Source organism: Channa argus, chromosome 5 (genome assembly GCF_033026475.1).
Source record: "Channa argus isolate prfri chromosome 5, Channa argus male v1.0, whole genome shotgun sequence".
Lineage (NCBI taxonomy): Eukaryota > Metazoa > Chordata > Actinopteri > Anabantiformes > Channidae > Channa > Channa argus.
In genome coordinates this window covers 8,473,827-8,615,318 of record NC_090201.1, presented here as the reverse complement: position 1 = coordinate 8,615,318, position 141,492 = coordinate 8,473,827, and the positions used below count along the sequence as shown (strand labels likewise).

Genomic DNA, 141,492 nt, shown 5'->3' with positions numbered 1-141,492 from the left:
CTGCAAGTTACTACCCTGCTGATGTTAGCAGTTAGCTCAAAACACCACTGTGCCTAAAAAGAAGAGACCCTTGACTGCAGGCAGAAGGTTTTTCTTAGTACAGAGTGTGTCAAGTTGATGATTACACCTTAAAACAACTGTATAGGAGTATGTAGGTCCATGTATTTAAAAAATGCAGTTTACACAGCACTACTTCTGTTAATGTTCCTTTATACTGGCCTATGCATTTATACCTTTATATATTCGTATGTATATTGATTTGTGTGAGTTCAAAGTAAGTAAGTTCTGATAGCCATTAAAATGTGTCAATTACTTTTAGACAAACTGGCAGCAACATATATCAACTCTAGGATGCCTTTCTCTTCAAAAGAGAGGAATAGCATATAAAATGCTAAAGACAACAGATCTGGTGGCAAAACTACCACACAGTCTGTTCTCCCCCGGGTGGATGTTATCCAATCAGATCCTCCTCAGAAGCTGGGCAACAGGCTGTTGACATGACCACTGTTATGTCTGTTGGTTCTCACGGTGCCAAAAACCTCCAATCAAATCTGCAAACAAGCTTAATTTGGATAAACAGACCACATATTAGAAACTTTCTTGCATAAAATCTTGATAAAATGGCCTAATAATTTCACAATAAATTATGTAATACCTGGCTACTGCAGGTCCAACAAGTCCACAGCATTGTTGACAAAATGGGTGTAGCAAGAAGACATCTGGTTATTTGACCTGTAGTTGGTTAGATGCAAAATATAAATTGGAACAGTACTTGGGCTTTGACTGTTGACATTGCACAAGTGTGCAAGAACAGAAGCACAGAGAAGAACACAGATTGAGAAACAGTTATTTATTGGACAGAGCCGCCAACATGGTCGACTTTAACCTTTTTTTCAGCTTCCAAACGTTAGCCTTTTTATACTGTTTCTGGGGCTTATTACCTGGAGCAGACACTCAACCTGATTGCTGAAGACAATTATTCTTTTTTTACATTTTCTAGAAACTGGGAGTAGGTAAATTCTTGTCCTTGCATGGGATCACTAACATAGCATATAACATATAAGAACTACTGTCTTGATTCAACTCACCAGGCCCATTCTAATTACATATTTCCAGTCATTTTCTCTTGTTTAATAAGGAGGCTTATTATCAGCTGCAGTTAACAGCAGAATTATTATGCAGTCTTGACTTTCACTGTTTAGTAGATTCGGCGATGATGAGACGGCAAACGATTGAAGCAACTGAGTTTGCTGAATGCATGCCTATATTTGCTAGTCACTTCCGCTGTGACCTGCAGTGGAGAGTGGGGGTCACCAAGCTCCTCTGCCAGCTTCCTGTCACACAGCGTCACCCAAATCAGATCGACAGAGGGAGACACACTGCCATGGGCCCAAAATTTCCAATTCCCTTTCCACCCATCCATCAGTCTGTATGTGTCAACGTCTTCTCGTTGGCGTTTGCTGCCTCTTTACATTTCACTGTCGTGTTCTATCTGTCTTTCAATCTCCTGCACACATTAATAAATGCAAATCTTTGCATGAGTATTGCAATAGTGAGTATATGCACTCATACGCAGCTGCATGTTGTGCTTGGTTCACCGTCACCTCAGTGCATTGCATTAAATTGCATGTACATGCTCCAGAATCAAAGTATGATCCACAGTCATTATTACACATATTGGATGTTGACATTACAAATAAAATTGTTTTACAACCATGCATTATAGAGTAGGTTATACAACATATCCAATGTCATGTTAATACTAGATGCCACTGCAGAATCTACATATTAAACTGAGACCCACAGAATAAGTAATGGATGTCAGTGTTGATCTTGAGGAGTTATATAAAAAAGTCAGGACCTTTTCGTGGAGGGCTCTCATTAAATAAATGCTCTCACATTATAGCTTTTTTATTCCTTTGTGCAGCCAGAATATGACATATCACTTTAGATTTCTCGTATCATCTCAAGCAAATGTAATGACGAAGACCTGGTTGCGAATGGTTCGTTTACCATAAACTATTATTAACCGTCATTTTCCTGTACTCTGCCTGATGAGCCTGGTGGCAGAGTGAACTGAATGGCCAACAGTAATAATGCAGCCATCAAATCATGACAGCTGCACTCATGACTGTGATGACACCCTCTGGCAGCCATCTACCATTAGTGCACAGTGGCTGACCCATTCACAACATATGATTTTAAGTTGTATTATGTGACACACACTTCAATATTTAACTGCAGTTCTTACAAGCAGTCAGAAGCTTATACTTGTTGTAGCTGTGACATTTTTTGTTAAGATGTGGTTTTTAAATTATTATCATAAGTATGTATAAGAAAAACACATGTGACAGGCTTTAAATTCTGTGATACCATCGTTTGGGGCAGTAAGACATTACAAATGTGGGAATGAATATAAATTTAATAAATTACATTAAAATTAGGATTACTGTAGAAATAGTCTACAAAACATTTTATGCTGTAAGTCACTTATTTTAGGACCAACAGGTGTGTGTGTATATATATATATATATATATATATATATATATATATACACAGTTATATATAACAAATCGTAAAGACTATGGAAAAGTATGAGACAAAGAGAGCAAAAAGAAAAAGAGAAAGAAACTGAAGCAAAACCTCTTCAAATGAACCAAAGCCGTCATAGATGTAGAAATGGAGACAACTGTATAATGTGATGTGGCCTGACACTTGACCTTTCAACAAATCCTTCCTTGAAAGGAACCACTCTTCCTTTTCTACAAGTTACACCTCAAAGCTTCCTTCTGTTTGGAAACTTCCTCAGCTCTGCTTCTGACATTTCACATCTCAATCATTAATGCTTTTGCTATCTTTGCAGACTTTCTGTGTATTATATGACATAAAGTGAACTTTGTATAAATATTTAACCAAACTTCATATTTCTTTTTAATTCTTAGGAACTCTAATGGGTCAATGTCTGTAAAGTATTCAGGGCATCACTATCCCTCGTCATACTTTGATGAATGAGATTAGACTGTGTGTTGTGAGCTGGTGCCGCAGAAACACAGAGACGCAAAATGTATTTTAGGGGCTGAAAACCTAACAGTGCTGTGAACTTGTACGCATGCATATAATCCTACAGGTGCAACTTAGACAAGACCTTGTTTTATCTGTGATGTGACGCTGTATTTATACGCCATTTTGCACATTTACAAAGCAGCATCTGCAACAATATCATAAGTTATTTAACCATAGAACGTTTTATTTCTGAAGCGTACAGTGAATCACAGAGCCACAGAAAAACTCCCAGGGTGGCCCTGCATTGTATAACAGACAAGTTCAGCTCGAGTCACGTTTGCTGACCCATGAATTATCTGTGCTCATCACTTAACACAGGTTCTGTAAATGAGGAGGGTCATTTTTTGGCTTTAGATGTCACTTTAATCTACTTTACCTCTGTGCCCTGATAATGCTTCATACATCATAATACCCACACAGCTTTAGAGGGAAAGAAACAAAGAGTAGTAGAATGAGAGAAGAGGGAGGGAGACAGAGAAAGAAATGATATCCTTCTTATAACTAAAGCAGTGCTGCAGAGCTCAGTGTTGTCCTAGAAGATTAAGGATGAATGGCTCTGCACAAAAAGGCCATCAGATTATGTGACCGGGCTGTGGAGAGCTGTCGTATCACAGGGCAGGTTTTCATAACCCAAACTAATGAAGTACTTGTTATGGTAAAGGCTCTCTTTTACTGTACCAAAGTGGCCTTTGGAGTTAGCTCTTTTTAGCAATTCAGGAGTGAGTAATTGAGCCTTGAGATCTTTGACTAAGAACCAGGACAAGAATAGGACATTGAACAAATTAAACCCATTATTTAGCATATAGTACTTAACTGCAGAAATTCATGTCAGCACATTTAAAAAGCTGGCTGTGATCCCAATCAATAAAATATCAGCTGGAGCTGGATGCTACAGCCGTTTGGCTCCCTCTTAACTTCGATACAGCACAGAATGGGCTGCTCCTCTTCTTGTTGTGTTAGTGAGAAGAAGAGTGAGAATGCACTCACCCATGACTGATATGATTTGTTGAAGGTGTAAAGGGACACGCCATTTCTGCATCTACTTGTAGTCAGGAAAATTACGCACACCTATGTGCTCATTTAGTATGTCAGTCTTCAATATATTATAAACCAATTTGTTGGAAAGTACAGTGTGTCTGTTTTGTTGCGACAACAAATATGTCTTTGTTTGATCAATTGGAGAAATATCAACAAATGAGCATCTTCTCTGAATACATGAAACAACACTCAGTGTTGCCCTCAGAACCTCTCCCAGCACCACTGCCGGCTTTGCTGATGCCTTTACACATGTGACATATGGGTCACTATGTCAGGAGTGTTTTGCATTGCCCTGCAAAGCTCCTCCTGCCAGTGGGAACCCAGAGAGGATCATCTCTCTTTTTTTGGACTGGCAGCTGAGCAGAGTTAAGTATTATTTTCTATCTTCTTTTTTAGAGCCTGATGAAGGGAGTTGACTGTATGTAGATGAAGGCTGGTGGACATAAAAAGTAAAAAGTTATATACTTAATACTTTATATACTTATATACTTAATCTTTGACAAACCATTATTTCATTCTACATCTACCCTAAAATGACATTATACATTGTAAATGATATTAAATAATTATAGATCCTGACTGATAATGCATGTCATTGCATTTAAGCATAATACGATGGTCAGGAATATATATTATTAAATTAAATGTGCAATATTGAAGGCTTTGCCCATACTGGTGAACCCAGATTTTTTGTGCTATGACTCCCTAGCTCCCCTTAGCTCTTTTGAAAACTTTCAGTTTGGGTATTTGTTTTTTGGTCCCACAATTTCCTTCTGCTTCACTCGCTCTGCTCTGTTGTAGTATTGTGGTCACAGCAGGTGGCTGTTTACAGCTGTATGCTATTTCACGCCACCAAACAGTAGACACACACCGCAAGCAACTAGTGAACATAATCTAACTGCTAAAGTGTTGGATATATCTGAGTTGGTGGGAACCTAGAACATTGCTATCTGATTTACATAATCATAAATGCAAAACAATTTCCCTTTTTGAGTGAAGTCGTACCTTTTTGCCATAAAAGCCGGGGCCCTCCAGTGGCTCAGATCAGTGATTATCAGTTATTGTGAAATGTGTCACAACAGTAGGTCGGTACTGCAGAGGAGGAGTGTTGCTGCCTTACCTCTGCCCCACCTCCATCAAATGTAAACAATTAAAACTACTCTTTAGCCCCTGGCCCCCAACAGTTAGCACAGCAGGATGCAACTTCACATTTTCTGTTTGTTCTTCAGCCTGTACTAAAACAGTACTTGCATCACAACATGACCGTTCATTACTACAAGATTAAATGCGATCTATCACCTTGTAATCCTGACTCTCAGTAGTGCTCTCTCTCACATACAGTATTACACAGACCCAAACTTTCAGCTCACTTCCAAAAAGGGGCACACTACAGATGAAAACCCTGTTTTCAATTTGAACATCTTGCTCAAGAATGCAGCTGAAAGTTAGGGAACGAGCAAAAAGAGTGGGAGATATGATGGTGATACATGATGATTAGCTGGATATGACTGGGTTAGGTCACGTGTCTCATGTTAAAGCATAACTGAATAATTCAAACCAACACAGCACAAAGTCTGCATGGAGCAGGATTTTTCCTGTGCTCTGCTACAAACTCTAAAGTAGCTCCACAACCACACTGCCTGGGATAAAAGAGAACCAAGTCAATTGGACATTTTAGGGTTAGAGATTTATGTGCTGATGATGTACTATTGTTGACCTTGTCCATGTTCTTCCCTACTCTAAAAGGGAAAGTGTGAGGAACAACCTCTATGCTGTCATTTAAAAGAGATGGTCAGCCCTTACTGCTTTTGCTTCCTTTCTTCTAAGAGTTTATTCTCAGCATATAAGAGACACCAAGGGGCATGAATTAATAACAAAATTGGATGAAGGGATTGTGAATAGGACAATGTACTGTATTCACAGATGGATGGACCCTGTTAGGGCCATGTGAGCAGCCTGGTTTACCCTCTGTGGTCTCCTTCTTGCCTTGAGCAACTGCTCTGTGTTTCTCCCTGATTTAAGATGCGATTACTTGAAGATGTTCGGCCAGATCATGTGAAATGGGAGTTGCTCACCTCCACCACTTTCTCCTCTCACTGTGTCTCAGTTTTCTCCACACTGTTTTTCACATTCTTGTCATTTTAAATTAAGCACGTGCCTTCTTCACAATTCGACTTGAAGGCATTTGGCACAGAAATTATCATGTGTCAAATTGTTTAATCTTAATTTTCTTTTTCTTTAAGTACTTCATACCTATTTAAAAACTTTGATCTGTTTGCATTCTTAACGCCAGAGGCCCATGCAAATCATTGATGACTTTACTGTAGGGAAAGTGGCTCTAAGGTCACATTTTTCCCCCTGTTGCTCTCTGTGAGAAACTGAGAGAAACTATCTGTGAGAAACTATCCATCTTCTCACAGAGAAGATGGATAATGAGAGTCACCCAATTACCAGAGGTTTTCACTTTGTGCATAGTTTAATTAGATTGAGAGAGGGGTTGGATTTCAGGAAACATTGCTTATTTACGTAATCTTTTTGTTATACTGTGTTTTCTTATAACTGTGATTATTCAGTTCATTTCAATTCAATTCAACTTTATTTGTATAGGGCCAATTCACAACAAAGTAATCTCAAGGCACTTTACAGAATAAAGTCAAGACTATAAAGATGTATAGAGAAAACCCAACATTTCCCCCTTGAGCAAGCCCTAGGCAACAGTGGAGAGGAAAAACACCCTTTAACGGAAGAAACCTCCAGCAGAACCAGGATCAGGGTGGGCGGCCATCTGCCTTGACTGGTTGGGGTGAGTGGAAATTGAAGAGAGAACAGAAAAGAGCAATTATACATCAGGCAGGTTGGTCGGACTAGTAGCTGCACACTGGCAAACACACAGCTCTAAAGCCGGGGACACCTCCAGAAAGGGACAGAGAGAGGGAGACAGAGAAGGAGAAAGACAACTACAGGAGAAAGAACACAATAGGGTGTCTGCTTCCCGAATCAGAACTGGGAGCTGGTTCCACAGGAGAGAAGCTTGACAGCTAAAGGCTCTGCCTCCCATTCTACATTTATTCAAGCAGAGGAGAAGGAAGGATGTTGCTGCAAGGAGTGAAAGGACAGTGAGACACAAGAGGTTGATAGAAGCTGTGCATCTAGTTGGCACTAATGTCGACCTGCCAAGCTAGTGCTCACTTCTAGCTCTGCTGTCAGTATTTCCTGTCACACCTGCTTTTTCATTTGTGACTTTAAAGGGCACAAATATTGCAAACTCAAGTAATTTGCTTTACTGAATGTGCTGGTGTGGCTTAATAATATTTTATTAATGTTGGATGGCAACCAGAGCCAACAAAGTGTTAGGAGTGGTTGGAGGTTTATGAGTATCACCTCTCTGACCGTGCTCATCAACACCTTTGTGTGCGGTCCACAGCCAGGAACAGGACAGCAAGAGGTCAGTGCAACAATACAAATTACATTTCTATTTATCTAGAAGTAGCTGCTTTAATGGGAATGAAAATTGAAAGTAATCTGCCCGTTTAACTGACTAAACGGGCAGATTATATAGTTCTTTGGGCTGTGAGACTGTTGAATGAAGAATCCCAATGAGCACAACCAGTGTGTGTGACTTTAAAGCACTTTACCTTTGGGCTGATCTCAGTGTGTCAGCCTTGAAATACCTGTCATGCTGTCACACAGTGGCAAACAAGGCAGTCATTGTGTCCAGGTGCTCCTTTGTTTGCTTGACCTAGCTGAGCTGTTTGGCATGACGAAAGACCAAAGCACACAGCAGGGGGAGAGGGTTGGAGAGTGCTGGTGGCCATGGCAAATTCCTCTCCACATCAGGTGTAACTTCGTAACTCCCCGCTGCTGCTCTGTTTGGTTTCTGTGAGAAACCTGCCTCTGGATCTTGGGGTTATGATGACAATTTCAAATGTATTAACTGTTATTATGGAGCTTGTGCTATATTTCTTTTTTGCAGTGTCCTGAACCAGTGGAATCTGGATCTTTTCCAAAGCACACACACACAAAAAGTCTTTATATTGTATATATTTTATTCATATAATATGTTATTAGTAGTCATTTCCCATGGGTGGACCAGATGGCTTCAAATCACAACTTCCAAAGACAACTTTGCTTGACATGGTGAAAAATATGAAAATGTATAGGCCCAATATTTTTGCTTAGCTGACTGGTTGTGAGGAAAGTTCAACAAAAAGAACATTTGTTATGGGTTATGAGCTATAGCTATAGCTGGCAGGATTTCAGCCAGTACACAAGGCAGGTTTGCCTGAGTGGATATTAAACTTGAGTGGAGGAAGCATATGGGCCCTTCTGTCAGAGTGCAGGTGGTTCCCCTCTCGCTAATTCGAGCAGAATAGACCATCAAACAGCGAACAAAGAACTTTGTTCCACAGCAGAGGAAACTGATACAGCAAAGCTAAATCAGTTCTGTGCCTGATACAAGGCACAAGGTTTATGACTTATCAAGTGTGCTTCATGTTGAAGGGCTTGATAACTGAGTGACACTGTCTGATGCCATCTGTGTGCTTCACGACAGGATGCATAATAAAAAGTTATATGGGCTTACTGTACTGTTTGGACGCTCATAGAAAATCAGCACCATACTGTTAGACTTGCTATAAGCAAAGGACTGTGATTGTCTTTGTTACATTCATACACTTTCATGCAAAGTTTCATTTTGTCCATGAGAACACTGCCTGATAGTCACACAGGCACTAACACACAAGCAAAACACCTACAGGCACACACACCTTCCACCTTCAAACAATGGTGTCTCTGGATAATAGGAACACTGGAACAACACCAACAGATATGCAAACATATTGACAAATAATAACAATTGACAGGACAGAAAGCATAAACGGAGGCAGGCAAATGACCAAATGCATCAGCGGCCGGACATGACCCTGCTGCAGCTTCCCTCACAAACCAGCTGACTTTCCTGCAGTTGTGTGTTGCATCCTCACGCCAGAGTGCAATACGGGGTCTGGATGAGTGCCTGAGCTCAACACTGCTTAGAGGAAAATGGAGACAACATAGGAAAGAAAAAAACATTGCCTTGGGTTTGCTGTTTGGGGAACTAGGTTGTGGATGAAGATAAGCATCACGACTATAAAGCTATCTCCTGCTATCTCTAAACAAAATACAGTATACAATTTGCAGGATGTGGCAGTGTTTTGATCTAAGTCATGAAATGCTCAGACGTCAAACCATATTCTTCCAAACATGCATCTCCTCTATTCTGGTTTCCAAAAAATGCCTTAAGGTTAATACTCTGTTTGCTTATTCAGCTGATCAGTGCTCTACAGCACAAACATTGTCCTCAGATGTTAATTTGAAAACAATGACTAATGCAATGATTATTACAGTTTTCAAATTAAGCCTTTCTACATAGATTAAATCAGTAAATGGTTAAATTTAAATTTCTGCTAGCATAATGTTCTCATCTGGGCCCTTCACAGAAGTAAAAATGTTGTTGTTCTGTTAACCCCGTTTTGAATGAAACCTTGGCAGAAGTCCAGGAGACTGAGGGAGTTGTCTCCCCGAGAGAGCGGCTGTGGGGTGGTAGGGCAAGGGCCTCAGGACCCGGGAGTGCCTGGTTGTTACTATGCTTCAATTATACATGTCAAGTCTGTGTAAAGTTTCACATAGTTTCATAGAGAGGGAATGGAGCCTGAGAGAACATTCAACTTCAGGAAAGTGAGCAGTCAGGAAGTGAACAATAATTCAAAACAGTGCTTCAACAAAAGGGCTTTCAAATGTGTTGACTTTAAAACATATAATTTATCCCTGCATTCAATGTATCCCTGGGGAAAATATATAGACATAAAAAACATGAGGTCATGCATGAGGTTATAAAATGGAAACTGCATATACAGTAGTTGTTTTGGGGAAAAAGCTGATCATTTGGAAAGTATAGAGAAAGTATTCACAGCGCTCAACTTTTTCCAAATTGTGTTATGTTACAGCCTTGTTCCAAAATGGATCAAATTCATTATTTTTACTCAGAATTCTACAATGACCAGGTGGTGAGCGTTGCCTGGTTTCCTTCAGATATGAGGCTTGGCATTCAGGCCAAAGAGTTCAAGCTTTGTTTCTCATGGTCTGAGAGTCCTTCAGGCGGGCTGTCATGTGCCTTTTACTGAGGAGTGGTTTCCATCTGGCCACTCTACCATACTTGCCTGATTGGTGGACTACTGCACAGATGGTTGTTCTTCTTGAAGTTTCTACTCTCTCCACAGAGAAACGCTGGAAATCTTTCATCTCCCTAACTAAGGCCCTTCTCTCTCGATCACTTAGTTTGGTCAACCGGCCGGCCTAGTGGTTTTGAACTTCTTCCGTTTACGGATGATGGAGGCCACTGTGCTTATTGGGACCATCAATGCTGGAGTCATTGTTCTGAATGCATTGTAAATTTTACTTTCAGGATGGACTGTAAATACAGACTGCCAACAAAGTTAAAAATGCTTCAAAGGCTCTTTTCAAGTCTACAAGTGTTGAGTAATTGATACTAAAATGAGAGATTCTGGGCGAAGTATCACTTCAGGCTGATAATCAAAAATTTTAAAAACCCAACCAATCACTCCCTCAAACATGGTGGCAGTGAACATGCTTCTCATTCACATTTTGACTGATATGGACAGTATCTACTGCTGGACTGTAAAATGTTAGAATAACTCCACTGTGTAGTAGGTACTGACCCACATGTTGATTGGAACAAGTGCCTGTTTTGCAGACAAAATGTCAAACACATGACTTTGGCACCAAGGGAATGCAAATGCCTTAATGTGTGCTTTGACATAACTATATCTGAATATTTCATGTTTTGTTATTTTTGAAAGCATTAAAGTAGGTCTCCAAAATGCATTTTAACCAGATATATGCACATCAATATGTCTCCCCTGCAAATGCAACACTTGCAAAGTGAAGCACAAGCTACTTGTTATGCTTTTTGAATAACTCTTAAAAAAATGTGATCCAGTTCAGTGAGCAGAAGCATGAGCTTCTCTGTGGGTTGGTACAATTCTTTCTTTTCTTTGTGCTGATCAGGATCGTCTGCTCTGTCCCACTGTTCTGTGCTGTGTGTACAGTCCTCAGCAGGAAGCTGCCTCACCCAGAGGCTGAGTCTCTGCCATGGGCTTCAAATCTGCAGGTCTTCATTTGCTCTTCACTGTGATCCAATCTGACACTCCTGCTCCACTGAGTCAGGCATGTGCAGTGTCTGTATATGTGTGTGTGTGTGTGTGTCTGTGTGCATGTGTGTGTGTGTTTACATTCATAATCAACATGAGATGATAGTATGTAAAATATAAAATACCACAGGGATAGAATTGGTTTGGGGTTATGTATGTGTGTTTGCATGTACTTGACTTTGAATATGCACAGTCAGGATGTGTGTATCTGTTAGTATGAGTATGGTGTCCTCAAACGTGTGGAACTTGTTTAGGTCAAGGTTTACCATCATGTCGGTGAGGACACTGCATTATCACTGCAATGTTTGACACCACAGACATTTGACTTTACATTTGATGTAAAATATAATAAGCATTGCAATTAACATTTTAGTACATAAACTTTCTCTCAATGTGCTGTATGTATTTTCGATAATAGTGTGTCAATTCTTAGTTTTGGCTCCCAGTGATGGGTTTTGAATGTGCTGCATTCAGATGTAGATTTTCTCACGGGGATGTGAGAGAATAATAGTTATAATTGGGGCCTAATAGAGAATAGAGAACACAAGAGTTACACGCTTTAGCAAACTAATAATTATAGTGGTCTGCTGAGAAATTGGCATCTTATCCTCCCTTCCTCAGTGTTTTCTCCTTGTGTTAAACTTTGGGTACAAAATAATGAGACCAGCAAAAGTGGTTGCTCTTTGACCCTAAGGGAAGATCTTATGCTGTTAAAGTAAATTTGTTGTTGCAGCTAAAAATATTTTGACGTGACCCGAGGTCATCTGTGTTTGGCCAGTTATCTTGGGAAGTAAAGTGTTTTATTTAAAAATAATGCAGGGTACGTAGCTGGAAATGTTGTGCCAAAACACGGTCATAACTCATATAGGTAGTATATGATCTAAAAGTTGTACTTAAACTTGTTTTTCTAAAAAGCAACTTTTGGGAATATTTCTTAGCAATGCATAAGAATGTGACAAAAGGTTTTGCCGGGCGTAACTTTACTATTTCACAGCTTTAAAGTTCCATTAGGAATTGTTGGTGAGATATTATGACAGGTTACAAGTGAACTGGAATCATATTTTGTTATTAAAAATGACCCAGTAGGTGCATTTAGTGTGAAAGGCATTAATCAAAGAGACAAGGACATAGAAGAAGCTCTATTATATCTATTATTATTATTAATACTTTTTAATTTACAAGTTGACATCTTTGGTTGGTTTCATCTATTTGGCCAGTTACTAGAGTATGATACCATCATACATACAATAACAACATTTGGCCATTATCATTTCACAGATAATTGTAAAACCTTGGATTAAGCAGCAATGGGAAGCTCAAGTTCCTTCAGTTTTATAGTTTTAAGGTCACTTTTTTCACTAGTAAATATGACAGTACTCACAAGACTCACAATACAGCAAAACTTGGAGTGTTGATCATGTGATCATGTTTTTATTCGTTGTCATGATTTAGGCATTGAGTCTGAATAATCTCAGACTCTCGATAGCTTATCTAAATTTTACACTCTCCTGCCTTGGCATGCTTGTGAAATGCTATCTATATCTCACAAGGCTCCAGTACCACCTGAACTTTAAAAGTTGTTAGATACAGTGAGTAATAGTTCATTCCAGCCAGAACAAGCATAACCTTTCAACAGCTTTACCACAACGCTCTTGCTGCTGCCTCCAGACAAAACAGTAATCTCACTGATGCCTTTGTCCTCGTTCCCCCACCACTGTGGCTTACATATCAATCTCCATAAACATGCTCATAAACTACCTTTAACACCTCTTGGCCCTGAGGCCTACATAGTGCCACTGGGGCCAGGAGCAGAGATTATGTGGTTTATTTAATAACCTCTTGGCAGCATCCTTCCCATCTCTCTCTCTCACTTTCTTTCTAGATGAGTGGTCAGCCCTCCCATCCCAATAGTGCCTCTTCTCTGATTTACTACTTCTGTTTCTTCCGCTTTCAGCCCCATTCTCCCACTATGACTATTAAAGTAGCTCTTTGTTGATATTACTGATATTAATCCTCTGACACACTTTCTCATTCACATGCACGCACGCAAACATGCAATCTCTTGCACTGCACCCTTGAATGAACAAGGAAGGGTGGTGGCAGCAGAAGACAAACAACAAGCATGTAATGGATGTGTATGAAAGGCTAGTGTGTATGAGCGCTATATCTCTTTGTCACAATAGGTAAAAGGATGGTGTGTGTGTGCGTGCATGCGTGTGTGTGTGTTTACTGCAGCTGTGAGTAGTCATTTCGTGTCCTTGTGTAAATGTGTGCACCTGCTTTTAGTGTTTGCATGTCTCTTTTGTCTGAGTTTGTGGTTCCTGTTAAAAATAAAACCTCTCACCAACAACCGAGATGGAGCTTTGCTGATGTGCAGATGTGACTAAAATGGTCAAACTTGTTTGAACTGTGAATTTGTATTATTTATGATGCATTATTTCATATATAGCAGATAGATGACTAGGAGTGGAGTTTGCTATTGATATTCCTTAGAGTTAATGGAATCAGCATAGGAGCAAAGTAAATGAGATGCCCTGGGAGTGAACATACTGGGAGCTGGGTAATCTTTGTGCATATACAGAGGCCAGACCAATTTTGCTTCTAAAAAATGCGTTTATTTTTTTATGTCTGTAGAGAAAAATAAAGTTAGGTCAAATCTACATTTACAAACTAACAGTTTATAATAGCGACACCTAAAACTTTTGACAGAGTAATGACATGCAGGTCTTCCAAAGAATTCAATATGCTTGCTAACTTTCCAATGTAGAGGACATTATGTTGTCCCATTTTGATGACAGCACTCTGTCAAGTGGAAAAACATTAGTGGATGTGTCCAGGACAAAGCTGGTGAAAGAGGACCCCATTCTCCTCTTTGTCCACTGCCTTTTGAGGGGATAACAGTGCGAACCAGTTGAGGGAGGATCACTGCATATATTTACTATTGAACTTGTTTAATAAGATTAGCTTTATTGTGTCCTATCAGTCTGAGATAGAAAGCTTTAGTGGCTCATTCTTTTCGCAATCTGATTATCCACTGATGCAGCCTTAACAAGCCAAAGCCCTTGAGAGCATGAGAAAGTTTGTACGTAAACACTTTTTGCTTTTGAATATTCAAATTAGTTCTCGAAGCATGCAAAAATGGATGACCTGAGCAAAGAGGTGCTGTAGCCCATAAGGAATTCTCCCACATGACAGAGCTGAAATGTTACCATAGAACTATGCCTTAGATCACATTGCAAAGGTCTTTACCCATGTTTCTAGCGGAACAATGACAGTCTGCTTGTTGTTTCATTAATTTTGTACACACTGACATATTTTGAAGATACTTTGTACCTGTAAAACTGTTTACTTTCCCACCAGCCTCAGCTCTTATTACTTTGTTTAAGGTTAATTGGCAAATTTTAGCATGACTCCACTAATGGTGGGCAATATACCTAATAAATGTTCTAATAACACTGTCATTGCAAAAATAATTGGGCATACAGAAGAGCCTCACTATGCTGCAACTGTATAGCTGCACACTATGTTTTGGTTTTTTTGGTATGTAAAGGTGTAACACTGCAGGAATGAGTGTTTTCATATCATACCATTTACATATCATTTTTTTATTATCAATAGCAGGGAAATACACCATGAGCACTTGTAGACACCCGACATGGAAGGAACCATGACAATCAATGGGCCATCGTAAGTTCTTATCAAGTTCTTATTTAATCATTGTTCACTAGGTTACCTTCTAGCTTGGTTGTGATCATGCCATACAACACAAATCAGTTGAGAAGGTTCAGTTAAGTTCAGCTTCTTGCCGTAGGTTCATTCTTACATGGCCAGGTTAAGGCACAAAAACATCGGAAATAGGTTTAGTTCAGAACAGTAAATGAACTACCGTCTCCCATTTGAAAGCCGTGCACTTTGACGTTCACGCACCCATCCCAAGCTCCTCCCTCATCAGACTTCCTCTGAAAGCATGTCACCAACCCTTGATGGCTGGTAGATGACGCCTCATTACCAAGCAAGTAGAAGGTCATGCATCTGCTAAACCATTATTCTGGGCTGATACTAGCTGATAAAAGCACAGTGAATGGTGTGACAGCAGCCAAATGGACTGTTCTAAAGAAAGTCTGTACTTTCCACTGAGCAGAAAGCTTTAGAGGTAAGTGGATCAGATCACAATGAATATCCCCTTCATACACTGACATCCTTTAACATACCAGTTTATTTTGCAGAAAGTTACATCATTTCAAATGTGCTTTATTTAATGTAGTTTGAGTCAGACCCTCCAGCATGCAAATAAAACCTGGGAAAGTTATTACTATGGCAGAACTTTATTTGAACACAACCTTTATGTGACTGCAACAGGAGAGCATCACAGCTTTCAGACTTCATTTCTGCATGCGAACACTCGGGCTAACTCTCAAACTTGAGAGCACGGCGGTGATGACTCTGTCATACCATTAAAAAGATCAGCTTTTGGCATATCCATTCATCTCCCCGTCTCTGTCTCTCTTTTGCTGTGTCTCTGGGCAGGTAAAAATAATCCCCATATCCAGCCTATTAGTCACAGAGGATTAGACCCCTGGCAGAGACGAGCAGAGATGGGAGGTGAGCAAAGAAAGAGAGACAGATTAAATGCCTTCAGTAATATGAGGTAATTCTTAGAGACCCTAAGGAAATATCCTCTGTGAAACTGTGCTACACTATGTAGTAAAAAGATACATTGTACCAGTGACATGATGCTCAGTTGCTCTCTCCATATCCAAAGCGATGGGCTACAGTACGTGTTTATTACGTTTTGCAAGCCTTCACTTATATCTCTATGTGTGTAAGAGACAGTGAGTACATGCTGTGTTTGTAAACTAATCCATTGGAGTCATGCACAAACTCCCTGATGAATTGCTGACTCTGGCCAACTTTATTATCAGCGTGGATAGAGATCTCTCCACCTCCAACCCTTTCAGAAGCTCATTTGAAAGTCAAGGCTCATTTATCAGCTTTTGATCTAATTAAACAACCTGGAGCTGGGATGAAAGCTGGGGCCAGACATTATCTGACTCCATTAGCCACAGGCGTGACATAAAAAAATCGCTCCCCATCCTTCACAACTTTAAGCCAACTTTCTCACTCTTTCTGCTCCTGCAGCACCTATTAAGGAATTCGATTTTGTTTTCTTCTCACCTTTTGCAGCTTTGCCATGAGCATTCAGTGTTTCTCTTCTCTATCTCTTGTCCTCTAAAACTTTTCTTGTCATCGTTGTTGACTTGTTTGTCATCTTAATTTTTGCTTTTTCCTGACAGCGAGCTATAGATTGTCTATTCCAACTTCATCCTTTGAACTTTTTTAACTATGATTATCTGACTTTGGTCTTTGGTCTGACTTTTCTCGCCAACCTTCTCCCCACTCCTCACGCGGTGTCGTCAGAGACTGACACGGAGATTTTTGCTTGACTTGATGGAAAAGGGTCAACTTAAACTATCACCATGCTTTGGTTAATTTTCCCATATTGTAAAAGAGAATCTTTTGCATGAGGGTCCCTGCTGGTATAGTTGATTCATGGCTACATGGTTTAAAATCAATACCCTGAGGAAAAACATGTTTTAATGTAGCCTGAGATCCAAAATCCTCAGTTTCATTGTGCCAAGATAAAACTTAAACAGAATGACATGTGCTCTCTCTGCTGGTAACTTTAGGAACTGCACCTCCCAAGCAGATTGGGTGCCCTTTCAAAATTGAGCAATTAACATCGAGAAAACATAATGCTACATTGAAACTATGGAAAAAGGAGTGCATAAAACTATCTTTAAAAGCTCATATGCAAATGCCATAAGCTACCGACAAAGTCACTTAGCAGTGTCACCAGATGTCCTGACTACAAGCGTTTGTTAAATTGTCAAATGTGTCCATAGCATCTTGTGTGATTGCTCATATTCAACCATTGCAGAGTGCGTAGTATAATCAGTAATCATTGAACACATCACTAGAGTCATTTACAGTAGGCCTGCAGGCATCTTGTATTATTGCCGTTGGGAAAATGAGGTGGCAGCAGTTTCCTGAGAAGAGAGATGATGAGGGGACCAATTAGGATGCATAGACACATGGCACTCCCTCAGTGAAAGAGATAACACTGAAGCAAATGTACTGGTGGAGTGTAATTAGCCATGTTTACTGTCCAAGCCATTAAGACTAATTTGTGATGCGTGCAAACAAGCTGTTTAAGGTAATGAGGTATCCTCTAGTTCAATAGAGGTATTAGTACTACTGCTGTGTAATTACATTGTTTAAAAACTGTTACGGTTTCACATTGTTACCGTTGCTACTAGTAACTGCTGATGTGTTGGTGTCATGCTGGATATCGTTTGCCAAAACGAAGTGGGCCTATACAATATTACGTAGGTGGTTATAATGTTGTGGCTGACACCAATAGACTGGTAAAAGTGATGCATTACTGCGTGAACTATACGAATATCAAAAATGAACCAGTACTAAAACACTGACCTGTTTTCACTTTTTAGATTTCAACTGTTATTGAGATGATACCACTCCATCTACTAATACTTCAGACATTAAAAATGTGACATGGACCCCCAACAATGCACACCTATCAGTCAAAATGGCTAAGAACCACTGGCTTTAAATTTTAAAAATACTTTGCGTCTTTTACGGAAAATCTACAAACATTGGTCAAATAAGTGTTGAATAAAAAGCAAAATGTAACGTACTTCCACAGAAATGTATAACTCCACATTCAACATTGCTTTTAATGTTTGATGTCTTGTGTAACTACACTTTGACATGTGACCGGGACACCCCAGGGTTCAAACCACTGACCGTGCACCTTGTGGAGAAGTGCTCTGCCAACCACACCAAAGCCTTTATCATCATATTTATTTAATAATATGAACACATACATATGAACAATACTTATAGAATAGTGGATGTTCCCTCACAGGTGTGAGTAGCAACTAGTATTATAACAAACTAATTTACCAAGATGTTTTTTAATTGTACAAATAAGTTGTCCATATTATTCACATTAGTTGTTTTTAATATTTAAGCTATTTTACCAGTGGAATTTCTTTTTCCCCTTAAGTAATGTTGATGCCATTGGAAAAGTGTAAAACACACATTGAGGTTTGCTCACTTAACGCCATGAGTTACATGCAGTTAACAAGCTATGACTTGACGTGGAAATGTGCAGAGAAAAACAAGATGGCAGACATGGTGGTCACAGCCATCCTCAGTGGGATCCCATGCTCAGCTCCAGAAGAGGTGCAAGATATTTATCTTTTGGGTGTGTTGCGTTAGAATTTGTTCTAGAAATTCAAGTGCATCACATTTCCCCATATGACAAATTCTTATTCTTAACAAACATTTTAAAATGTCCAACGCTGTGTTCTACAAATGTTTCCTGCACTGTCTCATTTTACAGTATATTGACGGAGGAAATCATTGCAGAGATGAATTATAATATTAGCACGTTAAGAGGTTATTATCACACAGTTAAATCCAATATATAATGGTTGACATTTTGTCAATTTGAGGAAAACTAATTATACTTGCAGGCTTCATGAGGGAAGATGATATTTGGCTCAGAGTGGCCCAGTCAGATGGAACACATGCAACTGGTATTTGTGAATTATTGTTTTTTGTTGTTTCATTACATCTTTATTTCCCAAAAAATGAACTGCAAATGAACTGCAAAGTGTATTTCACAGAATAAAATAACTGCTAAAATAATTGTTTCTCCTTTTTAAAATTGGCTAATCAATCATGTGCTGTGTTAGTGCAGCGTTTGACCACTAGATGACACCCTGATACCACAGTAAAGCAGTTCCAAGCTGCCCAAATGTTTCTAAAGGTTAAAGCTTCTCCCTCAGTGCTCACTCTTTGGGCTTTGAAAGGTCATCATTTGCAAGCAGAGGACAATCTGATGTAACATTTATGTTGTAGAATCATAATCATCCCCTGCAACAGGGTGCGGAGATGATGATTATCACAGTTTGAGTGATATTCTAATTTTCACTCTCACAAACTTCTCCAATGCAACCTGAAGGTGAATGGTTTTTATAGGGGGAGGCCGTCTGGTCGTGTTCACATTGTAATATCTCCCGATCATAAGCCTCTTCTACGAGTCTCCCAGCAGTATGAACATTTTCTCACATTCATGCTAATAATTTGTCTGAGCTCTCGTGTGAATAATAGCATCACAAAGTGTCAGTGTGTCCCACCGATGCCAGATTGGACCCAGTCTATCAGCTCACAAAGGGATGAATCAAATGTCAGTGTGACAGAGAGCATATGGCAGTGGATCCATATTTCTATTAGGCTCTACAGACAGGACAGATAGGACTGGATTGCCAAGCATGTTTGTGCATATTTTACTGTTATGCAGCTCTTCCATCTTCACTGACCTACAGCGGTGGTGATAGATATGGCCCCATGGAATTAACACATAAATGGGCGCACACAGACACACACACACACACACACACACAGCACACACTATCCTTGTCCTCCTCTCCCATTTTATGTGCATGTCCTGAATCGATCCTTACAAAGCGAATATATCTCTACATGTTTCTGCCACAAGAGCCACTCCACGACTTCTCATTCTGGCTGAGACGGGGGACCTGTGTTATTGATCCATCTGCTGCAGCCCGAAGGCAATGACTGCCAGTGAAGATGAAATCTACTTGTTCGCAGCTGGTCCCTCTGCTGCCGAAGCCTGTAGTGCTTTGCAGGCTATTGGCAGGCCACACATCAAGTGTGGGCTCTGAGACCCAGATGACACTGGTGAATACTGACTGAATATTGACTCCGTGGTGTAGTAGTAGGATTCACAGGTGAAGTTTAAGCTTTGAGGGGTTAAAGAAAAAGAAAAATAACCAGAGGAAATCAGTCTTTTGGTAGTATTTTGTTTCATTTCTACAACCGACATCTACATCCAAATTATTCCTCCATTATTTCTCCATGTTTATGTTAGGAGCCTATCCCAGCATGGTTCAAACCCAGGATCTTCTTGGTGTGAGGTGACAGCCCTAATCACTGTTCCACTGTTTCACCTGCAATTTTCATATGAAACATGGCTTGAAGAGGTGATGTGAGGTTGCCCGTGATGGTGCCAGTGATTTTGATGAAACAATTGCTCTTGCTAGCAGCAGATAACGATAAAGAATCAGAGAGCTGTGCAGTATCGTACAGGGCTTTGTGGAGCGTTAAAGCAGTGCTGAGGGATCAGCCACTAGAGGACAATCAGGCTTGGCAGAGTTATCTGTCACTGCAACCACAAAGACGGAGCTGCATTAGTGGAGTCAACAAGGTGTTTCTGACCACACAAAATTCAAAGGGTTAAAGAAATTCTTGTCTGAGAATTTCTGAGATCTTTGTTGTTTTAGCCTTCACGCATGACAATTAACCCTCCATTTCCCCTTCACATTGACTTTTAAAGTGTAGCAGAATAGAGTAGAAAAGGAAAAACGAGTAGGAAAAAAAATCTTCTTAATAGAAAATGCAAAAGGCAGCAATAGGGTGAATTATAAAGAAGAGAGACTCAGCGAAGTGATTTATCAAAGGGTACAGGATGCTGCAAACAAAGCTCATATGATTCATTTTGCAGCTCTCTGTGTAGTATTGTTGTTTGGGTGCTCTCACCTTCTCCTCCTCAGCACTCGGGCCATGACAAATGCAAGTGTCACCTGTGACTAGAAGCCAAAGCAGCAAAAGGCCAGTCACTTAATACCAGCAGAGGGAGGAAGTCAGCCACACTAGTTGTGATGAATAGATACCATATCTCCTTTGAGATACTTTTGTGTAAGAGGCTTTTTTGTGGGGAGACTGGCTGTACATTTTTCCTGCTTTCTTCACCAGTCAGCACATTTCTTCAAAGAGGCTTCGTGCAGTTGGTTTGTTTCTGTCTCACTGTTGCTCCCAAACACATTTGAAACCATTGTACTAAGGCTTCTACACTTATTTGTAACACATGAATATATTAACATATATATTCTTTAAAGTTTTTTTTGGTAGTAACTTAGATCTGAAAACTTAGTTTTCTCAGGAAATGCTCATTTTAAAACACTGGTACAGTTCTTCAAATGGCAATATTTATTTTGTATGACTCTAAGGCAAAAATTGAAAAAAGGTTCTCAAAACAAATTTAAATGACTATGAAAAACAAACTGCTTTCATTTTAAAGTGCATGCATTTAAATCTTAATGTTGCATCCAGTGTTTTCAAGATGACCTTTGAAGTCATGATGGGAAACATTGACATCATCTCTCCGCTAAACTGATACAGAAATGACAGGGGGACATGCTTTACATGGATAACATAACATTAGCAAACAGAGCCTCAGTTTAATATCATGAGCTAAACGCTAATGTCAGCAATACTAATGTGCTCGTGATGGCAACTCTAACAAAGTGATGCTGCTTTATATCACAGGAGAGTGGGTAATGGATGCCCCCATTCTAATCCGCGGTTGGCTTCATCCTTTCTGTGGAATTTGCATAGTCTTCCTGTGCTTGCGTAGGTTTCCTCCCACAGTCCAAAGACACGCATGCTGGGTTAAGAGATGACTGTAAATATGAATGTGAGTCTGTCTGTGTATGTCTCTCTGTGCTGGACTTGAAGACCTGTCCAGGGTGTACCCTGCCTGTCTGTGATTGGACCCAACACAACTCTGAACTCTGAAGCCATTTAACCTTTGCACCAAAGACATGTGACTAGGCCAAAATAATGTATAATATCGCAAAGTGTGTCAGAATCATCTTTTGACCAACGTTACAACATATAATAATTATAAATGTGTCTTCAGCAATTTTCTCCACAGTGTGGAACAAGCCTGACAGGTGATGCTTCTATTGCAATCACATGTGTGATTGTACGTGTCCTAACTGCTCTGACTTGTGGGACAGCCCCTCACTCAACTCCCCTGCTCTCACTGGGACAATAGCAACTGGAGAACAGAATCCATCAGGGTGTACTGTGGTGAAATTAATCACTGCAATCAATGGCAACTAGTGAAGCCATTGGCGCTGATGCTGCTGCAGAGGAGGAGACATCAGGAGCACTTTGCCTTGTCTGTGATCTATCTATCTTTACAGAGGAGCTAGGTATGCAATCAATATACTACAGGCAGCTCATATTTCACTGTTGACCCAGCAGGGATGAAAGGGCAGTGGGGAAGAAAGGGGAAGGGGACGATGGGGATAATGACACAACTTTGCTGGGCTCTTGGGGGGTCAATCTCGAGAGCAGAGAGTTTGGAGCAGAAACAGGTGATGCGGATGCAACTAAAGGTGAGAAAAGGCGAGAGAAGTTTGGAGTGTGACGTAGGAGTCAATAGTGCAGTAGAGGCTTATAGGCTACGTGGACGGCAGCGCCGCTTGACAGCTTGTCGATTCAGTGAATTTATAATGAATCTTCTTTTATTCTCCTCTTTCTTTCTAACCTTTCTTTACTCCCTTTATCTCACCTCCCTCCTCCTCTCTCCATTTGGAGCATCACTCCCCCCCCCCCCCCCATCCTGTCACAGACTCATGTAGCCTATCATCCCGAGAGTAAAAACAAAGAGTTATATGAAAGGCACTTAGTCGCATTTCCTCCTACCCCTGCTGTTGCAATGTCCTAATGATGCAAATGTTAGGCCGGCTAATGAGCAGGAGCTATGTTTCTGCTGAAGTTTACCGCACTGCTCGACCACCCTGTCTCATGAATAATGTCACTGTGTCAGAGTCAAGATGTGTGTTCCTCTCAGCTCACAAATAATGACCATTACAGATGGTGCTTTCTCAAAGTGCATTCAAAGAAGAAAAAAAAGGCACTTGTTGGTTTGTAACATTGTCCAAAAGGACCAAGAGGGTCTTTTAAAGGAAGATAATGAAAATTCATAATAAAGAATCTGGATGTAGGCAATGTGCCCTGTCTGAAATGGCACACACACAAATAGTGGTGTACGCAAACACAAGCCGACGGAAGAAGTGTCTAAAAACTTCAGGTGGAACTCTGAGTACCCTCTCACCTGAGCGACTCTCATAACCTTTTGACTCGGAGTTCATGCTGGCTGTCACCGAACACGCATGCCTCTTACGGAGAGCGAAACCAATAGATGTTGGCTCTGTGTTATTACAATAACCCTTATGGCTGCATGCACTTCTCTCCCTCCCCACCTAGTGGCTTAATCCTCCATTCTTTCAACCTTCAGTTTTTCAAAGACAGCCTGCGGGCTAGAATTGCCCTTTGCTAACTTATGGCTGACAGCAAATAAGTTCCCTTCTCGTCTCCTCCCTTTTATCTCTGAGATCATACTCTGAGTGGGTCAAGATCAATGGTGCTCCCTGCAAATCTGCCCAGACTCTAGGTGCTTCTCATTGACCTTACACTGGGGTAAGTTGAGCGCTCCTATTTTCATTCAGTCAGTTTTCTATTCAGTGCAGTGGATAAATTCACCAATTATATGCAGAGCTTTTATCAAAAATGTTGATGCCAACCGCTTCTAGTCTACTTGAGCGTCGTAGCCTTAAACTGCAAGCTGCACTCTTGACACGTATCTGGTTGAAATCATTTAGGAACAAGTGGAACTGACAAACAGCTTATAGGTGTTAAAAGGCCGAAAGGTGAACTTTTCATCACTGCTGAGGAAATAAATAAATAGTTCAGAAGCTAAGAACTAAGCAAGAGCTACAAGACTCATTCTCAACTTCTAAGATGTAAAAAAAAAAAGGATTATCTGTGTTCCAGTGCTATTTAGAAACTTCTGCCATTTGTGCACTTTTAGCATCACCTTGCAAACCAGTCCATTGAGACTTACAGGAATACAGCATTTGGAGCACAATGACAAAAATCCTAATAACCAAGGACGTACCGTGACAGGGTGATAAATGGCTTTACATGCTGGAACAGACAGAACTCTGGACACTGCAAACTTCCCAACACAAACCAAAAGAAAAAAAAATCAATTTAAGGTATAGCATAGAATTAATGTGCTGTATTGACTGAACTGGAGGAGAACAAAATAGGTCTGTCTTATAAGGGAGACCTGTACAATGACAGTGTCACAATGAATAATCATTGCATATGTTCAGCAGAGTAAAACATGAGTAAATCACACAATTAAAAGAGACAACAAGCAACAAGGAAATGCTTAGACACTTCTCCTCTGAAGTTTTTAAGTGCCGCATCAAGACAGTAAAAGAAAGCAGAGTGTGTCATCCGTGTCCGTCCTAAGGCCTAATGCATATCAAGTCAGCAGAGACAACAGACCGGTCCAGATCCAGCTGCATGCAGCTCTCATCCAATGGGATTCCTGAGAGACCAGCTTCAACAAGATGGATGACGAGCACCAAGCTTCAAAGTGGGCGCATTCAACCCTGACATCATTGGGTCCGGGCTGAATAAAGAGGTGGTGGCCCCTCGCCTGCTTTTCTCTAATAGGAGGTGCTGTCTGGCTGACAGCAGCACATAAATAACCCAGTTGGTGTGTAGCTGGAAAAGAACACAGTCACCTGAGCACACTCACTCAAGTGCATCGTAAGGAAGAGGTTCAAATTTGATACATTTTGTTGTTTGATCTATGTACAACTGAACATACAGTATTGCTTTTATAGATTAATGTAAATTTTAATGGTTGTGGGCAAAATATCATCTTAGAATTTAGCACCAATTTAGGTTAAATTAAGTCCGGTTTTGTTTCAAAACTTGGCTTTGTTTCCCCATCTGGTTCTTCTCCCACAGACCTCCTCCTCCTTTTACCCTCATGTGATGTCACAGATGAGGCAGAAAGTCCTGGGAATCTCAGGACCACACCTCACATTTTCTGCCTTCATTTTCTTGAGAATGATGAATTTGACAGAGGGGGTAGAAGTACTCAAACTCAATATTCAATTAAAAGTGCAAGTATTTGCCTAAATTATGACTTGACTAGCCCTGTAAATTCTTTAATCAAGTTGCAGTACAAAAGTCAATGCTGTAAAATTTAGTAGTCCTCTAAAAATTATCTAATCCAGATTGATTTGCCAAATGTGAAAATGATGGCAAAGAAAAGTTACAGTAATTAATTAAAAGTAAGGGCCAAGGCAACCAAGATAGTTGGTGTGCAACAAAAATGGCACAGTTTGAGCACAATAAATACGGACAGGTGGTAATCCATAATAATACATCATAATTTAGTATTAGTTAGTTAAATTTGGTTTTCATCTGCAAAAGTTAATTAGTAAATAATGTTTATAATAATGTAGTGGAGTAAAAGCACAACATTTTCCCAAAGAAGCATGAAAATACTTCAGTAAAGATTAATTACTGCAAACCTTGCAAGCCTATGCAAGTACAGCATTTGAGTAAAAGTACTTAGTTACTTACCACGTTGGAATTTGATAATGATGATAAATTAATCTATTTAGAGATGCGTTTTGGAGGTGAAGCTGGCAGCTAAAGTCCCAGCCAATTCATGAAACAGTCTGCCAACCAGAACACTGGAGACAGACAGACATCAGATCAGAGGGCACTTCTTTCACAGTTGCTCTTCCAAAACAGAGGGCAATCAAAGAAACACCAGTCTTTTTTTTTTTTTTTTTAAAAAAGGGCAACTACTTTCATCACACTGTGTTGTCTTTATCAATTTGTGTTCATTCTAGGTATGTACCATCTGACTGACAGAACAAAATCTGGGTGGTACGAGTAAAAAAAAAAAAAAAAGCAGTGCTCGTCCCCTCCCTCATCATCACCACTGTGATACCCTTGAGTCTACAGGTCAGACAGTGGTTGTACTAGCACAGCTTCCAGGTGTGAGTGTGTGTAACTGTACAAATGTAATACGGTGTTCCTGAAAAACAGACTTCTCGGCATAAAGTCTTTTTTTTGTTTTGAAAAAAAAAAGATAAAAAATTGTATTTTAAACATAAAAATGTAGGCTATATTAAAAAGCATAAATATCGTGGATGCGCTCTTGGGACTTTCACCCACAATCACTTGATTTATGACCAGTGCAAACACCAATCAGCTTCCTAATTATGTCCTAATAATGTGATAGTGTACAGAGGTCAGCATGACCACTCTGAGCAGTCTGTAGCTACACAACCACATACACAGCAAATGTGATACACTGTGTGCAGAGGTAGTAGAAGTACACAAACACAATACTCAATTAAAAGTGTGATTGCCACTTCAAATCTTTTACTTAAATAAAATTACTAAGCAGATTATCTACTTTTTACTTGAAGTGCAAAAGTAAAAGTATTCACTAAGAACAGAATGCATTTTGAAAATGCTGGTTATGTAAATATAGCAAAACATGTAGTTGATAAAGGTGGTGAAGATAGAGCTGATTTAAAATATGTATTTGTAAAAGAAATACAACCCCAATTCAAAAATAGTGGGGATGATGTGTTAAACAAAAAAAAAAAAAACGTTTTTTTTTTAATTTGATGGCAGCAACACGTGAGCGACAAGTTGGAACAGGGTGATGTTTACCATTGTGTAGTTTATCCCCTCTTCTTTTAACAACTGTCTGTAAATCTCTGGGAAGTGAGGAGACCAGTTGCTGGGGTTTAGAAGAGGAATGTTGTCTCATTTTTGTCTTTGTTAATGCTGCCTTACCAGAAGTGTAAACTGACCACGCCTTAGGCACCAGTGCACCCCCATACCGTCAGAGATGCAGGGTTTTGAACTGTCCACTGATAATAAGCTGTATGGTCCCTCTCCTCTTTAGTCCGCAGGGGAGATGGTATCCATGGTTTCCAAAGTTGTTTTGCCTAAGACCATTTTAAATGAGCTTTGGATTGTGTTCACATATGGCTTCTTCTTTACATGATACAGCTTTAACTGTGTTCACAGTGATTTCTGGATGTGTCCCTGAGCCCATGCAGTGATGTCCAGTAGAGAATCAGGTCTGTTTTTAATGCAGTGTCACCTGAGGGCCACAAGATCATGAGCATCCAGTTTTGACCTTCAGTCTTATTCACTGCACACAGAGATTCCTCCTGAGTCTCTGAATCGTTTGATTATATTAGATATTGTAGATTTCAATTCTTAGCAATTTTACATTGAGGAACATTTTTCTGAAATTGTTCCACAATTTTTAGACGTAGTTTGTCACAGATTGGTGATCGTCTGCCCATCTTTACCGAAATGCTTCTTTTATACCCAGTCATGTTACTGACCTGTTGCCAGTGAACCAAATTAGTTGTCAAATGCTCCTCAATTAGATTTTTTATTTGCAACAATTACTTTTCCAGCCTTTTGTTGTATCAAAACTTTATAATAAAAAACAGTTGACCTAAATATTTTGGCTATTTGTCTATTTTTACAAATGTATTTTTGTTGTGTTTATTGTTTGTATTTGTCAGTGCAATTTTCACACACGCACACACACACACACACTCGGGCGGTTGTTTGAATGTCACGTGACGACCAACGTTTATACGCCTCATGACGTAATACGGAAGTAATTCAGCTAAGATGGCAGCGTCCTTGACAGGCATGTTTTGATTTCAGCACAGTGTGAAACAGTCGGAATGAATGAATGAGTCCCACATTTATGGTCTGTACGTCTGACAAACCGAGATTTTGATAGCTGAACATGCAGAGAAGAGAGTATATCTCCTCCTTGGTGGTAAGGTGGTCGCTTGCTACAAAGTCTACGCTTTTTTATAAGCCGACCAACCAACGTGAAATGAAAACTATTTAATGTTTTATTAGTGGACGGACAGTTTGACAGTGTACTGTATTTTAAAGACAAAAGCGCATAGGTAGTGTATTGTTCCTGTGCCGCGGGCTAGGCACTACTAGATAAAGTCGCTTACAAAATATTTGACTTGACGAGCTAAAAACAAGCCAGGACCCGTGTAACCAAAGCTAGTGCTCAGGGTGTTAACATTTGAAAGCCTACGTTAGCAAAATGACTGATCTTCTGAGCTCAGATGCTACACAGACTCAGAAAAGACAAAACGGGTGATCTGACATGGAAGCTTGTTTAGCTAATTTGGTTTTAGAGTGGATCTTCACAGATCTCCCACATAAAGTTAAAATAACTCCCTTTTATGTGATGTTTTAAAAGTGATATAGTTCTAAATGCACTTGGTAAAATCTGGAGAATATGCATTGCATGGTTATTGACTTATATGAACTTAAATGACCGAACCATCACCACATGTTATTACGGTTGTAGCTGATTGGTGTAAATAAAGTCACTTTGTTCCTGAGCAGCTGCAGCTGCTGAAACATTGCATCAAACAATGCATTAATAGTCTACTAATATAAGCAAAATTAAAAACCCGTCCATGGCCAAGAAAATGTTTCCAAATGATGCCTGATGTTCCCATTTGTCTTCCAGATGTGTAATTTGGCAACTTCTTCAAACTTTCCCAAAGTATTTTTCAGTTCATGCAGTTTTAAATACAAGATCCAAATTTTTGCTATACCGTTGGTGTAAAAGCTCCACGTCTTACAAAGTAGTTTCACATTGATACGCATTTCCCCAGGCAGGTGGCTGTGCAGGGATGTTTGTAGATCTCACCCTCTTCCCCCTGGACACCATTAAGACCAGACTGCAGAGTCAGCAGGGCTTCTACAAGGCAGGGGGCTTTAGGGGTATCTACGCTGGGGTCCCATCTGCTGCTGTCGGCTCCTTCCCCAGTGGTAAGAAACTCATTGTTACAGCTGTATACGTGTTTGTGAAGACGTGGTTACCAAACAGTCAAGCTCCTTTATTGTTTGGGGTCATAATGAGTCTTCAACATAATAAGTATTTAAGTAGAGCTGCCTTTAGCTTTTCCGAATGAATTTGTTTGGTTGCTTGTCACGCCTGAAGTCACTTCACAAGTACGCCTTAGTGGACCTCTGTGTAGGTTTGTGGGTGTGGGTTACTCTAAACACTTTAGTAGTTCACAATCAAATTAGTTTTATTTCTTTGCTTTGCTTTGTGCTCTCAGGCACAAGCTTGCATCCTCATTAAATCAATTCAAGATGTGGGCTGTTTATTAGATTCTTCTCTTCATGAGATCATCCTTGTGGACTTTTTTGTTTCTATGTTGTTAGGCCATTCATGGTGATTTACAAAAGCTCCTACTCAATGAATTGATTAGTTGATCAACAGAAAATGTATTTTTCAACTTTTATTATATAGTTTAGAATTGATTCATCATACTTTAGAATTATGCCATTATTACTGCTCTCCTGTTTTAAACCATTGTATAGCAAGTACGGTATATTTGGTGTTGAGACTGTTGTTCTGGCAGTAGTAAACTAAGCTCTTCTGTGATTACAGCAGTAATGTTTTTGAACCGTAAGCTTTATTAAAGAGTGACTGATTAAGATGAGATATTGGAGTTATATTTTGTTGTTTCCTCTTTGTTTAGGAATTCAAGCCTTGTGTAGCTTGGATTTTTTTGGAACAGTCGCAGTAAAGATTGAAAGCTTTCCGGTTGAGCCACACTTAAATTTTTTCTTTTTTTGCATGCACAGTAGAACTTTTTCATCTGTCGCATGCAGAGACACACACACACACACACACACACACACACACGCACACACACACACACACACACACACACACACACACACACACACACACACACACACACACACACACACTCACACCCACCCACCCACCCCTCATACACCCCCACCATACACCCCTACACACATACCTTTGTGTGTGTCCCCTGTCAGTGGTAGTGAGGGATATTAATTGCTATATGCTGGTTGACTAATGGGCCTTAAATGGCTGTGGTTCTGCTTGGTTTCAGCTGCTGCTTTTTTTGTCACCTACGAATGCACAAAGTCTCTGCTCGGGGCTGGGGGAGCGTTATCAGCACCACACGCGGCACCTGTCACTCACATGCTGGCTGCCTCCCTGGGTGAAATAGTAAGTCTTTCTGTCCGTTGTTCTCACCAACTTTTGTCTGCTCTCATGTGGATGTGTGCTCCTATTTCATTCTCCCAGTTCCTTTTAAAGTCATGTTTATTTTTTTAACTGATTCCATCTTTAGAAAGCCAGCTGTCTTACCCACTTGTTATTGCTCTTTTATCCACTTGCTTCTCCCTTGCCATTTCTTTCCCACCACTGTAACTCCCAAATGACCACCACCGACAGGCCTGTTAACGTTATTGCCTTTCAAATTTCACACACCACAATACAAGGGGGAGTGGGCAGTGGGTCTGTGGTTTTGGCTGTTGTTATTGAGCTCCAGCTGAATGAGTTATGGGGGCTTCCTCAGGACTGTCCCACTATTTCCCCTTCACCAGCTGGGTAAATATCATCACTGTACTGCCCATTGACTCATCTATGTTCCCAGCTCCGGCCCCCAGACTCTGCCAATTTAGTCTGGGGAATTTGGGCTAGGGACTAATGAGGAGCAGCGCAATTTCTTCAGCCCATCCTCTCCCAGTCACTTGCAGTGAACCACAGAATCTGAACCATATGGGGGCCAAAGGTATTGACTGACTTGAAGGGGGTTCTGAAAAGAGGGATGCCCCAGCTATACCACCACAGAGTATTAGGTATTCTGTATTCATAGCTTTTGGATGGATGTAATTTAGCCAAGTTTCACTTGTTTATGAAATGGACTTTTGCTGCATAGTAGGGAGTTCACTGTGCTTGTATTTTGGTGGCTTACATTGTTGAAAAGAAGACAGGTTAGTCTAATATTAGCATAAATTTAATAAGCATTGTCCTCTGCTTGTCGCATTCACTGTAAAGGTTATTGCAGATAGGGATCTGTGCATTTTTTCAGCTTTTTGTCTGTGGTAGAGTACACCAGTGTGAAAGGTGAGGCGGAGGTTATAGCTACCTTTGACCCATTTCCCGCTGTTCTGGATTTTGAGCACATCAAAGACCCAAATCCTTAGAGTGGAGCTGAGCAGAGCAGGGGCGATATCCCACTGCATTCTGGCAACTGGATACGTCTTGTTCAAAGAGAGTAATCTTCAGGCTTAGCTATGAAAAGCCTACCCTAGTGCTGCCCCTAGTTGTATGCAAAGACTAAACGCCTGCGCTATGATGCAACTGCTGCCACATACGGTTGTGTCTCTCCTCAGTCATTGCTAATGACTTTTAATTAAAAGTTATTGCACTGAGGGTCTAACAGAAGTGCTGGTGCAATCTTTGTTATGTCTGGTGCTGAAACAATTAGCTGGATGATCAGTTGGCAGATAGACAGAATATTAATAGAATCACTTTTGATAATCAGTTGATCATATAGGTTGTTCATCAAACAAGAATGGAAAGTCTTGTTTGGCGTGTGGCCATTTGGAAATTCAGTTCCTTGTGGCCCTTTTTCTTTTTTACATTGTTCTTTTGCCTACATCAGTCCAAATGTATGTTTGTTTAACACACATTACACTGAGCTCAGCAAAACTCCAGCAGATTTTTTACTAGCATTATGTTTCAGCTTTAACTGTGTGTCTTAGTTCGGCTGTGGCAGTATGGGATGGAGTCCCTTCTTTTCGCTGCTGCTCTACTCCTGCTAGTTTGTCTTTCAATGACAGCGGCTAGATGCAGACATATTTTGACACAGGAACTTAAAGAACCAGAAGAAACTTTTTTTTTGGTCCTTGTCGGGTTTCCCCACTCTACCCCTTCATCCGCCCGTGATTATGTCCCCAGGAGTCCATTTAGTTGTGTTTAACCAACTGCTTCCACACTGCAGCGTTAACAATAGAAGCTTTATGGGAGGTATTGCTTTGCTAATCTCACCCCCCAAGATTTCCTCTGTGAATCGTGCACTCAACTTGGCACTTACTTACTCTATGTGGACTTCCTTCAAAAAGTATTGGGATCCTACTGGGGGGAGTCATAATTCATAATTTATAACTTATAAAGTACAAGATGGGCATTGAAAGAAAGAAAAGAGAACATGTGTACAGACTTAAATCGAAGCAGTTGTCATCTTTATAGTCAAGGCTTTGGTATAACAGATGTTCGTCGATGGAGAGGAGGAACAACAAGCTTCATCATTGTAGGCAATGTATGTGGAAAAGAGAATTAGAAAGTAAAGGAATCATTATTGTTACAAATCATGTAAAGTTAAAGGTCTTAATCGTGATCAGAGTTGTGGGGGTGAAGATTCAAGGGAGAGAGCTGTTAGATAGTGATCTTCAAAAGACAAATCTCATGACGTTTCTGTATTAATCCACTTAATGCCTGGCTTAACTTGTAAACATAATAGAAGTAACAGAGAGGAGGAGGACAGTTGGAAGTTTCAGAGAAAAATAAGGTTAGGGTATTGTTAGGAGTAGCCCATTCAGTGTGTCCCTGTGTTTGTGTGACTGTGGTGGTGGGACGCTCCCATAAAGGATGTGTAGGCTGATGGCGTCTGTCAGGCTCTAGCCGGCTGTTATCCAGCCATTAGATCAGATTGATCTTCATTCCCATTCGCTCGACGTCTACCCTGAAAGCTCATTTGTCAAGGCCAGGCGGTGGGCCACTCTCGCATCTGTAACCCCCCTACCCCCACCACCACCACCACCATCATCAGCACATTTCTCTAGGAGGATGTACTGGAAAATACACTGTGACATGACAAGATAGGGGGACGGAGAATAGGAGGGCACACACAGGAGGAGTTTTGGGGGGTTGGGGTGGGAGGCTGGCAGCCACTTAACTTGGCACTGAGAAATAATCCATGCATCACCTCAGAGGAGTGCCACGCTTCGTTATTTATTGGCTGTTCTTTCGAAATTAGACAGAGACAGTGTCCTCGTCTTGTCCCTCTTCCTTTGCTACCCTTTTTCTTCCCTCCCTTTTTACTTCGTTATTTGTCATTCCTTATTTCAGTCTTTATTGGCAGGAAAATGCTTTTCCAGAGCTTTATGATCAATGAGGAATTCAGGGCTGCAACATAAAGTCTTTTAGGAGCAGAGGTTTTGTCATCTCCATAGGCTTTTACAGATTGACATTTTTTTTTAAGCAGGGCTGTGGCGTTGGGTGTAAAAACACTATTTTTCCATCATAGATTAGGGTAGATTGTGTAAAATAAGAGATTAACAAACATTTCAGCTGCCGTCAGTTTTTGGATTTGGTTGGGCATTGTTAGGAGTGAGGACCACTGTGACACTTAAAATAAAGTTACATTCTGTCCCATTATCTACTCAAGAAACTCACACTTTTCTCCCTCATTTGTTTGTTCTGCGGTTTTATTAAACTGCTTGTGGGACTGCAGCAGTTCCTCTTTGCCGAATTGTGAGTGCTGGAGCTGAATGCAGTGAATTGTAATGACAAATAAATCTGAATAATTGGGGCCCAGAACCGTTATTGCAGCCACTATGTTTACTATACCTGTTGTCCCTTTGAGGTGCCAAATGGTAATCCTGGTCCTGATTGACTGATCGCTGTGTCTCGATGGCCATGAGCAATAACAAAAAGAATTGTAGGAGGGATGTAATGACTCAATCGGCCAAATGATTTGCTGGCTGTGCCGATAATGTCCTGTGACTCTGTTAATTTCCCATTCCTTACTGTGGTTCCCCCATCATTGCGCGTCAGCTTCTTACCTTGTTGTTTGGCAGGCCAGTGCTGGAAATTGAAAACACGCTCTGTTATTTGGATTAACTACAGCAGGCCAAGGGAAACTGAACGGCTCCAATCACAGGCAGGCAGCCTCCTAATTAATGCTGCTTGGCGAATCCAACAGCTTGTAAATAAAGATAAATGGTAGCAGAAATATAAAAGACTGCCAATGGGTTTATAATAAGTTTACAAGCCAGAGGAAAGCAGTGAGAATGAAGGGCAAGCAAAGTAGGTGAAGGTAAAAAAAAAAAACGGAAGAAAAGTCTGTCCTACTGACAGCCCTCTTCTATAAAAGTGAGGTAATAGGAGTTACTTTTAACGATGAACATATATCTAGATCATTTCATCTTTCTTACTGTTTTCCTCTATTATCCAGAGTTTTTAATCCCAGCTCTCTTTTATGTTGCCTCGATCCGTTTTCACTGTTTCTACCATTTGCTGCTGTGTTCAGACATCTGAAATGGCCTCCGAGGCTTCACACTTAATCTTCTATCCACTCAACATCCTTCTCCCCATCCCTAGGCGTGCAAATTACTCCCAAATAAACAATGTCCCTAATTTATTTGGTATAATCTTTGGCTCATTCTGCCTTCCCCTCTGCACTGACAGGAGAGGAAAGGCTGACTCAACTCCAAGCCCCACATCCAATTACGTCAGTAATTACTTGTCATTGCCACTTTCTTTCTATTTAGCTGCCTTATTCGGCTCCTTTAGAGAATTGGTTTGGGGAAAACATGATGTACAATGTATTATAAATGGTAACTGACCAAAGCGAGGGCAAATGAGATCTCTGAGATGGATGCAGCCTGCTTGGCCATCATAGGAGGGGGGGGGTGCAGTTACACATTTGGCCACTTGGTGGTACTGTTGCACCGTGGTTAGGTTGTAGCTAGACTAGAGTATACTCTCCTGAAATACCAATACAAATTACACTGAATTCTGAGAAATTCACCAATGTAAGTCCTTTTGTTTTCATATTGTGTTAAAAGATAAAGAACTTGCATTCACCTGCAGCAAAGGCCAAAGCAAAGCTCAAAAATAATAATCAATAATCAATGGGATTTTAAGTGATAAAGAGCGAAAACCTTGCCTGCTCAAGTTCACAAGTTATATCCCGCTTTAGGCTCAGTCTGTGCTTTCGCTCCAGCGCTGCACACTTTTTCTTTCTCCTTTGTGATCCGCATACACTCATATTCATGAGGTGTCCCCTGATGTCTGGCAGAGGAGACGTCAGAGAGGACAAGACGCTAACAGAAGTGAGCCCCCCAACAGCCGTCTGGCTAGACTTACAGCAATACAGGCTTACCCTCCAGGGCCCACGTCTTCTGTAACTTCTTTTTGGGGAACAATGCTAAATCAGTATGGATAGCTGAGTGAAAAGGTAGCTAAACAGGAAAGATGGGCAGTTCATCTTTATTGCAGCCCCTCCATCACTCCCGGCTTCACGTTGCTGTGGCGAGGGTGGCACTGGCAGACTGGCATCTGTATGACCGAGGGGAGTCACAGCAGGGGGGGTGGCTCACCATTCGCTCGTTGAGATTGCTTGCCGTTAGCCGGCATTTCCGCTCCGATGCAGGATAAATGGGAAATCAAGTTGCCAGGTGGGCAGCTGAGCCTGTCTGCCTTTAGGGCGATGGGAGTTATGAAGCATAAATATTCATGTCTATCTTCACTAGCTGTTGGCAGTCCATATTTTTGTTGACATATGGTGGATGGGTTGGAAGATGTATCGGAGTGTGGTTATATCAGCGTCCATGTGTCTGGCCCCATCAGTGCGTTTGATGGAAGCACATGTTGTTGAAACACCGATACACAGTCAGCCTCATGACCTTTTTACCTGTTGCTCAGGTGTCAGGTCTACCGTGTGTACTGCTTTGTTAATTGAGCCAATTGCGCACTTACTAAAGCACTTGTTAGCCTGGCAGCTCAGAGCAAGTGCTCTCCTCAGGCTGTTCTATGGCAGGGCCACCTGCCACATATCAAAAGCACACACAGGCTGGTGTCATGTGCAGCAAAAGTGCACTCAAGGGAGTGTGTATTGCTCACAAACCAATCGGCAATGAAGTGTACGATAATGTCTCTATAAAAAGCCAATTATAAGGAGAAGCAGTACTGCAGATTATAGATGTGTTGATGACTGCTAACTTGGGCTCTTTTCCATCCTGTAGGTGGCATGTCTGATACGGGTGCCCACAGAGGTGGTCAAGCAAAGGACTCAGGCTTCTCCCTTTACCACCACTTACCACACGCTGCTGGCTGCACTCAGAGAAGAGGTACACCACAATTAAAGGCAATTCTGAAATTGACTATAATTGCTTTAATTTAATTTGGCTTTTATGTCTAGTGAAAGAGCTTAAAAGAAATCATTTGTGGCCAAAAGTGGTCAGGCGATCACAGCCTACGCCAAGCCCAGACAGAACGTGCCGAAAGCTGGTGTGTGGTCAAAAAGAACTACTTTATCGACATGCAGTCATGTCTGACTGCAAAAGTGTTTATTGCTCAAAGCTCAAATGGAAAGTTTATGATTGTAATTACCACACACTTTAGTCTTAAAGTGTGTCTTTAAGACATGTTTAAACAGAAGTGATGTACAAGTAGTTTCTGCAAAAGAGGCCCATCAGATTATGAATGTCAGAGTGCGGTTGAGGAAATTGTTAGACGCAATCATGGCATCAGGAAGGTGTGTCGGACAGAGTTCCGATGCTGTTTGACCATCCAACATTTTGCTTGGACCATATCAATGATTAGCTCCTTTCTCAGCAGTTACATTGACTAAAAGGAATAAAAACAAGACATAAAATGTTTTTATTTTTCATTAACCAATAAACAGAAAAAACCATTGTATAACTAATATGTGAAATTAAAATTCAGAGTTAAAGATTTATTTTCTATTTATTTGTATAACTTCAAAATTATTCAACTTAAAAACTTTATTTTTTTGGTCATCCTACGTCTTGGATCACATTCTCTCAGATTATATTATATCAAGTTGTGTTTGCAGTAAAAGTATGTTTGCTAAAATGTTCTGTTTCCTCCAAACAGGGTGTTCGAGGCTTGTACAGAGGATTTGGGAGCACGGTTCTCAGAGAGGTAGGATACATTTAAAGGGTTATCTCCCCTCTTGCTCTCTCGCTTGTTCTTGTTTGCTATCCACTTTAGATCACACACCACAACTAAACCAATAATCAATAATAGCTGTTCTAAAGCAGATCACACACTTGTTACATCTCTCTTTAGTAATGTTTAGTTTTACGACGTTGCAAAGCACAACTTACAGATTATATTAAAATCAAATTTACAAGTTTTTACTAGGGACAATTACTTGGCTCCTTGAATGCTGTGTAGTGAATTCTTTCTGATAGGTTGGATGAATATTGAGGCTTTCCACCATTCTGACTGAAGTCATTTTAATTTCTCTTGGGAATTATTCAGGTTAGAAATATTGATTTACATATTTTCCCCTCACTTTCATTTCATTCATTACTTGTTCAAGATGCTCTCCGTCCAATTGGAAGTACATCTGATTAATTAATGCAATTAGTTGCATTATAAAGGCGAAAACAAAACAAGGATAAATGAGAGCTGGGCTCTGCTCCCCTGACGGCTGCTTACCTTTTTGTAATAAGAAAGCCGCTTGTGTTGTTTGGTTCATGATCTTCTGTTTAATTGCATCTGCAGTGCATGATAACACAATATAACTGTAGCCAAAGCCGGCTGGATCTTCCCCAGCCTGCCTTCTAAGTTTCAATAGGACTGGGAAAGAAAATCAGGACGGCAGATGGAGAGGTAGAAAGAAGTGTATGAAGGTGACACTTGTCTTTCTATCCTGTTTTTAGGGAGGTGGTTGAGGGCGTAATCTAGTCCCCTCTGCTGTGCTAGCCTGTACTTATTTTCTGCCTCACTAAACTGATGTTATTCACGCAAATTCCATCTGGACAGCCAGGGAAAAAAGGACAACAAGACACTGTGATTTCTCCGAGGGGTTCTGAATAAATGAATACATTTGGAGGCTGGTGCACGGCCTGTGTGCATACTAACACTGGCAGATGAAACGCAATGGTGGCGGCAGGGATTCGGGGTGTGGGAACGGCAGAGGATGCTCCACAGTGATTGGCTTTGACGTGTGTCAGGATGGTAATTCATTTTCTCTCGGCCTCCTCCGCTATCTGCCTATCTCCCTCCTTTGGCCAAGCGACCCTGTCAAGATAAGTTTGTTTATGTGGTATGGCATCGTGCTTCCCTCCCCTCGCCGGCCCACTAATTGGGGTCCTCTCTGTGCTATATATTCATTAGTCAGCCTTCAGAAGGCATTTCTGATGGGCATGATGTCACATTAGTGCAGGTTGTGAGAAGTTCTCCCTTGGTGGGGAGGCTGGACTGGAGCTGGAAGGAAGACAAATGTGGATTTGATGATCCAGTTCAGATTGTAGCACACACATTTATGGTATTGCATCTACCAGCACAGGTTTAAAATAATTATGGTGGAAATTACACGGCACGACCCAAAGGGGGGTCTCAAGCTTATTTTAAAATTATATCTGGACTATCATCTATCTATCCATCTATCCAATCATCCATCACCTGCAACCACTTATGCTGTTCAGCGTTGCAGGGCGCTGGAGCCGATTCCAGCTGTCACTGGGCTAGAGGCGGGGTACACCCTGGACAGGTCGCCAGTCTAGCTCAGGGCCAACACTGAGAGACAGACACAGACCGACAACCAGTCGCACTCACACATTCACACCTATGGTCAACTTTAGAGCCACCGATTAACCTGACAAGCAAGTCTTTGGACTGTGGGAGGAAACTGAAGAAGAAAGAAGAAACCCATCCAAAAAAGGTCGCAGCCGGTACGTGGATTGGAACCAGAGACCTTCAACTGAAAGCAGCAGCACTTGACTATTGACTAATTGGCATTAAATTATTTTTGCTTTTGCACCACATTAATCTTTACTGTGGTCTACTCTTTGCTTAGAAGAAACTTGTCTGCTGACTTGGCACCTTTTGGGTTCCAGACGAATAGAGCATGAAATCAATGAGATTCAGACTATGGTGACTGAAGTTGTGTTGTGAAAAATGACTTTATTCTACACTGGAAAAAAAGGGCGTATTAATTAACATCAGCAAGACTTTGTTCGGGACTTTCAGAAGTTCACTTGTCAGAGCAACCTGGTAGCCAAATGGTTTCAGTGTTACCAACATAACCACAATGTTCCTGTTTTGAGTTTTGCTGTTCACTATGTTATAAAGATGAAAAGACTACACAATTAGTTTTCCACATTAACACGCTGCTTTCGGGGCGTTAATTTGTATTCTTTTGTGCAAAATTACACAGGGTAAACTTTATAACTAAGACTAATTCTATTTCATTATGGAGCAACGCTTGTTTTAAGCCCCATCAGGACACCGTCTGCTTTGTGGAGTGCACTACCTTTTACCACTAGATGGCATGCTAAGATTAATACTGCCTCTGATCTTTGTGCCTGATTTGATCTCATTTGACTCTTCTTAGCTTGGTTTTACTTATGCTGATCAACTAGAACTATAACTTTTGGTTACATTTATCATCTGTCTATCAAAGATTGTTTTCACTTTCATTCTCTATACCTCTCAGATCTAACTTCTGTACTTGATTTCTTTTATTGTTTTACTCTCCTCCAAAGTCACACTGTTTTAAGCTTTTAAAAAGTAGTAAGCAAAAGGTACAGGGTGCAGTTAAATGTTCTCAGAGCAGCTGTCAGTCTCTCAGAGCCCAACCAACAAAGCAACTTCTCTAAATAGCTTCAACAATTAAAAAAAAAGCTTTACAAGGGTAAATGAAATGGGAAGTGCCACAAGACTACCCTAAACAAAATAGCAAGGCGCCCAAGGAAAATATTAATCCTTCAGTTGACTATGAAATGTAATAACTAAAGTACTGGCTATGTGACTCTGTTCACTTACTGTATATTGTGACCATTCTTGTGTAATTGAGGACTGTTTGCAGGAGTCTTTTTTTATTTATTTATTGTCTGCAAGCTCTTAAAATAAAATCCAGTAAAAATAAATTGTGACTGCATTTGTTTAAAAATGGAGGTTGATCTTTATAATAATGTTGCCTACTGGTGCCACATTATCTGTAAACCCTGCGATCAGTGAGGGGTATAAGGGGGCTGAGAAAACCTATTGACCGCTGTCAGTTTGAACCTTGACATGACTTAACCTGTGGAGCAGTGAGTGCGTGCTTGTGTTCACAGATGAGTCAGTGTTCTGTGTTTATTTTCTGGTGCAGGAAAATTAGCAGAGTACACATACTGTACTGTACACACAAAGTTGAAGTTTGGCGAAAGTTTTACGCTACCACCGTCAGTCAGTTAATGGCTGTTTCCAAATATCATGAAAGCTTCCTACAATAATTGACACGTTGAGTAACTTTTTATTCAAAACAAGAAATGTGTAAAAACGGACATTTTTATGTCTGGGATCAGTCTTTACTTTTTGCCTGGCAGAAAAGGGTTTAAACTTCCTGTAAAGGTTTAAATAGATATGTTGTCTTTGGTATAATTTTATTAAGAACTAGCTTTTTCTAATGTTTTTGCTAAGCGAAATTAGCTGTAGTTGCTTCATTGCATGTGAGTGGTATCAATTTTCTCATATACGTAACTGTTAGCAGGAAAGTAAACAAGTGTACGAAGCAAAATGTCAAACAATCAACTCAGGATTGCTGTCTGATTTTTCTCTTTTCACCACCGGCCTATAGAATCACGAAAAATGTACCTGATGAAACTGGGGCTACTTTCGAATGAGATAAAGCTGACAAATTCGAGGTTTGATCACTGTTGATTGGGGCACAGTGCATGCTGGTACGTTTTCTGTCTGACTTGATCCCAACCTGCTCTCACGTCATAAATACATATGTAGGCAGTGATAACCTCGTGAGATCAAGGCTGCTGTAGTATAGTGCTGCAGCCAGGTGCCACAGTTGCTTTCCACTGCCCGGCTCTCACGTGATCTCACAGCTGATCGGTTCAGGCGATTCCTCAACATCACAGCATAGACACATTTCTTCTTTTGTTTAATATAAAATATTTTCATTTTATTCATCAGAATTTTACAATAAAGGTTGTTTCTGTAATCAGAATAAACATTGTAACTTCTCAGATCCTGAATACATCAGTTTATATTACAAATAGTTCACATGTTGTGTTGTACTGTACTGCTGTCAGTTTAGTTCCAACTGTACCACACAGAATGAACATTAATGATTTGAGTCTTTAGTATTAAATTACACTAAGTTTTGGGCAGTGGCAAATTTTTTATTTCTCCACAGGTCAAAGTGGGTAATGGAGTCGTACTGGAGTGCATTATAAGAAGAGGTGGTTCTAATGCTTTGGCCACTGGATTCATTTTAAATATGGTAGCCAAAACAATAGAGCCACCTCTTCTTATAATCACCTTTCTGACAGTTTCAACCTAAAAACTGAGAAACTATAACATTGTAATAGTAGAATTCATGGTAGATAATGTATTGGATTGCATTAAATTGCACAATTGGTCATAATGTTGTGCCTGATATATGTAAAGTAATATGTTTTGGGTTTTAGACGTTTGCACTAAACATACCAACTGAAGACATCACCTTGCTGACATGTTATAAACTGAACAGATAAGCCATTATTTGGCAGGAAATAATTCAATCCTTCAAGGGAAGCTGAAGATGATCGGAGCATTATTAGAAGAAATTGCAGAACACACATACAGTGATAATTAAGGGAAAGATGTAGATGGTTGGCAGTGGTGTGCTTGGGGCTTGAGACTTGTGTCTTTAACGTGTAGCTCAATCCCAGCCTTATCAGTTGACCAACGAAAGAGGCATGTGACATTCTCCTTTTCAAATGTATTTGTTACGGTACAATGAAGCGACTTAGCAGTTCTTAGCAACAAATGCAGGAATCTAAATGGCTGCAGCAGTTCAACAAAAGCAGTATCATCATGGTGCTATGCATCAGCTCTTAATGCACCTGGCCTCTGACTTAATTCAGACTTACATACCATCAGTCAAGAATTGAAGAAATTTGTTAATATGAATTTACTGCTCAAACTAGAACATTTGTAGAAGCATTTAAGTTCTTTCACAGGAACTCAAAGGCAGCCAACAATAACTATAGGGAGATTTTAGCTTGATGTGTCTATTCACATTGCAGTTTTTTTGATGGATCTCTGTTTACCTGCTTGAATTATGGAATATTATCTTTGAACGCTGCCCCTTCTGAGTTTTTACAGTTCAGGCCGGCCCTTTTTTAGAAGAGTGATAGCCTTAAGCTACTGAGAACAATTCCCGCTTGTCACTGGATGGTCTTGATCACTTTACCACACATGTCATTGCTGGAAATAATGGTTTACTCCCACTGTCACTCTGAATGAGGGATGGATGGGCTGCTGTTCTCAGCAACTTGGCTGCACTTATCAATCACTTTATACTTGTGTGGATACAGTGGTATCTTTTCCTCCTTTTCTATGCCTTATCATACGTTAATGTTGGCCCATGCATCTAGAGAACTGCATCCCCCTCATGCATGCAGTCTATTTGTGGTGCACTTTCGTCTGACTAAATCTCAGAAGGCTCCCTTAGATCAACAAGTGGTCTTATTGATGAGTTCAACAGACAGATGGGCTTACGGAGTGAGCTGCCATGCTGTCAGACGCTCACTTTGTGCTTTCTGTTCAGCATAGACTTGTGCGGGGGGATAGGCTTCCCTGTTGAGGATGATACATTGGTGAGCTGTGCCACTGGGGCCCATGGATCACACACTTATGTTAACTACATTTGTCCCTGTTGAGCTCTTCAGTTCACTCACAAAACCATCACTGTGGATGTATTTGCAATGCAGAGATTCTTTGTGAATTTCAGTTTTTATGTGGAGACTTATTACCAATATCCACTGCCAGATGTTTTTCCAAGCTAAGACACAGTTGTTTTTGACAACTATAGTTGTTTTTATGCATCACTGTCATATGTGTGTGTGCTGTAGACATGGCCACGGTGGCCACGTTTTGTCTGCATCTTTCCCCGAGTCTTAGGGCTATGCTTGCTTCCCACAAACTTTCTGCATGTTTGTCTCAATTCAAGCAGAAAAACATTGATGCTCCACATGTGTTTCTAATAACACACAAGCCTATTGGTGCTGGCAAAAGACCGAGGGTCTGTGTGTGTGTGTGTGTGTGGAGGGGTGTTTAATGGAAAGGGTTTGGGGGAGTAGGTCTGGAATGAAGGGAAACGGGGCAGTCATGGTTTGGATGTCATGTAGAAGGAAATAAATGTCAAGACCATGCTCCCGTAAATTGGAATCTGGTGCCCGTACACAAGATTGAGAGTGATGCATTGCTCCCCTGACAGCAATCACATGTTTGGGCACCTGTTCCACTTGAGCTTAGGCTTTGAAGTCAGATAACACAATAACTGCACAATTTATTTAATACCAGTCTCAATCAGTCAGCTGATAATGCCCTCAGAGTTAGAAACTTGTGCAGGACTTAACCTTTCAGTCACACCCACTCTAAGTAAAAGTTAAAAAAAATAACGACTTAGTTTCACTTTATCTCGAAGTGACAGGACAGAGTAAGAGTTAAGGGAGTGTTAGGAGAATAATGTAATTGTGTAGAATAGCCAGACATGGGAAAGCACCCCACAATTAGTTTTTTTAATTTAATTTAATGTTTTTACTTTATCCCCTCTGTGAATTCAATGTGTTTTTTTAATTCTCAATAATTTTAAACACTTTGACATTTTGTCTCACTTGTTTTTCTTAATCTTGTTTCAATTTGCAGGATGATTTTTCAGTTTCTTTCTGTTGCATAAGTGTCCTCTTTCCCAGACGGTCATATGAATCTCTCCAGAAACAACACCTGCTCACTGCACTGTCCAGCCAGCCATATGCCTGCCCCTGTTTCCTCAGCCACAACCATAATCTTGCTAGAAGAAGTTGTTACGACCTAAACGCATCTGGAGCAGAGCACCTCAGTGTCAAGGGTCACGCTGTGATGTCACTGCTTAATGTCTATTGAAAAAGAGAAATATAAAATGTCACTCGCACTGCAGGCATTTACCTCACTCAACCCCAGCAGAGGTTAGAAGTTCAAACCAATTCATAATTCAACACTGGGGAGCTGCTTGCATGGCTGTGGACTCTCTGTTAAATTAATTCTGTTTTTTCCTCTCTCTTCGCTCAGGGGGTATTTAAAATATAAAATATAATAATAAAACAGCTGCAAAATTGCAAGTGATGCATATATGTATAGAAAAGTCAGAACAAGGGCTGTTTTTACGTACTCTATAAAGAACAAGTGCTGTGTTAGTATAAGCTCTAATTACTACTGAGATAAATATTACCATGCAGTAAAACAAGAATTTAAGGTGCTTAATTAACGAATGATGATCGACAAATCCATTGTGTCAAATCTGAATTATGCCAGAGACTAACCACCTGAATATGGTGAATGAAAAGGCAGTGTTAATATAGTAGAAATTAATAATGGCATGTCTGAATGGCCTTTGCTTTCATTTGAGGGCTTTAAAGATTAAATAAAGATGCAAAAGCCATGTTTGTTCTTTATGGAAAACTCAGTGACTTGCTGAGAAGCTGGATAAAATACTAAGCCCCTTAAAAGTTTTGCTGGTGTTTTAATAGTCACTAATGACGGTGCAGCTTAGCGTAACGTTGAACTGCCTTTTGTCAAACCTGTAACAGAGTGAAGGGGGCCCATACATGGTTGTGTGTGTATGTGTGTGTGTGTTTTCAAACTTGTTGCGTCACTGCCAGTACACACTTCTCTCTCTATGGAGATTTTGTTATTTCCAGCTGTGCTGCTGTTGTGCTTATCTGATTGCCAGCTGATAAGATAAGTTTGTGTGTGTGAGTGTGTTAGTGTGTGTTACAGTGAAACAAGGAGAGAAACATTTCAGTTGGCCTTCAGGCAGTGATTGGTTAGCTGGAATGACTCTGGTCTGTGTTTTATAGCTGTGGGCATTGCTCCCAGAGAACATTGCATCTGTGTGTGCGTGCATGTGTATGCGTGAGTGTGCACTTCTGCCATGTGTGTTTTTATGAAGGTGTGTGTATGTGTGTGCCATGCTAGCGATATCAAAGCAAGCTTCCTTATTCTGCACCTTCTTGCCTGCTTTACAGCACTCTACTTTCTTCTCCTTCCTTTTAAAGGAAAACTTTCACATCCGTACTGCGGCTATTTAACCGATAATGTTCCACTGCCACGTTGACACCTAGTTACAGAAGATCCCTGTTAGTATGCAAATGTTCAACCACAATTTTGCATGTTCAGTCAAAAAACTAAATAACCAAACCACAGTGGCATTTTTGTGTAACAGTGGTGTGTCAGAGCTAAAAAGAATTTATTCTACTCGCTTAAAAAGAAGATATTAGCAGCCAGTATGTTAAAAGTGTTAATAGTATGCTATGTAAGCGGAATATTCCTCTGCGCTGCCGTCTGTTATGGAATCGGACAGAAATACGCAGCCCATGTTATAAGTTAAACCAGCTGGTTTGTTTGCTGCTGGTCATGTCACTTTTTATTCTTTAGGTTCACATTGCAGTAAAGCACCACTGCTAAATTACTGTCAGCCACAGTTTTGTATTGGTTCCCCAGTATCTGTAGCTTGCATAAATAACCACGCGTCTCCGTTTTTTCCTTTCAGTTTGCATTAGAATGGAGATTAATAGTTCCATTCTTGGACGCTTTCAGAAGTCTGTCAGCACATGTGCCTACAACAGAATTGGTCTCCATAGAGAGAAAATTTTGAAATTGTGAAAGTTTCCCCTTAAGGTTCTTGTAAAGTAGACAGATACATGAGTTCTTATTTTTCACGCCACAGAAAAATGTGCCATTAATTACCCAGACAAATTTGAGTGATTAAAAAAGTCACTAAGTTCATGAAATTAGGTTTCAAAATCCTGAAAATATAAGCAGTACACTCTGCTCTATAAGGCTGGGGGCTTGTCGGGTGAAGCGTGATCGGGTACATGTGTCATCATAACATGATTTCATCTCCATCCATAAAACTCACATATGCTATTTTATAAAGTAATGATTTCAAAATTGTAGATGCAATCTCTGCTGTCTTATAACCTCTACAGCATTCAGTCCTGTCTGTACTGCTGTCACTTTAGACACGTCAAAACTTAGACAAAATGAGACATTTCACCTGCAAATATCTCGAACCATGTTTCTTCCCTGCCTCAAAAACATGACCACAGAAATTATAAAAACTGCTTAGTGGTCTGATGCCACAATGCATCACTGTATAGCTTAGACTTTCTTTTTTTTTGTACATGTTGCCGCTGTTTGTATTTATTTGTATTTTACATTTTTTTTCCACAGTCATTAGATGGGCACTAAATCCAACTGAATTATCTCTGCTCACAGGGAATGTCTGTCAGTCTGGAGCCTGGATTAGCTTGGTCATCTGTGCACAGAAGAATAAGCTAATTCAGACCGCAGACTGTCACAGCTTACCTGTAAGTAGACGCAATTCATTGGAAGTTGTGGTGTCTCTCTGATTGTTAAAAAAACAATTGAGTAGGAAAATGAGCAATGTTATTCTTTAGTGATACCAAGTCTTCTTGTCAGTGGGGTGAGGCGCTAAGAAGTGTGCGGCTCAGTAGTGTCTATGATTGTCAGGCTAACTCTGCACAATCCTCACCATCCTGTCCTGTCCCACACTTCCCAGCACCATCATCATTTAATCAAAATCCCCTCTCCTACACATGACTCGTAACCATCAGACAGCCATACATCTCTGTTCCTGTCAGCAGCTAATTGGCCGACCCTCAGGGCATCCTGTGACACACTACACCACCATTCATTGGCTAATATGCACTCTGCCATTGAAACCATCTGTCAGTGGCTATGACAGGTCAAAACTGTTTTAACCTGATGGAAGGAAAAAACAAAAAGGACTAAATACAAGAAGAGTTGTACCACAGCATTTTTTTCCTACCGTGCTGAAAAATGACATGTACACGGTTAAAGGTGTTAACACATGTTTAGGTTTAGCTTTTGCCTCTTTTGCATTTTTACATTTGCTATCACATGCGATTGCTCCCGGTTCACTAGTTTTCTCTTCTCCGTCTCTGCTGCCTTTGCCTGTTCTGCTGCATCACATGTTCATAGTGAAGCAACAAGCTGCACACAGGTGGGAGGAAGGAAAAAAATCACCAGCACAATGTAAATATTATTCACTTTCTGGGAAGCATTTCTCTCATGTCGATGGAATTGCTCTCTTGATTCGTTGCCAATGCACTGTTTCTCCTACACCACCACTCTCCTTCTTTTTCTTTGTACCCTCTCTCTCTCTTTTTTTCCCCTTTCTTCCCCCCTACTTCACCTCAGAACAAGTCTTAATTTGTCAGGAATATGACTGCCCTGTACTGACTCCTGCAGCGCCTTATGGGAATCAGCTACCATTTGATTGGCTCACAGAAGAAGTCCCGGTACTTAAACCTCTCCCTAGTTTGGCACAAACACACACACACACACACACACACACACACACACACACACACACACAGAGAGAGAGAGAGAGAGAGAGCTCTGCCTTTGGCACTAAAATCTGTCAGGTGAAATTCTTCAGCAAGTGCAGTCACACTCGCTCTGTTTTTGGACTTTAGCTTGGGATGAGTGATTGCTAGTCGCTTAAGGCTGAACACTCCTAACTTACACAGTATGGGCCTTAGAGGGACACAGGATGCACATAACTGTGCAATTTCCAACACTCCCTAATCTGTGACAAATTTAGGTTTTGAGGAACTTCGTTGAGCACAAAAGGAATTATGGTTTGTATGTCTTATAGGTTTAGGTTTGTATAGGCATGTGATTTGTGTGGAGTGTGCCTCATGGGAGCGTAAGGGCAGGTTTGTGTGTGTGTGTGTGTGTGTCTGCGTGTGTGTGTGTCTGTGTCTGTGTGTGTGTGTGCTTAAACTAAGGCAGCATATGAGGGTCTGTTTTCTGTAACAGCGAAGTGCAGGCCTTGGCTTCCTCTAACCAACACTATATAACCACCAAGGGAGAAGTAATCCAACTCTCTCTCACACTCTCTGCCTCTCTCCTCTCTTTCTTCCATTCCTCCCCTTTCTCCCTCCTCAGGCCAAACACAGGCCCAGAGTGCCGGATCAGGCTCCTTGTATCGATTGACTTTATTTATGTGTTTGTTTATTTATTTAAAAGGCCCCAAACTCCTCTGTCCCTGAGGTGTACTTACGTGCCCCCCCCCCCCCCCCCCGAAACACACACACACACACACACACACACACACACACACACACACACACACACACACACACACACACACACACACACACACACACTCCTGCAGGACTGCACTGTACACATAGCTCCTATGTTTAGCCCAGGTCGTTGGCGCGTCATGGACAGGTGTAATGTGTGCTGTTAGTGCACTAACTAGGTGTGACATTAGCTCATATGTGCACGCACAATTTGGGCCCAGTGTTTGGTAACATAACAGAGAGCGGCCCATTACTGCAGTACAATTAAGTCTGTATGTGGTTGAAACAGGGACAGTGTTAAAATGGTAACTAAACAAGTACAGCATAATTATTAGATTATGATTTATTATTACACAATTTGTTTTGTTTTGTTGATAATATGGCTGGATGACACTATGATATTATCATCTATCGATTTTGGAATCATACTATGATAGAAAGATCTTATGGCATCCATTTTTGACTGCATGTTTTTTCCCAAATCTTATTGTGAAACTTATAGTGATTATATTTGTAATTCTTTGCTTAGGACCTTGCGTGCATATATTGTCTTTATATATTTATCCGCATTGTCCCTGAACTGTCAGACAAACAGGTCTGGCCTCTTCTTGTTCAGTGACTTTCTAGAGCTGGGGTTAAACACTTGGCACAGTAACGCATAGAGGTGTCCAACACCACCTGCCTCTGTGACATGATTAATGACTTTATCAACTTTCAACATATTAAAATCTGATCTGTGTTTGTTATCAGTGTGTCACCACAGTCAGTTTCTTTCGTGACACGCAGCAGATGGAATGTGGGTGTGTCTGAATATTTGAGGTGTGTGTGTGTGTGTGTGTGTGTGTGTCTGTGTTTGCTTGTGTGACTTTGGCAAGTGAATCCATCTTGCAGCTCTGTTGCATTAGCAGGTAATAAATGTGGACTTATGTGCTGGGTTTTGCCATGTTGGATCAGTGCATATGATTTTGTGTATGTGTGTGTGTGTGTGTGTGTGCGTGTGTTTGAGTGTGTGTGTTTTCTCTTGGCCCATAGTGATTCTTTACTTTGAACAAAGCTGCTGCTGATAACCTTACCATCTGACTCCCATCTGCTTTTTCTTCAAAGCGTCTCTAGCTCTCCTCTCCTCTCCTCTCCTGCACTTTACTACTACAAAACTGTATCAGAGTGAAAGGAAAAACAAAGACTGATGCAGTAGAAAAACTACTGCAAAACATCTGAAAAGATAAAAGAACAAATCTCAATGTGAACTCTCTAGTGACTCATTGTTTCTCAAATGACTAGTTAAACATTTGAAAGGAGCAATTTAATAAAAAAGAATTTCAGTTTGCTTATAAATTGAATTGAGTACACATGCTCTCATTTGAAATGGTACATTTGGTAAATTCCACATCCACAGGTTTAGGAGGTTTTGCCAAAAGGATTTGGATTGGTAATTCTGTATCAAGTACTAATCCAGCAGACTTCTCTGGCTCATGAATCATGTGCTCTTTTGCTCATTTGTTCCACATCTGGTGGCGAGAACAGAGCAGAATGAATGTGCAAGTTGTTGGGTTCAGGATTGCACCACATTGTCTTGACTGAATGTGAGTAGTGGTTTTGAGAATAGTGTTATTTGTGTCTGAGATTTCATAATATAGCAGTAAAACCAGGGAGGGCATCTTTTACTGTCATTGTAATGATAGTAAACAGTGTCATCAAACATATTCTGGTTTTTTGGAAACTATAAAGTGGGTTTTGGCAAAGTTTTAGTAGCATGGGTGATAATGTGAAGGAAATAAAAAGCAAAGACATTGGCACTGTTAGTAACCTTCAGTCCACCACGAACGTCTCCACTGAAGTATGTCATCTAATGCTGGATACATTGCTATGAAATTAGTAACAGATATCTTTTATTCCCAGACGATGAATCCTCATGCATTTTCTAGCACCAGCAGCAGGTTTGTATGTGGTTTGTGGTTTTAAATGAAATGTCTAGAAGACTTTTAGATGGATTGTCATGTGATTCGGTACAGATACTGCATGTATGCTCCTCAGTGAAACATCCATTAATCCTTAGTTAGCTTTTAATTTAATGTCATCATCACTTCAGAACTTTAATTTGTTCAATACTTTATAAAACTCTGCAACTCCGAACATGATCAAATCAAACAGAAATAGTTTTCTTTTTAATGAGTTCAGTGTTTGGAACAGTGGTTAAAGAGTTGACCAGACGGATATTGTTCTGTTTTTGCTCATTTTAAAGGACACCCTGCCAGTGTTTTCTTTTGACTACAGTGTGAAAGCCTCTAATGTGGAAGCTACAGACTCGTGTTGAATCTCACTAGTAGTACTGTATTTTGTTTAAAAAAAAACAAAAAAACATGCTAAAACACGTTGATCAAAATTTTGGTTTCCAGCAATATTTATTTTGGGGAGCACTTCCATAATAGCAGTAGGTTGACATTTTAAGTAATAATGCTCCTAATATTGAGCGATGAGTTACTCTACTGGGGAAACAAATCTGTTGGAAAAGATGAATAATGTCTCTCATCTGTTTCTTTGGTCATCTACAGTATACATTTGTCTGCTTGTTTCTCTATCTTAATATCCATCTTCTCTGCTCTTTCTCTCGTCTTCATCAGTATGCAGAGGCTCCAGTATGACCTATTAAAAGTCATTTGTCAAATTGCAGCCAACTGGTTTGCCTGCAATGAAGCTCAATGTGAATATATTTTGACATGTGTTTTTCCTGCCCTCCGCTGAGTGCTTAAGGACCTGTGACAGGCCGGAGCCTCTCTGAATACTAATAAAGTTAGCACTAATACAATTGGCAAGGACGCCGACGCGACACACACACACACACACACACTCACACTCACACTCACACTAACACACACTCACACACACAAACTGAAGCACTGTCAGCACAATGACACACGGGACAGAATCTCAGTATTTGTATAATCTAGTACCTGACAGTCACAGCAAATGGGACTGTCATTTTTGATCATTCACAAAATGTGTCAGCCAACAAATAAAAAAAAGTTGACCCACAAACACACACACACACACACACACAGCAGAAATATGATTAAGCATGGTGACATATTTATACAAAAATGCAAGACACTTGCATGCATGATAGCAGGTCTGAGTGAGAGCTGGTCATGTGTTTCCCAGCAGTGGAATCCTGTCCCAGGAGGCCGGCTGGATGACACAGATGTTTGTGGGCTTTGGGAACAGATGCTGCTGAGCTTCTGGAACAAAGTTTTTACACTGTGGCCAAGTTGCAGAGCTGTAGTTTGGCAATATTATCACAAAACACAGAATTATAAAATCCTCTTACCTTAGACAGCTGGGTATCTTTGTATGTATGGAGGTTAGAGAACAGCAGGGAGTAGAGCAGAAGGAGTGGCAACATGGTTGGAAAAGGCTGGAAATTTGTAGACTAAAAGGAAAACATATGTATAAATAATGATTTGATGCAGACAGTGTGGAGAATGGCACATATAGCCAGATGTTAAAAACGGACAAATGGACATTTTTAACCTCTTTATACTTAAGCAAAATGGCTATTTATGCCTGTGTAGAGTCTGTGTCAATTTTTTTCTGACCAATCACGAAGAAATGTTGACATGGCCTCAACAATGTGTTAAATGCACTGGGTGTGTTCATCTCGCTGTGTATCATTATGATCTGGTTGTTGGCTCTAATTGGATCAAGCTGGAGTTAAGCGAGCTAGTAGTTTTGTTTTGACAGGGTTTTTCAGTGAACTTAAAAACCATTTTTCTTTTGGCTTTAGGCTGTTGATGTTTCCTTAAATAAAAGCTACACCTCTAACAAATTATTCATTTGAACCAAATAAAAAACTTTTCAACAAGTACTTGTCGTGATATAATATGGAATCCTATTCAATTATATATCCTGATGGTACTGACAGACATCTTTTTTCCACTGTTTTAGGGACTTTATTATCATCTCTGATTTTTGTGTCATACAGCGTTCTTGGCTTGAGGGGCCCAAATGCACACTCACCCACAAATAGGGAACTTGGCTTGTCTTTATGGGGCTCAGTGGGCCACGGTGGCCAAGACATTATATGGGGCTGGGGAAATGGTCAGGAATTAGCGCCATGGAGCTGTTTGGATTTTATACCAACAATACTTGTGTTGTAGTCTTCGGGGTGGCTGTAGCTCAGTTGGTAAGGCAGTCGTCCATGGACCACAGGCTCAGTGGTTCAAGCCCCGGTTACGGTTATATCATGTCGAAGTGTCTCTGGGCAAGACACTGAACCCCCAACAGCCAATTCCCCTCCCCACCTGCGCAGTGCCCATCCAAGCCCGGTAGAAATATGGGAGGGTTGCGCCAGGAATGGCAACTGGATTAAATGTGCCAAATCAACTTGGACAATGATGCTGTGGCGACCCTGAACTCACAGGATAAGCCGAAAGGACAAAAAAAAAAGTTGTTTTCTAGTCTACCGTGAAATAGCTAGGGTCTGAATCTGCCATCAACACTTGTTGTAGACCCGTCTGTAACTCTAGAATATCAAAACCATGTGGTTTGTTGAGTGACCCAGTAAATAAAGAAAGATGACTTCAGGTCCAGCACCTGCTACCACTTAGATCCAGGTGGATCCTTAAACTAGCCAGCAGTGTCCTAGAGCAATGCACTCTGATACACTGTGATTTCTGTAGTGAGCTTTTTGCATCATGTCCCACCTCCTACACGCTCTACCTGGCACCACCCCTCACCTAAAACAAACTCAGTATTTCCAGGTAAGATTGTGTCTGACATGGGAAGTCTCCTGTTGTCTACTTTGTGTGTGAAAGGGCAACATCAAGTTACTTGAAATTCAAAATTCGCCACGACAGTGGCTACATTTCGTAGCTTCTACTCACGTCTATCACTTTTCAGTGATTGTCCAGACAAAATCCAGCCCAATAAAACCCAGCAAACAATACTGTACATGTACATCATTCTGGCTTCACTGGACAGCAGGAGATTAGACTAAATGTGCTGTATTTAATATACGCAATGAATAACTCATAAACTCATAAACATATCAAATAAACATGAATACCCAGTCTCACCAAGGAGGCTGGTTTTCTATTGCTGAGTAATCTAAATCGATTCAGTCACTCTATAGTGCATGAACAAAAGAAGTTAAGCAACAATAGTAAAACACTTGTGCTATTTTGGGGCCAACTATTCAAATAATCTTTGTATAAATGTTGTATCTACTGTTTCCACAAAGTAGACATTTTAAACGTGCAGCCCTGACTGTCCACACGGGACAAATAACCACTGGGGACCCACGAACTTTTAATCAGATTTACTTGTTTACAAGGAAACAGCACAAATGCAAAGATCAGTCTTGGTGTTTTAATAAGCAATATTGGATTATTCTAATACAAATAGTGAGTAATTGGAAAATTGATTTTGAATGTCCTAGAACCCGCAGTGAACCTTGAATGGAGGCTGTATTTCATCCTTCTACACTCTGGAAAAACTCTGCGGATCACAAATGTTATGGGTCACAGTGTGTCGACCAGGTTAAAATCCAAAGCTTTTTCAGTGTCATTGTATTTTATTCAACCTTTTCTGTTGTTTACAGATTTCATATTTGTTCTGTGTCACACGTTTGTATTTTAACTTTCTATTTTAGCTTCTGTGTTTTCCTAGTAATGCAAAGTGTTCTCCACTTTGCCTGGCAATAAACAGTTTTCTGATTATGATTCGGATTCCCCCTCGGTTACTCGATCTCAAAAACTAAAGCAAGAAAGAAACGAACTACATGCTTGTTCCCTTGAGCCGTTTTGCGAAAATATGCTTGTGTTTTTATTACAAGTCAGAGCAGTGACACAAAAATTGCAGTTGTGGTGGGAATTCATTCCACACACAGTAACAAACTGTACGTATTCCCCCGCTTGATAGAAATAAATAGACTCCAGGTTAATTTTGTTTGGGATGTTCACAATATGATCACAGGATGACGGATTGCTTGCCCACTCCCTTTTCTTTAGCGTGTCTCTCTGTCTCTACCTATTTTCATTTCTCCTTCAGCTAAGAGATTTATTATGTTTATCTCCTTCCTACATCAAGTTCAAGCTTCTCATTGGTACGTTAGAGCGTGTTTATGTGAAATGAACAGAAAGGATTTCAGAACTGGATTAATATGATGAATTTGCATTTTCGTCACACAGCAATAAACAATAACGCACAGCTGAATCCTGCATCATCTCGTCAGGTTCATACACGATTGCTGTGTGTGTGTGTGTGTGTGTGTGTGTGTGTGCCCTCAGCTCTCCCTTACTTTTAAATTACTTAATACTTTTATTCAGACCACATGTGGTTTTTAGATGTTCCATCTTTGCCACACACACATACACAGATCTTCTACGAACAGTGTGCCAGCGGTGTCAAACCAAGTCATAAATCATTGGTGGATCAGTCTTTCCAGATCCTCCACAGATCCCATCTGTCTTCTTTTCTCACTCTTTCCACACTCGTGGCTGTATTTTTAAAAATGAATTGAATATCATTTTATTTTTTCTTTGTACATTTTTATATTAAGGTTAATTTGCTGCTTTTCAAGCGGATTTAAAATGGTTAAAAATAGTATTACACACACCTTTTACATCTCTTTAAAATAACAGGAGCAGTGATGTGGGAGCAGTGCAGGTGGTAAAATATGAATGTTAAATGAGTCGAGACATGTGTTTACTTACTTTCATTTTCAATTTACTTCCACCTATAGCAGTACACCAGAGTACATGTAGTACAGTAGTGACTTTGATCCCCAAGCTCCCTCCATTCCCTCTGTCTCCCTCTTTCTGCCCTGGAAAAACACAACTCTTTGTGGTGGTAATAGAAGACAGGTGCACTATATTCCTTTTGTAATCTCACTCTTATCCCTTCACAGTTCGAAAACAGAGGTGCTCTCACTTTTCATCCTATCCTCTTTCAGACCTACAGTACAAGTAAAGTCAAAGAACAATTTTAGATCAACTCTAAGGACTGAGAGAATTCGCCTCTACTAGCCCAGACAGTCCCAGTGAAGAGTTTCTACTGGAAATCAAACAACACCCAAGTCAAGTCAATAAATTATTTCCATGTCTTTATCATTGCCACACTTTGTTACACACTTTGTTATTCTGAGTGAACACACCCATATCGAACATCAACATCAGAGGCCTGGCTAAAGAGTTGGGGTTGTTAGTAAAACCTGCATTCTGCTCTTTATTTAGTTTGGAAAGGTTTTCACCTACATTTTGAGTCCAACTTGCATGAAGGAGCATTACATTTGTCAAACTCATCAAATGAACCTTATTGTTACACTTTCTTATTTACTCAACAGTGTAATATGGAAACCAAATTTACTCTGCTCAGTTAAATTGACCTTTATTTTGGGAGCTTTATGTTCTTACTTTTGTTTTAAAAATGACTTATATTAAAACTCCAGGTCATTATAATCTTTTCAATTCAGCTCTCAGCGAGCCAACGCAGCAGATACCCTTGAAGTTATTCTGCTTGAGAAGTGTTTATATGAGGTCACTTCATCTGAACTAAGTGCTTAATAAGCTCATTACGCGGTGTAAACACTGTTCTTATATTGTCTTAATCCAGCTTTTCCGGTGTGTTAACATAGTCTGGTGGAAGATGTTAGAGGAGTCTTCAAAGATGGATGATTGATCCTCTTCTTGCTATGATCAAAAACTCATGATACACCTCACTGTCACTGTATATATTTGTCTCTTTGGTTTTAGTTTTCTTTCTTTCCTTCCTTCCTGTCCTGCTCTGCCATTTCTGCAGCACAAGATGAGTGGATACGTGTGTGTGTGTGTGTTTGTCTGTCTGTACTGTGTTTTATGTATAAGAGGTTTTACTGCACGTGTGTGAATTTTCCTCTATTTCTGGTCATATAAAACATGCCCATTCCTGTGCATATGTCTGCATGCTGCTGTGGTATGAGTGTGTGTTTGTGTGTGTGGTCCGACACACATTCGCCCCTTGCCTTGGCACTGCCACAGATTTCCTCCTCCTGCAACTTCCTGCCTGAGCCAGTGTATTGTTTCTAGTGACAACATTCACACTCTGACCACCAGTGTAGACCCTCCTTCCCTTCCTCTTTTCCCTTTCCAAGTTTGCGCCATCCATCCATCCATCCATCAATTTAACCATCCATCTCTCCATTCATGTCTGCCAGACCACAGCCCGTCTCATTCATTAATCATCAGCAGTGAGACGGAACAAGGGAGCAGTCAGTTGAGTGAGAGGAAACAGAGAAAGGTGGCAGGAATGACAAGTGCTAGAGATTGGAGGTTAAAGATGAAACTCGACATAATGCCAACGATTAAACCTTTGTCTTTTGTGTTTTTTCAGATCCCGTTTTCCTTGGTGCAATTTCCACTTTGGGAATATTTAAAGGTATGTAGTGGGTGTTTCCAGAGTTGTTTGTCTTCATTTTATTCTCTTTCTGTCTTTACTTTATTCCCTCCTCATCTCCCCACTCTCCACCATTCCTCAGTGCCATCTTTCACAGTAATTATTCTCAGTGGTAAATCTGTAGTACAGTTATAATGGTGTGGTTACACTCTGACACATTTACAGCAGGCTCACCCACTGCATTCCCCCTTGTATCATTGTGGCAGGTGAAAATGGGACTTTATGCCTCGTTTTAATGTGTTGTCACGACTACCATCAAACTGGCCTTCTATTTATCAAGCATTTCCATTCCTGTATATTTCTTTTTAGCCTTTTTCGTCTCTCCCTTTCTTAATGTCTTTATTTCACCCATGCCTCTCCCTCTCTGCCCTCTTTCCCTTTTGCCATTAACACATAAAAAACCGTTTCTCTTTTAAAAAATGTCATTTTGTTGGACTGACATCATCTCTCAAGGGCTCAAGAGGCGGACAGTCAAACATTCTATCAGTGTTGGAAGCTAACGGCTGAACTACGATGAACAATACGCCGCACAGCTGTGTGTGTGTGTGTGTGTGTCTGTGCATTAGCAAGAGTTACATATTGTCATTCACAAGTGACTCTTTGTCCCTCAGTCAAAAGACCCTCTCTTCCAGTCCATCTGGACATATCCATTGGTGGAGGGCTGAACTGCTGGAATCTGGACCTCTCCTCTCCTCCCCTCCCCTGCAAATGTACAGTTCAATTATCTACTGTGCTAACATGGTGTTCTGAATAACTGATGAGTTGTTTCCTCCGTTACAGTAGCAGAGGCCAACGAAAGAGGGAAGGAAAGAAAGAAAAGCATCTACTTGCTACCTTCGCAGTGACCACCAAGCTTTCATAAACAAGAATAATGTGATTTAGTCCAAAAAATGCCTGATGGAAGGAATTTGAGAGATTGAGCATGTGTGGCGCGATCTCCCATCTGCTCTGCGGAATTGTAATATGCTGCGTTATGGCCTTTTTCTTTTTCTTTCTCACCAAGCCAGTACAGCTGTCAGAGAGGAACAGAAAGAGGAGAAGGGAGAAAACCAACTGCAGTTGGCCTGTAGGAAGAGGAGTCCGCAGACAAATCCTTTCCTACAGTTCAACTGGGCCCTGAGATGTTACGGTTATGGTCGTTGAGATGTTATTTTTTCCAGAAAGGAAACATTAGGAAACTGGTCAATTATTTGACAAAGGGTCAGAAAAGAGAGGGAATTTGACACATTGGTCACTATCTTGTCATGCCTTTTCATGCCAGATTTTAATATCTATGTGAATAATTCTGGCTCTTCTTTCACACATTAATTTCCCAACGCTGCGGTTTTCACTCAGTTGTTTTTCCCAACAGCAACTGCACAGTTTACCCCTCTGTTCTGACCTCAAAAACAACATTAGCAAAACAGGAGGGTGTAACACTTTTAGGTTATGATTGAACACCAATAAAGAGCCACAAAAAATGCAAGGAATTCTGCTTCACAGGCACTATGGGAACTCGGATTAAACCGATGGCATACATGAACAGATGCGGTGTCACTCCACACTATGTGCACACCAAAGTACAGATCTGATGCGTTGGCACATGCGCACAAGCACATTAGCATTTTTTTCCTGCAGGAAGTCATCCAGGTGCAAGGTCAGACTCTGACAGCACAGGCCATAGGTCAAAAAGTTTGTTTTCCCAGGTTTAGCTCTCATTATGTATTCATGAAGCAGAGGGGAAGGGGAGGGGGAGAGAGAGGAATCCCCCCTTGTGAGGTTTTTTTTATAAATCTGTCCTAATGGAATACACATGGTACATCGTTAGCTCGTACGTCCCCTGTGCCAGTCCTTCATTCTTCTATCATTTTCTACGTGTTTACTTGCTTGCATGCACATTCAGGCACACATGGTTCCTGTGATGTCCACATGTGTGAGGTAAGAGGGGAATGAGATAACGTGCAACAGATTACACTCAAGGGGGGGCAAAGAAAATGTTAGTAATCACTCCATGCTGTTGCTCAATTGCTCTCCCTGAAAGGTAATAATATCTTGCACTGCCCGAGACAGCCCAGATGTGGATTTATTAAAAAGACCAGTGTTGCATGGTCATCCCCCTCATCACATTTCAGAAGCTACTGGGCAGGAGAAAAGTAGACACTGAGCTTCACCATACTGAGATCACTCTCAGAGCAAAAGCATCAGGTGTTTGTACTCAGTGGCCGATTGCAGCCCTGTGATCTGGGGTTCTCTGGCCCACAGGCATCACTTTAACCCACACATGCTGAAAATGTAGTTTTGTTTTTGGTTGAAGGTCTTCACAGTAGCTTGCCTTTTAAAGCTTTTATACATGAAGTTCATTATTCAAACATTGTGTTGTTAAGTATTTCTGTCTATACATTTGGACACGTATTTCTTTACAGGATTTTATGCATGATGTTGTTGTAACAAGTGATGCATTAAATTGAATATCTATTATTCACATCTGACTAATATTAGAGCTCAGGGACTGGCTGAAAATGACACTGTATGCAAAAATTGATTGTTAAACACTTGTGTACATTGACTCTGCATATTTAAAATGATTCTGTGATGTCCTGACCTTAATATTTAAAATACCTTGCGATGAGCTTTGTTGTGAATTGGTGTTACATAAATAACATTAATTCAAATGGAATATTGAGTTGTAGAGGTCACACAGTGAACAGAAAGCAGTGTGTGTTATGTTTTTTTTAATAATCTAAATTAAGGTTCTAAGGAGAGTTGGTAAAGCTTTCTAAGATACTTTCGTCATTTGGAGCTATGTAAACCATATAAATAAATCTATCCAGACTTAAGATGTTTATTTTTTTAAATCGCAATACGAGTAGAACACACATTTGAATGGTGTAATCTCTCATTTACAATTTTCCCTTCCCAGCTGTGCAGTGCCGGTCCAAGCCCGGTAAAAATTGGGGAGGGTTGCGTGAGGAAGGGCATCCGGCGTAAAAACTGTGCCAAATCAACATGCGGACAATGATCCGCTGTAGCGACCCTGAACTCACGAGATAAGCCGAAATGACAAAAAAAATAAATAAAAATATCTCCTTTACAATCCTCCTATGGATTTGTGGTCCATCTTCTAATGCTCTCCAACATCCCACAAAGTCAGGGGTGTTTAAAAGAAATTTTATTTATGTAGATTAAAGATTCAGTTTAATGTCACTAATAGGGCATATGGATTTCACTCAACCATGAGTATTTAGTGCCTTTGTGGGGCACTAATTTCAGCTGCTTACTTTACAGACTAACAAACGGTTATGGTAGCAACTGTGTGTGGAATCCACAGAAAATAAACCACAGCTTTTATTGCATGTTCACCATAAGGCAGGAAAACGTCACCGAGGGTGACAGCTGGTTTATGCTGACCAGTATTTTTGATGGTTTTGGACAATAAGAATACTCTATATCACAAAGGAATATTAGGCTTTGAACTACATGTATAACACGTACTGTACAACAAACTGGGTAATGGGCAGTGAGAAAACTGCAGAAAATTGTCAGCTTTATACCTAATTTTTTTCGGCACATGTAAAGAAAATTCTGCGCGATAAAGTCGAAGTGCTGCAGTGTGTTCCCCTGCTTTCCTCTTGTCCCGTCCCAGTTCTTGGGAAACAAGTATCATGACATCACTGGGGAGGAAAAAGCAACACAAAAATAGCCGGGCAAGATGGTTCCCAGCCATATGCCTGGACCCCAGACCAGACCAGACCAAGGTTCACAATGTGTTTTCAATGTGTCTTAATATCTCCACTAACTACAATCTCCTCTCTCCCTCTCTTTGTCTCCCTCCCTTCTTTCTCCATTTTTCTTGCTCTTTCATCATCCTCCTCTATCGACAACCCTCTCCTTCTCTCTCGATGTGTCTCTCTCTTTCCCAGATTCTGTGGTCGCGGAGGCAAGGTCACACGCTCTACTCTTGGCAGGCTGCTGTGTGTGGAGCTTTTGCAGGTGCAGGGGATTATATGCTGCTTTGGGAAAGAGGCGGGGGGGGGGGTGGAGGATGGGGAGGGTGGGACTGGATGGATGGGTGAGTAGATGGCCAAGAGGGCAGGACGACTTTACCATAAGCCACATTCCTGTAGGATTCTACAAAGGTGAGCTTAGCCGGTAAATCACATCCTCACCTGCACAGCAGTTCTGCAGGAGGGAAGAATATGGAGGGGAAAATAGGAACAGGCAATTCAGGCAACTCTTATTACCAAACAGTGTTACATTGACAATCTGCAGACCGTGATTTTGCATTGCTGCCTCAATAGAAAGATCATCACAGTTCTCAAGCCCTTCAGCCAAATAAAATCATACCATATAGCAGACTTCATGGGTCAATGTTAGCCTGGATAAGTATCAGGGGGAAAGAGAGACAACCGGGGAAGAGGAAAGGCAGGATGAGAGCGGCTGGTTCCTGGGTATAGGCCCCTGCAGCTGTGCGACCTCCTGAGCACTGGGGCCTGAAGTGGTTTGAGAGAGAGGAAGTAAGCAAGACACAAGAAAGGAGGCAAAGAGGCGAAAGGGAGTCGACTAAAAACTAGATGAACGGGTGAAGTCAAATGCACTAGATGAGAGACAGCATGGGAAACAACTAGAGAGAATGAAATTAAAGTTTGGTGAAGGTGAAGCTGATTTTGACGGGTGGTTAACCCATAATGATACATCTGCATTTATTAGTTTATAATATTTTTATATCAAAAGCAGCAGGTGGTGTTAGGATTATGGCTGAATGGTGTAAACTTGTTCATTGATTTTGTTTTTTTTAAATGTAAAAATTCCTAACTTAAAAATCACAACAACTTCCAAATCTGTTTTATATCAGTTGTTATTAAGAAGCTCGACTTTGTTTTGTGAAACCATTAACAATGTGCAAAAAGCACTGAACAGTATTTTTCTTGGACTCGTCCTGAGATTCGCAGTTTTTAAACCCTCTGCGTAGCTGCAGATTCATGACCTCACATTATTCCTCCCAACTTTGAGCAGAAATCTGACCAGTCGTAATAAGTAGAAACACATCCACGTAGATGTCTGGGACCTTTAATTCATTCTCATTTTTAAACTAATCACTTGTGTTTGTTTTTTTGTTTTTTTACTTAGTTTTGTACGTTTTTATTTCTCCGAAACTGTGTGAATGTTGATGTTTGTACTAAGTAATTTAAGGCATAAGGAACAATACGTGGTCAGATGCAGCCACAGATAACACGACTTGCACTACAGTTAGGTTCGTACATAGTTTGGCACTGAAACAAGTTTGCTAATTTTGGCTTCTTACACGCCCACAGTGGATTTGAAATGAAAGAGTCAAGATGTGGTTAAAGTGTTGGCTGTCGACTTTAAGATTTTGGTCAAAATACTGCATAAACTGTGTTGGCATTAAGGACAATTTTATACACAGCAACCCAAGTCTAGGAGCTCAAAACTATTTGGACAAACTAGAATAGTCATAAATTAAATTGTCAGTTTTGCAATCAGTGCCTAAAATCTGGAATTCAATGTTGGGTTTCTTCTCCAGAAGAAACTGCAGCTGTATTCAGTTGCTGTTGGTTTCTGGAGTGTTTTCCCTTTACTTTTTGTGTTCAAGTCAAATACATGGTGAGTTGCATACAGGTCAGGTAATTAACTTGGCCATTGTAGAATATTCATCTCCTTTTGCCTTATAACTTTTTAAAGTATTTTTTGGCTGTTGCCCATCTGCAGTGTGAAGCCCCGTTCAGTGAGACTTCAAGCAGTTGGCTGAATCTGAGCAGACAGTTTAGCCCCAAACAGTTTATTTGACAGCCTTTCTGCACATGCCCATGACACCATATTTCACAGAAGAAGTGCAGCCCGTTTGTCTGCTTACTTGTAAACAGCACATACCTCACCATGAAACAACTGAGCAGCCAATTGTCTAAATATTTTTGAGCCCAAATATTGGAGGTCTCTGGATGACATTTTACCTTAGTACTAGTAGACCTATATGTAGATGTATGAGCAAGGGAACAGCAAACAAAGCAGCGTGGCAAACAAATAAGCATTTCTGGTGTGTTTTTAGTGGAAGTCATTTTACTTGTTCCCTGTACAAGCAAATTATTCACTAGAAAATAATCTACATCCAGAGGCATGTACAAATTAATGCAGCACGTACAAAAAAACGTGTCACATCAACCTTTTTCCACCCAGTCTTCACCTCTTTTAAGATGAAGAAGAAGCCGAACCACAATTAAAGTCCAGATTTTAGCGGAAAAGCAGCGTGCTGGTCCATGCAGCAGTTATTGGACGGTTTTGGAGTTTTCACGCCATAACTCTCGCAACACTACAACATGCCAGACGGGACAGGATGATTGAGGTTAGCTGCTCTGGGTGTGGTGGAGAGATGGAGATGGAGGTGAAGGAGACAAGAGGGGATGAGGACATAGCACTCCAAGGAGCTGAGACATGGCCCTGTGCCACCCCACCTGGACTTGGTCTGCGCTCAGAAGAATGGGGAGGGGAGGGGAGGGGAAGCAGAGGGGGAAAGAAACAAGAACAGAAGAAGAGATTGAGACACACAGAAGACATAGGACAGTGGGTGGCAGACGTAGACACGCAGAGATGAGAGGAAAAGGACTTAGCAGATAAAGTATTTAGAAAACAAGTTTTTGTTGTCAGAAGGTTTTACTTCCCACTTTTGCAGCCTTAATGATTATTTAGTTAATTTGTATCAATACGATGTACAGATGTGTAGTATGTCAGCATTGAAACGGTCCACATAGCCAGTGTATTGACCACATAGTTTTCCAATAAGGATTGGAAAGTGTGTCAATTGGATAATAAAAGACCATCTGAGCCAGAAGAAGAAGTGGTGTGTTGAAGACGGGGAGTAAGTGGGCCCGGGTCCAGGCAAGGAGTCAAGTTCACATCTTTCTCTGGCCGAGCTGCTGCTGTCCAAGAGGGATCCTCAAGTTTCAGTCGCTTCCCTCTACATTGCGCTTCACACTCTCTCTTTCACTCATACATAATCAGTTTGACACTGGAAATGCTCACTCAGACACGTTTAATTGTCCCGAATACCTCCACTTGTATCCCGCATTGACTTATGATGGGCTTGACCCCGTATGGACCCCTTACAGAAAACTGCATGGCCAGAGGGGAGATTACATCAGCGACTCAAGTCGTGTCTAACCATCGTCGTGTCACATGACATTTCCACCCAAATTTAGATGCTCCCATTCAGCTCTCCATGTATAAGATAAATTGCGTCCTTTTATTGCAGTTCAAATATAGTACAAAACAGGCTACAGTAAGAGGGCGGTACCTTCTTCACCTGGCTGAAAAATGAGTTTAATGTACCTGAGTACGAGAAAAAAAACATTTAAATCTCATAATCATCCAGCAGTAACTAGAAAAATGTGCAGTGTGTCGTGTCACATGGTTCCTAGTGTTCTCTGTGTGCTCAGCTCACTTACAGTCACTTTGCTCCTCAGTGGCCCATACGAATACATTTACTGAAATCAGTTGCTGTGTTTGTTGCAGAGTAACACACACGGTTTCTCACTGACACACACTGTGGCCCAGTGGGGACACCTCTGGATTTCACCACTCAGCCTGCTTCCAACTTGGAGTGTTGGAAGGAAGTTGAGGCGCAACAGCTCTATAAAATTCTTCAGAGGCTGTGTGTTTGTGTGTGTGTGTGTGTGTGTGTGTGTGCGCGCATTTGTGTGTTCCTTTGCAACTGAACATATCCAAATGTGTATTTCTTTTCCTCATGCTTTTGCTTACATGCAGGTGTGTGTATGACTAAGTTTGTGAGTGTAGATCAGGGGAAGACGTGGGTTGGATGAGGCAATAGGAGGGAAGTGGTGGGAATATGAGTGTGTCTGTCTGGTTTTTGTGGTGTAATAACGAGTCTGGGATGGGAATTATCATTTTATGAACGCAATGGAGTGGAAGGCCAAGAGTCCCTCTGTTTATTGCTGAATTAATATGTTACTGTAACTGCATTTAAGTAATTGGACATTTTTACAGGGTTTATTTTTAACATTTAAAGGTTCCTTTCAAGGCACCTTTTATGTTTGCGCTTCACAAAAACTGTGTCTTTTGTAGGCGCAGTAGCCGCATTTGTTACCACTCCTCTTGACGTGGCGAAGACCAGGATCATGCTCGCAAAGGTATACACACTCATGCACACAACAGAGCACACCACCTTCTCTGGCAACAACTTTTAAACACTGCTGTCAGGTGATGCCTCCCAGGCAGAGAGCTGAGCCGGCCTGCAGCCTGAGCAAATTTCAACAGTATCAGCAGGACGGAGCAGGCTGAGGCAGCACCAGGACAGTAGTGAGACACACACACACACATCTATCATCAGATCTGGACTATGGACAGTGTCGCAAAGACATGTTTTTGCACATGGTTAGTGTTAGATTGAGGACTTGTTGCTGCTCCAGAGGAATTTCCATCTCAAGGCTGATGTGAACCAGAAGTCCAGTGTTACTCATGTTAACTCTTTGTCCATCCACTGAAGCTGCCCCCCCACCACCCCCATCATCCCCTTCTCCTCTCTGTATAATGGCGTCCCTTCTCTTTCTACCTCTCTTCTCTCCACCTCTTCTTTTACTTCTGGCTCTCTCTAACAGTACGCCTGGCTTCCCTCACTACGTTCTGTGTGTGTAGAGGGTAGTGAGTTCATAATCCTCCCGCCCTCCAATCAGCTCACACACACACACACACACACACACACACACACACACACACACACACACACTCCAACTGTCCTTGGAGAAGACAGTGTTCCATTCCTCCTCCCCCCACCCCCCACCTCCAGTCCTAACTAATGAGATACTGGAATTAACTAAACAGTCAGTCTTGATCTCTTGCGAGAAGCCGTTGGCTGTGGGTGGAAGGACAAAGTACAAAAGCTTCCTGTAAACATTATTTGAAATGCAGCTGCTGTGATTTACCACCAGCAGAGGAATTGGTCAGTTCTGTTTTGAAGAGATTGTGTTATAACTTTATAAGGCCATGGTTTTGATTCCCTTAAGGCTTCACAGGTGAGCAAAAAACAAAGGCTGCTTTTCGTTTAGTGGCAAAAAAACAGACAAAAGGTCAGAAAATAGGCTGCTTCACAATTCAGGCTGCTTACACTTTCAGATTTTACACGTTTTTATTATCAGGGTTGTCAATACAGTTGGTGACATTTAAGCTATAAACTTTCACTATTTATTCATCATTTAAAATAATCAGCATGCTAGTTATAAAAGTTTGTCACTTTAAGAGTTTTTGTGCTGGTATTTTTTTTTAAAACAATGTTGGACATCCTGCATACAATGTTGTTTTAGCTGTTTTTTGCATTTTTCTACATAAGCAGCAGTCCAACTTTGTCCTTTTATAGAAAACTATTGCAAAGAAAATATATAAATCTTTATAAAGCTCAGAGGTGGAGCAGGAAAATGATTCCGTTTAAAAAAAAATTCAATTGAAAAAATTCCAGCTCACTCAGGGATATCCTCATATTTGGGAATGTGGAGTCAGCATATGTGTGGTATTCAAAGTCTGATTATTCTGATTAATCTTTATGAGCACAGGTGACCTATGACCTGACCCATGCTTCTTAAAATGTTGTCTGCCTCACCTTTGGAGGTAGTCGTGTCAAAAGTTTGGTTTAATCCTGCCAGCTCTCACAGCAGCAAAGCACGACAAGTCCAGGCAGGAGTGAAAGGGAGACGGACAGACAGAGCAGTTCTTGTGTTGATGGGTATGGACAGTTTGGATCGGATGAATGAGGAGGAAATGTGGGTGTTGGAACATGTCACCTTGATTTTCCTTAGTTCTCCTCTGCAGCAGGCAGAATGAACGAGTGGTGTTGTACAGTAGGTTGTCTGGCACAGATGAGACCAAAGCAGGCGGATGTCCAGGACACAGCTGGACCCGAAAAGCCCCTCTGGTGCAGGACTCCTGCCACACCAGCCTGACCTCTAGTACGGGCAACATGCCTGGCAAGCCACACTGCTGCTGCTGCTGCAGGCCTCCCACACTGCTACCGTAGATTACAACACTGCTTTTCTCTGCCATCAATGCCATGTCACTACCCTGGAGTGAGTATCAGGCTGTTAGGGTTAAACATCTCGTACAACAGCCATTACTGTCACTCATTTCATTGAATGAAGCAGTGTAGTGGCCAGAGGATATGGACTGGGTCAGTGCAAAGCACATTTTTAAACTTGATGACATGATTCTGGATAAACGGAGCCAATGTAAGCTTTAGGAAACTTGTGGACAAACCTGCATTAGGATATTTTTGTATGTCAGCATGACTTACACACTCTGTCTGTGTGTGTTTGTGTGTGTGTGTGTTTTGGACACCAAGTTCTTCCAATACCTCCATGCACCATTCAACAGTGGTAAAGGAAAAGAAAACTTGTGAGATGAGGAGAGGGGAGAGTCATTTCTCAGCCACCTGTCTCCAACAGATACAGAAGAAATAGGGATGTCTTCCCCCCCACCCCCACCCCACATCAACACAAAGTGGGAATCTTCCTCATTTCAGCAGATTTGAGAGTCACAATTTATAGTCAACAACGCCCAAAACTCATTTTAGTCTGCCCTCCACCGCACCGTTCTTTTCTTTTCCCCCTTTCTGCTGCCACCACCTACCCTCACTTAACCCCGACTGGCCCCATCCTGCACCTCTCATACCCTTCTGGCGCTCCACAGAGATGGATTAAAAACTCTCTAGTCAGCTAAGCTGTATTGTGTAAATAGAAGTACTAGACTGATGGCTGTGAAAGAGGACAGAGAGAACTTGTTGAGTGTGTTTTTGGGTGGGCAAATGGCCGGGCAGGTTTTCTTCTGCTGGGTGGGTGTTTTAAAAGTGTCACCTGCGCTGACACAGCTGTCCGTGAGGAAACTGAGGGAGAGACGGAGGAATGAAATGGAGGCAGGTTGTGGGGGTTGAAGGAAGCTCGGCTGAGGAAGACTAAACAGGGTGTCAGTCCGTGGAGCAGGAAACGAAGATGATTCATCAGTCATCACACCTCGCTGTCTCTCTCTCTCTCTCTCTCTCTCTCTCTCTCTCTCTCTCTCTCTCTCTCTCTCTCTCTCTCTCTCTCTCTCTCTCTCTCTCTCTCTCTCTCTCTCTCTCCCCCCTCAGGCTGGGTCGACCATGGCGAGCGGTAACATCCCACTGGTGCTCTATGATGTGTGGAAGAGCCAAGGCCTTACAGGGTGAGTGTGTCTTTATTTGGGAAAGATGTTCAAAGGCCAATTGTAGTAGCATTTTTACACAAACCGTTTTATCCCATGCCATTTAAAAGCCTGTTATTTTACATGATTTGATTTAAACTCAGGCCGATCCCTCACGTAATCACATTTGCTGCTACTCAGGAGGGGACGTGAATTTACAGCCACAACTGAGAAATGCGATGTGTAAAAGCTTTTTCTGCTGACTTGCTCCTATTGATTAAAGTGTTACATGCTCTGAGTGGATGGGGTTTATTTGAGGGTTCTGATGTGTTTATGATGCCCACCAGACTAAAGGCCGCGTCTGATGAAGGCCGCAGTGAGCTGCCAGCCGAAGACAAAACCTCAGCCACAGAGAATAATAAGCAGCCATCATTTAGTTGGGATACACCTTGGCTTAATGTGTATAGCAGATTTGGTTTGGGACTGAGCCAAACACCAGTGGGACATCCCTCTCCCCACTGTCGGTCTCGCAAACACAAAAACTGACAAGCCAGTATATTGTTCATTTGCGCAGGCTCCAGTGCTGGAATCTAATCAGAGAGAAATTACTTTTCAGTTTTGTATTTAATTCTAGCCAAGGGTGATTCCCTACAAACTGGTGTCAAGCATCAGTATTAGTCTGGACTTCATTTTTAATAAAGCTCTTGTTTGAGAATACTGCACAGTCTCTATGAGGCGATAGTTGGCGAGCCCCTATGGAAAAGCCCTCAGTGCAAATCCCAGTCTCCCAGCTGCAACAGTAACTAAGGAATAATATACAAGAGAACCCCACCTCTGCACAACACGACAACCTTTAATGGTTTTTTTCGCTCCTTCTTGACGTGCTCCAACTATCTCTCTGGGCTTAGCCGTTTCTCTCCATTATAATGCAGAAGAACACAAACTATACCCTATATAACGCAACGTGGTGCTGAATCTTTTTCTCTTCTATGACACAGATGGAACCAGAGAAGGTGGAAAATGAGAGAAAAGCGAAGAGAATGAAAATGCAGAGACAAAAGGAGAGTGTGTAGAAAGGAAAAGGGGAGGGCCTGTTGTTCTACAGGGCCAAAGGCCTGGTGGTTGTGCTGGTGCATGGCTGATACAAATTGCTGGGGCTTTAAAGCTGTAATTATAGTAATAGGCCCAATTGCAGTGTAGTGAAGCTCTAAAGTGCTTCCATGTGTGTGCCATGCCCCAGAGACCCTGGGTTAGCAGAGAGCAGTGCAGCTCACACTGGCCTCCCCCACTAACCTGCAGAAAAAAACCGAACTGCGCCGAGAATCATGTCAAAACAAAACTAATTGGCAGCACGTCCCCCGGGCTGTTTCTGCTTCGTGCTTTATGTAAACCAAAATTGAGGAAAAGTAAACAAGTGACATGTTTGCGCTTCATTCGCACAACAGTGCAGAGTGGCTGGCAGTTTGTGGTAAACCTTAATTTTACTTTTATGGCATCAGAAGTCTTTGTTCTTTCGTGTAAGAAATTAAGTTGAGGAATTTGAGCACTTTTCACCTACCCAATGAATCCCCACATCCCCACATTTTATTTGAAATGCTGCACGGGGGCTTATAGGCATGGAGTCATGCGGTGCAGTAGGTGTCTCTAACTGGCTCTGCCCACAGTCGACGAAGCGATAAGCAACTCTCTCGTGTCAACCTGTCTGCAGGAGTGAACGTAAGACTTTGTGGTGGTTTCTAAGTGGAATGTTGTTGCTTTTGTGCTTTATTTGTTACTTTACTAGCAGAACCACTTGTGTAACTCATTTAGTGTATTTACCTCTTTTACAAGCGGCCGTCTTACAGGGACCTGATGAAGTACCAGGTTTTATCTTGTGGAATAAAACATGAACATTTCTTGAACTAATTTCATACATTTAACGAAAAACCCACAGACTTCAGGATGAGGGAACCGTAAGATGTTAACAGGACATGTACCTACTATTTGGGAGAAAGGATTTGATGCAGCTCATTGACACAAGGCAAGAAATAAGCAACTGGAAACTTGCGAGTGCAAAGCTGTAATTGGTTTTTATGTATAGCTGTAAATAATGTGCCAAACCAGCTCAGCACTGTAGCTTTTAGCAAACACTAGTCCACTGGAGAAAATGTTGCATTTGATGAGGAAGACTTTTAGCTGCAAATTTAGTACGCGGATGACTATAGCTGCAGGATGGCACGTGTTAAAAGAAGCCACAGTGATCATAATAGCTGAGTTGCTCAGTGATGTCATTTTGACAGAGAAATAAGAAATACCCAATCACACAAAGCATAGATTATTCCTAAACCTGACGTTTAAGCAAATCGGATGCAAATGTAGCAACATTAGTAGGAACACAGTTGAAAAAAGGTGTATTGTTGGCAAAGCTATGTTCCCCTTTCCTGTAAAACATCCTCCGTTTAGAGAGAGACCCAGACAGATTAGAACTTGAATATTTTATTTTAAGTTCATCCCAAGAAATTGACTAATTATAACCTCAGCACTGTTTCTGTTCCCACACAAGTTTCACGGGTTTATTATAACACACATCTGAGGACGAACCATTTTCTTTGCGTTCACCATTGTGCCTCCAAACAGTCCTAAAACTATCTTTAGTCCTGTTCCTCAGGAGACGTGATTGGCCCACAATAGGAGCATGACAGCTCTTGGTGGCCAGTGGTCAGGCTGTGATGTCAGAGTGAGTCAGGGCACACGAGGGAGTCGAGGGGAATATTTGAGCTCTGGCTCTGCTCTGAGTCCACAGGTGGGCCTGATCCCAGACAGGAAATGTAACGCTAGTCCAGAGCTGAGACAAAACAAGAGTGCTGAGTTTAAAATTAGTTCATTCCTCACACTGTTGGCAATCAGACCACCACATGAGAAGATGGAGTGGAATATGTCAGTTCTTGTTGTGTCTGTACTGTGTTCTGTAGCCATCCAGCTGCTCAGGGGATGAGTTTTCCTCTCTTCACTTTTCTTTCTTTTGGATTTTGATTAGCTTTGCACCATGTTCAATATTATTGTGTTAGTAATTCAAAGTACTTAGCCAGAGCAGGCTTGTGTTTCAGCAGATGGTGATAGATAGCACGGCTGAGATGGAAAGAGCATGCTGAAGGGCAGGACAACAACCTCTGACTAATGTCTCCAGATTTATTTAAAGCAATTACACCAGTCCGTGCTTACACAAACACTCGGATTAACTCTCCCCCACATATACACTCTTTGTGTGTGACACACTCACTAAGCCCGGCCACGCACAGCTAACCCTTCACTGGTCATCTTTGGGAATCACAAGGCTCTGGGCTGGGACGTTCTGAAATGTGGCGTTTGGATGTTAATGTCTGTGAGATCCCTGACATGTTTGACACCTTGTACAGCTTTGCACTTGACAAAAGGGATCTGCAAGCTGTGAGTCTATTTGGGAGCCAATTCTTAAACGAGCCAGTGACAGAGCTACATTACAACAATGCTCTGTTCTTCCTGAAAAGTGTCATCCTCATTACTTTGGTTTGTCTAAGAATAAAACAAAGAACGAGTGAAAAGAGTTAAATTCTTGTTTAGTTTACACAGATCGTCTAGAATGATTTGAACAAAATAGTGGTAATGGTGTTAATGAAAAATGCCTTATCGCCACTTTTCATTCTTGTCTGCTAGTAGTGTGGTGTTTGTAGCACAGGTGTCTCTTTAAGGGAAACAGTGTTTGCACCACACCAAACTTGGACAGGAGAAAGAGGCGTCCAAGGGGATAATAAAAAGAAAATAATAATAAAAAAAGAAAATAATTACCAATTAGGAACGTTGTGGTGGAAATGGTTCAACCTGGTAATAATGTAATTCTGGCCATGATCATCAGGTGTAAGAGCACATAGTGATCCGCAGCTCGCTATATCATTGGGTGCTGGGGGTTTTAAACTTGTTGCTGATTTGCATAAAGACCATAAGTCATCCAAGCAATGTAATGTTTCTGTGACCACAGCTAATCAAGGCGCCATAGTTATTTAGATTAGTAGCTTTTTTTTTGCTGTTGAAATCACAAACTTTTTCAGGTTTGACCCTCATTGCTCTTACAGCTAAAAAAGATGCTAGTGAACTACTTAAATGTATGTTAAATAGTCTGTGGACTTTTTTTCACCCCAAAGCAACTGCTGCTGTGCTAGGACCTCTGTCAGGATTGTGTGGCCGCTGCTTTCTACGTTACTGACATGTATTCTATTCTTTCACTGTGAGAATCTGAAACCTGAAAACCGACCTCCCCGTAAGTGGTCAGATACTCAAAATTTGTTCCATTTTCTGGTGGAAGTTGTCAGACGTATTTTCTTTTCACCTGATGAGAACCAAACCAAATTTTGCAACCTTTCAAACGCTTAGTTCAAAAATTCAAATGGACAGAAACACAAGTGCTAACACAAACCCGTGCAAATGATGAATGCAGACAGACATTTGGTTTGCATGTACAGATTTACATGCCTTTTTTTCCCCTCTTACAGGCACACACACACACACACACACACACACACAGATGCAGGCACACGTCCACAAACACACAATAGTCTTCATCTATTACATCTGGCTTGGATTGGCCCAGACCATGTGAGCGTGGGGGCGTATTGGCAGACGGAAGGTGTTGGTAGGCAAACACACGACGAGAAAGACAGACAGTGAAATAGGAAAATAAAAAGCGAGAGAGAGAGACACGAAATGGCAGAGGATAGGACGAGGTGAGCATGTGTCTTAGAAGGGTTTGATGAAAATGAGATGGAGAAGAAATCCCCGAACAACTGGGCCAGCTGAGGGGGTGTCGCTGGACTGAGAGACAGGGAGAAATGGATGGATGGACAGCAGAGAGACATGTGTGGATGTCATCTGGCCATCAGTCATGCACACACAGGGAGGGAGGGGTGAGAGCTCCAGGGAGGCCCCAGGGTGGAGGCATGAAGCCTAATCCCAAAAACAGCTGTGTATAGTGTGGAGGGTGGGGAAGGGGGTGGTGGTTCTTGGGAGAGGGGTGCTCTCTTATGGCCCATCACATCCTCTGACCCCCGCAATGTCAACAGCTTCTTGATGGGCCTCAGTGGCTGTAACTCGGGGCCCCTCTCACATTTTTGTAAAGCCGGTCCACCAACCAGGCCCCATGTTTGACCCGCTCCCATGGACCCTCTGCATCCGAACACGAGGCCCCGCTTCCTCCAAGGCGCCGTGAATTACTCACAGATTCTGATGATCAGTGATCATGGCTGATACATGATCCAGTCTGGGCTGTCCGTCAGCTCTGCTCAGCACACTTCTTCATGGTGGTAGGAAAAATGCAGCAAGCAAGAATTTCTGAGCTCGTCCAACGTGAGCTCCGGGCGTGTCCATTTGAAAGGAAACCTGCCTTTTTGGGGTTAAACATAAGAAATTCCCAAACAAATTGTGCAACATTTCACGCTGTCTGGACTGTATGCTGCCGAGATGATGTCATTCGTGATACATTAGTGGAGAGGGAGGATTGGGCTGTGGGAAAAATGGCATGCTTTTATTCTCAGGTTTATTCCTGTCCTACTCCTTAATGTGACCGCCAGACGTATTCGCTTTCTCTTTGTGCTTAGTAAGGTCTGCACCAAGTTGATGATTGCAAGTAGAATTCCTATTCCTATAAGCTCCCAGTGAAAATAGAATTCACTTTTTCAAAGTCTGCTGCTAAATTTCTTATTAAATTACTATTATTTGAGTTTTGCTCCCACTCTTGTGTGACAGTTAACTTATGGTGTAACTTTAAAAAAATCTCAGCTAGCTGTTCTTAAATCATTGAAAACCAGACCTTGAGGGGATCTTTTACCTACTTTTGTAGCTTTTTGAGCTTTTATTTTGAAGGTAGATAACTGACCATAGCCAAAATCTAGTTTCCTCGATTTTGATAAAGTACTTTTCCAAAACCATGCTATCTTCACCGACGGGTTGTGTCTGCAACTGACAGTTAAGTTGTTACACATTAGTCTTGATACATAATTTTTTTTATTACATATTTTTCAGTTAATCATTTGGTCTTTACACAAAACCAGTGCAAGTTGCTGTACTGTAGTTCTAAATTGATTTAGCATGCTTTCCTCTGTCCTGCCTTCTTCTGCAGTCTGTTTGCGGGCAGCATACCCAGGATGACCTTCATCAGCGTGGGCGGTTTCATCTTCCTGGGCACCTATGAGAAGGTTCGCCGCACTTTGCTATAGCAGCGCGGCCTGTCTAACTGTCCGCAGCCTGACCTGCTGGTGGGATGGCAGAGGACGTGTCTGTGGAAGCAGAGCCCCTGTGTTCTGGAGAGACCCTGCACCCTCCATGCTCTTCGCCCCGAAGACGCAAGGAACGGAGGGAGATTCATTCACAGGCCGGATCACATTTCCCAGCGTGCTGCATTCCTGCTTATCAGTGCCCCGCAGATTGAGTTCAACCACCTCAGTCCCACTTCTTCAGCAGATCTGTTGGTGAAATGAAGCCACACCCAACGTGAAGTTTAATAGACGTGTGAAACAATGAGTTATTAAAGACTGTCTCGTTTTATGCTTTGAGTGAGGCTTGGTGATTCCTCTGGTTCCCTGTGGACTGTCCTACTGTGGTTTCTGAAGCTTCCTTTGCTTTGCCTTGATGATTATTTTAGTGTTTTATCCATCTTTTCTCCTCTCTATGAAGCTAAGCCACCAGTATTAAAGGCCCACCAGGGAGACACTGTAATATCTGACCATTATTACATTCCCACTAGAGCACAACTAAACTTCAATTTTAGACTAAAGATGTCTCCCACAATAGCACACTTTGTTAAATTCACAGGGCTTCAGTGGGGTTAAGAGCCCCAGGTGTGTACAAGACTATTACTGGAAATAGCTATTACGTCTTATTTGTGAAATACATTTCATTAGTTGAGAGCAGGTTCTGTTACAGTTCATTGTTTTTTTAAATATTCAGTAGAAATAGGTTTTAGGAATAAGGGTGTGTAGAGATGCTCTTATAAGCAGACACATTTTCTAAATGTTTTTCGAAAAGGCTCGTCCTTCGGACCGGAGAATTAAATTCTTTTTTTTTAATTTAAATTTTAATTCCTCCCTGTCCCCGCTCTGCTGTAACTAGTCTGCAGGTATACACTGCTTACTGCTTTCAAATTTTACAGTTGTTACTCAGCGTTTTGTTCAAGGACCCTTGGAAGTATGGACAGGAAGAGGTGGGGGATGGAACCCCAGCCCTGGGGTTGGTGGGCTACCTCTCTACCTCCTGAGCCACAGCTGCCCCCTCTACTCTGCTACACTTCTTTCCTTAGAGCAAACACACTAAGTACCTTTCTTTATCCTTATCACTAGGACACTAAGTGTTTTTATAGATCATTGCAGTTTAATTTTCACTGCAAACGGTTAAATGCGAAGAGTTCAATTGAAGCAGTAGTTTGATATTTTGGGGAATTGGTTAATTCACTTGCATCACAGTTTGCCATACCACTTGATTTTGTTACCTTTGACATGGAGAGATCTGTCTTTCTGTTCCCAATCTTTTTGCTGACTGCCGGCAGTCATTTACTTTATAGGAGCCAATCTTTAAACATTCATCCATTCATTATCTGTTTAGGGTCATGGGGGGTGGAGCCTGTCACAGTTGTTACTGATGATAAAGCGTGAACTGTAGTAAATGTTTTTCAATCATACAACTATAGGTCTTTGCAGCAAATGCTGAAATTAAACAAATTAGTATGAAGTCAATTAATAGATCTCACAAGAGGTCCATTGAATAAATGCTGTCTAAACTGCATATGCAGGAACAGTTAGCTGCAGTATCACGTGTTCCTTTCTTGTTTCCAGTGAATTAGCTCTGTGTTGTCCTTCAAAACGAACACTTGGTAAATCCTGACGGGGGCACTGGGAGACGGATGGCCTCACAGGTGGGAGCGCTTGTCATGCTGCTTGTCACTAGGCTGTTGGACAACAATGGCCAGAGTGTGATTGGTGGTGGCCACGGCTGAGGGCACGCCAATCATCCGGTGACAAACATCCATCTGGAATGCACATTCTGGCCAGCCACTCACCCTCAGTCAGCCCTGACTCGGTAGCAAATATTTTAAACAGCCTGCAGAAGGAAAAAATATGCCTGCTGTCTTTGGAGCTTCAGGGAGCCAGGAGACATTCCTGGTTGGAAGATTAGCTTTGTGTGTGTGTTTATGGTTCAGGCGCAAGCTACTTGACTGCTTTGAAGATCAAGGTCTCTGAGTTTCATGCTCCATTTGAAATTGATGGCTTCTCCATAACCACTTGTGACATGTGAGTGGGTCTAAATGCTAAGTCAGCTGTTTTGATGCTATTGTCACAATAAATAAACAAATACACCCATTTGTGCATTTATACAGGCAACAAAACAGACCTTACACTTGTAACAATAGCAAAATGTGATTTTATTAGACACTTCACTGTTTTAGAGTTTGACAATGGTACAACAGTTTTGAACAGTTTGTAGTTTCAATAAATTACTCAGAACACGAACTGCACCTCACTCCCTCTTGTCCCATGTACCTGTTACACTGGGATGTGTTTTCCTACAGGATTCTCTGATTGGTCTTGCTGGTAGAATTATTGGTGATAGGTGCTATCAGGTGTAACCAGAGGAGTGTGTCCTCCAGCTCACCTTGATAAGGCCACAGGTAACAGACCACAGTTCAGACAACGGTGAACTGTGGAAACGTGTGCATATATTAGATGCTGCACCAACATATGACTGTTGTCTGACACAGTGTAAACAGGGTTTGTGACAGTTCAGGGAGCATCTGACTGCAGTAATCCTGCTAGTTTGGTTAGAACACATTTCACAAGCTTTCCAACTGTTCACAGCATGAAGCCGCACCTTTAGTTACCTCGAACATGAAACTTTATTCAACTGTAGCAATGACGAGAACATTATAGAGACGTGACAAAGTCAAAATACTGGCCCTTTTCTTCTCAATGCACAACGGTGGATGTTGAGGCACATTACAGCAGTAATATAATGCAACACAATACAACATCATTTTCCCTGATTTCTGTCTCAATTCAAAGCATAAATATTTTATAAGTAAGCAGTTGGCCAATTAAATGTCAGTGGATGAGGGCCCATAACTAAAGGCTTCACGGCGGGTGTCAAACTAGATCAGAGCAGCTTTGCAGTAACAGTATTGTGAATCAGGTGAAAGAGCCCTCATAAGATCGACTTCATCAACGTGTCAGAATAAGTCAAATGTCTCCTCACGTAGAGGAGGTTCCTGCATTCTTATTAGCAGATATCATGTAGCTGCATGTTTATGAATTGGGTATAAAAAGTGCTTTACCTGACAGCCCATAAATATCCGATCCCAAACCATCTGTTGAACCAAAGGAATTTACACCAATGCTCTTCCTTCATACAATGAGTGTTAATTGTGTTACTGTAAGGCCGTGGTTGGCAGCGTTTGTCCAAAGAAAGAAACTTAAGTGCTATCAGGTGTTTTGTTTGCTATAAGTATCTCTCACAAAAAGGTCTCTTAATATATGGTATTACAAGTTGAGTTTTAATCATGCATAAAGGCACCGCAGCTGCATGTTGGTAAAAGCTGAAAAAGGCTTTTGAATAAAAATAAAAATACAATCACTCCTTTATTTGTCATGCACATAAATTCAAATACTCTTTTGTAAAAGTAATATAATATATAAGAAAACTCTTTATGTACAGTCAACTGTCCAAAGGTATATTTCTCTTTTTTCCCCTGCGCAAACATACACTGTACAAGATTCCCTACATTTACATGCTTCAAATGTAAGTCACATTTTTTGGAGCTAGAATTTTTACTTACCACCTCCCAAAGGAAGGTTTTTAAACTATGTACAGCTGATACGCTCAGATGGGCTGCCACCCACACAAGCTCCACCTTCAAACTCCGGATGCCACCTGCCCTCCTGGCCCTCCCTGACAGTCCACATTCAGGAGGATCAGGACCAGTCGCCCTCGATATGAGGTAGCAGTTTTATTTCCCAGTGCAAAACATTGTATAAACTCCTGCCCAGCTGCTACAAGTCCACATTTTGGGCAGGAAGCATCACTTTCTAGTCGCTGGCTCTCCTTAGAGGGGCACTCTCATGCTGAGAGGCCCTGAGGGTGTGTCCATTTGACAGCAAAGTCTGTCTGAGCTCAGGCTCATAGTCACTGTCACGGCAGCTGTGGCTTGTCACACCCATCAGCTTCACCGGCTTGTGGAACGAGTCTTCCTGTGACAGAGAGCACGCCAGCGTCTGCCCCGTTCTGCTCTCTGGTTAACGAGAAAAAGAAATAGGCAATGATGTGACATGAATGTAGACAAATGATTCAGCTTTAGGACACACAGGTGGTGGAATGTGTGTATAGGGCTGTGTTGACATGTGGAGGTGAGAACTGGTATTTGAAGGCCAATTCCTCTGGTATTACTCTTAGCTAAAGAAGCTGAATCCCAGAACAGGCCTAGACGTGCAACTACAAGTGACTAGCAACAGAGAAAAATCACTGTTTTCATAGCGATATCCAGAGGAGCTCAGACGCTGGTAGGAGCTAATCTAACAACAATCACATTCATTAGTATTTTCCCTAACAAGTGTTTCTCATGGTATCACCTGTATCCCCATGGTATCATAAATACTATTCCAAACAGGAAGTGTTGGGGCTGTAACAAACCTACTAGATGTACTACTGTGGTATTTGTTTATCCAATCACTTGAACCATCTTACCTGTTCTATTCTGTTGGTTCAGTGGTAACGTATTGTGGTTTTTTGGTTGTGTACATTCTCTAATGTCATTCCGGGTGATGTTGGGTGTCCCGTTGCAGAGTGGGGTTGTGTGTGGACCCGGGTCACGCTCCTCCCCTAGGTGGTAGTGTGAATGAGGTGGGGGAACAGAGTGTTTCTGGTACTCCGTGCCTCCAGCAGGGCCAAAAGCATGGGTCAGGTAGTCCGGATCTCTGGAGTAGCGGTTGCAGTTCTCCATGCAGTCTGTGCACACCACTGCACCGTCAAAACCTGCAGGCACACAAGGGGAGAGAAAATCAACACTGTGGTTAAGATGGCCGCTGCAATTATTTCTGATGCTGAGTAGGCCGTCCAACACAGCGGCACACCTTTCATGGTTAGGCATCAACTTTGGGAAACGGCTGAAACTGCCGGCATGCGCTAACATTGTAAGGTACCTGTAGTGTCTATGCCGTGTCCATTAGGCTGAGGTCCACCGCCAGCCTCCACACGGATACACACATCATGCCGCTCAGACAGAGTGCCCTGAGACGAGAGGTAGCTGGGCACATCTGGGGGGACTATTGTCTCATCTGAAAGAGAGAAATGTGACACTACTCAACATTTCATCACATCAGTTTTCTCCTTGAATAGTTGTAGTTTGTCTTTGATGTCTGACTATAAGACAGAACAGAAGAGAGCTTACCTGTATTGGTGACACTGCACTCCTCACTCTTTTTCCTGGTCTGATAAATGATGCAGACCCACACCAATGATGTCATCACAATACTTGTCACCACAGCGATGATAATGATCCCTATAGTGACTGTGCTTTGCCCAGATGGTGGGGTGCAGGGGCTCCTCCGCTGTGTCACCAGCAGCTGGCTGTGAGAGCGCTCCGTGCCCAGCGTATTGGACATGAGGCAGGTGTAGCGGCCAGAGTCCTCCAGCGAGGCGGAGCCAATGACAAGCAGCTGGTTTCCCGGGGTGAAGTGGTGTCTGTCGGAGGGGAGGAGCGGTTGGTCGTTTCGCAACCAGGTGATGCGTGGAGGTGGGCTGCCTAGGGCCTTACACTGGAGGGCCACGGTGTCACCAACGACCACGCTGCGATCCTTCAGGCCCTGGGCCAGATGAGGAGTTTCTGTGGACGAGAGAAGTGATAATGATCTTGGACATTGCAGGATTCCTGAGGTCAATGTTTTCTATTACGCTGTTGCTTTTCTATGGCATCAAAGTTTGTGATTTTTGGTTTAGCTCTGTTTGTTCGCCGTATCATTACAGACTGTGGGTTCCTGGTGAGTCAGCTCCACTGACCAGGTGCAGAGTGATGTTCTGAGTTTGATATCCAACCACAACCGCTTATCCCATGATTACATTGTAAGAAATTCTAAAATCTGTTAACTTTGCACATTTTTATTACAACACCCACACACACACACAAGATTTCTCTTGGGACAGAATCCTCTTCACAACAATGTTTCTAGTGTTTTCCTTGCAACTTCACATTCTGCTGAATTGAGCACATTTAGCAGAGTGTGTGTGTGTGTGTGTGTGTGTGTGTGCAAGGTAGGCTTCCCCTCTCAGTCTGACCAATTCCCCTCACAGTGGGACATACACAGATTAAGAGATCTCACTTAACCCACTTCAGTCGCCCCTCTCTCTTCAATCAATATGTTCCGCCTTTCTCTACCCCCCCTCCCCTGTTGTCTAAATCCCACTTGTCTGCCTTCTCCAAAACACTCCAAGCATTCCTGTTCTTCTTTGGCTCCCATTTTTCCTCCTCCACCGTGCTTATCCAGACAGGGACCCCTCAACAGCAGCCACCACCCCCTCCACTCTCTCTATGTCTCAGACCCAAACATACATGACAAAGTCAGTTATGGTTGCCTGCTTCAATATTTGACACTGCTGAATGGATTAGCACTTAGCTTCAAATGTTGTCCAGAAGATTTCTTGCACAATATGGAAATGTGTTGGTAAAATACCAGCTCCACCAGTCTGACCATGTTAAATATAGAAACTGTGGTTATAGGCTCTTTAGAGGAAATTAACTTAGGGGTGTGTGTGTGTCTGTGTGTGTGTGAGAAGGAGGGGGGTCTTGAAACACAGCAAAGAAACCCCTTAACTTTTTTTTTTTTTTTTTTTTTTGCTGTGTCTAACAAGGGACTGCTTTGCTCAGCTGAAAGAATAAGGACAAAGACAATCTATGTGTTGAGATGGTTATAGGAGAGCAGTTCCATTTTGTTTGATTTACCATTGTAAAACAGCCAATAAACTGTGAGCACTGAGGCCTGCAGTGGAGCAGCTAGGACTGTCCCTCCCAGCAAGAGAGGAGAGGGGGGGGTGTAAATGCCTAACAAACACCCCTCTGTGAGTTCCCCTCACTCACCCACCATCCCCTTTTGACATCCAACTGTGACCTCTGGCCCCTGACCTGCATCAAGGCCACAGCTGCACATAAAGAAAAATATAAAGCCTCTCATTCTGCAGCCTCGGACATTCCTAACTGAGTGCAGAGCTATTTACAAGCGCTCATTTTAGACGTGGGAATATGATCAATGCAATGTGGTACACTGAAGTCAAAAATGGGTCATATTTATGTCCAGCCAGTTAGAAAAAGAAAAACTGTAGAAACTCAGCTCTTACCCAGCACCGTGAGGGTGGCATTTGCAGAGATGGTGCCTGCTGTGTTTTTGGCAGTGCAGCTGTACATGCCCATGTCCTCTGGCTTGACGTCCCTGATGAAGAACACATCATCATCAGGCATAACGTGCATTCTGCGCTCGCGGGCGGCAGGGAAATCTGTGCCCCCATCCTTCTGCCAGGCGATCTGAGGTGCCGGGTGGCCCTCAGCAGCGCACTCCAGCCTCGCCGTGTGGCCTGCACGAATGGTGCTGTCCCTGGGAGTCTTCAAGAAGGATGGGAGAACTGTGGAAGAAAAACACAGTAATCATCTCAGCATGAGCTGACCTAAATTTTATCCTATTGACTTCTTCAGCAATGTCCTCATTCATAATCTCAATTTTACAGTTTCACACCTACAAGCCAATGAGCAGGTCTGCTGCTGCAGTTTTAGATAAAAAAAAAAAACTTGACTGCAGTTGTTCAGGATTACAGAACATTACTCATTCTGTTATTCCAACCACATTCTCCCAGCTGGTGCTGACATTCAAACTGGGGAGCTTCCTATGGACTATAACCTCTATAGGAAACTTTGCTGTTTTGGCATTATCACCTTCTTTATGGCCATGTGTATCCCAAGACAATAGGGAGAAAAACAATTCTGGAAGACATGAAAGTACAGAAGGGGACAGAGGTCTGAAGTAAATTTGAGCAGAAAACCAAATAACTAAACTAAATAGGGGCAGAGAGAGAGAGAGATTTTATTCTTTATTCACATAATATTAACTGCTCCTCTATCAATTGTCTAGTCAACAACTTTTCGTAAAAAATGACTTACCATTGACAACAAGGCGGGCTTTGCTGGAGTAGGTTGAGCCAAAGTGATTGGAAATTATGCACTGGTATCGACCCTCGTGTGCGAACGTGACATGCCGAAGGTGCAGGATTGTGGTGTACTCCATCACACCTCCAACAGTACCTGGCACATCAGTTGTTGCACCCTGGTGCTGTGCACGCACATGGGCAAAGTTCTCAATCTCTGCGTGCTGAAGCACCTCTTGGTCCTTACGCCATGCAAAGGTCATCGGGGAAGAGCTGCTGCTGGCGGCTGTGCAGGTAAGACGCACATCACTGCCAAGGACTGTGATTGTGGTTTCTGGCTGCACTGTGATCTGGGGTTTAGGAAGATCATCTGAAGGTTGAGAGGAAAGGAAGTGCAAAAGTAGAGGGAAGAAAAAAAATGAGACATGGCAGCAGATAATGAGAAAAAAAGAAAAGGAGTGCAGAATGGGAAGAAGGATAAACAGAAAAGTCAACGTGAGCATAAATCACGTGTGGTAAAGTGTTAAACATCACAAATGTCCTTCAGTAAGTGTCTGCTTGCTGTGCATAAATAGATGTAAAAGAGGAAAATAAAACACACATAAGGATCCATTAGCATTTTTGAGTGCAAATGCAGTGCGAAACAAAAACAGCCCACAAACAAATATGTGTGCGAATGTAAACAAGAAAACAGCGGCAAGCTGTCAGTGTGGCCCATCTGTCCCTCCACACACCCGCCCACATAAACACATGCACAAACTTAACTCACCACAAACAAAGCTGCTGGAAGGGACCTGGAAGATGCTCGTGCCCTTAAGGCTCTCTGGGTGAGCGCAGGTAGCATTGACACCAACCTGCAACCCACGTGTCACCAACCACTCAGGGAGCCAGTGGAGCTGGCAGTCACACAGGAAACCGTCGCTCTGAATGAGACTGTGGACAAGACGAGAAGCGGAGAAGGGAGAGGACAGGCAAAGAAAGAGAACCTGTGAGTACATGTGCTCTATTTCACATGTATTGCATCTGTAACAAAAAATGTGTTTGAGAGTGTGCACAAGCCAAAAACAACTTTTGAGAGTGTGTTTCAGTGGGGCTCAAGGCATATGGGTGTGTATTCGCTTCTTCCATGTGTGGTGTCGTTTTGTGCGAATGGATCACAACTCACAGGGTTTTGAGGCTTTTCATTTTACTGAAGGCTTCAGGCTGGATGGAGTGGATCGCATTCTCCCCCAAGTTCCTGTTGGGATTTTACATTGCATCACTCACCACTGTATAGACAATTCAGCCATCTCTACACATCGGCCTTCACTATTTTACAAGGTGGAAATATCCAGGTCTGTCTGTATGTGTGATATACATGCTAGCTTTTCTGTCAGTCCCTGACCTTGTTTGAGAACCTATTGGAATCCCATTTTTCCTACAGTGCTCCACATATGGTGAATAACTTTGTTCCTGTGCAAAGGCAGGAAAAACGTTATGCTAGGCTAACGAGAGAAGAGCAGCTGGGCACTTGCAAAAGCCCCTGTCTTCTCCTTTTACAAAGACGCTATTAAATTGCTAGCAGCCCTCTCTCTGCCAGCTACTTTTGGCAACCTCCAGCTCCCCCTGACTCCCCCCACTCTTTCTCACTAACTCTCTAGCTGGGAGGAGCAGCAGCCAAGGATTGTGGGATACTCACAGGTGTTCCAGGGTCTCCAGGCCAGAGAAGGCTTTCTTGGCCACTGACTTGATTTTGTTTCCAAACAGAGTCCTGCCGTTTCCAAACGTAAGGGGTGTCAATAGATGAGGAAGGAGAAAAAGAGGGGGAGCGGGGAAGGAGGAGGTGAGCACAGGGGAATAAAAAGAGAGCAAAACAAGGAGAGAAGCACAATTAGCAAGCTTGAATCTGATAAGAGTGAAAGGTTTGAGGTATTGGAAATCTGAACTGTGTGGAGATTAGCCAGAAGGAAGGGTGAAGGAGATTGGATGAGGTTGAAGTGGGGGGAACCTGGGCTGATCTTCAAAAACAACTTTAATCTTTATTAAAATTTAATAGCAATTTAATATCAATGACCAAGTGTCACAGTGTGTGCCTGTATGGGAGAGGGGGGCACTTCTTTTCCCTTTCAGCAGAGATTGTAAGCACATACGTCAGGCCCGTGTTTGAAGCAAGTTGACCTTATTTTATAACAAATATAATTGTGTTTTTCATGGTTTCAGCTATGAGACCCTATTCTGTCACATGTGGCTGTATTCATAATCGGATTTTACAAAAGCCAGTGTATGCGGTGGACACTCTCACTGCTTCTTTCTCTTTTCGGTATCTTTTCTTTCCCATGACTCCCTTTACCAGCGTTATGATGCAGCAGGTCACTTCCGCCAACGCTATGACAAAAGGGGCAGAGTCAGAGGGTGAGGCGTGTGAGCTGTTTGATGTTGATGACTGAATACAGCCCTCAATTTCACCCTCTCTCAGTTCCTAACAAGGGGGACTGGGAATGAAGGAGCACAACGAGCGAAAGCATGGAGGAGAAACAGAAATAAGCCTATTGGGATGCGAACCCCTGCCAGCTTAAAGAAAAGCCCTTTCTCTCCCTCTGTTTTCCAGTCTTTCACTTTTAGCAACGCTCACACTGGGAACCATCTTGGCTGAACATTAGATTTTCATTCTGCAAGTTGGTTATTGCCGTTCAATGCCAACAACTTCACGGCCATTGAAATTTTACAATTCGCCAACTTTTGAGATCTAACTTTTATTTTTGCAGCCTTCATGAAAATGCTGATGATTAGCCATGAAAACAGATAAAAACCATTTACTGTATTTCCTCCCTGAAGCTTTAGCAATCAACAGAAACCAGTTTGGCTATAAGGTCATGACAAAACAATGAAACATAAGTTTAAAGTCGAACAGAACTGAAGATAAAGTGACTTGGGATGAGGAGACTAAAGAATTACCGTCAATGTTTTAAGAATGTTTTAAGAAAAGAAGACAGGCCCTATAAGTCATTGCTCAGTGTGAACATTTCCCTGCCAAGTGAAGTGTGGGGTCCCGAGGGGACAGATAACTCAAACTCTGTGGCCCTAAATTGGACTGGCTAAACTTGGCTGACAATGAAGAGTGAGTTGGGATTTGAAGGGAAACTGTTGGATGGGAGAGAAATGAGAAAGGTCACTCTGCTTTTTCTGATTGTCTTTGGAGTACACTAGAGAGAATCCCAGAATCAGTGACAGGCCTGGACAGATGGATGAATGAGGAGGGTTGACAGAACGAGAGGCAAAGGGGCAGAAGAAAGAGACACTCACAGTTTGTTAAGGCTGTCCAATCCAGAGAAGGCCCCATTGGTGTCCTCTATTGTGCCTGAGATGTCATTATGGTCTAGCTCCCTGTAGAGAATGAGAGAAAAAGAAGGAATAAGAAAGATGGTAGGAGGGAGGGAAGGACAGGGTCAGGGGCTGCCAGGACTGAAGCCTTTCACAGTCCTGGTTTGGAAGTCACGGGTTACCCCCTCACTCTCACTCCCTCCCTCTCCCATCCTCCTCCCCTTGCACCTGGCCTGAAGAGCCCCTCTGTCGCTCTGCTCTGCCAGCCAAGCGCATTCTTTCCTTAGAGGGGAGGAGAAAGAGTGTGCATGTGAGTTGGTGTGTTGAGGCAAGCCCCAGTGCAGGGAAACACATGTATAATTCATGATGGCTTGGAGGGGTTGGCATCAACACAATGACTTGTGAGAGGCCAGACAGTTGGTTCTGTTTGTCCAATGGAGGCAGGTATAGCAAAGCCAAGCATCCTAATGAGGTTAAGAGACGAGCTTAGCAATGGACGGGCAAAGACAGAATAAAAGAAGAAAGAGAAAAACGCTTTTCTTTTAAAGCTTTCGGGGGTTTCCAAACACTTGTTGAATGTACCTCATTTCCCCTCACATAGTCTGAAAAACTACCTCTGCAGATGAGGTCATTGCTGCGGAGGAGCCACCATTCCTCCTCTCTGCATGGTAATCAAAAGAAAAACAACAGAATTGGAGGTCTCCTCTGAACCATTAAAAGACTTTCTTTCAAACTTGAGAAAGGTCTTTGAGGTTGATGGTCAGCCACACCCGCCACCAACTCCACAAAAGCACCCTCCATCCCTCCTCCTCCCATTGCTTTTCAAGCACCTCTTATCCCCCCCGGTTCTTTTCAGTCTCCTTTGGCCGTGGTTTAAGCTACACTGGACTGGAGCTGCCAATTTCCTACTCTTTCTGGCTGGCTGGATGTGAATGGCCATTGCCTTGTTAAAGCAAGGCCAGTGGTGGGGGCTGTGGAGCAGGGAGACTGGGCACAGTTTCTCTGCAGGGAGACCGGGGGCCCAGATAAGCCAACAACTCCCGTGGCCAAATTAGAGGGCAGGCTGGCTTGTTTGGAGCTTTCACACCCTAATGCAGGCTCCCGACCATGCCAGAACGCCCAACAGTGCAGGCCCAATTAAAGCTCCCCCAGCTCCATTTCAGGGCTGAGCCTACTCCTGTCCTCGCCTCCCCTGATTAGATTAGGCCTGCCTCAAAAACACTGAGTGATACAAGAGAGAAAAGATTGTGCAAAATCAGAACCGGGCTAATGTGAGTACTGGGGGATAACATGAGGAGATACCAGAATACACTTAGGATAACAGAGAGGACAAAATGGGCATTAAGTGTGCTTTGAATGGGTAAAGCCAAAACAAGCAAAGTGGGCAATTAAAGAGAAGAAAGAAAACATAAGGAAAGAGCTGAGATATGGCCGTCGCAGTTTCCTGTCCCACCCTTTGTTTCTCTCTGTAGCTAGTTATCTAGCACCCAGTGTGCCAGCAGAGAGGCCTTATGTGCCTTGGCTTGTCACCATTCTGTGAAAGAGAGGCTGTCTAGTGAGCTCTGGCTCTCCTCTCTGGCTCTCTATCTGGGAGGAGACACAGCCAAAAGGACCTTGGTTAGGAACCAGGACCCCCACGTTTTTCTCCTGGATTTATCCTCTGACTTTCTCCCTTTCATTCCCTCCTTTTCTTTCTTCAGTCCTGTTTGGGCTTTTTTGCTAAAGGTGGATCAGAGGGAAAAAAAACCTCTGTCTGATTCATGCCTTCTAAGAGCAGTAAAGGATCTCAAGGGAGGTGAGCAACAGAGAACACTTTTGAGATCTAATTTTGTTGGGAGCCAATGCTCAAGACAAAACAACTCCACCCCCCACCCCCTCAAAAAACGGCAAAAAGAACAAAGTGAGAAAAAAACAAAGTTGCTACAGAAACCATGACAACAGTGATGCATAAAGACCTCGTAAAGTTAAACTCATGAATAGACATGAATGCCAGTGAGATCAATCCTGTGTTGAAAAGTAAACAATCTCTGCATTCTAAAGTCAATTGAAAGGATTAGGTGAGCCGAAATATCAAATTTCACATGGGCAAAACCAATATTAAAACATCTCAGCTTTCAGAGGCACATCTTATCCTTATCATCGGCAGGGGCAACCCCCAACGAGTGGATTGTTGGGGCTCATTTGAGAAGTTTGTAATGGCAATTCATGGGAGTGTACTTACAAGACCCGTACAGATTTGAGGCCTCTGAAGGCTCCCTCTGTGATATGGCTGATGGTGTTGTGGCCCAGACGGAGGTTGTGGAGATCCCCTAAGACAGCCAGACTGCCTTCATCCAAACGAGTCAAGTTGTTGTACGAAAGATTCCTAGGGAAAAAGAAGGAGACAGAAAAGAGGACAGCAGCAGACATGGAGATGGAGAAAATGAGAGGAAAAGGAGGGAAGAAAGAGAAATGTTCTGTGTGAGGCCTGGAAGGAGTTGACAGTTTGGCAGAACACCGATGCAGCTCGTGACATCACTTTACTTCAATTTCATGAGTGATTCAATGTCTGTCATTCTGTGATGTTTTTCCATTTTGCTTTTTTGTCACAAGAAATGAACAGAATAGGTTTAGCAGACGTTACAGCTCAACCGAGGTCCTAAACTTTTACAGGGAAGAAAAAACATTTGTGGTGTACATGTCTACAATCTCCATTCAGAAGCATGTGGTAAACCCCAAGGGAATATACATTTATGTGTGCTGCAGCCCTTTAAAATGGTGAGTTTTACTATATCCCGCCTCAGAATCAGCATAGGATAAAAACAGAACATGGATTTCTAGGCAGTTTCACTTGTTATAAGAATGAGGAAGGAAGGAATACTCCACGAGTCACAAGATTTGTATCTAAAGAAAGGTTTGGTAAACACTGAATTACTTGAGAAACACTTGAAAATATAGAACATGTATAATCGACTTTAATAAATCCTGATTAAAAATGACAACAACTCCTTCAGGGTATCTTTAAAATTGTGGTCAAAGGTACTACTGTGCATTTTATTGCCCTCTCTGTGGCCCCTGCTGTCTGTTCCTGTGGCCTGCCCTCAACTTTGCTTGACCAGTCATGTATGCAGCGATCCTCCCTGATGACCAGCTTAGCCCAGCCCAGGGAAAATGCAATAACAGGCTCCTCATAAAGATGACTCTCTCTTCTGTTAGCCACTTGGGTCATCATAACTTTACATAATAAAGTCAAATAACCATTGGCTAATGAGAATGATTCAGTTCTATGAGCAATTTGTAATTCATACACAGGAAAAACAACATTGAGGTACAGAGAGCAAACTCCGCTTAATGCCATCTACCTCTCTATCCATTCTGACTATTACATATAAACAAATATAGGCGCCACAGATACCCCAGCCTACCTCGCAGTTAGCAACGCCTCAGCTGAGCAGCACTCTTTACAGCAGCAATACAACAGTCATGTCAACAGAACAGGAAAGACTCTCAGATAATAACTCCTCATTAGGTAGACAAAGGGCGTGAAGGCAATGCTTCACTGTAATTACCACAACACAACCAGCGGAGGATTATACACTGGTTTACCAAACCCACACGCTTCAGAACGGAGTACAAAAACTCTTGTCGAAGGGCTTGAGTGCTGTTGAGCCCAGCTCTAATTATGGGCTAAACAGGCTTATCCTGAGAATAACGTAGACTATTGAGTGTTAAAGCACAATGTCATTTAACTCTGGCGAAGGTAGATGGATGATATGGGTGGGGGCGTGAAGTGTTGGGATTCTCAGGTTATAGAACAAGGGGTTTAGATTCCCAGAGACAGACAAAAAATGGTGAAGGAATTTCAATCTAATTTTGGTTGTATAGCTGGCACTGGTACATGGTTTTAAATCAAATAATTTTCTTTAAAGCTGAACAAGATTAGTTGCTTTCCCCAACTCTCCTCCACTGCAGCTTATTGCAGTTTTAGGAGCTGTACCTACTGTCTACTCAAAGGTTTCTGCATCGCAACATCTGGCGGGAGAGTTTATAAGCGTTTAGGTTCATTTAAATGATGGTACTTACAGTTCCCTTAGCTTTTGGCAGAACTTCCATCCATCAGGATTAATGCGGGAAATAGAGTTGTTACTGAGGAATAGTTGCTGAAGGGAAGTCAGGCCGTACAGTGAGCCACTGTTCACTTCTGTCAAGCTGTTATAGTCCAGGTGACTGCAGGAGACAAACACTGCTATTAACACTGTGAGAATTCAGAGATCTTGGAACAGGGGTTTGCAGGCAACAGGATGTCAGAAGTTGAGTGCTATTAAATACATTTGCAGAAGCATTTCTGAAAAATAGCAATGCAATATGTGACAATGGATCATTTGGATGCTTTCTCGACCTTGAGCAAGGTCGAGGAAGCAAACCATAAGATACTACTTCTGTAAGGATTATTGTGATTTGTTTACAGTTAGTCCATCATGTAGTGCTCCAAACTTTGTGCTGCCACCAAGCTATATAAATAAGGTGTTTTATGATGTGTGAAAGTGAGAAGCATAATCTGCAATACATGGCAATTTAAAAATTCTGTTTAAATGTATCATTCTAATTTATGTTTATTGTACATACAGCACTTTCATCTTTGCGAGGTCCCAGAAGGCCCCATCAGTCAGTTTGCTGATGCTGTTCCTTTGCAGCTTGAGCACCTCCAGGTTAGACAGACCCTGGAAGGTTAGACCCTCCACCTGACGGATTCGGTTCCTGTTCAGTTCACTGCAGTGTGGACAGAAACACAGAAAAATCTGTGAGGTGCTTAATCATACTTTGTAAGCTCTTTCAAAATATTCACTACATTTCAGAAAAAGTGACTGCATCCATTCCTCTATCACTAGGAAAAACCAAAGAATACTGCTTTAATGCTTCACTTGGAGCATTTGTTGTTAACAAACCACCAGACATTCCTCTGTGGTGTCCTGTCTACCTGTGGCACAGGGCCAGTGCTGTATCCCTTGCAGGCTTTAGCTTACAAACAAGTGTGAGTGCTATGACCTGACTACAAAACGTGGTATAAGATTTAAAAAAAACTGCAGTTCTCTATCCTCAACAGAGAAAGCCTGAAACAGCTTTGCAAATGACAATGAATGTGTACGTCTGGCATGTGTGTGAAGGCCCTGCAAAAGCCCTCAGGTCGGCAAAGATAAACATCCACATAGGTTCTTTTGTGTCTTATGTGCTTTACCACTAGCATGTACAGATACAGTGTCACCGAGGCCACCCCTTTAACAAAAGGCACCCGGTGAAACTCCTAGAGCTACAATGGGGGAGACCCATTATGCATTATCCGTTTACTCTTCAGAATGTAGGTGTTGATCTACAAATGGCCTCACTGTTAAACTGGAAGGAAGTTTGACCAAGATAGAAGACAATAAATTACAGATAACATGGTTGAGGTGTTTACCTAGCTGGACCTTATCCACCTCTAAAGGTATAGCTCACAGTAATACCATTCCAAGTGTTAAACACAAATACAAAATCTTCATTAAAAATATTAAATTTTTTCCATTTTAAAATGTCTCTAAACATTAGAAATGGGTAATTCATTTCTTTTCAACCTAAACACAAATAATGTATTGTTTTTGGAAGCACAAACTTGTGAGAGCACTAACTATGTTGTTAACTTGAAGAAATCCAGGGGTACTTACAGCTGGGTGAGCCTCGGGAGCTGGAATGCTCTCACGGGGATCTGGCTGATGCGGTTTCGGCTCAGTCTAAGGACCTGGAGGGTTGAGCCCAGATGGTCCAAAGCACCGAGCTCCAACACACTGATCTTGTTGTTGCTGAGGTACCTAAACACAGACATTGTGACAAAAGAAATGTATAACAAAACTGAATCATTTGACTCTGTCTCTTGAGCCTTCAGTCCCCCCCCTCCCACACTTTTTTGTTTATTCGCACGCTCTGCAGTCTTACTGTAGAAATAACATTACTGTGTGCCTGATTTACTTACAGGTCTCGAATTTGGAGGCCGGCAGGAAAGCAGTGCACTCGTAGCTCGGTGATATCATTATTGCTCAGGTCTAAAGTTTCCACAGAAACCAGCTCCCTTGTCAGCCTCTCATCAATGCTTCGGATTTTATTATGATGTCTGTAAAATAACATTTTAAACAGGCACATTAAAAAGGCACTAAGTGAGGTTAAAAATGCTTCACACATACATATAACTTGAACCTATGAAATGCCTATGCCACTATTTAAAAAATTATTACGCTGTTCAACTTAATTGCCCTTTACCCATCACCCAAGGAAGGAATACACTTCAAATTCCCCTGGTGCTTCCTAAGCCCACTCAGACACAAAGACAGAAGAGTACACAGAACAAAGTAGTGTTCATCTACCACAAAATGGGTACTATAAGAGCTTCCAAACAGAGGCTAGCCTTCTTTAAACAATTCCAAGGACACCTGTACTTCTCCCCAGAGCTTAGCTGCAAGGTCTATGAGATGGATGGGACTCTGTGATCAACCAGAGCCACTTGAAAGTGGGATTTCAGACTACTTTAGTGTGATGGAGAGATGACTGTGTAATTCTCAAGAAGCTCTGGCCTCTATCAAGGTCCAACCAAGTCCAGCCAAGGTCTTAACAAACAATTAATGCTTTCACAGACAAATAAATAATAATAATAATAACATGCCTCCTACTAAGTCCACATGTCTAACCTGACTAGAAAGGCCATTCATCCTACTTTTAGGAGTCTCCAAAAAGGAAAAAATACATTAAAAAAGAATTCTGGTGTGTCCTGTGAGATGTTGAACACCTGGGAGAGACAGAGGGTTGACAGAAGACTGGACATATTTGGAGTTTTTATTTTTGCCCTGTTCAGGGTTTTTGTGTGGAATTTGAGGCCCCACCCTATACTGTACTCCTTATTTTACACAAAGAGGAGAGGGGGAAAAGAGAGAAAATAATAGAGAAGGTACTATCCTGAACATTACATTGAAAGAGAAACAAAATGTGGGAACAATGCTGACAACCTAAGTCAAACACAGAGGCACACAGAGGCACACAGACACACACAGACACACATACACACACACACAGAAAAAAGCTACATGTCAGCAGCACACATGGAAGGCCACAGGTCATACAGAAAGCCCATATACAGATCTACTCTTCTGCAACACATAGATACAGCGAGTGTATACAGGTCTAAAATGTAAAGATAAACACAGATAAACATGGAGACAGCCTTCCTGCTACACAGGTAGTTTCTGTGTGATGAGCATAGATGAAAGCCTCTGCAAGTGACACATTTGACACGTTCGGGTACTAACTAGGGATGGGAATTTGATTTAGTAAGTTCAAAAGCAAGGGCACAAGGGAGAGATCAGACAAACATGCATTTTTTAGACACCCATTTAAATGTTTTAAAACAAGAAACAATGAACTAGTACAGGTGCCACACAGCAAACAACAGGCCTGTTGGCAAGCTTCGGGTCTCTGCTGGTTGCCTGGTAACCTCACAGTGATGAGAAGACTCCAGGAAGTCACTGTACTCGAACAAGACAGTATGAAAATTAACCCTATGTGACACAAAAACTGTTTTTTTATTACTTTTTGGAAGAAGAAGTAGGCCAGGGTTTGTCCAAATGTCTGCTCATTTGCTTAATTTGAGTAACAAAACCGTTTCCAGTCCGTATAGCTGTAGCTTAATATTTACCCTACGTCAAGCAACTACCTCTAGCAAGAAGGCGAATACACAACTTCCAAAATGTCAAAACTATTCCTTCAACAACAAGGGAAATTTTGAACTTAACTGAACTAAACAAACTAAAGAGTTTGATAGGATTATAAAATAAACTTAGCATCAGTCTTAATTCAAGCCCAGTATTACTATGATGACTGCTAAACCTCCAAAGCTGCTGTGTGTGAATGTACTTGACAGAAAGAGCAAGATTAAAAGCAGGTGTTTTAAAAAGTCAAAATTTTCAAAACAAGGTCATTCCCTCCTTCTTTTTAAGCCTTCAACCAGCAGATGGACACACACGGACACACACTTTATTGGTGTCTGAGTGGAGGAGGGGGTCACACCACAGTGGCCCACCTGAATAAACAGTGGCAGAAATGGTTAAAGATGAGCCTTGCTAGCATGCCTGCACAAACACACACACACCACAAACACCAGACACACACATGGGACAGAGCAACAGACAGTGGCTACGGTGAACATGAGCAAAGAAAGTAAAGAAGGAATGGGGAAGGAAAAAGGGAGGGAGGAGAATGAAGGGGTGAGGCAAGGTCAACAGCTGGTGACCTTTGATGGGAAAAACAGATCAGTCTCAAACTGATGGGAGAGATTGACCTCTCTCACTCGTTCTCTCACCCCATTTTTCTTCTGCCACTCTAGCCAAGCTCCCTCCTCTCTCTTCCTCTCTCTCCCCCTCCCACAGTCAGAGCCCAGCTGTGTGTAAAAGACAGATAAAGCCTTGGCGCTCAGCATGTTTGAAGTTTATACATACAATAGTAGCGTTTATTAAAACTGATTATCATACGGCTATTGACATTTCTGATAAAGAGGAATTTGGTCCACTCTTGTTCTCTTTGATGTCTAAGGGCCTTGTTCTGTCTTAATACCACTTAATTCCAAATCTCATTACTGTGCCCCAATGACCATCTGATTATCATGACTCTGGCTCATTTTCACACGTCTTTTGATGTACAGAAATTGCATCAGTGGTTTACACTAGCGATTCCAGTCTCCCGTTCCCAGTGTCATCTTTGGAAGAGAGTGTTAAGCCCATCCCTTCACATTTGATGCTGGCAGTCAGGACAAAAGGAAAATTATTTCAAAATCCGATCATCCAGCAGGCCATATGATTTGTATCCAGAGCATTTTTAAAGGGACACTTTGATGTTGACTGGAGAGGAGATGAACAGAATGGGAATGTTTGCACTGCGGATCTGCTGTTACTTTGTCACCATTTTAAAAACTTTTGGTTTCCTGTTTCCTGGACCATCCTGCTGTGGCATTATGGGAGTCTGCGGGACAAGCATTGTGACACTGTGGGAGACTGGCAAATGGGGTTTGAACAAGTTCCGATTGCCTTTCTCCTAATGTCACTCTACTTTCTGTTTTCATCTCAGTCCTGATTGTTTTATGAATATCCATTCAATTCATAGTGCTCATCCCGATCAAAAGGTTTTAACTACAGCAATGCAACTTTATAGCCTTGAATTGCAAAGGCTGCAGCAATTAAAAAGAGGTGCAAGCACCAATAGTAAGACAGCTATAGTGGATGAAAAATGGAAACAAGATAAGAGTCATATTCTCATTAAGCAAGAAAATAATAAAGGAAAGAAAAAACTAAATTTGCTATAAGTTTGCATATTATATATTTGAATAGTCTGCTTCTACAGTACTACAGATAAAAGTCAAAGATTCTGAATCAGAATAGACACAATTTATTTTGGAATTAAGTCTGAGTAAGAACTCAGTAAGTCTGAGTTCACCTATAGCTTCCCATTTTCTTGTCCTTAGCCTCCTACTTCCTCCTCTACTACTTCTCCTTATGCACTCCCTTTCGACATGTGGTGATGTCACCCTAATCTGACATATTCACCTCCCCCGTTCCTTCCTCCCTCCCTCTTTTCTCATCCTTCCTCCCTTGCTTAGTGTCACCCATTTTACTGTAAGCCATGTGACTGACAGCTGCAGCTGCAAGTGCTTCAGTGGGCCTTCAGCTGTGTGGCTTTGTAAAGATCTAACCCTCCCTCCAGCGTCCACTCCCATCAGGTCTAAAGACCTCCCCCCTAGCAACAGGCCTCAAGTCAGGCCAAAAAAAGACACCCCGACCATTTGGAGGGGCTGCGCCTTGGCACAGTACGTGCAAATAAAAGTAAACTTGCTCAAATCAGTTTTGTATCAAAAGAAACAAGAACAGTAATTTGTGCTAAATCCTAAATATCCAGATAGATAGAAAACCTAATATAGCGTGAGTATAGCAGATGATAGCTCTTAGAAGCATGACACATTTAAACAGACAACTGTGAGAGTTGCTTAAGCAGACCTCCTATTCCTCATCTTAACTGTCCACTACCTACAGAAATACTCTCACCACACAAGTGCGTCATGATAATTTCCGAGAAGCACACTGATGACACACAGCGATAACATGCAACTCAAACCATACACCATACAAGAACCAGCAGCTCTGACCTTCTCTAACCAGCAAGCAAGGTGTGAAAGACAATGCACATAGTAAAGCTAGTAGTTATTATTGTCATAGCTTGACTTGCTTCTTTCAGGCTAAGTAAGACATACAAATGTTTTCTGGTCACATGTGAGGGCGATGCGGCATGCTGGAAAAAATAAATACAAAAAAAAAGTACATCCAAAAGATGATACAGGTGTCACAACACTGTCAATGTTTGATCATACATACCAAGAAGCACTCCCACTAATCTTGTTATAACTGTAACTGTAAGTGTTGTATCAAGTATTTTGATTTTTATCTAACTAAAAATGCCATTCCTTGTACTGTATGCGTGTCACACATTCCTTTAGACATTGTTGAGCATAACAGAAACGCGGAAAGTAACATAGAAAACAAATATTGACTTCACAGTTACTTTAAAGTTGCAACATGCAACTTCACCTAGTGCTACCAGGTAATTCAACAATAATCCAGTCTGCCCCTACAGTATCAACAGTCCCTCTCCCAGTTCTGCACAGCCCTTCGGGTAGACACTATTATGAAATTACAATAAATAACTCAGTAATCAAGCAAAAATAATTACAATTTTCAGGATGTTTAGAAGGTCTAAATTAACAAAGACGGTCTCTGTACTGCTGTTCGTTGTGTCAGGGTGACAGGAGGATTTAACAGCAACTCTCCAAATTTAGATTTTGGAGTTTATTTGTTATAAAAACAAAATATTTGGAAAAAGGCTACATACTGTAACTCTAAGTTGCATATTCTAGCTTTATCAGTACATCTGTCATGTTTAATTTAATATTAAAAGTCTTATTAACATGACGTTATACATTTATGTGCATTTACAGAATGTGCATCCTCAATGTTACTGGCTTTCAAATAGTAACAAGTTACCCATCTAATGTGTTAAACCGAGACTTTTGATGCGTTACTGGGCTCACGTTTGTGACATACACAAGTGTACACACACCCTTCCCAAATAGGGCAGTAAATCTCCTGTGAGATGCCAGCACAGGCAGTCCCCACAGGCACAGTTTCACAACTGGGAGCAACAGAGTCGGAGCTATATACAAACATTGCTTACTGTAGACAAGAACCCATGATCAGCTAATAAGTCCAGTCGGTTACTTTACAAAACAGAACTCCATGTCAAAGAAATCTTTTTAAAACTAGACTTCAGACTATTTTAGGAGTATTTCAATGAGACCGCTGACCTAAGAATATGGTAGGAGAGTCTAGTACAGTGTTCAGGAGTAAATGGGGAGTACTCACAGGTAGAGTGATACAATCTTGGAAGCAGCCTGTCCTAAATCCGGTATTGAGGTCATTTCATTGTGATCCAACCGCCTGAAAGTAACAAACACACACAAAGTAGTATGTTAAACAGCAAACCTGTGCCCTGATGGAAAGCACAAACAAATGTGTGAGAATCATGTGTAGTTATAAGGTAAAAACAATAACAAAATAATTCATGTAAAATAGACATGGGTACTAAAATTAAACACAAAACTCGTATTTTAAACCTCAGATTTACATACAAGTTGCTTAGTTTTCTACATAAACTGTTATTGGTAATTGTGATGCAGAGGCTCCATCACCTGAGACTAATTTCAATCCAACCTTCATATAAATCAACATATTTCAAACACAGCTTGTCACGTCTGCTGCAGAGCAAGTAGCAAGTCATCCTTTTAAAATCCAAAAATAACATGAGCGTAAAACAGATGTCGAGGAGCGTATGACTGGTTGGCCAGCCTGCCAAAGATGTCACCAGTGTGTGTATCATCATTCAGCTCAAGCATGTGTGTGTTGTGTGTGTGTGTGTGTGTGTGTGTGTGTGCCCTGTGTACTAGCACTGACTGACACAGAACCAAGCCCTCTCCTCAGCATATAAAATATTTACAAGGCCAGCGTTGGCCACAGTATCAGGTGGTGGAGCGAAGGCTTAATTTAGAAAACCACCACTTTATTCTCAATTGGACTTAGTTCAATGCAACACATACAGCGGTACTGCTAGGAAGTAGAGTGGCAACCATGAATGCAAAGCAAACTATGTTAATTTAAAAAAAAACAAAACACACATTGATGTTGATTAAAATAATTTAAAAAGTTAGTTGTTTTTTTTTAACTTAACTTATTAAACACTTCAAACAGAATAAACCATGTGACTTACAGCTCTCTCAAGTTAGGAAGTTTGTCCAAAGCTTCGACTTTTATAGTGGTCAATTTGTTGTAGCCAAGATTTCTGAAATAAAGAGAGAAAATACTTCAAAAAATTATATGACCAATAGTACACAGCAATGAACAATAAAAAAAAAACTTTTATTGCATTGTCATAGGCATTTTGCAGCAGTTTAAATAAGGAGCCCAGTCAATAGCAACAATTATTTCCTTCATTTGACAAACAGCCTGATCCATCCACATTAATTATGCCTGAAAACACTGCAGTACATCAATTCAGCCGGCCTTCAAGGAGGGCCCAGATCGATACTATCGATAGAGTGTCTCTCTCCCTCTCTCCTGGGTCACTTTCCAAACATAACCCACAGGCCATTCATCTGCAGCAGTCAATTTGCACTTTAAGCTAACAGTGTATTTAATAGCTGGCACTTGACTTGTACAGAGGCTTATTAGAGAGTGAGTTGTCCAGTGATACAGCATTACTGCTGTCAGAGAGTGAGAGGAAAGGAGGGGGGAACGTGTGTGCACCTAACACACATCTGCATTTTAGACTGAGCTTCCCACGCCATGTGAATCAAATTTATTTCATGCATAAACAAGTGCTATCTATGTCACACAAACACACACACACACACACACACACACACACACACACACACACACACACACACACACACACTGCCTGGCTGGCATGCAGCCTGCCTGTTGGCAGAGAGGAGGCCTGAGTGAGAGTGCCGTCTGTGTTTGTGTGGTGGGGTTAGGCTAGGCGAGACAAAGGGAGCCCACAATTTTGAGCAGCCTGCCTCCCGCTCCTCCATCCTTCTGTCCAGACGTGAGAGTCGGTCCAGGAATGTTTCACAGGCCTGCCGAGAGATGGCTGCTTTTTCCCAGAGACTGGGGACATTTACCTGATGCAACTCCTTATTCTGTTGTCTCACTGTGGCCTTAAAATACTGCTGGAGGAAAAGGGTAGTTGAGGCTCAACTCCATGGCACAGGAAAATGTTAAGAGACTACTATTGTCTAACATCGTTTTAATACTATTTATGCCCGTCAATCTCAATCTCTGTTTAACTTGACAGATTTCCCTTTTATTTCATCTGCCTTGATTGCAGATAATGACAGTCTCCCTGCCCAGTTCTTTCTCCTGGAGTCTGTGTGTGACGAGATAATAGCAGAGCATGTGTCTGCCCTCCAGGCACAGGCCTGACAGGGAGGTGTGCACAAGTGTCTATGTTGTGATCATTTACTAGGGCACCTCCCACTGTGGCCTAGATCACTAAATTGTCATCCCCTACAACAGGAGGCAATTACCCTGTTATGGAAAAGCTAAGTGAAAAATCACACAGCTTTCCTATGGGCCGCCTCTGCCTGAAGCTACGTATTTAAGCCAGCACACACAGAGGGCAGACAGGAGAACCCAGGACAGTGCTGTCATCTGGAACATCAATCAGTAGATTTTATCAACCTGCTTTTGGCAAAAATAATAGGTCAAGGAATTTTACGAGTGAACCTTGAGTTACAAGCAAATAAAGATTTAACCAGCAACAATATTCAAAGAGCATTTTAAGCTTTAGAGACAGAGGCAATGGGCTAGACACATATTTCTAGGCATGAAACACAAAGGTTAAAGAACAGAGCAAAATAGAACAAAGGGATGGCTGAGGAAAAAAAAAGTTGCATTTAAGAACCAAACCTGCCATACTGGTGCTAACAGCAACAAACAAAACTGGTCCTTCGTAATAGTACACAGGCATGCATGTGCCGCTTTCTCAGTCAACTATAATGTTTACACAACCAAGTCTTTTTGCCTCTATCTCCTTCAACCAGATTTCAGTTCTTGGCTATCTGATCAGATAAGTCCCACTGTGTTTTAAACCTACTGTATGAAGTGATAACACTACTTTTCTTCCCTCTCCTGCTCCCTTCCCCCCCTCTCGCTCCCTTCAAAAGGGTGTTGGAGGGGTACTTGACCACTAAGCGTGGTAATGCTTTCCAGAAAGTGACCTTATAATCATGTTGTTTCTGAAAGAATTTGAAGGGCTGGGATCAGAAGCCTAGAAGTCTTTAAGGTTTCTGAGGTCTTCACGGGAGAAAAGAAGTAGACACCAGAAAAACATCCTAATAATATGTCAAACTCCACGAGAGATGGCACAACAGAGCTATTGAAACTATGCATCATATTTTTATCTAACAGGATTTATAGTTGATGTGGGAACAGGCATTAAGATTATACAGGGTAAACAGTTTATGAATTCATATTCATGTTATATTAGGTAATGAATCCCTCAAACACTGAATTATGTTTCTATGTTACAACTAGTCTATACAAATGGGCAGGACTGTTTGATTTTAGTCAGCAGGATCAAAATCAAAAGCAACCTCAGCCAGGTACTCAACCAAAGAAATTAAGAGATAATTTATGGCAGCATGTGGACACTGAATTTGGGCCTCTGTGACTAGTGCACTCCTGGATCAATTTCTACATTCATTTAATTTAAAGACAATAATTAGACATTAGTAAATGGCACTTTTAATGATCACAGTATTGCTCTCTTGGTTGCTCAAAGGCACCATTTACAGCAAATTACAATTTATTGTGCCATTAATTTAAAGAAAAATTATTATTTAACGATCATTATGAAACTGAAAACCAATATGAGAGAAGCGATCATATTTGAGTTAAAGCAGCTTAATAGTAAAACATTTAACAATTATACAAAACAGTCTATAAAAAAAAATTAGTATTTCCTGTCTGTTGCAACTAGCAAATGTTTCATCTGTGTTCTTGCAAACTGCTGGCCATCAGCACAAAGGTCAACAGAACCTCTTACTGTTAGCAGAACGGAAAAGAAAAAAGAAATGCACAACTTGAGGGTTGTTGGGGTGAGGGCTGGTCTGTGATAAAGATGTATAATTACACTTTCCAAACATGCCAACATACAACTATAAACTGTGAGAGACTCTTGCATGAGGAAAATGTAGCTTTACAGGACACAGTATTCACAAGGTAAAAAAACAAGGTAGTACTAATGCAAAGATAGCAAATGGTAACCTAGGAAACAAAATAGTATTTAACAACCTGTTGGGCTGAAACACTGTAAGCAGTATTTAAACAATTACGGAGCAAAATAATGGATTAAATAATTCATTGACAAAGCATTTTCAACTTGTAGCTTTTCACATACGATGTCTCTTAGTCTCCACCACTTTATCTTTTTGTTGATCTAACCAAATAATTTGGGGTTTTTGGATTCTCTGACAAATGTTACTTGGGACCTTTGTTACTTATAAAAAGACATAAATCATTGTTTTTTTACGTTTTATGTAGTGAAGAGCAATAATTACTAGATCAACCAATAATCAGACAACTACTGTAAAGAAACTTTAGCTCCGATCTCAGCCTGCATGAAAGAGAGGTCTACAAAAGACCAAGTCATAAAATCATAAAAAGCCTGCCTGCCTAAGCAAACTGCCCTAAGAAGAAAAAGGACTCAGCGCCTGTAGTACACCTTCATTGCTGGATCATGCAGCTGATCTGACATATAGAAGTCATTAAAACGCTTTAAAAACATAGCTGCATTATGGGTGCTGTGGGAGAAGCGGAAAGCTGGGAGTACAGGAGTGATGTCATTGCATATGACACTATGCTTGTAAGCACAGTCTGTGTGTGGGAGAGAGGAGATATGGGGAAGGAGGAAGAGAGCAGGGACTTACACATACAGAAATACATCATCATTATCTTTCCCATTTCTTTTAGAGATAAATGCAGTGTGAACTTTGCTCACTGAAAGTGTGAAGTGATGTCAGTGATGAGCCTTCTGTAGACAGAGGTCCTTTAATGTGCTCGATTTCAGAGGAATCATAAAAGTAGTCAAATAATAACCTGCGTGTCAGAGATGCAGGCGTACACATACATGCACGCACTCTTCCTGTCATTAAGGCCCAGTTTATAGCCAGGCAACTGCAGTGAGAGTGTACACAAGGCTAACACCAGCTCCAGGCCACTACTTTACACAGCAGTCAAACAGAGGAAAGAGACTGGCTGAGAAAGCCCGTATCTTATCAACTTTGACAAGGTTAAAAGCATAAGCCGCCCAACAAGATTTATTATAATAAGGACAAATGTAATGCTCTACAATCTGAGTCAAAATACCAGAAAGTGTAAGATCCTTAGAGAGAAAGGAGAAACGAGGTGCTAGATCAGAGAAATGTATTTTGCTCTGTGCATTACAGATTCTCACCACAACATACACACAGCTCAACAAAGGAGCTGCTGCACACTCTGAGTGGGACTTTGTGTATGAAGTTTTCTGGGGCAGGAAGATGGGCCACATCTTGGGCACATTTGCACCAGCTCTCTCTGTGCTGCAGAAGCAGGACAAAAGGGAGAAGGCTGGGAATAGTGTCTGAATCCGCCATGACCCCATGGTCTAGCCTTACGCTGCCAGCCTGGACAATCCAGATAAGAAGCATGGTGCCACTCAAGCTGTTCACATTACATATATGCATGTGTAAACAATATTCTGTATGTATAATCTGTGCAGGTTCAAACTCCAGTCCATTATTCTGGTATAATGTTGTTATAATTAGTTACAAATGACTGCTTCATTATGAGTAAAAGAAAAAACAAATCTCCGCAATACATCTGAAAGAATAACATAAATACTGTATGTCTTTTTAGTGGGGCTATTGTTTTAGTTCTCTGCAGAAAGCTGACCTTATGCTCTCCACTTCAAAGTGAAAAAAAAGTTTGATTGTTATTCCTTATTCCCCTATTTGTTATACTAGCAGAGTGATAATTACAATCCAGTCAGTGGAGACACAAGTGTCAAAATAGTGGCACATGCTATCTTTACCATCTAATTCAGTGTCAATATGTGGCTGTCTAGACAGTGAAGCTCTGAAGCTCCCCTCTATAGTATGAGAAAGGACAAAGGCTAACATGGGGAGTGTTTTGGAAAAGGCTTCACTCATTTCTTAACTGGGACTGCTTGTCTTCTGAGGAGAAGTTGTTTCACATCTACCTCTCACTTTCTGTCCAAGTCACGCTTTTTTTCTAACATGTTCTCCAGATTTCCAAACTCCTAACAGATGTAGAGAATTCACCGATGATTCATCGATCAAGCCTACTTTGTAGACACCGAATTTGGGGAACAGGGAAAGGGGAGAAAAAAAAAACCTGCCGCTCTAAAATGTCTTTACAAAAGGACCATCTATACTGCTGATTGAATTCCTGTAGAATGACTTGTGGCAGCAGCTGTTAGATTGTCATTAAAGCTAGTATGAGGCCATTCCATAGCTTTATGTTAATATCAGACTTGATCTCTTGTCATTGGAAAAGGGGTTAATCCTTTGCTATTCCTTCTTAATTTTTTAAAATTGTATGTTTTGCATGAATCATCTCTGCAGACCAACTGGTGAAAAGATCATCAATTACAATAAAAATTAACTGCTGCTTTCAATTTCCAAATAGGAACTTCCTGTACTTTTACTATCTACCTAATACCTAAAAACTTGATAAGGGAAGAAAAAGTGAAAAGAAACTGATAAAAATCCGTGCCAATGATAACGTCATCATAAAACTTTGCAATCGCTCCAATTGTGATTTTAAAATATCTTTCAGAAGACATGCAAGTTACAACGCTAGGGAAACTACAACAATCAACAAACTTTGTATAATAACTTCCAATACCACAGGATTACAAGGCTGTGTAGCAAAAAATGCAGTAAAAACCACAATGGGCTCAGTCCTGCTGAGTTCTGCTACTACTCCATCTCTGCCTACCCTGCTGAAATTATCACCTATTTTAGCAAAAGAACATTTTCTGCATTTTAATGTACAGTATGCATAAGTCATTACTTCCTTCACATTTTACATACTACAAAATAAGTAACAGTAGAGGAACCAAGGGCAGGCGTAGTCCCACTGTGGCATTCAAGCAAACCATCCTGTAATGTTCCATTTCCTCTGGGTTTCTTCTGTGTGTTATAACATGTGTGACAGTGGTTGAGGTTTCTGACCACTGACAGGACTTTCACCAACTATAGCAACCAGCCTGAAGGCAGCAGCAACAGCAGCAAACCATGACATAAAAAAACAGTTCAATGCAGTGGGTGGAAAATGCCTCACTTCAATTCTCTAAATGTTCCCCCAGGCTAGGTGATCTGTCGTTCCACCCTCTGACCAGTCCACAACCAGCTAACCGAGCTCCAAACCTCTGTCAGGAAACCACAAACACAAACCCATTTCCTGAAGGCAGAAGCCAAAACCAACTGCTGGGGGTGGTGTTTACCAATAAGGCTGTACTGTGAGGTTTAAGGCTACGGCTTGGGGTTGTCACAGCACATTTGGTGTGCACACCACACCAACAAGTTAGGAAACTTGGGAGACCATTTGGGAAATGCTGGGCTACAAACAAGATCAATCAAGATAATTCTTCTTCTTGCTTTTTACCAAAGTTGCTGCTAGCTGGTGAGACAAGATCTCAATGCTGACATATGAAGTAAAGACAAGCTCTATAAAAACTGTAAAAAAAAAAAAAAGAAAAACATTTAAAAAAGGGATTTTACCATTTGACATGAGAAATGATGGAGAGTCTGGCAAACAGACACCATGTGTCTGCTTTATCTCTATCCAACCACAGTGATTGCAGCCAAAATTAGTAATGCTCATGATTTTATTTACTCGCAAAACCCCATTATGCTGGTGGCACTGTGGGCAAAAATGCTTTTTATACACATTACAGGGGCTGCAAATAAGATAAGGCACCACTCCTAAGAGGGAAAATGTTACTGTGCAAGAGCAAACTTGCTTTGAATGTTATTAGGCTATTCATTAATCAGAAACAATGGACAAACATCTGAGACTGGCAGTCAGTTTGTTAAATGTTAGAAGCACTGATGTAAAACAGCAAAGGATTCATAGATGAATTCATGAGAAATTCATAGATGTAGAGGCTTTAAAATAAGCCATATCAAACCTAAGTGAACGGGTTTGCCCTTAAATCTATGTGGGTGAATGCAGGACCCAAGCCTTCCTACATCTCTCTGCTCTGCCAGAATGTGCCAACATGTCTGTTTTCCCAAAACCTCATCAAGGCCACTTTCTCACAGGGGACCACTACAATCAGGGTTCTGAAGACAGATTATTTTCACAAGTGAAAAGCATTAGGAGTTCTTTCTTCAGCTAAAGCCACGGGACTGCTACTGATGGATAAACTGCCAAGGTGTACCCTCAAGCCACCTAGGTTCATGGGAAAAAAATTCATCAAGGATTCTACAAAGTACACTGAGTGACTGAACACAATGCTACCTCCAAAGGGGACCACAGGGCATAGTAAAAGTCCAGTGCTCATTTTATTTCATTTATCTGAAATTAATCATACGTGGATTAAACACATTCTGCTTTTGCCCACAAGCTCACAGCAGAGTTTAATCTAACCCAGTTGTTATTGTGCAGCCAGAACTTCTTTTGTTTTTGTGCATAGATGATGTGACATGAACTTGGCTGCAGACATTATTCATGCGACACAGGGTTTGTGGTCCATTTTCACTGACTGTGCACATATAGAACTTACCTGGATCACTGAGGAATAAGCACCTATACCCACTTTTATATGTTGACACAACAGTAATGATTTTACTAAAATATTACCATCTACTTGAAGCATTAATACGATTAGAACACTTGTATCATAATTTGAAAATCAAGAAAACCACAAGTTGTTTTTTTTTTATTCTTTTTTTAAATTGTGCTTTGTGATGGGGAAATAATGAGTGCTTTACTTTGTTGACCCAAACTCTTGAGCGGTAGCAATTTTCTGTCTCATTAGTAGTTATTCACAACAATGCATGCTAGGGTAAACATCTTATTGTAGTTCATTTAAACACAATGTTTGAGACTTCCACAACCCTCCTAAATCATGGTGGACATTGGAAGACTCGTTAAAAACAAGCTTCTTCTGTGAACAATTGTTTGGTACTGCTGCACTGTCCATTACTGGAATCCAAATTTAACAGCCTGTGCAACAATAACAGCTACACGACAGCACAATCACTCTTCACCCACACAAAAGGGTGGGAAATCTTCATGGTTTTTAAGATGGCGTTATTATCTCTGTGAATCTTACGTTTTGCCTGCAAAGAACAAAGAGGACTGTTAATGTCTGCAAGTGATTGTGTGAAGCACATGTAAATGTATGACTAATTGGCGGGATTCTTTTGTTTACTGACACCCGCCAATAATGTCCTCCCTACCCCTGCCACTGCTGCTCTCTCCCTGGAGTACACATAACAGAGACACTGATTTCACTTGGCATAGACGCCTGAAGGTAAAGTTGGACAAATTCACTTGGTTTAAAACCAAGGCTTTGTGCAAACTGACACTCTCAGTCAGCTATACTGACAGGCTAAACTATTGCTGTTGAACTGTATTATAACCCTTGCTAAATCAACTTGTCATTTAAATAATACTGTTTCCCTTTTGTCTATGAATAACACACACACGCTGAGGCACATCACACACACATTCTTCAGGCAGCAATCAAAAACTACAATAACTTTCAAACCACAACAAAAAAGTTATTTCACCCACTCAAGTGGACAGGATTTGGTGTAATGGGATCAGGTTGAGCCACAAGTGAAATTGTCCATACTTGTCTCTTAGGGTTTACTGTAATCATCTACTAATCTGGCTCGTTTACAGACCCTGGAGGAATAGGGCTGCTTCCTTTTGAGTTACTTGCCAATATAATGTGACTATCTCAAATCTTGTGGCATTATGCAACCTAGGTGTTTTAAAAGATAATTCAAAGCCATATAGCCATTCCCTTTGAAAGCAACAACACTGCGAGTCCTTAAATCTTAACCGATAAGGTTTGGCCAAGATAAAAGTAGCCTAGTCTTGGAGCAAGACAAGGCTGATGCAGGACCCTATCTTTACACAAACCAAAAGGTTTAGAGCAGCTGTTTTGGCTGGGACATTTGTCCCACAATAGTTGTTCATTGTCCAAGAGGACTGAGGGAGCAGTGTGTGTCTGCGCACACGCATGATAAACAGCTTCTGCACTTGAACTTGTCTAAGTGGTGCTTCGAGGCAACGAGGCTATCTGGGCACAAGTGCTGTTATTCATGTTTTTAGAGGACTTTTTAAAAGTTGCATTCCTCACTTCCCGAGGGAAGAGAAACTGCTGAACGCAGGAACCTGGGAGTCAGAGTTGTGTTTAGGTCTTTGGTCTTTAACCCCCCTTACACACACACACACACACACACACAAACACAGAAAACTCTGAAACAAGACGCCTAATTGTCACTCATGATTCACAATTGCCACTGGACATAGTGATTGTGGTTAGAGCCAAAATGTTGATTGGGATGACAAAGGAAAGTGTTGTCTGTAAATAAAATTTGTCATTTAGGTAGATAAGTGATGAAGTTCCCTAAACAGTGTGGGATTATTCATATAAATGTCACAAATTGGCTCATTTCCTAAATGAGCAGACAGAGAGGGATTCAACTGTTTGCAGTGTACCCTGAGGAAATAAATGCCTAATTAACAAAAATAAATAAATTAAAGTGAACTATGGCTAGCAACACAGAAGTGTAATTTTGATAATACCTGCCATAAATCTCACAGAACAATGCAGAGATTTATCTGTTATGGCACATTGGGTTTATGTGTTTATTCAACCTGTGGGAAAAGCTTGAACACTGGAAACACTGGCTATATTTTTAGATAGCGACGTTAGAGCACACATGTACCGTCAATGTATTAGAAACCATGACAATAAGTCATGACGTGTAATATTGAATTTCAATGACAGCATCTTAAATCTAGGTGTTTAATCACACCAGGAGTAATTAGTATGAATACACAGAAATCGGTCAATGTTTATCATGGGGATTTAAGCACCAAACTTGATACAACTTCTAAAATGGCTATTTGAATTTCAACGCGCAACACAGAGCTCTTTAATTGCTGCGCAATAGTCTAAAAAGTAATGCATACAAATGGGCGAAACATAAAATAAAAATGCAAGAATACTGCTTCTGACATGCGGTCAAACTCAAAGGAGCTTGTCCTGCTGTGAAAGACGATGTTGGTGTTTATTTGATGACAAACCCAATCAAGTGACAACTCAACAGCTGTCTGAGTAAAGATACCTGCTGCTGAAGTGAGTTTGTTGTCCGATTGCTTCCCAGAGTGGGATGCAGGGGCCTCGGGAAAAATCTGTTACATTCAGCTTTCTAACTAACTTGCTCGGTTACTGTTATGATTACTTTTACGCAATTTCCCCATGGGATCAATACAGTTCTTAGAATTTTAAATGTCGATTGAAGAGCTTCTCTAAGAGCTGATCATCTCCGCGTTACAGCTGATTGACAATTATTCAACAGCCACAAAAATCTTCTCAGACGAGTCACCGGGAGAGAAAGCTACTTTAACCAATTAGCTACCAATTACCAGCTATTTCTGAATGTCGTTGACAAACGTTATTACGTGATAATGCACTTTTCTTGCTTTACAGACATTGTTACCCCTTTATGGACAGGTCAATAAATAGGTTGAGGCAACTAAGCGCTTTACTTACAAGGAAACAGTCCGGGCTGGCAGGTCCACAGGAGTAGCTGTCAGCTCCAGATTGCTACAGTCCACAGAGTCTCCGCTGCAGGTACAGTTCTGGGCACACGGCTCGTCTGAACTGAGCCCATAACTGTTTAGTAGTTCAGCCGTCAAAATTAAATAAAAAACACAATATGTAACATATCCAATTTGTCCCAGGGACGCCGCCATTTTGTATCCAGTTTTAATAGCGCGGCCGCCGAGTTCTCTCCTCGTATCCACAAACTGTAATATTAATGAAAGTTAGCTTGGGAAGCACTGAGTTCTTGTATGGCACATCAATTTGCTTATTTACACGCTAAGCTAGTGTAAACAGCGGCGGTGAAGTAATATGTCTTCCATCCTAATAACAGTCATTTAGGACACAAGTCCAACTTTCCTGTGGTGTCCGACGCGGACTAAAAATCAAAGGTGATCCAGAGATTAGCCAGTAGAAGTAGGCTAGCGTTACAGTGAACTTGTCCGTCGCTCCGAACTTACATTTGAGTTACAAGCGGGTGTCCATAAAAGGCTAACAACTAGTTTCTCCATCGGACCTCTGCCTTTGGGGACATGTTTTCAAAACACGCAACAGCCGAACGTTAAAGGACACAGTGAGTCCCGACTGGGCTCCCAGAATAACTTACAATCACCGGAGCAGCGGCAAAACCCCTTTCAAACGTAGCCAACCTCATTGGGCAGTGACTTCTGGTGGTGTCATAAAATGTCCACCGCAAAGTTGAAGATGTGTTAAAGAAGAACCGAATGGTGCCGAGGACTCCAGCGCTGGTCTCTCAAGCCGAGCGCTCCATGTCGTCCCAATCTCAGCAGCACTTCGCCGCTGTGGCCGAATAAATCCAACTTTGTAATGATACACTCGCTCCGTCCCAGAAGAACTCAACCAGCAGATTATCAAGTGCAGTTTGTGGTCACGGAATCTCCACGATCTGATTAATAGCAAAACAGACCCCCCCCCCACCCGTCCTTCCGACCGTGCACCACCACCATTGAGTTTTTTCCTTTTTTGACTTACTTTTTCTTTTTTCTGAGCGCTCGTTCCACAGTCCCACGTTGGATGCACAACAGAGATTCCAGGGGGGGGGTTGCCTCCCATGCTTCGTCGTGATTGGCTGACGGGTTTGAGAGACGGGTCAAGTTGTAACCTTATTGGTCGTTACCGGGTGTCGGCGAACCGCGGAGTTGAAGAGCCTTTGAGCGGCCGTCACTCAGCGGTTGCTGGCTCCACCTATGTTTCCCACCCCGGGGTGTGAAACCGCACCACCTCCTCTCACTCTCACTGCTTCTTAAAGAGACAATCACCGACATCAAGCTCTGTAATCGCATTATAACAAGCCATAATCACATAATTAGTTTGAATGCCATAACAATCTGGTTGGAAGTGTTGTTTAGCAAGACCAAAGATTCAGATGTAAAACAAAAAAAAAAAAGCAAAAAGATAAATAAATAAATCATAAAGGAAGTCATAAAAAGCACCCCGTGTTTCTTCCAGTTATACAGAGAATTTAAAGAAGAAAGCAAACAATCATTTAGCAGCTCTATAAACTACTTGTTGTTTATAGCATCCTATTATTATGTGCCCAAATGTTCAATTTGCTCAGTTAGTTCAATTGCAAAGAAATGATCTTAGCTTATATGTTTTATTAATAAAATGCAAAGAGGTGGTCAACTGTGTGTGTGTTTATAATTTGCTTAATTCACTTGAAGAGGGACAATTTCAACTAGAGACATGACTTTAGTTGTCAGAATCTCTCCATCTGAGCAGTGGTGGACACTAACAAAGTGCATTTACTGAAAACCTTGTCCATACGTTTTACCAATGACAGTTTGTACTTTATAATTATCCAACTTATCTGACACTTCAAATTATGTTTTTTAGAACAAAACAAAGATTTAACCTTCCAGCAGCAGTAGTAGTAAGTATTCAGACCTTTATCTCAAGCAAAAGTCTTTCATTAAAAACTTTACCTATGTAAGAGCACCTAGAAAATTGTCTGCGTACATAAGCATTGGAATGAAAATACATTTAGTTACTAATCACGTTGAATGGCAAATTTCACAATGATGCACAGTATATTATTGGATCATAATTATGGATGCATTATTTTTAGACATCATTAATGTTGCAGCTTGTAAATGCGGGGAACAATGTGATAAATTGGTAGTTGATTTATTTCAGACACAACTTAAAGGAAAGGTCTCCAGAGAATACACAATCACACACTGAGTACATGCTCCACACTTGCATGTATACTATTTCTATATTTCTGTGTTCTTTAATTTGAAATTAATACTATTAATAGACTCAGACAAACGCCACAGCAGGGCAAGTGAGAACCCCAACTTTCACAAACATTAAACTTGAACTACTGTTTCTTGAGACTTGGAGAAGCAGCCTCATGCTGTCAGTAAACCAATGGGAGTTTCTACATACTGCTCTTTCTGTGGCCACAAAAGAGCTATGCACTAGAACGCAACAAGCCTTACACAATGCAGTCTTTGCAGATATTAACCATATTTTGAATAATACTACCCATATACAGTATATCTCTATTATCCAACCCCATTACTTATAACATATCGTAATTTATAAGGCCAGCTGTTCAAATTTTGTATTGACAATTTCAATCTGCAGGTAATAAGTAAATGTAATTGTCTACAACTTGTAGCGGATTAAAAAGTACCTGTTTGTAAAATAAAGAGGAGCAGAAATGTTAAACTATTATAACATTTTTTTTTTCTTCGTCCTTTCGGCTTATCCCGTGAGTTCAGGGTCGCCACAGCGGATCATTGTCCGCATGTTGATTTGGCACAGTTTTTACGCCGGATGCCCTTCCTGACGCAACCCTCCCCAATTTCTACCGGGCTTGGTCCTGCACTGCACAGCTGGGGATGAGAATGGACTAAAGTGATTAAATTGGCTCCATATTGATAAAATTCGCTGTTAAAATGCTGCAGTTAAAATTAGTTATTGTAATATTCCAGTACCATTATAATAAGATTTTTTGAGTCTGTTAAGGAGCCATTCTGCATAGATTTTTTTAAAAATTTGTCTTTCCGGCTAATCCCGTGAGTTCAGGGTCGCCACAGCGGATCATTGTCCGCATGTTGTTTTGGCACAGTTTTTACGCAGGATGCCTTTCCTGACGCAACCCTCCCCAATTTCTTCTGGGCTTTGGACTGCTACCCTACAGCTGGGGATGGGGATGGGCTGTTCAGTGTCTTGCCCAGGGACACTTTGACATGTGGTCGGGAAGAGCGGGGCACGACCCTCCGACCCTATTGTCAGTGGGCGGCCATTCTACCAACTGACCCCTAGGGAACATTCCACATGATATTTACTTCAATATTTAAATAATTAGGAAGCCCTGCATTCTGCTAAAATAGTTTTACTTGAAGTAAACTTTGAATGCAACCTTTGAATTTTTTAGGGCTTTTCAGGTTTTGCCAGTATAATTCCATTAATACAGTAAAGGAAGTGAATGTGTCTGTACATCTGTGTTCATGATTGTGTGCTAACTAGGTGTGTCTGTGAGTTTGTGTATGTGTGTGTGTGTGTGTGTGTGCAGGCATTCACTCTGATCTCTCCACCATTTCAGTGTGCCCATAATGGCCACATGATAGCACAAAATTCTTCCCAAATGTGGAAGTCATGTTCGCCTGTTGTCTCAAAAAAATGCACATCTGTGATAAATCAGTGCTGCTGTCAGCCTCCTGGCCCCATGAATACTTTTTCTCATCACATTTTTTTTTCCTGGCACTGACAGATTGTATTGATTGAGTTTGTCAGAGCCATTGTGATCGCTTCGCGTTGGGAGAAGTCCTAGATTTCATTGCTATTAATCACAGTAGCGAGGACAGAGATATTCACACCTGCAGCACTGCAGGCAGTTTTAGTTCCTCGTTCTTTTTCCAGTGAATAAGCAAAGGTTTCACATTGCATCTTATATGTGTGAGTGAGCACAGTAGCCTACAGGTGAGACCTCCAGCTTCTAAATGCAAGGAAAATATCTGAGAAATGAGACTCTGTTAAAACATTACTTCACGGTGAAGAAAAACTGAGAAATGGAGGACACGCAATGTCTGCAGTTTGAGACCTGGGGCTTGTTCGGAGCTGTCTTTGGTAAAAAGAATGCGTTTTAATGCCTACAATTAGTAATATGAAAGTATGACTGGGTTAGTGATGTATCAATTAAATGTTCACCTAACATAAGTTGCCAACAATATGTTTATATAATATAGGTAATTTCTTTTGGCAGCCTATCATGGTTTGATTGACACACAGCCGCACTAAGGTGAAAACTCTTGCTTGCTTTGATATAAATATAGGGTATGATAGGTTTTCATGTAATATAAACATCTAAGCTGCAGTTTGTATAAAAATAATTTTTCCAATTATGGTGCAGTATTAAATCATGTTTCATAATTTTGCAATGTTTCTTTTGGGATATGTGGAGTTGCCATGTACACAATGTATATCTATAAAGTAATACAAAATGTTAATTTATTATATATCCTTTTATACATTTTATTGGACATTTTATTTTAACCAGCTATTTCCTACACAAGTTGCAAGTGACAGGAGAACTGCAACTACATGCTCTTCCTGAATTTTGATGTTTCTTGTGGACTTTTGGGGTCTATTATGACAGGACTGTTGACATGTATTTCAATATGATTTATAAAGTGGATGACCTGGAATACAAATGTACTACAGCAGCAGCCAAATCCAGCTTAATATTTTGATCAAAATCAGTTTAAAGGATCTTCATCAAAATTGTTTCGGTGTTAATGTGGAAGTTTATGAATTTATGGCACTTACTGGCAAAACCCTGCTTTCCATACTTAATTTTATTTGTCCTCGTGGGCTTGGACATTTTGCATGGCAGCAGCCTGAAGTGATGTCTCTCCCCAGGTATGGATTGATTTATAATCTGAGAAACAGAAATTCCTGCAAAGAATTCACTCTGTAAGGATAGCATGAGCAGCCTTTGCTATCATATCTGGTCCACTCTTCACAGTCACCCCGCACCCATTCTCCTGTGTGCCGTTGTGTGAAGTTGTTACTGATGTGAGTGGACATGAGTCTGTCACGAGAGTGCATTGTAAAGAACATAATGACTGCACCAGATGAGCCGTTGTGTTTTTTTCCGTATGTATGTTTTTAACACCAAGCATATTGGTGTTTACACAGCTGGAATGGAATGAAAGTGTCAAATGCAGACATGTCTGAAGATTTTTGGGCCGAGAAAAGTGAAAGCAGTAGCCATAGGTGTTCGTGATGAGTCACTACATATTGTTCACATTTCACTCTTTGGTGCTGGAAGGGGGATGTGATGGCAGTGGCAGTGATGGTGAGAGCGAGGATTTGATGTGTATGGCCTGGAGCAATTTATCACGCTCATCTTCCTGGAATCTTCAAAGATAACAAACCATCTGCTGCAGCTATTCATCAACTATAAAATGGAGAGGCGTGAAACCCGGCCAAAACATCATACTGGGAATGGATGGCTAACGGGTGTAGCAGGAGCACGGAGATGCCTCGCTAATGGGAAGCAGAAACAGTTTGGGCATTTCTGTCAATAGTAAGCTCCCTGCTAAGTGGCATAATGCGTGGCCTACAAGGTGGAGAACGAGTGAAAAGGGGAAGAAAAAAGCAAGACAGATGTAAAGTGTAGAAGGAAAACACATAGTACGGCAGATCCTCACTCTCCACACTAGATCAAAGTGTCTGCGTCATTTCTCTCTTGTGGCTTAATGGTCTACACATTATTTCTGGGACTTTAGTCCAGTTAACCAATGACAATTGCAATTAGTATTGGCCTCTGGCTATCAGAGGCCAATACTAATTGCAGGGCAAATTGCCATGCAATAAACTTGCTGTGGAAAACAAAATTGGTTATATCTTTTTTAAGGGCTTGACTTTGCCCAACATATTTATTCTAATTTAAATTATTTGAACAGTGAATATATACATATATACATATACATATTCTGATATATTACTTCTCAAATACCTATTTCATTTCGAATTCACAGCAATAATGATATAACTTAGTTGTATGGATTATTGGCATTTAAGTGTAATTTGATAACACACCCAATGATTAATTAAAGAAATTCCTTGACAAGAGAATTAAGCTATGACATTGGCCACATAAGGAGCAGATGCTCCACTTTGGTCATGAACTTAACACATTATTGAAGGAGGTGAAAACAAAAAGAAGTCTGAACAATGAGGGCTCAACTGTGGTGTGGCTGTTGGTGCCCAAAATAGCCAAATGATCTGCAGGTGTCCAAACACCCAAGCTCTTGTCTATTATGTTTTTTTTAATCTATTGTATATTGAAATTGTGTGCTAACATTTACATTTCCCATCGGTGTGCGTCTAATGAGAGTGAATCAGCGTGTGTCGTGCCAAGTTCCTGTCAGTAGGCAAGGCTCGCAACTTGGCGGCCCAACGGCGAGTGATGAGAGACAAACCATACCAGCTCCCTAACCTGTTCCATCACGAGGTAGGCATAGCTAGAGGTGCTTGCCTTGTTTGTTATACAGATAGCCACAAGTGTCAGCTGCAATGAAAGTATGCATTGTTAAAAGTAAGTCCAAAATGGCAGTTAGTTTCCATGTTCTTTCAACAGGTGTTTACTTCTATATACGCTGCTCACGTCCTTAACCTACGAAGACAAAGTTGAAGCTATGGCTTGTTGGTTTACAGCTTCTCTGACAGGCAGGGTGGGGAAAGGCAATTCTCCTGTGTATTTGGCTATGGTTGTTTTAATAGGCCTTGTCAATAGAGAATTTCATAAAAGGAGCGATGGCCTGGAACAGTTTTTGTTCTGTGCGAGGAGAGGAATGTGCTTGTTTCACTCTTTGAAAGGTGATTTCTGTGTTGAACGGCTGCTCCAGCCAAACAGCTTTTTGTCTGCCAGCACTCTTTGTCTCTGTGCTTTTAGTGTGAATTCATTTGTACCAAGAAGGGATCTCATTCTGTCTTTTGTCTTTGTCTCAATCTTGTCCTCTCTTCAATCAGCTTTTGTTGTTATAAAGAATATGCCGTAATGATCACAGTTCGAATAAGTGAACTTGGTGTCCTTTCTGTACTAAGCTGTTGATAGTTTTCTATTAAATGTCAATTTAGAACATTTAGTTTCTACCCCAGCATTTCATACTGAACTTAAACTCTTTTATTTAAACCCATGAAATATAAAATCACTAGACCTACCTTTGACCTGTCACATTTCATGGTTGGTTACACAAAGGCTCAGCTGTTTGACATCCACTGAGTGGTTTAATTAGCCAGCTTAATCAGAATGGTCCGCCAGTCTAGATTCAATTATGTCTTCAAACACACTCAATAGCACCACAGACCAGAGGTGGAAAATTCAATTTATTTGAAGTAACTGGATACCCATTTACTGCATGGCAGACCATATGGCCTCTCCCTTGGAGTGCGTTGTATATGTTTACAAGCAATTCATTCAGCATCATTACCTTATCTTAAGTGTATCATTAACTGTGGAAAAATGGCAATTAGATGGTGTGTTAACTGATGTCGCAGTGTGTGTGTGTGTGTGTGTGTGTGTACAAGCCACTGGCAAAGGAAGAAAGGGTCAGAAAACACATTTTTTTTCACAAAGTGCTAGGACAAGAATTACAGTAATGCAGTAAAACCGCAGTTCAGTGCATTTGTAATTGAACAGTTAATAAAAACTTTTAATTGCTGAACTTTCCCTCTAGTATTTGAAAGCAGGCATACAAAACACAAGCGTACTTAATAGGAAAAACCACCCAGTAGGCTAATGAACACAGGACTGACATTCCATCAGTGGAGAGAATGAACCTGTATTAATCAAACCTATTCTCTTTCACAAACCTGCTTCGCTCTCCACTCACAGCGCTGTGGAGGCCAACTCATTAGCGGAGGCTTTGGGAATGCTTGTATAGCTATGTGGAGTACAAAGACAGAAAGGGGTGATCCCTCCTTTTTCTCTGTGCTCTCTTGCTCCTGACAAAGTAGGGCCTTGGTGAATAGCTGAGGCAAAAGGAGAGCTGAATGGAGCAGGAGGAGTGGGGCTCGCTCATGCAGAGAGCTCCCAGCGCCTCTATACCTAGTTGGGAGAAAAGAGTGGCCAGCTGCTGCCGCTGAGCCTTTTTCCCTGGCTTCAATAGAGATCTTGTGAAAGGACCCTGGACAGGGTGGCTGAATATGGAGAGACAAAGTGAGGAATGGAAGTTGCAAGTGAGGGAAAGAAGGAAGAAAAGGGGAGGGGGAGGGGGGGAATAATTGTAGAGTAGAGTAGAGAGGGTACCGAGTTTGCATAAGCCTATTGTTACATCCCTGCTGTGCATGTAGGCCTTGAGGTTGGTCTGTGACAGTGAAGAGGAGCAGCTTGGTTTAATAAATCATAATGGAAATTAGCATGTTATAATGAAGCGGCTGGAGAAGTCCATTATTTGGGCAGTTCAAAGAGGAGATTGACTTTGGAGCCAGGATCTGAGGATCCTGGCCAAATCAAGTTTGGCAGGGCCTCTGCTAAAGCTCAAAGAGAAAATAAGTAATTTAATGAGCTTTCAAGTCCATGTGTGGTACAGTAGTAATGATATTCACACAGCAGGTCCTTCAGTGCTTTTCTCTAAGTGGCTATTTAGAGATGACTGTGGGTCTATCCTGTTGGGCTGTTTGGTTGTTTTACACGCCTGTGCTCTCAATACCATCTGTATCTGTTCTCCTTCATATTTCGTCTTTCCCTTGCTAATACTCCATCCTTTGCTCATTTCTAATATGGTAAGCTGTGTGTTGCCCTGCACAGTTGCTAAGCTTATGTCAACTTGTTTTCCTCCCCCAGTCATTCCTCATTCCTTCCCCTCTTCCTCTCTTATCAATATCTGCCTCCCTTTTCTTCCCTCATTACTACTCCACCACCTTCTGCTGACTGTACTTTTATTTTTTGATGCCAGTGACTTTGTTCTTGTCTTCATCGTCCCTCTCCTCCCTCCTCCCTTCCCTTCACCGCCCCTTGCCTTGTCCCCAGGCCTCTGATGCTGCTAATAGGATAATGGCTGCCATGTTATGTACACTTAAGACCTGCAGAGCAGCGCTGAGGGCTGTGTGCATGTGCATGTGTGTTTGTGACTGCCTTCTCAATGCAGGGAATGCAGGATGTGTTTAAAGTATTCAAAACAATTTGCAAAGATTGCACAGGGAGGGAATTTCTACATCTCCTCCAAAGTAAAAAACAAACTCACTTAACCTTTACACTTAGGATTCCACAGAGACAGATTTTTCAGCATTTTTTCACAATTTTTCTCTCAGGCTTTGTTCAAAGCTCCAGTTAAGAACACTTTAGCTCTCACATAGACAGTATCTACCATTCACCATAGCTACTTGGTCCTGAGGCTGTGGGCTATAAGTCATACCGTGTAATTGGGAACTTCCTAGTCTCTAGACAACTGCTTAAAAAAAAGTTTTAATAAACTTATATAAATCCAGATTTTATTAAACAGGATTTTAGAAAAATATGTTTAGATTAGGGGCCCTGGTGGCTCAGTGGTATTTGATTGGGATGCAGAAGGCAGCAGGTTCAAATCCCAGCCCACCAGGTGGGGCCCCACCCAGCCACCACAGGCAACCTTGGTGCCGGTCCCGTTGGGGCAGGAAGGGAATCCGGTGTAAAAACACATGCTGAATCAACGTGCGGAACATGTTCCACTGTGGCGACCCCTGAAGGGACAAGCCAAACGCCAGTGATCTTTGCAGAAAAATATATTTGGATTATATCCTGGGTTAGGTTTTCAAATTGTGCAACTTAATTGTAGGATATTTTAAAGGGGCTTTAATGTCTGATGACAACTTAAGGACACTTAGTGAGAAAAACTCCAATGTACTGAATGAGGTAGAGGCTGAGATAGTGAGTTATATAGTAGTTTAAAGATAATAAATTCCATTTATCTGCATCTTTTTATTAAAAAACATGTAGACGATAACAAAAGGCCTTTTGAGCTTTTCTGAATTTTAGCCAGATGGAAGGTGCTGTTTAAACTACCTAGCAGATGTTCACTGCTTCTGATGTACATCCAGTTCCTTCGCAGCACAGGAGACCTCTCACCACACAACTGAGCTCTGAGGCCTGTATCTTTCTCCCTAAAACAATGTCAGAGGAATGAATATATTCGAGTCTCAGGGACAGAATGAAAGAGAAAAGGTAAAGTGAGATTTCGCTCCACTAATGTCTTCACTGTAAAAGAGCGAGCACCGGAGATAAAGTGGAGTGAAAGCAGAGCCAAAACTGTCAGGGGTTTGCATCCAGCTGGAAAAGTTCTCTATCTACACTCATAACATTTTAGCATGCACATCCACTTTACTCTTTGGAGCCAGTGCTGGAAGAATGCTAGAGTTTAAGAAATGAAATGTAGTGTTCTGAACTCACATTGAGAGCTTCACATTTAGCCAAAATACATTTAAACAAGCACACTGAACAAGACACAATGTACTGTTTGAGTATGTCGATGCAGAACATATTTGCCCTCGTACACACTCATGCACATATATTGAAACAAACAAGTATCACGTGCACCTTGTTGAATATGTCAAGTATGGCGTGCATTAGTGTGTGTTATAAAACAAACCCCCCCAATGAGAATTAGCCATGCAATGTAATTTCCATTCCCCAGCACCTTTACAAATTTGAAATGCTATGCAAGTTTAAACAAGTTTGCAAAATCAAATTTGCCTCTCCATCAAATGTGATAATTCAACATCTTGCATTACACAAGATTTTGACTATGTTTTCCACATGCCAGACTCCAAAACTGAATCCTCTACTGGCTGGTAGCATTCGGCATGATGCAAAAAGCCACAAAACACCCATGAAGTTTCTTGGTGGTTTGGTGTTTCTCAATATGTACTGTAACTATGAACACACACACAGCAGATGTCTGGATTTGTTGAGGGTGTAGAGAGGCAATACATTTGAGTTAATAATGAGATATGGACATCTGAGACCCATGTTGTAAACATCACTTTATTTGACTGCTGAAGTCATTCAACAGGTTGCATTTATTTCTCATTAGCTCATTACAACTGCTGACAGCGATGAATTGTCATTCCCGGTTAATCTGGATCTTTTCCATCTCTACATAACTCCTGCAGATCTCTTTAACCTTTTGCACTTCAGCTATCATAAGGTGATTAGTTTTGTTTGTCTGTAAGGTGTCAAACCTGGCTGATGTTTCCCATTCTTTCTCTTTCACACACACGTACACACACACACACACACACACATACACACACACCCTTTCCTGTACTGAATTTGTTCTGCTTATTTAGCGTGGGCACCTCAGGCAGTTTGAAGCCAGGAGCGTGACAAAGCAGATGCACCACAGTTCCGCGTGTCTAACTCCAACCAGACACTCACAATGCATCTGCTTCTTGCTGAACATCCTACTCACTTTGCTGCTCTGACTTAGTCTGCCCGTAGACACCAGCTGACACTTGAGTTCTGACATACATTATAATACGATGCAAAATAACAATATTTTAATTCATAATTGCTTTCAAATTTCAAAAGCGATAGGAAAAATGCTTTGCACACCTGCATTTTATTCATTTTAGAGACCGGCAATTCAACTATGCTGGATATTTCACCGCAAACAGTGAAAAGTCAGACTATGTCCTAAGAATAATCAATTTTTTGACACCTGTGAGAAGCTTCCAAGTCAAACACACCAAGCTTGATTAAAACATGACCATAACAGGAAATTTGCAGTGCAAATCAAACTTCAGGGTCAAAGTGAGATGTTGAGCGCTGAAGTCTGGCAGTCATTGAGGGGGGAAGATTGATTGTCTTGGATTAAACAGACTCATCTCAGATTTCAGTTTGGACCTGTTTGGAACAGCGTCCTGTGCTCAAAATGTAATTTTTTAGCAGAGATTCAATGTAGATCTAATTGATTAAGATCGACATTTATTTGTGGCTTATATAATATTGTTTAAAAGTATGATTCCAAAGTATATCCAAATGTCTGTAGTGTATGTTTACCTTTGCTGCCTTTAAGGTTTCTATGGACATGCATGTTTGCCATATTGTATTTCTCCACATGCCTTGTCTGTTATGTGCACGTACATGTCAGCATGCATGAATGCATACAGGCAGGCATGTGAATGAACATTTTTTCTGAGCATTACTGACCCATATGCAGGTGTGAATATGTGTGTGCATGTGTGCAAACGCTGCGATAATAACACCAATGTTTCCATTGAGAATCGTGCCCATCTCCTCATCTTTGGAGTTTCATCTTTCTCCTCTCTCTCCCCATGTAAGAGTGTTAGAAGATAAAGAGACAAACTGGCAGTCTGTGTCCTTCAAGTTTCGAGGTTCTGCAATACATCAAATCACCCAAGTTACAAAAGCAAGACTGAATCTAAAGCCAGACAAAGTGTCTCTATGTGGTTTGACACACAAACATAGATTAGCTGTTAATGTAAGCATGCATTAGTATCCCTGTAAGGCCAGTGCTGATGTTTAGGTATGGTGTTTAACATGTTTAGCGTCTTAACATGCTAAAATAAACCAACTGGCACTAAATACAAAGTATGGCACAAGCTTATGGGATTGCAAATAGTTTTGCAGTTGTTTCACCAGAAAAAAAAATGTTTTGGAGCAGCCAGGAGTCCTCACTCCAGGCCTATGAATGGTCTGCAGTTATATAGCACTTTTCAACCTCTTTCTTCTTATTCACCCTTTTGCACTCACAATCACACACACACACAATCACACACCGATGGGGGAGCTGCTATGCAACTGGCCAACGCTCACCGGGAGCAACTAAATTGGGGTTCAGTGTCTTCAAGGACACATTGAAATGTGACCAAAGGAGTCGGGGATTGAACCTAACAACTGTGAGATTGGTGGATAACTGCTCTACCTTCCTACACCACAGTCGCCCCATGACAGTTCTCTAACTATCCCTGCATTACGCACTGTGGATTGCCTGTTGTTTTTAGTCAATCAGAAGTTGGAAGATCCCATCTTAGAGTGGTGGAGAACAAAGTGAATTGTTATCCTCCATCCTCTGATTGACTGAAGACACCTGATGTCTAACCATGCAGATCATTTTGATTTCATGTGCCCCAGTTTTGGGAGACACTATCCATCTGAGATCTTTGTCACTAACCCTTCATTGCTGAATTTAAAACGCAGCATCTATGACAGGCAATGAGTCCATTAAACCACAAAAAGTCTCCTTCACCTGTGAATGAAAAAATATTTCGTTCTTACTGTTGAAACTCCTGATAAATTGTGAGAGAGTTATATGTCATCGTGCCAGTTTGTCATCATAACTCCACAGGGCTTAATGAAAACTCTCCATCTGGTGACAGTTATATGGAGTCTGGCACTGTCAGAAGGGACCCCATGTGTCTATGCCAAGATTACCTCTTCGATCTAATTCCTCTTTAGGAAGATTATCAATCACACAGTGGTCTCCTCTTCAAAATGCAGGTCAGGCTCAGCAGACAAAAAAGCTGCCCGTCATACTCCACACAGCACGTATTTCACCTAATTTCACCATATTTTAATTTACTATTGCTTTCCAATTGCTTGCCCAATGTAAATTATGGCTTTCCACAATCTGAACTGACCTGACAAAACAGCCAGTTTAACCTTGTCAAGAAATCTTTGAAGCCTCTGTATCACATGACAAAAACAACAGCTGTATCAAATGTTCAAATGTGCTGTTCAGTTCCTGACCTTTCAAACAATTAGAATGAAGCAGAAGGTTAATCGTGTAATGGAATGTGGAAATGCAAAGCAATGTTTTTCTATAGCAGAAACATTTGATCTGCACCTGGGATAAGTTTCCTACACAACTTTCACACCTGTGAGCTCTAAACTTGTTTTGCGTGTACATATGTTTGTATGTGTGTGTGTGTATGTGTGTGTGCATCTCTGTTTGTGTGTATGAGATGGAGAGAATGTGGGAGGATGTGAAAAAAGAGCAAAAGAAAAAAGAGGAGAAAAAAAGATTTAGAGGAAACAGACAGTAAAGGAGATGAAACCAAGTCAAACAAAAACAGAATAATGTATCGACCCAGGTGGCTGAGGCTCCAGGCGCCATTTTCTCTCTCGCTCTCCGGGAAAAGCTGTAAAGTTTCTGTTAGAGTATGTGTGCAGGATGTTTTTTGGGGCCTCCCTCGCTCGGCCCGGGACTGTCTTTTATTTTCCCTCTGCAACAGTTGCTTTTTCAATCACTGTGCAAAACTCTGCTGGATGTCAATAGCCTGGTTTCAATCAACCTGCAAAACATTAAATTCCCCTTAAAGACTCTTTTCTCACTATCTGGTTTTGAGGCCTATGGGTCAGAACCAGGAAGAATGTTGTGGTAACAATAAAACCCCAAAAAACAAGTCCTTTCTTTCTGGTTTCCATTTGCATTTACACCACAATATTTAGCATAAAATAACCATCTTTCTCCTTCAGGGTCTGATTTTTCTAACCATAATTGGGATGGTTTTAGGGTGGCAACCTCTGTATATCTGTGAGCTTGATATTACACGCTTGTAGTGGGTAAGATCAATTGTGACTGAAGTAGAATTGAGCCTTGAGAACACTGATGTTCATTCACAGGGCTCAGCTGCTGAGCAACACACAGACAGATGGGAAATAAGCCATAATTACTTACTATTGCTCATTTATCTTTAAATGGCTGCATTCAAACATAATTATCTCTATTGCAGAACCGATCAAGCCAGGACGACGTTAGACATCTGTGTGTGTGTATGTGTGGGTTATTACTTGTTGAGCCTGGGGACTGCTGGAAAATTTTGATGATTGTCTTCCACGTGTTAGTCTTGGTCTAAAATTGCTGTATTTTTCACCCCCTTTTAAACATACAGACACACACACACACACACACACACACACACACAATGTTTTCATGTGTACTGCCTTGTTTTTACAGCTTTGAAATAGTCACAGCCCCTTCGGATAATTTATCTAATGCGCTGTCAGGTTCAGCTTTGGACCATAGCTTCATGCTTAGTTAGTAGACTGATCTAATGTCTGAAAAAACATGCCCTGTCAAGTTACCTGTTTAAGAACCTATATGATGTCTATTCATGTACATTTGCATCTGGTAACCAGTTGTGCAAGATGTTCTATGACTTTTTATCTAAGTAAAGGAGCAGTTGTTCAGTGTAAAAACCCTTCTGAGTAATAGTCAGTATGCACTCATAATTCCACTTGTAAACAGGAAAGTTAGAGCTTTACTTCCCTTCTTAACATTTCATACATATGCACAAATAAACAGGTATTAATTGGCAAAACACAATCTTCAATCATTATAGATTATAGAAGTAACACTCAACAGTACACAAAAATGGTTACGAACAAGTAAGGAACAAATTATTATCAAGTGATTTTCGAATAACATAGAATCATAAGCTAAATAAAAGACAATTGTTTACAAGAGAACACAGTGGGAAGAAAGCCTGCTAATGAGTCTCTATTATCTGTAAAATGGAGCAATGACCAGTTTCTTTATGAATTGTTTCCGATTAACTCTGAATAACAACCACTCATGACTCATTTATTGTTCATTAATTAATCATTAGTGACCTTTTTTACGCCCTCTAAAGTAGAGTGACACGCAATACTGTGTAGTTAGGAAGTGGTTTCATATTGTTTCATGAAGGGACAGGCAAAGACAGCAGTATTTTCAAAAAAACCCCAAAACATTTAAATTATCACACCATAACCACACTTATTAATATTTACATCAAAGCCATATTCTTCAGCATGTAAAGACAATAGTCCACACAAACTGCTAAGTCATATTTGCATATTTACAAGAAGTCTAAACATCTAGCAAAAATATGAATCATCTACAAATACAATGGGACCCATAAAAAATAAAGCAAATATGTCCAGTAATTAAGTAATCAATCCGAAAAGAAAAAAAGATCATTAACAGCTCAGTGTCAGTCAGGGATAACATATGAGGAAAGCTGATTCTGGAACGTTTGACTCCTTAAATCTGGTTAAAAGCTCAAAAGTTAGCAGGTAGCTAGTTAACTGCTAACTATCTGCTTGTTGTTGGGCAGGTCAGGGTAAAGAGTGAGACTGAAACAAAACAGGGAATTTATGAGTTTCAAATCCAAAACCTGAGCTTAGATACACAGAAAAGGTCCAAGGTCGTGTTGAAGCAGTACTTTAAGAGTTTTTTTTATTATATATTATTATATTTTTATATTATTAATGATAATAATATTTCGTGAGTAAATTCTTAAAATAACACCTGTGTAATAATATGACTGGCAGCTGAAGACGAGAATGTCTTGACTGCTGATTCAGAAAGAGTTCCTCAGTGTACAGTGTACATTTAATGCAGTGCACAGTAGGACACTGCAACTTCTGAAACAAACTCATTTACCAACAAACACTGGACATGATTAAAAATTAGCTTTAAGTGACTTGAGGCCAACAAGTAATCATTCTTTATTGTGAGAATATGGACGTCATCCAAAAGCTGTTTTAATGAGCTGTGCAGCTTCTATAGAAAATGCTTCACTGGCTACACAGCTCTTACAAAAGACTGAAGGGAGGAGGAATGTGTGCAGCAACATGTTGAATGTGATGATTAGTCTGCTGTGGCTCAAACCCAGGGGCTGGACGACATTCAAAACAATTCAGTGAGATGGAAGTCCACTTGTAGCACAGGTGCAGCTCCAGTGTCTCCCTCAAAAAAAAAAAAAAATATAAAAACCTTGACCCCTTGACATTCAAACAAAAACAAACACTGAGCTGTGCGCTGATGGTGGTCATGGTTTTCTTTCCATTTTTTCTTCTTTTCTCTGCTTCAGCATTTTCTTGGGGCAGCCTCCCCTCACAAAGCTATAAAGCAAACAGTATAGTGTGAACACTGGGTGGAATAAGGGTAAACACAGTTTGTTGTGACGTGTGTGGTGAATGAGGGACCGTGTGTGGGGGACATTCCTGATACAGAGCCTCTGGTGCTATTTTCTTTCTTGCTGGGTGAGATGTTTTGAGAAGCCTGGTCCCCCACCCGGCCTCACCTGTTGAGCCATGACAACCAAACAAATGGCTTCCATTGCTGCCCATAGTGACCTTTGACCTCTGGGCTTTGAGTTGCCCTGCAGAGAGGGGCTGTCTCGGAAGCCTTCCTGGTTCAATAACATCTTCTCCCCTGAAGAAGATAAAGAGTTTACCTGTTTAACACCTGTGGATCCATCCCCTGAGCTTCAGCATGACCACTCATATCTCCCATATACCCTCACACAATGCACGGCCATTTGTCTTAGCTTGCCTTTTGTGAGAATTACAAAAGCTGCAGTTACAGGTTTTTTGTGGAATTTTTTAAAAACATATCTTTTTGATTGCTCGTTTGTGTATCTTCATCAAGTCAATTATTGTGACTGTGGCGTCTCCAGCAGGGTACCGACTAGAAAACTAAATATGTCGAAATGATATGATTATGCGGCCTAGATATAAAATAGAAATCACACCTTTACACAGACTGTAAACCCTGCCTTAGTTATTTCATTTAGGTGTTCAAATAAAACGCCTGAATTAAGCTGTGTATGTTGTTGTTGAGGTATTGTATGTATGTATGTTAATGTAAGCCATTAAAGTATTTTTTTTGTCCTTTCAGCTTATCCTGTGAGTTCAGGGTCGCTACAGCAGATTGTTTCTCTGCATATTGATTTGGCACAATTTTTACACCGAATGCCCTTCGATGACACAAACACTTTCAACATGCGGTCGGCGTGAACCTCCAACCCTATGGTCATTAGGCGGCCACTCTATCAACGGAGCCACTGCCGACATTATTTTATGAAAAAATACACAAGTCGGAGGGATGATCAAAGCTTTACATATATGAGATTTGCAGATGTTTTCTCTCCTCTCCTCTCCTCTTCTACCCGACCCCACCAGCTGTATCACTGTGGCAATATCCACCTCAAGTGTGGGTGTCTTGAGTCAAACATGCACAACTCATTAGTCTCTAAGCAGGAGAAAATTACTCCACACTCACACATGAGTGCACTCAATCTGAAGCAGGTATTTACTCACCTACTACATGATAAACAATCCCCTTCTGACCTCATGAATAATATAAATAATCAACTACGGCAATGTCTTACCAGCAAACTATAATTGTGAAAGGGGATGTACACAACACCATATTTAAGGTGTGGGTGTGTGACTCAAGACACACACCTATACTCTTTGTATTCTCCCTGATTCCCTCAGTTTGTAGCTCAAGTGTACTATGCAAATTTGGGCAGGAGCAGAGCCACTAAAAGTTGTTACATGACTCATTCTCACATGTCTCACCGTTTACACCAAGGTGGTATGGTCACACGAATGACTACACATACTGAGTATACACACATATTCGCCCATAAAAGTATTCAGATGCATATGCAACTGCACACACTCATGTTGATTAGCGAGGCAAATTGTTGAGTGCAAAGCGTCTTTCTCAAAGATCCATTCAGATTGAGAAACCTTGTACTGGAACAATTACACCCTGTGAGTTAGGTCTGCAGCATACCACTATGAACACGTAACCGCTCGTATCAAGCTGATACAGATGCACTGAAATGCTGCAATCCAAGACTGTGCTGCCAAATACTCCGACAAACAACAGCAGCACCTGCCTGAAATCTGGGAGTGAGTGGAGCGTAATGCCTTGGCTTCAGAAAGGGGGCTGTGTATTTCAGTGTGTGCAAGTGTGTGTGTGTGTGTGTTCTTCAGGAGTGATCATGATGAAGCAGGACTAGCATTAGGTCATCAGTTTTGCTGGCGTCTCCACAGCTGCTGGACTTGACTGGTGGAGACATGCCCACATATGGAGGTTCTTGCCGCTCACAAACTATTTCACATGAACAGCATTTTGCTCTGAATAGGAACCAGAGAAGTTACTTTCTGGGCTGTAACTGATTGACTATAGATTTTGGGGGGGTTCTGCTATAGTAACACAAATAACGAGACTAAATGAACAATAGACTACTGTGCATGAAAGAAAGTATATTAAAGCAATATAGTATACTTCAGTAGGTGCTTATATTGTTATTACCGTTAAAAGTTACCCCTGTTGAGCAGCCTCGGAAAAGAACACCTAAACAAGAACAACAATGATCAGTGCAGGCATGAATAGCCTCAAACAGCCTTCCAACAAGCCATTATGTAACAGAAGTCAGACCAAGCTAGACACACAGCACCCCAGAAAGTCAGCACAGTAAGTAGCCCTCTGGAAATCCCTGTAGCTGTGGTGCGAAAAAGCTTTATTGTGTTTTGGCAGCCAATTAAAACTGCACAGTGTGTAGTGCTGTCATTTCAGTTTTGCACATCGAAAGTAAAAACTAATACTTCTTCTCATATAAGCCAATTTGAAATCAAGGCATGGCTTAAAACACGCTTATAAGGAGTCAGCTTGGTGACTGAACGGGAAGTTGATCTGCATTACTATGAAGTTTGCTGAAACACTATTAGGGATTTCCAGGGGACTGAGAGACTGTAATTTTGTATAAAGAGGGAGGAGGCACACTCTACAGCCTCCAAGTCACGCTATTCTTTGCTGGAGTCCTCATTCCCCCAATCTGCGAAAACAACATACTGTACCTTGATAAATACTGGAATTTCCTTGTGGGTATGTGCAGCTTCATTTATTTGGATTAACAGCATTGTAGTGTCTGTGCATTCAGTGCTATTTCCCATCTGGCTGACAAACTAAAACTGAATAACATACTGACTCATGAGCGCCTACGTCTGTTGGCTGACTCATAATCCATATGTGCACTGAATACATAGCACTCATACACATGCACATCACACTCACAGACACGTTCACGTCCACAGTGCTTTGCCCTCCACTGTCCAACTAGCAACCGTCACACCCAGACCAACAGTATCAGTGCTGTTGTAATTCTGCTGAAGCTGCTGGGTGCGAATCTGTGCTGTGTTTAGCGAGGGAGCTTGTGTATTTTGAGAGTGTGTTGGGAGTACAGCAGGTCAATAAATATTTGATGACAGTGCCACCTCTCCTCAGCACCCAAGCTCAAGCAGATGATCTCCTGACCTTCAGACACCCAGAGCCAGATGAATTATTAAGAGTAGAGCTGTCAGTCTCGAGTGCCAGGCCAGCTCCAGCTGGAATAGAGAAGGAGGGCTATCTGTGATCACATCTCGCTCAGATGTCAATCGGCAGACCACCACCTGCTGATTGGACACTTCCACCCAGAAAAAAAAAGAGTTTTTGTAAGCTCAGCAGAATTATCTTTGCAACAAATGCACAAAAATGCTAAAGCTGAGCCTGTAGCTAGATGGATGAAAGGGCTATAGATGTGTAGATAAAACAGAAAGTGTCCTTTCATCTTTTGGAAGCAGTGTCATGATGAATGCATATGACCTGACATTTGAGATTAATGGCATTCTTTCATCCCCTTCTCATTAGGAATGCGTCCTGCATGCACATGGAAAGTCTTTCTGTTGAAATGCCAAATACGCCAAATGCTTCCATTGTCATCTGAGAGGCTTCTGCTTTGTATCATCATATTGTTCTGTTCTTAAATATTTACTATCCCAACCGTGTAATGTGCGTTTTGATGAGATTATGAATGCTTGTTGATTATTTAGCACATGGTGAAGTGTTCCAAGACCCTGTGAGGAGCAGCAGACTATTGATCTGATTGTAACCTGCTAAGCTCTGTTTGGGTGGAGTCCTCCAGTATCACCACTCAGCTGTTAGGAGCTGCTGTGTTTGTGCTGGCCCATTTGGATTAGTCAATGAGTGTGTGTGCTGGCAAACACGACTTTTGCTGAGAATGTAATTCTGCTTTCATTTTTTTTAAAATATTTTTGTGTGAATCTGAACAGAAAATGTTTATCTAAGTGTGTGTATGTGTGTATGTGTGCACATTTGTTTGTGTTGACTAATGTGTAATATATACGTGTCTGTCAGCATTTGCTGAGGCCTGTGGTCCAGGTGGCTGCCTTAGCCCAGACTAACTTTCGTGCATGAAGGTGTTGCATGCGATACTTCCTCAGGCCTCGGCCAAACATCACCCGATCCCTCATTCAACACCTCGGATTGATCCCTTCCATCCCCTGTATTACCTTACCGTAGGCCCACCTTACCGCCAACCCTCCCCTGTCTCCCTGCACTGGACACTAGCCACCACCCCACCCTGCTCTCTGCTCTGAATCTCCCAGCCCCAGCAACACTTGGGCTCAACTTGCAGTTGATTGGCACGCCTGCTTTGTTTGGCTGCGACTGGACGCTGTAGTTGGGTGACACAGGGCTGAGACCAGCTGCTCTGAGTAGAGGAAGCTGTGTCTCAGACGGCAACCTTACAACTGTGTGCTAAATTTTTAAAGTTATGTTTTAATAGAAAGATTCAACAGCACTGAGGATTCCTAAAGGGAACGTTTCATTTTACTCTGGGAAATGAATCATGGTCAATAACAGAGCACCTTTGAAGCTGGGCACAGCCAAACGTCAGCAGGACATGTGTACTGAGACGTCACCTACACTTTCCTAAATGTGTAACTTGCCAAATCTTGAATAATCCATTATTTTTAAAATGATGATACTCAACAGTAATAAGTGAGTGGATTGTTTTACCATCAAATAAATGACTTTATTGATTCTGACGCTCACTTATTTCACAATTGAACAAAACCAGATGCATTTTTGAATTAATCCATGCCTTCACAAAACATTTCAAACCACATCTCCACGTGGGACTGCCCATCCATCTTGTGTTTCTGGTCAATTTGTGTGCAGTGATGACAGTGACCTTTGATCGCGATACAAGGGGACAACAGTAGTGCATTTCATTTTCTTAGTGAGTTAAATGCCGGCAGGCCCACTTAATCAGATCTCCTCTGGGGCCCCGATTGGTTTAAAGGTGCTCATGATTGACAGGTGACATTGTCGTTTCTCAAAGGCAGATGCTTGTGAAAAGATGTGGGTTGGCATGGTTGATACGCAGCAGATTGCCCACAGCTGTCATTGTGTGGTTGGAAATGAGAGGCTAAGGATGTTCCTCTTCTTGGGTCTGACAAACAGCATTATAGTCAACAATGCTGATGTTATGGATCGGACTTCAATAGAAGCAGGTTGGCTGAATGCAGGAAATTAATACTGGATTTTTGCATTTTATGATTTGGCATTAATGCTACAAGTAGGTTGGAGGAAGGTTGTCCTTGAACGACAATGCTTCCTTCAAATGTACGCATTGATTTGCGTGAAACCTGAGACATTTTTGAAAATACACACACACACACATAGGCACACACTTGTTTGCAGTGTAAAGAAGACTACTCTCCTGTTGCCATGAGAGTGATTAAGCCAACATCAGTCTTATTGCTCCCAGTGGAAACAGGTTTTGTGCTTATTTCAAGCACAGTGGCCCCAGTGCCGTCTTTGCTATCCCAGCTATGGGTGTCAGGGGAGGCATTCTGCTCAGGACTTGGATTCTTATGGGCTTCCTAAGTGAAAAGACAGGCCCTGCCAGGATTACTCCTCTGCATTACTGCAATGGCTTTTCCAGTGACTGGACACTTGCATACAGTGAAGCTCTTTCAGTGGGGTTGGGGAGCGGTTTCGCTGCTGTCAGCGCTTTTTGGGAAAATGCCTCCACAAAAAGCTGCTTTCTAAATCTCTTGTATCTGGCAGGAAAAACTAAGACATATTTCATGTAACTTGCTATCAGCTGGGGCCACAGAAGTAGTTTTTTTGGTAGCTGTGAGTGTCTGATGTCTCGAGCGGTGCCTTGCTTTGTGCAAAAGATCAGCAAACAATAACCAGCCTTATCATTTTACCTTCATCAACACTGGAACACCAGTGAAATGTTATCAAGTAATGACACAGGTGCTGAACATGACTGATATTCTAAATCCAAGGTGTGTCCAGTTTCTTAACCTGTGAGAAAGACTGGTATCAGTTCCTTTGGAAAATGATTTTTTTTCATGCGTGATATTCAATTCCATATTTCTTACTGCCCTTATGTCTCTGTAGCTCGTATCTCTAGCCATCACTTTTTCCCCTGTCACCTTCATCATTTCTTATCTTCTCCTGTCCCTTTGCTTTTTGTCTTCTCTTTCCGCTGTATCATTACATTACTACTGCATTTTCCCTCTGTTGTTGTGTGAGCACACATTTAACAGTTAACCCGAGCGCTACCTATGAGTGCAGTACAGCCAAAGGGAGGAGCCCCTATATGAACATCTTTGGTAATTTTGACTGTGGTTTGGGAACAAGTAGATACAGCCCTTCCCTAAAATATTTTACAGAAACAATCCTCCATACACTGGTTAAAATTATCCTGGAGACAAAAATAGGATTTTTTTTTTGTACATTACTATGTATTAATAGTAATACATTTATTCCTGGTGCGTTGATCTGCACTTTGCCAATCAGCAATGTCTAACTCATGATATATCTACAGATTCTCTGCCCCAAAGGTCTGCTAAGGTATATTTACTAGGAGAATAATCATGAGAATACCAGAGACAAGTACAAGGAACATACTTCTTGAGTTTCAGTGGGAGGCATCAAGAGAGAAACAGAGACAGAGAGTGAAAAAGATTTTGGCGACTATGACAGTGAACTTTTCCCCAGTTATACCTGGCTGTGGCAGAGGTCTTTTCAGCCATGGCGAGCCCCTGGGATCTGGTGCTCAGTGGAGCGCACCATGCATACGGGCTGTGATCCTGAGTGTGTGTGTTAATATGTGTGTCTGGAGAGACAGCTGTCCAGCTCATCTTCCCCCTTTGCGGCCTTCCTCATTTATAATTAACCCATATGACCAGGTGGCTATGTCCCTCTGTCCCTGCCAAGGCATGCTTCATTCTGACCTCTGAACTTCTCTCAGCCATTCCTCAGCTCATGTTTGCTGCTTATGTGCTGCTTAGTTGACTAGACATCTCTGCTCTGATTTTGAAACAGTAAGCTGTGAATGCATAATGAAAACAGTATAACAGAGGAAAGATGTGGGTATACTTCAACCAAAATATGTATTTGTTGGTCAGCGTCTGACACACAATTGTGTGTTGACATTTTACCCGGTGGATTGTGTCCAACTCTGTGAATACTGTGAGGAATAAATGCCTTAAAGTGTACGATTATCACATCTACCCTCTCTCTGTCCGGGCAGGTCTCGGAGTGTGGCTTTCTAACAGTTATGAACACTTCTTACTCATTCAGCTGTGGTTTGTTTCAAGCACAGCTCAGCAATTTCAGGTTAGAATTAAAAAGTGATGTATGAGAGAATAGAAACACAAGAATATTGTGAAATGGCAAGAGAGCCTGACTAGCATGGAAAAAAATGGTTGTTTTTCTAGGCTAGTTATATTCTGTTTGACTGGACTCCGAGGCCCACAGCTGACTCAAGGCCAGGACAAGGCAACAGGAAGTTATATTGCACCTGTTACTCTCATTGCTGCTGCTCATACCCTCAGCTATGACTTCCCTGGCAATAGTGGCTAAGCAAGCATTTTTTCCTCCTTTGATGTTTTGGCGTTCAATGTCCGGCTTCAGCCAGACAGGCTGTATACACCCGTAGATCTGCCTGATCAAAAACTGCCTGCAGGCTAAGCTTTTAACCTTCTCTAGTGTTCTTGCTCCCCTCCCAACTGTCTCTAACTCAACGCCCCAATCGCTGCATGTTATTGCCATGGTAACATTAAAGACTTTTCCAGATGTGTCTAGGACTTTTGACTAGCAATGCAAAGTCTCCACAAGCTTTCGTTCACAAATATGTCTTTACCATTAACAGATCTGCTCAACAGTGTTTAGTCCAGAGAAGGTTGAAGCTCACACGTTCCCTGTGCCCTTCTTTCATCACCCTCATAATGGTGCAAGGGGGGCTGAGGGCAGGACAGGGACCCAAGGTTAGTGAACAAGGCGTATCCAGTTTCTGTTGTGTAACAGCAACACCACTAGGCTTCCTGTGCACATGTTCTGTGTAATGCTCATGTCCTGGTGATTGGGTGGGCCATTAGAGTACATGAGGCAAGTGAAACTCTACCTGATTCATACTTCCTCCCACTGCTGCCTCTGCAAGTTGAAGCTGGACTTCAAAGTTGTCTTACAAGTGCAAATAGATGAAGAGTTGATCATTGTTCAAACACCGCCTGGGTGTTTGAATGTGAAAATAAAGCTGACTTTTGACATTTCTCATTTTCTGTCTAGCATTAGTTCATACTGAAATCTATTCTGAGGTTGTTGATTGGCCACATTGCTTCAAACACACAGACATGATGCAGCAGAATGTGACCCTGTGTCCTGACACCTCTGTTTTTCACTACACACACCTCGCCCTCCCCCTCTCTTCTCTCTAAAGGGCAGGGCCGTGGTACACTAATCTCTCCATACCCGCTTTACCCTTCTAACAGCCCCACCCTGACCCCACCCCGCCTCACAGTGTTTGCTTTGGCACTCCATGGGACATTCGTCACAGCACCTGCCAGTGCAGCCCGCAGCCTGCATTCACCCATAACCCCTCAAGTGTACCAAAGGTTGGGACACGTGTTTCCGGCACCCTCTAAATGGGTGACAATACCCCTGTCCTCGCCTGTCTGGATTAAGCACTGGTAAAATCCACTCTCCATGCCCCAGTGGCCACTCTGAAGAGACGGAAGGGTTGAGGAAGGCACCAAAAGGGGGGAACAGGTGTGTGTTGTTTTTTCTTAGCTGCCCCCTAGGCCCCTAAACATGTCAAAAACACTTCTGTGTGTCCAAGCAAAGTATCATTGTGGTTACTGGGAGGAGAACAAACCAAGGGGCTGGTTAAAGTCAAGGCTTAAATAAATGTGATTGTTGCATTTTGTAAGGCTACGACACATGCTTTCATGTTGCAATGAAAGTTGCTAAATGTCACAGATTATATAAGGGCCTAGACTGAAACAATATCTACAAACATCCTAACATGTAGGGTGGTCTACTTAAATTAATTCTTTAGACTGGCCACAGTACAGTAGAAGGCCTTTTGGGGACTATGTTGCTTTGTCCCAAAGTAGAAAGTAACCTAAAACAAGGGTTGAACTCTCTACACAGAGCAGTCAAAATGACTGGCACCTTTTGACACCCACATCAAGGCCTCTTTGTGCAGGTATCCATATGTGGAGCACAGGGAAGTGGCCCTGCATTGGCCACAACTAGGCCAGTCTGAAAAGGAGAGAAGCTGCCTTTGTCCTTTGGGGTCTGTAATGGACTGATAGCATCGTGCTGACCTCCCTTCTTCCCCACCTGCTTCTTTTCCTCTCTTTAGACTACTGCCTGTTAAAGGCCCCATTAAGGGCTGCTGATACTCTCAACCTTTGGCTATCAGTTAGTGAGGGCCGGGGAGAAGTGCAGATTGTATGTTACGATAGATGGCGAAAGGTAATAGGAACAATACACAGAAAACTTTTGTTTGGTGTGAGTACTGTCTTTAACTGGGGTTACACATCCTGTTATTATATTGTGGGCATTCTCCCTCTCTGATACCAGTTTATAAATAAAGCCTTTAGGGGACACAATTGAAATGACACTTTGGACTTATTACCTGAGGGTTGGACCAAACTGAAAACTCTCTCCTATTCAATTTGTTGATGCATATCAGTGCTGCTGGCTTTACAATGCCTGTACACTTCATAACATCATCACCTTGGAACCTCCCACCCCTGAACAGGGAAGGGGATGACAGAGGCCCAGATCACAGCGATGTAAGACCTCCCGCGGGGATGATTAGGCCTCCCCCACCCCCGCCAGTCATATCACAATTCTTTCACCATGTGAGAGGACCGCTGTCTTAGCAACCCAGAATAAAAGAGACCATTTTTTCCTACCATCACTGGGCCATCTGACCATCCAATCTACTAGGCCAGCAGTAACATTATAGCCCTCTTCAGGTAGAGGCTCTCTTGCACTTGCTTCACCTCACTCACTTTTCTTTCAACCTCTTCTCTTCTTTGTCGTTTTCTCGTTGTTGTTGTGGCGGGGATCTGCAAAAAGGGGCGAAGGTTGGCAGGGCAGGTGTCTTATTTTCATTAGAATTGCAAATAGGAGTGAGTGGATGCCCGATCAGATAAGAAGGAGAAGTGAGAACAATGGTGGCGAGGAGGGGAGAGAAGAGGAGACAGGAGGAGAGGAGAGATGAGGAGAGGATGTGTTTGGGTCTGACTGTGCTGCCTTTGATCCCTGTAGGGTACAGCCAAGGCTCATCTAACTCCCCACCGCACCCAGGGGACGGGACCTCTTACCTCACTTATCTTTCCTTTTTCACTTCATCCATCCACTGAAATCCCACAGGAAGGAGCAATGGGAGGTGGTGTTGATCAGAGGTTACATGGTTGGTTAAGACTGAATCAGTATTCAGAACTTTAAAACAAATATTCATTCAAAAGAGGATGATCTAATTCAAGTGTTAATCCCGGCCCAGATTTTACATAATGATAATCACAATATAAATTTTATACTGTGATTTTATCTCTGTTTCACTAATATTCATTACACCCAATTACAGCTCTTTTGTGCATATATCATTTCATATGCATAATTAATGAGTGAACTTCATACTTTATGACATCAGCCGTTTACAGTTTAGCATAATTAAAATGAATGAATTTAACAGATATAAGCCATTGGATATGTAATGTACACTTGTATGTTCATATTACACACACTCATAGTTAGCCCATACTTCCCGACCCACGCACCCAAATACACACACTGAGACCAGCTGTGCCTCAAAGCTGTTAGAGCCAACAGCTGGACTTTGCAATTCTCCTCTTTCAGTGAAATATCACACCACAGTTCTGGCACAGAAAATCAAATTAACAAAAAGAGGATTTGCTCAAAACGTCTGGATGGCAGTTTCAGGGGAAGAAGCAGTTGTAAGGGTTGTGTGAAAATTACTATGTTCAGGTTTGAATGATTCATCAGAATGCAATAACCAAATATTATTGTGTGTGTTTGTGTGTGTGTGTTTGTGTGTGTGTGTGTGTGTAGTCTTTTTATTTACACAGACACACCCCACGGTCCCCATCGTTAGCAATCCACACGCTCCCGGAGGGTGAAGTGTTGAAAATCATCAATTCCACTGGGCTTGTTACCATGGCGGAGGCTTGCAGCGGCAAGGTTGGTTGGCTGCCTGCTACTCTCCTAACATGCACCTGGTGTGTTTGTGAAAGGGCAGGACAGGCCGGAATGAAAGAACAGCTATGTCAATACTGTAAAAAAAAAAAAAAAAAAAAAAAAAGAAAGAGGAAAAACAAACATTTCTGGCTGAAGTGTTGTTTCAGTTATTTTTCCACTTGAATAGTTTACCTCTGTAAATCTTGTCTTCTAGTATGCAAATTATGTGGCCTCAGTATTATTTGCTTTTCGGCTGCAAATAATGCAGTTTCTTCATCCACACATCCTACTGTTTTCATCCTTGCTTTGCATCAATAGAAATAGTTGTAACTGACAGGGATGTGTAGGAGTTAGAAGACGCCTGGTGATTAACCAGCCTCCCCTATGTACACGGCCTCATGTGGCAATGTTAGCCTGCATGGGCGAGCTGACACTGTGTTAAACTCCGCTCTGTCCTGGATCAAGTTTACAGTTGTGCTTTAATAAACCAGATTCCCTCACAGATGAACATGGCTGTACGAGCACCTGGCCTTGCCCTGCTCCCAGTGGGTTCTGTGTTCTCACGACAATCTGCAGCACCTGTTGGTCAGACCTCGGGCTGCAGATGTTCCAGCTACATTCCATCCCAAAGAGCATGACTATTGATTTGGAGGAAATCCCTGCCTGAATCCATCATGTTGTTTGCTTTGAACTGTGAAGGCAAACCTCTCCAATTTGTCCTGCTCTTAAATGGCAGCAAGCAGGCTTGATCACATCAATACTTTGAGGAGACGGACAGGTTAACACAGGAAAACACCTTTTTGCCCTGTGCAATAATCCGTCTCTTTCTCTTTAATACAAATACACAATTTACTGTTATCTGATGTTTTTCTTGTGACACAAATAATTCTACCTTGTTTTTAAGCATCACATTGGACCCGTTTACCATGATAAGGTAGATTTGACAGCCTAGCAAGTGGCTGGTGCAAATGGACTGTAGAGTGCATGGTTATATCTTAACTGCAGGGGTATTTGAAAGGGAGTGAGAGAAAGGTGGGAGAAGTGAATGACAGATTGAGTGAAAAGAGTAGAGAGGGCATGTGACAGAGCATGGGATGAAGTGAGGCATGAGGCGGGAAAGTGAGTGAGTGTCAGAAACAAACTGAAAAGAGAGTGGGTCCAGAGGACAAAAAGAGAAAAGAAAAGCTCAATACATTGTAAAAGACAGAAAATGTGGGAGGCCTTCTTCAGACAAACCTACCCCCTTGCCCCAAACTCCCTCTCCTTGCCATTATCGCCAATAACCAAAACAGGGCTCTTTCATGGAAGAGTCGGTGCAGCTGCAAGTTCTAAGTACTAACAGACAATTACAGGCTCTGGTTGCCTTGGTAATATGGTGCTTTCTTCCAAGCCGTGCTACTTACCTCAGTGTTCAATAATGTGAACAAAGCCAAGGAAAGGTCAAACAATAGACCTTTGGCCACTGCTTTTCTGTCTCCCCCTTTTCCCAAAAATGATGCATTCTCCCTCTATGACTTCAAACGTTCCAGTTACAAAAACATTATTGAACGTTCTGTGTGTTTCGGGGCCATAGATTCAGGGGTCCAAGCCTCCTTGCAGGAACCGAGGGCTCCTCAAACTCCTTCTCTTCTTGTTGTGCTGCGTTTTTTATTAATGGGGCATGAGAAGGGTCTGGCATGGGTGTGTGACGTGCACCATGGACGGATGCAATGTGTGTGTGTATATGTTTGTGGGCAAGCGTGTGTGCGTGTCCTCAGCATACAGACCCCATCTGTTTTGTGGCCGGACAAAGTCAGGGAAAGTGTGTACAGGCAAAGAATTCACACACAGCACAAAGGTCCAATTATGAGCTCCCATTCAGAGAAGGAGAAGGGGGGCGGATGAGGGGATAATAGGGGCTTGTCCATCTCAGAAGGGGGTATGATGGTTTCCTTGCCTCTCACCTCGCCTGCTTCTCTCCTTCCTGCCCTACCACAAACAAATACATGTCAACAAGAACAGAACATGAAAGAAATTCCTTTGAAGAAAAACAGGTCCACTATGTTAGCATTTTACAAGCTGTAACAGTAAGTTAATGTGCAAAAAAAAACCCAACACACACATACACACATGCACACACACACACACACAATTTGTGTACACTAAATGTGTTTCTTTTTTACTTTCTATATTTATTCCCAAAGATTTTCCAGCCTTGTCTCAAGTGTTGGGCTTCTGGCGTCTATATGGCTTAACCTCCAGTCTGTCATTACAGTAACACAACTGATTAGATTAGTCTCTTTTGGAGGTATATGATAGTAGTAAAGCTAATGTCAACTTTCCCAGTGGTGGCTCATGAAGTGCCACCTCAGCTGTGATTCCTTATCTTTCATTCAGCCTCACACTTTTTGCAAATTGCTATTTGACTTTGGATTATGACGTGCCTGTTTTATCTCCATTGAATGTCAGGCGGCTCGGTGCGTTACTCTGACAGCATAGTACTACAGTCCTTATGAGTCTAGACAGCCTTTGATCTTGCGTGTCTTGCTTGAAGTGGTCAGGGCAATGTGTGAATTCCCTTAATGTGTTATCAGTTGGAAACTTGTGATTACGCGTATTAGTGTCTGCACTTATGGTTTAGTACAAAGTAAACAGCCAGAGGAAAAAAAGCAAGTTATGAATTACAGAGAATGATTACAAAGATTGAGCAGTGAGTAATTAACAATGTCAAAGACACAATTAAAATATACTTAGCTAGTATTTACTGAGTCAGACATTAATTACTCACACATGTAATTTGTAATTTGTCTGGCAAACTAACTAGTTTTTTAATCAACAGGTGCATTCTCTGAGAATGAGCATTAAACTAACTTGAAGGGGAGGAATTAGGAAAACATATGACCAAATGCAGACACTCACTGATTTCAAGTATATTACCACTGTCAATAGTTTTAAAACATAACTAAGATTTTGGAAAATTTGCTCAAAGCAGCTTTAAAGTGACACGGATTATACACTTACTTACTTGTTTCATTTGTTCCTAGAGTCTTGTTAATTATCTGACAACCAGTGCAGACATGAGGAAGTTATGCACCTTGCCAACATGTAGTTCTTAACAACCGCCCCATAAACCACAACTGGTAGCTTTTTAACTTTGTGTTTTGTACTCATTGAACACATTAGATATAATATTGAAATTAGGGAGCTTTGGAGGTGCTGGCGGGCGGACTGCGTGACCTCCGGACAGACCCCAGCTATCTGTCTCTATTTGATGATCTCTGAACGTGACTTCGTAACTTTGTTTACTGTGTTTATATGCTGGCTGGTTTTATACTGGCTGATATGTAGATAAACCATTGAAGGTGGTTTAGAACAGCCTGTCACAGAGCACACTGAGTTTCTTTGCATCCCCTGAGACACTGCATGCATTTCTTGGTTTGCGTGTTGCTCTCTGTTACACGTGTTAATACAGAAATATACATTCACGCATTATAGTCCATGAATGACACGAAGGACCATGTGTCAGTTCTAGGGTTTATGCATGCATGTGCACATGTGTAAGGAATGGAACGAACAAATATGCAGTTGTGTGCGTGTGATATGAATACATGCAGGTCTGTATATGTGTGTGTATGTATCACTGACACTCAAGCATTAGCAGCTGGTGGGGTGCACTCGCACACCAGGTGCAACCTGTAGCTGTAGGCGCTGTATCAGCACATAGCACAGCAATATGATGCTGTAAAGCAACACGCAAATACATTTGCATACACACACGCACACACAAACACGCTGTAAAAAATCCACACACACACATATGCATACTTTATGCAGCAGGTTTGAATATGAAGTAGTATAAATCACTGATTTTATCGTGGCATTCATTTTGATCTGATGGGCTCGAAGGCCTGCGGGGGGCTTTATAGATTGAAAGAGAGCGAGAGAGCGTCATGTTAAGTTGTCTCTGCAGTGTTCACGACTGATGTGACTGGGACACACAAGTGGTAAAGGCAGGCAATAAAAAAGGCATTTGGTTGCCATCTGTCTCTATGGCCTCAGTGTCAAACAGTTGGCTGTCAGGCTCATGCCATAGACACACAACCAGAATAACCATTAGTCCATAAGCAGGCGCCCTTCTATAGACAAATGGTTAGGGATTTCTGTGGTCATGTCTGTGGTAAGATAATGGTCATGCAGCTATAACATGCAGATGTTCATGTGCAATACATGCTAAACGAATGTGGAATTTAGGGAAAATGTCTTTGTAGTCAGAGGTTTGTTTACATGTCACAGAATAACTTGGTGACTTATTGAGGATCATGTAGGATAATGTGATGTGGTTTGCTCTTTCAGCATGAGGGCAAGACATGTGGAGACTTCACAAAAGAAATCACTTGAATATTCTTTCTGTTTCCTATGTACATGTGTTAGATAACTATCTCATTCAATTATTTCATTCCTTCTTTCTTATTCTTATTTCATACTTCTTTTCTTCTTAGGTTCATTAGTTCTGTAAAGCTAAAATGCAGAAAGACTTGGAAACTATAAATACTTATACCATCCTTATGACATTTAGACCTCATGGCGCTTGGACCTCACATGGAGCCACTTGCAGCTATTTCAGCTAACTGCTGAACTTGACATTTGGATACATTCCTTTGTTGGTTATGGTCACTCCACTTTTTTATTGCTCTATGGCTAATGTTAATCTGCCTTTCCCATTCTAATTTTAGGAAAGTCGTTGAGTTTGCAGGTGTAGCTTGGCGCTACAGCTTTTTTGAAGGTATCTTAATGTCCTTTACCGTTGTATGACCGCCCATTGTGCATGTCTGGACAAGGCATCAGCTTCTCTCAATTACTGGTTAACAGTAAGTACTTTATTGAAGCTTGATAATCTGCAGAATTAGTCTTTTTCCTTATGAGAAAAAAAAGAGTGGGTGATACGAGCAGCGCTGACAGACACACTAAGGTCACAGATACCGCCGGCTCCCACATTTATCCTTCTCAGCAGCAGACTTCCCAATCATCTCCGGCTTCACATAAGCCAGTCACTGGGATTTAAAGGTTATTACTCTGTGTTCTCCTCTTTGTCTGAGGGGTCATCTTTCTTAGTTAAGGTGAGACTAGGGTGAACGAAGCAAAAGCAGCATTGATGTTAAACACACAATCCCTAACGCTCATTGACTCTGATGGGAATAATCTTCGATGACAAACGTAGGGGGAGGGTGGGGCTACCTAATAT

At 41.6% G+C, this 141,492-nt stretch overlaps 2 protein-coding genes across 4 annotated transcripts; one reads left to right on the top strand and one right to left on the bottom strand.

Moving 5' to 3' along the window:
* Positions 1-27,746: 27,746 nt before the first annotated feature.
* On the top strand, positions 27,747-75,463 carry slc25a26 (solute carrier family 25 member 26). Of its 3 annotated transcripts, none has more exons than XM_067503674.1 (10): positions 27,747-27,913; positions 28,782-28,938; positions 30,048-30,166; positions 35,977-36,081; positions 36,851-36,898; positions 56,449-56,493; positions 60,411-60,480; positions 64,585-64,649; positions 67,631-67,704; positions 73,790-75,463. In XM_067503674.1, exons 1-10 carry the CDS (start codon positions 27,881-27,883, stop codon positions 73,884-73,886), a joined length of 813 nt encoding a protein of 270 aa, XP_067359775.1. In that variant the 5' UTR covers positions 27,747-27,880; the 3' UTR covers positions 73,887-75,463. The 3 variants fall into 3 exon arrangements, with proteins under 3 accessions (XP_067359775.1, XP_067359774.1, XP_067359773.1); XM_067503673.1 differs by lacking the exon at positions 73,790-75,463 and adding an exon at positions 68,010-73,781 and having other exon boundaries at positions 28,786-28,938; XM_067503672.1 differs by lacking the exon at positions 73,790-75,463 and adding an exon at positions 68,010-73,781.
* Positions 75,464-76,060: 597 nt separating this feature from the next.
* On the bottom strand, positions 76,061-109,129 carry lrig1 (leucine-rich repeats and immunoglobulin-like domains 1). The gene is made up of 18 exons (XM_067503671.1): positions 108,097-109,129; positions 97,498-97,569; positions 96,597-96,671; positions 91,121-91,258; positions 90,816-90,959; positions 89,743-89,886; positions 89,200-89,343; positions 87,359-87,502; positions 85,120-85,200; positions 83,516-83,587; positions 83,003-83,074; positions 82,607-82,770; positions 81,854-82,207; positions 81,040-81,321; positions 79,100-79,534; positions 78,852-78,986; positions 78,397-78,684; positions 76,061-77,944 (listed from the first exon to the last, which is right to left on the bottom strand). Exons 1-18 carry the CDS (start codon positions 108,297-108,299, stop codon positions 77,742-77,744), a joined length of 3,150 nt encoding a protein of 1,049 aa, XP_067359772.1. The 5' UTR covers positions 108,300-109,129; the 3' UTR covers positions 76,061-77,741.
* Between the last annotated feature and the right edge of the window lie 32,363 nt (positions 109,130-141,492).

Coding starts and splice junctions, on each gene's coding strand:
- slc25a26 (XM_067503672.1), top strand. CDS start 27,881: ATGCAGAGAAGAGAGTATATCTCCTCCTTGGTG. Junction 30,167..35,976: donor CTGCCTCCCTGGGTGAAATA/GTAAGTCTTTCT, acceptor TCCATCCTGTAG/GTGGCATGTCTGATACGGGT. Junction 36,082..36,850: donor TGGCTGCACTCAGAGAAGAG/GTACACCACAAT, acceptor TCCTCCAAACAG/GGTGTTCGAGGCTTGTACAG.
- lrig1 (XM_067503671.1), bottom strand. CDS start 108,299: ATGGCGGCGTCCCTGGGACAAATTGGATATGTTACATATTGTGTTTTT. Junction 91,259..96,596: donor AAGATTGTATCACTCTACCT/GTGAGTACTCCC, acceptor GTTATTTTACAG/ACATCATAATAAAATCCGAA. Junction 78,987..79,099: donor GTGCAGTGTCACCAATACAG/GTAAGCTCTCTT, acceptor TCTCTCTTTCAG/ATGAGACAATAGTCCCCCCA.